The sequence below is a fragment of the Neofelis nebulosa genome, chromosome 2, assembly GCF_028018385.1.
Source record: "Neofelis nebulosa isolate mNeoNeb1 chromosome 2, mNeoNeb1.pri, whole genome shotgun sequence".
NCBI classification, from domain to species: domain Eukaryota; kingdom Metazoa; phylum Chordata; class Mammalia; order Carnivora; family Felidae; genus Neofelis; species Neofelis nebulosa.
In genome coordinates, this window is record NC_080783.1 from 270,214 (window position 1) to 378,720 (window position 108,507).

General features: G+C 56.7%; 3 protein-coding genes and 1 long non-coding RNA gene across 11 annotated transcripts; 2 read left to right on the plus strand and 2 right to left on the minus strand.

Annotated features, from left to right (window-relative positions):
- Nucleotides 1-1,934: 1,934 nt before the first annotated feature.
- Nucleotides 1,935-28,657, minus strand: ATG4B (autophagy related 4B cysteine peptidase). 4 transcript variants are annotated; one of them, XM_058698431.1, is made up of 14 exons: nucleotides 28,392-28,449; nucleotides 27,805-27,898; nucleotides 19,409-19,510; nucleotides 19,193-19,264; nucleotides 16,945-17,043; nucleotides 16,456-16,557; nucleotides 15,904-15,976; nucleotides 13,124-13,203; nucleotides 7,098-7,291; nucleotides 6,504-6,582; nucleotides 6,073-6,218; nucleotides 4,808-4,864; nucleotides 4,310-4,403; nucleotides 1,935-3,428 (listed from the first exon to the last, which is right to left on the minus strand). In XM_058698431.1, the coding sequence occupies exons 2-14, from the start codon at nucleotides 27,809-27,811 to the stop codon at nucleotides 3,355-3,357; spliced, it is 1,179 nt and encodes a 392-aa protein (XP_058554414.1). In that variant the 5' UTR covers nucleotides 27,812-27,898; nucleotides 28,392-28,449; the 3' UTR covers nucleotides 1,935-3,354. The 4 variants fall into 4 exon arrangements, with proteins under 4 accessions (XP_058554414.1, XP_058554412.1, XP_058554413.1 ...); XM_058698429.1 differs by lacking the exon at nucleotides 27,805-27,898 and having other exon boundaries at nucleotides 28,392-28,652; XM_058698430.1 differs by lacking the exons at nucleotides 16,945-17,043; nucleotides 27,805-27,898 and having other exon boundaries at nucleotides 28,392-28,657.
- A 39-nt stretch (nucleotides 28,658-28,696) lies between these two features.
- THAP4 (THAP domain containing 4) lies at nucleotides 28,697-70,764 on the plus strand. Of its 5 annotated transcripts, none has more exons than XM_058698417.1 (6): nucleotides 28,697-29,132; nucleotides 31,396-32,555; nucleotides 53,522-53,681; nucleotides 54,858-54,967; nucleotides 55,752-55,855; nucleotides 70,499-70,764. In XM_058698417.1, the coding sequence occupies exons 1-6, from the start codon at nucleotides 29,056-29,058 to the stop codon at nucleotides 70,616-70,618; spliced, it is 1,731 nt and encodes a 576-aa protein (XP_058554400.1). In that variant the 5' UTR covers nucleotides 28,697-29,055; the 3' UTR covers nucleotides 70,619-70,764. The 5 variants fall into 5 exon arrangements, with proteins under 5 accessions (XP_058554400.1, XP_058554399.1, XP_058554397.1 ...); XM_058698416.1 differs by lacking the exons at nucleotides 28,697-29,132; nucleotides 70,499-70,764 and adding exons at nucleotides 29,366-29,786; nucleotides 66,357-67,658; XM_058698414.1 differs by lacking the exon at nucleotides 28,697-29,132 and adding an exon at nucleotides 29,377-29,786.
- A 7,508-nt stretch (nucleotides 70,765-78,272) lies between these two features.
- On the minus strand, nucleotides 78,273-91,022 carry BOK (BCL2 family apoptosis regulator BOK). The gene is made up of 5 exons (XM_058698513.1): nucleotides 90,909-91,022; nucleotides 90,337-90,588; nucleotides 87,530-87,658; nucleotides 80,060-80,223; nucleotides 78,273-79,059 (listed from the first exon to the last, which is right to left on the minus strand). Exons 2-5 carry the CDS (start codon nucleotides 90,557-90,559, stop codon nucleotides 78,934-78,936), a joined length of 642 nt encoding a protein of 213 aa, XP_058554496.1. The 5' UTR covers nucleotides 90,560-90,588; nucleotides 90,909-91,022; the 3' UTR covers nucleotides 78,273-78,933.
- A 6,652-nt stretch (nucleotides 91,023-97,674) lies between these two features.
- Nucleotides 97,675-108,274, plus strand: LOC131494305 (uncharacterized). The gene is made up of 2 exons (XR_009253319.1): nucleotides 97,675-97,954; nucleotides 108,011-108,274. It is a non-coding gene; the product is annotated as an uncharacterized LOC131494305 (long non-coding RNA).
- The last annotated feature ends 233 nt before the right edge of the window (nucleotides 108,275-108,507 follow it).

Consider the following 108,507-nt stretch of genomic DNA (forward strand, 5'->3'; position numbering starts at 1 on the left):
GTGGTCAGTCCGTTGAACATCCAACTCTTGGTTTTGGCCATCATCGCACAGTTGGTGGGATCGAGCCCTGTGTTGGGCTCTGTGCTGACAGCATGGAGCCTGCTTGGGATTCTCTCTCTCTCTCTCTCTCTCTCTCTCTCTCTCTCTCTCTCTCCCTCCCTCCCTCCCTCCTTCCCTCTCTCTCCCTCTCTCCCTCTCTCCCTCTCTCTCTGCCCCTCCCCAACTTGCTTGCACATGCACACTTTCTCTCAAGTAATAGATTTAAGAAGCTCCCGGGGCGCCTGGGTGGCGCAGTCGGTTAAGCGTCCGACTTCAGCCAGGTCTCGATCTCGCGGTCCGTGAGTTCGAGCCCCGCGTCAGGCTCTGGGCTGATGGCTCAGAGCCTGGAGCCTGTTTCCGATTCTGTGTCTCCCTCTCTCTCTGCCCCTTCCCCGTTCATGCTCTGTCTCTCTCTGTCCCAAAAATAAATAAAAAACGTTGAAAAAAAATTAAAAAAAAAAAAAAAAAAAAAAAAGAAGCTCCCAAACCAGCACCCCATGTGCCTCCCGTTGCCGTGGGGCAGGCCAGGGTGACTGACACCTAGTGAGAGGTGGGGACTGTCGGGCAGGCGGAGTGGGTGGTGGGTGGAGGCTGTGCCCGGAACCCCCAGGCCATGATGGCAGCTGAGGGGACCTCTCAGCTGCAGACAGCTGCACCCCAGGCTAGATAGAACTCAAGCCGTGGGGAGCCACCTGCTCGGCGCTGGGCCGTGGTGGGGTTGGAGGTGGACAGGAATTCGGGAAGAGAAGGACTGCAGTGGAGGCAGAAATGGTCTGACAGATTCCAGCTTTCTCCAGGAAATATGGTGGGTCTTCAAACATCTGGCCAGGTGGCAGCGGCAGGGGCAGGCCTAAAGACAACTGTCAGGCGCTGGGTGGGGCACCCGCACGGCAAGGGGACCGGAGAAAGCCCATGGTGCTGTCACAGGGTCTCTGGTGGGGAGGCGGCAGTCCTGGTCAGGGGAGTGGGCGGCAGCAGGAGGGCTCAGAGGGCGCGCCCTCGCTGGCACTCAGGGTGGAGGGAGGGCCCCGGTCCCCACCCCGGGGAGCACAGGTGGCTTCTGGGAGACGGGAGGAGGTGGGCCAGCACGGGCCCGGGCCTCCAGCCAGAAGCAGCCTTGCAGAAGCCTTCTCAGGGCTCCTGGGAAGAAGGCGGCTGCTGCTTCGACTGTTCCAGCTCATGCTACTCTGGGTGTCCCCTAGAGGCCGTGGCGCAGGCTCCCGGACTTCCTCACCTGGGGAGCTTTTGTCTGCCTTCGCCCCCTGGCAGCTGCCATGGATGGCAGGTGGGGGCGCTGTGTGACTCGTGCCGAGGTGACCGGACGAGGCCAGTGGGCTCAGCCCACCTGGAAGGACACTGCTTTCAGAAATCAAACCAAGGATGGGGCGCCTGGGTGGCTCAGTCGGTTAAGCGGCCGACTTCGGCTCAGGTCATGATCTTGCATTGCCGTTTTTGAGTTCAAGCCCCACATCAGGCTCTGTGCTGACAGCTCAGAGCCTAGAGCTGCTTCAGTCTGTGTCTCCGTCTCTCTCTGCTCCTCCCCCACTCACACTCTCTCTCTCAAAAATAAACATTAAGAATCAAACCAAGGCTGACACCACGCGGGAGACACTCTCCACAGCCTCTCTTGTCGAAGGAGCCGCTGTGCGTCGTCCTAAAATCGAGTTCCTTGTCTTTCACTCTGGGGACCACGAGGCCGAGGGCAGCATCACAGCCCACAAGCTGGTGGGGGCAGGACGGGCTCCTCGTGCGCCGCTCTGGGGACGAGAGCTGCCCACACCTGCAGGCTACCAGAGCCCCACCCCGAGGATCTTTCTGTGGCATCGTTGAGCCCAGGAAATGCTCTCATCACAGCACCTAGACCTCCAGTAGAAATCAAGACACGGACAACAAAGTGTTTTCTACTGAAACGGTTATTATTTGCCATTAAGAATTGCAAACTACGCTACGAGGAATGAACATTTTCTTCAGTAAGCCTTTTTCAAAACACACGAAACAAAGCTCCCCGTGGGTCAGGCCATCACCCTCGCCCCCGGTTCGTACCGACGGCAGGGCTGCGGCAGCGCCCCGCGCCCCCAGCCCGCGGCAGCGGCGGCACACGTGTGGTCCAGAGGGTTGCAGCCAGCCCTCCCGGCTCCCCCGGCTCTACCTCACGGATGGGGCGCAGGACAGACGGCCCACACGAGCAGGGACACGGAGCCCTGGCGACACGTCCTGGCAAGCCCCGGCGGGCCCGGCGCAGTCTGGGCCCGGAACACGGGGGCTGAAGGCTGCAGCTGCTGACGTTAGAGCCGAGAAGGGTCTGGAGACGTCTCCAACTGGTGCAGAAGGATGGGGCGCCAGTTTCACACCATCAAGCCTTAGGCTTTACCCTGTGGCCCCAAACCACCTAAAACCTCACCACGAGGCAGCCCCGAGAAGGACAGGGAGCCGGAGGAAGGGCCTGGGGGCCCCAGGGCAGCCCCCTCCCCACCCCCTGACCCAGACTCGACCCAGGGGAAGCCGGCGACGGGAAAGCAGCAGCACGGCGGCGGGGGGGGGGGGGGGGGGGGGGACGCGTCTTTGACGCCAGGACCCACAGAGGAGACGTGAGGAAGGCACGCCCCACTCGGGCATGACCTGCAGCTCCGAGGCGTGTCCCTGTCCTAGCGAGTCACATGCACGGTGACATCTTTGGATTTCCACCACGCCCCACCACTCTGCTGCTTTTCCTCCCAAACCAAGGAGAAGCCTTGCCGTTGACTCTTCCGGCCCGGTTTCCCCCCGAGGTAGCCCTTAGAGAAAGCACGGTGGCGGGGCGGAGGCCGCGGAGCAGGCAGGGGCCGAGGCTGAGTCCACAGGCGTCCCGCCGCACACGCCTGCCCTGCAGGTCTTCTGAAGTGGACAGGACAGAAATTCACGTCCTTGTGACTTCAAACAGGATTTTAATTCCAAAGCAAACCCAGAACCGAGCGCCCAGGAGGAAGCAAGGCAGAGGCGACGCGCCAGCGCGGGGCCGGCAGTGTGGCAGGGAGAGCTCTCGTGAGTGTGACGGGCCCTGCTCTCGGGGGCTCCCAGCCCGGCCGCGCTGGGTTTCCCTCGGTGGCTCCCGGCTTGCGCCTTGTCGCCCAGACAGACCCTCTGGGCCCGAGCAGCAGCAGGGCTCACGGGGGGGGCTCCGTGTGAGGGCAGAGGCGGCACGGGGCGCGGGCGCTCAGCGGACGGGCAGGCTGGATGGATGAAATGCGGCGGCACCAAGCGCCCCAGGGCGGGTCTGGGCTCTCGAAGGTGCCCCCAGTGAGGGCCAGTGGAAACCGTCCCCCAGCTCCGGGATTTTCAAAGAGACAGGATTTCGAAGTCTTCATCTTCTGAGTCAAAGAATCTTTCCAGTCGCTCTACGTCAGAAGAATCTAGGAGAAACGAGCCAACGCCTCATCCGGTGCCTGGCATGGGACACCTGGGGCGCGGGGACGAAGCGACCGGTGCCTGTGTGCGCACCGCCCGCCGCACCCTGCCTCTGGCCTGTTTGCCCTCGGTGCAGCAGGAGCCCAGAGGACACCGGGCCGCTGTGGGTCTCGGCCGGCCCGGAGCCTCAACCAGGGGAGGGCGGGCCAGAGAGTCCCTGAGGCTCATCTGAGGAGAACACGCTTCTCGTTGGAGCAGAGAGAGAGGCTAGGGGCTGGGTGGGCAGGGATAACGTCCTGGGGTTGGGGGGGGCGGGGCAGCACTCCCTTCTGGGTTCTGTCAGACAGTGGACTCCGTCATCAGCCTCCAGGATCTTCTCAGAGGGACAAGGACACGAGCCCTGTCATCGTCACGGAGACAGACGGCTTCAGGAACCGGATGTGCTCCCGGCCTTCCTGCCGAGGCCGGGTTTTCGGTACGCCGCAGGCTGACCGACGTCGGAGACGCGGAGGGCCTGAGTGAGGGAGGCGGCCTGGGCCTAGAGCCCGTGAGCAGCAGGAAACGGGCGTCCAGCTGCGGCCTGCCGTCCCAGAGCTGGCGCCCGTGCCGTCTCGGAGACGTAGCGCGTCCCAGCTCTGACGGAACCCAGGGGCCGCGTGAGTACCCCCGGTCACTGCGCGTGGGGCAAGGGACAGCCCACTTGTGGCAGGGGACGGGCTGCCGGGCAGTACCCCTGGTCCCACACACACCACAAGCAGTCACATCTGGGGTCATACAAATCTTAAAGGCCAAAGGCAACCGGAAAGGCAGAGAGACGGGGACAGAACGTCACACAGACCACAGGACGGCGCACCTGACACGTGGCCCCGCGGCCCCCCACACTCACCTAAGGACAGGTTCAGGACGTCCGGGCAGGCCAGGTGGGAAGGCTGCTGTTCCACCAGCTCGAACATGGGCAGGGCGCCCCCGAGCAGCGACAGCTGTCAGCAGACACGGCCGGCCGTCAGACACGGCCCCAGCGCCCCCGCTCACCAGGCAGAGGGAACTGGGGACAAGAAAGGGGCGGCAGCCTCCGCACAAGAGGCTCTCGACCCTCTGCTGAGGCAGGTGCTGCCGCCCCTCGGGCATCCACGTGTCACCAGGTCTCCGGCCACGCGGGGGGCGGCAAGTGTGAGGCTGGCGAGCAGCCTCGGGGGCAAATCCCACTTACCGCCTCCCTTCACCGACACGACAGCGGCGAGCCAGAAACCGAGGCGCACGAGCAAGGTCCGAGGCCGACGCCACAGCCACGACCACGCGAGGGCCACGGCACGCTGCGAGGTGGGACCCCAAACCGGAGACGGCCTTCCCCCCCTGCCCCGCAGGCGGGGGACCCGCTACCCACCCTTCTGACGCGCTGGCACCAGTCGTCAAAGTCCTCCTCGGTCTGACAGAAAAACCCCTGCAAGAGAAACAACGGTGAGCAGCACGCGGCAAGGCGCGAGAGCAGGGCCCCCTCAGACGCCGTGTGGACCGCGAAGTGGCGTCCACCCTCCTCTGGAGGCTCTGCCCCAGCTGACCAGACACAGAGGCCGTGCACATTTTAATGGCCTGGCCGGCAGCAAAGGCCCCTGGGACCCACCACGTGCGGCCCAAGTGGGCCTCCCCCGCCCAGCGGCACCTCGACGCGGGGAGCCCTGGGTCCCACGGAGTCAGTGAGGACGGCGCACTGTTACAGCCACGTGCACAGAGCGCCAACCCTGCTGACGAGTTACGAGAAACTCCAGGCGCCAGCAGAATCACAGGTTTTTACCACGAACAGGAGCACGGGCAGCACCCTGCAGGGAAACGGTCTAGTTTCTCCTAAGGAGCCCATGCGCAGCACCCTTCCTATCAGGCGAGGACGCGGCGTCCACGGAGCTGGCTGTCCAGGAGGCTCGGGGTACCGAGCACTTCGCGCAGCTGCGTACTTCGCGCTAGCCAGACGGGAACTCGACCCTCCACGCCCCAGCCACGTCCCGCCACCCTCAGGCATCCTCCCCGGGGCCACCAACCTCAGGACATGACACAAGACCCACAGACCCTGCGTCCAGATGTCTGTCTCAGGACCGATCTGCCTCATCTGTGACTCAATCACTCCCCAAGGGACATCATTACTTGCAGGCATCTTGGGCCTCGTTCCCCATCATCAAGTACATTTTGAGGGCACGCAAGTTCAGAGAAATCACCACCCCAGATCCCAGCCTTGGAATCAAGAGAGAAGGAAACTGATTCTTAAGGACGATCTCACAGGCACAGAAGTCAAGAAACTTAAAAGTCAACCCAAAAAGCCCACAGAGGTGGTGCAGGGCAGTGGGCTGGGCAGGCCGCCGCTGCCGCCGCTGTTACGGGGGCTCACTCACTCTCACTGCGCTCTGGCTCACACCGAGGCCGTGAGGGCCGCGCAGGGCCACGCAGGATGACGGCCTCTGGCGGGCGTGAGTAGCTCACGAACATCGTTAACCCTTTCATGCCCTTTGCATTCTAAACCAACACGTTGGGGGAAAAAAAAAATCACGAGAATCTGAAGCCTTTCGGAAACTTCCATCCTAAAGCAGCAGGACTGAGCACAGGACGACTCAGAACACCAGCCCACGTGGCCGGAGAAGGCGGGACGGGGTGGGGGCGCACCACGGCAATGGACGGGTCGAGCTCCCTGACGCCCATCCTGCTCGGAGGGTGCTGGCAGTGGAAGCTCTCGTCCGGGATGAAGCAGCTGTCCGCAAACTCCACCGCGGGCTGCGTCGTGTGCGGATCCAGGTAGATGAGCTCCTCGCCTGCGTCAGAGGACAGAAGTCAGCAGACGGGGAGCGGCCCGGGGTCCCATTTCAGACCCGCTGCACCGAGACCCACCTGGCTGGGTGTATCAGGCCGGGAGAGCCGGTGGGCCGCAGACGGGGCGGGAACCAGCCCACTGGGGAGGCCGGCACCGGCCAAGAGGGGACACAGACCACCCGCGGGAACGGGACACCCGGCTCGAGCCGACGCCCTGAGGACGTGCAGCCTGCCCCCTCTTCCTCAGCTTCGGGCCCACCTGAGCATCCCGCACACCCACCACTCACCGACGTAGCCGATGAAGTAATGGGCGCTGTTGGGCTTGCCTCCGATCACGCCCAGGGACTGGGGCATCATGAAGCAGTGCTGCGGGACACAGGGGAAGCGGGGCGGCTCAGCATGCTGTGCGGCAGCACAAGCCACACGACCGCCAGCCTGTGTGTCCAGGGGGCACCCCCCTTCCCTGCCAGCCCCAGGCCCGAGGGCGGGACGCGGGAAGGAGAGCCGGAAGACGTGGTCCCACAGAGCTTAGCCACGAAGGAATCCGCGGTCATGTCCAGGGAAGCTCCGTGGGGGCAGCGGGCCTGCGGAAGGGGGACGCGGGCGCAGGGAGGAGGTACGGACTGGGCTCGGTGGCCCGTGCGCAGGGCAGATAGGCGTGGGTGGGGGGTGGGGGAAGCGGTGCCCCGAGGCTGGGTGCTGGCAGAGACCGGAGGCAGGGGGAGCAGAGGCGCAGCGGCCAGTGGAGAGGCGGTCAGGACTGCCGGGAGCGGGGCCAGCAGTCCACAGGGTGCCAGCATGGCCACAACAGCAGGGCTTTAGCAACAAGCGGCATCTCGAGCCCCCTGCCGGTGGGCGAGAAGACGCCGGCCCCCACCCACCTTCAGAGTCTCCACGTAGGCCTCGTTGATGTCCGTGAGCCCCAGGCGCAGGGGGATGAGAAGCACCAGGGGTCTCCACAGTGCCAGCCTGTTGCTGACCTCGGCTCCCGCGGGGAAGCCGTTACAGTGCCGGCCGGGATCCGCAGGGAGCGCGGCGGCCCCCGCGCACGGAAGACCGCCCCTGCACAACCTTCCTGAAAGATGGAGACGGGCTTTCAAGGGCCAAACAGGGGCAGGCGGACGGTAACCCAACAAAAACAAGTACACAATCATCTGGTCTTAGGAAAAGGGGATAAAAAGCCAAGGGCTTAAACACAATTCAAACTTGGAAAATACGACGATTAATCCTGCCACCCACAGAGAAAAAACCAGAATCAAACGTTTTCTATGCATGTCCAATATACAGTTGTTACTGTGAAGTAAAGTGTCCCGTGAAACCATACAAGCAAACACAGCCGTGCGCCCGGCGACAACACGGCTCCGTGGAGGCACGGGGCCCCTCAGCAACGAGATGCTTTCCCTCCCTCATGAACGCTGCTATCTGCCGTCTACACCTGCTGGTGATCCCTAACCGACGTGCTAACAAGGGGGCTGGCTGGTCGTGTGGACGGGGATGCTCCAGCAGCACCCGGTCCGTGGTTTCTGAACACCTTTCCCCACTACACGGAACCAGGGCTCCTCAGGGAAACCACCGACCCCAGGCCTGGGGCAGAGAGAGTGCAAGATGAGCCTGAATCTAGTTAACGCCCAAATGGAGGACTGGACAATGATGACGACAGAGCACGTCAGAAAACAGCACGAACCTGAAGGGGTGTCCACTCACCATGCTTGGAGCAATGAGTAAGGACCATAACGTGTAACGCATAACCCGCTGAATAAAAAGAGAATCCCCAAGTCCAGTGACTCACAAAGTTTCCAAGTCGAAATGAGGAGAAAGGGGCACCTGGGTGGCTCAGTTAAATGAGGAGAAGGCAGGCAGAGAGGGCTCTTCTCGAGAAGGCCAGCCAGTGAGCCGGCCGGGGAACGTGGAGGAAGGACGGTTAAAGAGCCACCGTTCCAGGCAAAAATCCTCAGAGCACACTCTGCATCACCCTCAGATCTCAGCGATCGCAGAAGCAGAGACACAGCCAAGCAGGTGCCCCGAGGAAGCACCGCTGCTGGGCAGAACCTCCACGGCAGCTCTACCGGTGGCCCCCGGGGTCTGCTCGTGGGCAAATGTTTACTCAGATCCGAGTGCGAGGAAGCAAATACACTGAGTGTGGGGCGCTGTATCAAACCGGCCCGGGTTCTTCGAGAGGTCAGTGCTATGAAAACCCAGGAAAATAAACCAAGGGGGCAAACCATCAGATCAGAGGAGACCGCGAGGCCCCCGGACCACAGGCCAGGGCTGCGGAGCGGCGGGAAAGTGGGTGTGCCAGAGCACCCCGACTGGGGATGCAGGAGGGAGGTTGATGGCTGAACGAACCCGGGATTGGAATTTCCCAAAATGCGTAGTTGGGGCATCGGGTGGCTCAGTCGGTTAAGCGTCCGATTCTTGACTTCGGCTCAGGTCATGATCCCAGGGACTCTGCACTGAACGCAGAGGGAGCCTGTTTGGGATTTTTTCCCTCCCTCTCTGCCCCTCCCCTGCTGGTGCTCATGCTGTCTCTTACTCTAAAAATACATACTTGGAAAATGAAAGAACGGGTGAGGAAGGGATTCAACTTTCTTTTCATCTCTGGCTAATCCTTGTTTAATATTGCGATTTATTGTAAGAAACACGTATTTGGTTTTCTAGCAGAGCTCCTAAAACCCTTTAATTTTCCTAAGTGATGAGGCCCACACAGGTGTCTTTCGTTGCACGAACGAGGTCACTTCCCCAAAGCTTCTACGGGTGGGCCGGAACTTCCAGTCCCACACCTGACCTCTGGGGAGAGGGGCTGGGGCGGAATCGATCCCCAACGGCCAATGATTCCATCAGCCGTGCCTGTGTAACAAAGCCTGTGTAGAGACCCAAAAGGACCGGGTTCGGTGAGCTTCTGGGTGGGTGAGCACGTGGAGACTCGGGCAGAGTGGTGCTCCCGGAGAGGGCACGGAGGCTCCACACCCCTTCCAGCCGGCTGTTCCTGAGCTGCGTCCCTTCCAACACTCTGGGAATCTACTGAGTTCTGAGAGACGCTCAAGCAAGTTAACTGAACCCGAAGAAGGGGTGGTCAGAACCCCCCATCTACAGCTCAGCAGCACAGGCCACAAGCTGGTCTTGGCGCTGGGGTCTGAAGGAGGGGCATCGCCTTGTGGAACCGAGCCCTCGGCCCGCAGGGTCTGACGCTGCCTCAGCGCAGTGTCCAACTAGGTTACAACGTAGCATAGTTACACCCAGCTGGTGTCGCAGTACTGCTTGGTGTGGGGGGCGCAAGCCCACGTAACAGAACTGATGTCAGAATCTTACCATCTAATTTCTGAAAGCAGATTTCTGGGCTTTTCCCCTTTTCTTTTTTTAATATTTATTTTACAGAGACTGCAAGTGAGGGAGTGGCAGAAAGAGAGAGAGAGAGAGAGAGAGAGAGAGAGAACAGAAGATCTGGCAGGCTCTGCGCTCACAGCACTGAGTTCAACGTGGGGCTCGAACTCGTGAACCTTGAGATCGTGACCTGAGCCGAAGTCAGGTCATGACGAAACAGAGCCACCCACGTGCCCCTTCCCATTTTCTCTTCATAAAGTTACCTGGTGATGTTATTACTATTTTGAAAAAGCCAGCTCCAGAATTTATTAGTTCTACAATTCCTTCTTTTAAATCATCAATCAATTGGTCTTTATTAATACCACTCTTCCTGGATTTCTTCAGCTAGTTCTGTTGTTCTTTCCCTAGCTTCTTGAGTATACGCTCGCTTCGTGTGTTGCCACTTTTTAGTATCTGGCAAGCAGGCCTGCAGATACAGGCTCTTCTGAGTTCAGGGGACATCAGATTCTGATACGCAGTCTGTAAACTTCACTTCTTTTGATCCAAAAGCTAAGGCCGGTTTCAAATTTCTAGGTAGTCTCCGTTAGTTTATACACGTGGACACTTCGAAAAGGCATGTTCCGTGGCCAGAATCTAGAGTTTAATGTGTATCCGCTAACCCCTCTTATGGTGTGATCGGGCCGCTCCGTGACTCCATGTTCCGTATACTCAACCTGTCACCTAGTCTGTTTACTGTCCTGTGACACTTTCCTGGTTCACTGCATCTTCATCACTAGCACAGAATCTCACGTGGATGGGCTCAAGAAAGGACGGGAGCAGGGCCTGTCACTGCTGCACTCTGGGGACCCACCAAGGCTGCACGTGGGCCCAAACACTGCAAACGTCCTGCTGTTAACGAACAACGGGTTTTCATTTGTACCAGGCACCCACTGGTAATTCTGTCGTGCTGCTCTAACATCCTTATCATGTAAAAGCCCCCTGTGTTTCCATCTGTGACAACAGCTGAACGCTGCCTGTGCCCCCAGCTCACAAGCCGGGCCACTGCCTCGGAATGCTGACCTGTCTCCGCCAGCATCTCCTGTGGCAGAAGGGAGACAGCCAAGCCAGTAGGATCACCTTTCTTCAAAGGCAGCTTATTCTCATCGTCATTTGGGTGCTTATAAAAGTGTCTCTTTATCTCTGCAGCTTGGAAGTGTCACCAGGAACACGCATATCTGAACAACTCTTGGTTAAAAAGTCGGAGGTCTCCAGTCCTACAGATAACACCTGCTCTGGAGCGGGGAAGCTTTCCTCCCGTTCCTCACGGTCATCTGTCCTTGCCTCCCGAAAATTCTATCCACAGCCACCTCTGCTTTATCTCTGCCACCAGGGTCTTTCCGCCACATGCTTTCTCCGGTGTGCTCGAGTTTAGTTTCCCTTCATTTGTGCACAACACCAGATTGTCAATCTGTAATTCCCCAGATCCAGTGACTTCCCACTGTCTGCTTGTTCACGAGGGTCTAAACCCACTGACGCAAGTGCTGGCAGGGGCAGAGGCTGCTCTGGGTGTCCTGGCCGGCCCCCCAAGGAGGGTGGGCAGGTGGGTGGGAACATCCCAACCAGCAAGGCCTCCCCTCGCCCAGCACACTTCCCCTGAAGAGGAGGAAAGGTGGGAAGCCCGTGCTTTCCCTGGGGAGGGGCTCTGGGGGTGCTTCCGGCTGACCCTGCACACCCGGGGTGCTTCCGGCTGACCACTCCCGAAGCGGCTCTGAAAACTAGGTCGGCCCTTGCTCGGCCACTGCTGGTTCCCCACCACTTGCTTTGCTGAATCAGAGCTTTCCCTCCTGCGCCCGCGACCTCAGCCCCCGTGACTACAAAGAGGCTGCCCTCAGGCCTTTGCAGCAGCCCACGGGGCCTCCCCTGGGGCTCCTAAAACCAAAAGCATTAGCACAGCCACTGGGAAGCACCTCCGTCTACTCCACGCACCCCTCACCCCTCAGGTCTCTGCACTTCTTCAACCCCAGTGTCCTTGCAGGTTGGGTTCTGATGCTGTCCTTCCTCAGTCGTCCCCGTGACCAGCATACAGCGCTTCTGACTCAGGAGGGGAGGACCACGGGGCCCTGATCACGGCCGGGCGGCCACACTCACCCCGCTTAGGAACCCTCCCCAGAACAGACCCATGTCGTCCTCAGACAAACCCCGGATCTGCACCTCGTCTCCAGCAGCGCTGCCGCGGGCGACCTAAGACCCCGAGAGCAGGGAGCCAGCGTCCAGCCACGTGGCTGAGTCTCCTCCAGGCGCCGGCCAGCACCCTCCCCACCGAGGAATGGAGGTTCCGGACAGCAGCCCGTCCCTCAGCCCTCCTGGCACCGCACCAGGGAGCCAGCCTCGCTCGTCTGAGGGCAGGTTGGGAGGCTGACTGGGTAGACCCCAAGGTAAGCGGTTCCCCTAACAACGGGGCCAAAAAAACCCTGATGTGTATTGGGAAGTGAGCAGACAACAGACGGTTGTGACGTTTCACTGACAGAAGAGGCCGCTGTTGACGCCTGTAAGGACCGCTCTCCAAAACGAGACACACACTGGGAGGGGCCGTCTACACGCCAACAGGAACCATTTCCAAGTGAGAAAATCAAGTGTCGTTTCCCTCATTCTCTGTATGTTTCCAGAGTTTCCAACGTGTCACAAACATTTCTAGAAACAGAATGCGAGGAGAAGGCAGAGGGAAAAGATACATGTCCTTCTGTGGGGGCCCTGGTCGGCCAGCCCTCAGGGGACACAGGGTCGGTGAGCTGGGAGGGCGGGCCGGGCAGAGAACCGCTGCCTGCTGGAGGCCCGACCCTGGCTCCCCGGACACCTCATGGACGCTGTCCCCCGGCTGAAGAGGGGAAGGGCCAGTCGGCAGCGGGGAGCAGCAGTGCCTCGGGCCCAGGTGCGCTTGTGGCGGGGGCCCCCCACCCGCCGTCACAGCACAAGACTTCCTCCCGCAGAGCAGTTGGCTCACAAGGCTCTTTCTTATGTGACAATCTTCAACAAGACCGGAGGGAGGGAGGGAGGGAGGGAGGGCTGGGGGTGGGGAAAAGGCATTCCCGAGGGAAAAACTAAGACGTTCGAAAGAGTTTTGTCGGCTTGGTAGCACAAGAGAATGTCAACTCCAAATTCAAAACTCACTCTCTAGAGGCTATCTGCCAGATGGAGCCGTTTTCCTCCTGGACTACCACTTCAGCATGCCTGGATGCCTCCAGGTTTCCCGTGGATCCTTCCAGAGGGAGGGACAGAGCTATGCTCCCCTTTCCTGCTGCACGCTGGCCCGAGAGGGCGCAGCGGAAAGCCATTCCTGCCTTTCCTTGCGGCGCACGGATGCCCGGGAGGGGCTGACCCAGCACGCCGGAACACTTCACTTGCCACGAGGACACAAAACAGCACGGGGCACTAAGGGCCCCAACCCAGCTCTACAGAGAATCCGGGCCCTCCCCCGAGCCTGGTGTGCGCTTGAAGAGAACAAGGGGTCCCCCGGCCTGCGCGCGGGGCGCCGACCCGCACGCCCGGGGGGGCCGCCCAGCCGCCCCCGAGGCCCACCAGCCACAGCCCCGCACGCCCGTTCACTTACTGATGTCCTCCATCACCACCGTGTTGTCCATCGCTACGTGGACTGCCAAGGCGCTCCACGTGTCGAAGACAGCAAGCTTCCTGACGGAAAAGGGGAGAACACACCAGTAAGCCTTCATCATCAAAGACATCCCACTTGTGCGGGGCAGGTGAAGGAAAGAGCGTCAAATGCTCTAGCGGTTTCTGCGGATGAGAAAGATGACGACCGAGATGGTCAGCACCACAGGCGGGAGGAAGGCCGAGGCTGCGGCCCGCTGGTTCCCACCCGGGCCCCGCGCACCCTCCGTCACCCGCAGCCTCCACCTGCGGACACAGTCCCCGCGCCAGAGCCCTGCGCGGCATCGCCTCCTGCCCCAGCTGCACGCGGAAAGAACTGGGGCGCGAGCCCCGCCTCAGGCACCGGGGGTGTGGCCGACCCAGGCGGGCCCAGCCCCCCGCTTCGCCCAGCACCTGCACACGCAGCTCCAAAGGTGCCGGACTGACCAGCACTCGGGTCCTCCCACAGACATCTGGTTTCACAACTGCGAACAGCAGCGGAAAAGAACCGAGGCCAAAGACAAGATTCTGAAGAAACCCAGAGAGCGACCGAAGGTGCAGCGGGAAGGCGGGCGAGCACACCCTGGGTGCTGGGTGACGGGGAGGGGCCGCCCAGGTGACAGGGAGGACCTGGTGTGTCTGGGGACGTACGTGGAAGGCACGGGGCAGCCACACAGAGCCGCTCCCGATGGGAGGCCAGAGTGGAGGCCGGGGGAGCGCGTGCAACACGCCGCTGGCTGCCTCCCTCTTACGTCTGCCGAGGGCCAGGTGCGGGCCCGAAACCCACGGACGCACAAGACACAGAGCAGCCCCTCGTGAGGCTGACGTTCCGAAGAAGCGTGTGGGCGGCAGGCGCCATGGAGAAGCACGGAGCAGCAGTGGGGGGCACTTCCAGGGCAGGTGCAGAGTGCCTGGGAGCGAGCACAGGGTGGGCAGAGGAGGCAGGGCCCCGCGTGCGCCCACCGCTTTCCCTGGACTCGGCTGGGAAGCCCCAGGACGGTTCCGAGCAGAGAAGGGGCAGTTGGTCAACTTGCACTTTGTGGAAGCGTCACCTACTGCTATTTCCACAGAGACTCGAGAATGACAGAGAGAAAAGGAAGACCAAGGAGGAGGCAAAAGACGGGGCTTGGGCCAGGTAAGGACAGGGAAGCGGTGACCCCTGGTTAGAGTCTGGACACACTGGGACGGGGTGTGCCGAGAAAGGGTCTGGCAGGATCTCAGTTGTTGGCCTGAGTTCTGGAAGGACAGCACTTGCCATTCCCTGTAGAGGAACAGGCTGGGGGGGGGGGGGGGGGGCAGGGGGGCCGGCTTTGGGTTCTGGCTGTTAGGTTGACCTGCCCCTCAGACACCTAAGGGGTGATGCTGAGGAAGCATGTGGACCTGGGCCTGGAGGCTGGGCACGTGGCTCTAGGAGCCGGCTGCGTGCACACAGCAGCTGAGGCCGGTGCTGACAGGGAGAGAGCGGCCAAGGGCCCAGGCCGGCCCTGCGGTGCTCCCGGATGGGGCGAAGCAGCCGCAATGGAGGCATCGACAGGGACCAGAGAGCATGACCGTGCAGCCCAGGGTTTCCAAGAGAGAACACCTGCATCGAGGGCACCTGCTGGACAGCGGAGTAAACAGAGGACCCAAACCTGGCCTTCAGATGTGACCACTAGACTGACAGCAACCTCGAAGGAGCTCTTCAGAGCAGCAGCGGGGACGCGGAGAGAGGGAACAGCTGAGACAGGGAGAGTCCACATGCAGAGCCCGCGGACAGACCCCGTGTCCAGACACGCAGAGCACGTGGAAAGCACCCACGCAAACCAGCACACCGCACAGACCACACACACGGGCCACGCAGAGAACACCCGCAAACCACGCACACCACACAGACAGCACACCACACTCACGCGGACCACACAGCCACGGCACACACGGGCCACGTGCACCGCGGACCACGAAGACAGACCGTATGCACGGAGCACACCAGCAGAGTCACGTGCAGACCACACACCCTGACCGCACAAACAGGCCAGGCACACGGGCCACACAGACCGACCACGCGCGCGCACCATGCAGGGAGACTGACCGTTCGCAGACTAGGCTCCCGAGGCACGCGGGGCTGGGCCCAGGGCCCTTGAGGGCATGTGGTGGGGGCTGAGCAAATGGGGGGCTGGGGAAGAACACAGATGGCGGGCGGGCTCGGGGCTCAGCTAGGAGGCGGACGTGCGAGAGAAGGCAGCACCTGGGTTCCTCCAACCCAGGAAACGCGACCAGGGCAGCCGGGCGGAGCTGGCAGCCCGTCGCCGCAACGAGGAGGAGCGGGCTGGGGGCCGAGGGACAAGGGCCGGTTCAGACCCGCTGAGCGAGGAGCCTGGGAAGAGCCCGGGGGGTGGGCAGCACGTGCACGAGTCAGGACGTGGAGGGAAAGCCGCAGCTGCAGACACGGGGCCCCAGGAAGAGGCAGAGCCCCACGGTGCCCACGCCATACTGCCGTCGCTCCAGATCAGCGTCAACCTCCCAGACCCTCAGAAAGCACCAGTGGGTGGTCCGGGTGACACACACGGGCCCCACCCGAAGTGCGCCATCTGGGTGAAGATGTTCATTTATCGGGAAACAGAAATTCCACACAGGAGATCACTTGGTGCAGCCGCCCGTGAGGGGAAGAGGGGAAGATCCCCCCACGGCCTTCAGCAAGCGAGACTCAGCGGAGTCTCGCGCTCCACTACGCCCCAGGACTCAGGAGGGACAGAGCTTGGCACGTACTTGAGCACCTGGGCGACCGTGTTGGGCCCGTACCACTGGCCGATGGACTTGCCCTCGCCGACTCCCATTTGTGCTGCAGGAAACAAGACGGGATGAGTGACGGGCACCGCAGCCCGCAGCCCTCACCCCTCACCCCCCCACCCCCCCGAAGCGGCAGCAGCAACGCTCCACAGGAAGCCCGCACGGGCGCTCCCACCCCGGCCTCCAGCGGGCCCTCCCCACGCACACCAGGACGCTTCCTCCCGAGAGGCGCGGAGGCCACGCCAGGGCTGCCCTTCACTACGAGCCAGGACCCCAGCCCCTCGGTGAGAAGCAGGAGGGCCGGGTCACTCAGAGCTCTGCTTCTCCCCTGCCCCGCGGGAGAACACGAATCAACACAAGGAGCACTCGGACCCCGCGAAGGGCGCAGAGCGGGACGGGCCCTCGGGGGCAGGGTCCGGCTTTCACAGCCCCGCCGGTTATGGGCCGGAGTGACCTACATACAGCCTCACGCCTCGCACACCCCACAGCAGAGCGGCTCTCGGGGGACCCCACACATCCGCAGCCTCCCACCTATCTGGTGAATGGAGTAGTAACTGTCCTTTCTGTCGATGAAGGCATTGAGCACGCTGAAGTAGCTGTCCGGCTGCCTCTTCCGCTGCGTCCACCGCCAATCTACCGGAGACACGCGGAGGTCAGCGGTACCCAAACAGCAGACAGAGGCCTTTATGCTTCTAGAACACCCAAGCCACAGGGATACCCTTCCCTGAACCTTCCTGACGGTAACAAATTCTCCAAACTTCTAAATACGTATGAGCTAACCCACCGGAACAAATCCACGCAGAAGACAGACGTGGTTTCAGTGACTTTATAAAGAGTTTTTGAAAGACAAACGCTCATCAGTATCCTTCACAGTCACTTTTTCGAGCTGACGAAACCCAGGGGGTCACCACTCAAGAAAACCCTGAACCCCAATCTCTGCTCCACCAGTGATCACTCTGGGTGACCTCACCCCACAGTCCCCTTTGCTGAGAACGCTGCCATCCCCGCGCCATGACTCACCTCGGCCTAAATGCCGGCACACCAGGGCCTGGGCAAAGATCATCTGTCCACACCGCAGCATACAGCCCCAGCCTGTGTCCGAGGTGGGGCCGGTCCCCCCTGGCAGGGCAGACAGACAGACAGGCCTCGCTGTCAGAGGGCCCGGCGGGCCAGGAGGCCACCGGCGGGAGGCCTGGACGCCACCTCAGCTGCACCCCAGGTGACAGGCCATTTAGAGCCTGCTCATGCCAAGGGCACATTCAGTGGGCAGTGACACACCCCGCCATCCTCTCAAGATGGGTGAAATATGTGAACGAGTCAGTCGCAGAGAATTAAGAGTGTGTGGAAAACATGAAAAGACAGGAAGCCTCGTGAGTATCTAGGAAACCTGAAGCTGAATCAGGAGCCATTTTCTAAGCCCCAGAAGGGCAGAGACGCAGGTGCTGCGAGAGCGGGCAGGGGCGCGTCGGCCGCAGGGCAGGAGCAGAACCGGGCGGTCAGCAACAACCCCGTGCCCTGGCAGCGGGCCCGCCCCGGGGCACAGAGGGTGTGGCCACCAGGCAGCGCAGCTCTGCGTGCCCTCTGGGATGGGCCCTGGCATGCCAGGAGACACCTGTACGTCCTATCCACCCGCAATTCCACAGGAAGGAGCTGGAGGAGCAGAGATGCCAGGGTCGCCCCAGCTGGCTCCACTGTCCCCGCCCAGGTCACCTCAGAGCCTCGGACAGCCCTTCCCACGAAGCCTCTCGGGCTTTCAGAGCGCAGCGCCCCACACAAACTAATCCTTTCCGCGTAGCCAGGGCAGGAAAGAGACCACGGTGGCCCTCACAGGCAGGCCGCGTCCTTCTCGATGACTTCACCAAACCGCACAAGGCTCCTCTCAGCCTGTCCTTCTGTGCCCAGACTGCAGACCCGCAGGACAGCGGGGTCCTGCCAGCACCGCCAGGCACCCCCACCCCGCCTCAATCCCAGGGCACAGCCGACAGGGCTCATCAGACAGTGGTGTGTGGTGGCACAGGCCTCGGGTCCGCACTCTGCAACGCTCCCCGACAGGCACCATGGCTCGGCCACACACACCTCACTCCAGGGACGCAGGAAACCGCGTCTGGGTGAGGGGCCTGAGACCAGCCACCCGTTGGCCTTCTGGTGCCCCACCACCTCCAGTGTCGGGTTCTCCAAACGGCAAAGGCCAGCCCGAGCCCCGGTGCCCAACCTCTGTCCACCCCCAGGGTCCCAACGACAAAGGGTCACTCTCAGTGGGACGTACGCTCGTGCTACGTATGTAGGCACGTACGTATGCACGCTGCCCCTCAGCTCTCCCACGGCTAAGTGTGGAACACATCGGAAAAGGTGACGGGGGCGGGGGTGAGGGGGGCGCCTGGGTGGCTCAGTTGGTAAAACGGCGGACTTTGGCTCAGGTCATGAGGTCATGGTTCATGGGACTGAGCCCCGTGTTGGGCTCTGAGCTGACAGAATGGAGCCTGCTTGGGATATTCTCTCTCTCCCTCCCTCCCTCCCTCTCTCTCTCTCTCAAAATAAATAAACTTCAAAAAAAATTTAAAAAGTGACGGATACAGGGCAATGGCTTCCACACATGCTGGCCCCATAGCAGGAAGCAAACCGTCACCACCACGGCCCGGGGACAACACTCAGACACACAAACTAGATCCTCCTGGATTGACATGCTGTGTGCTACGGTAACACACCAATTCGTGTCCCCTTCTGTTCTGCATTTTTAAATGCCGGTTGTGTCTCATTATCCTGATCTCAAGTCCCAGGAAGAAACCTTGACTTGCACACTGATAATCCCTGCCCTCAGAAGAATCAGGAGTCCTGGGTTTGGCCCCTGACTCTCCCACACCAGGGGCGAGCCCTCAGCTGGCTTATATTTAGTTCAGGTTGCTACAACAATTAAAACGAAGTGGACAAGGGGCGCCTGGGTGGCTCAGTCGGTTGAGCGGCCGACTTCGGCTCAGGTCATGATCTCGCGGTCCGTGGGTTCGAGCCCCACGTCGGGCTCTGTGCTGACAGTTCAGAGCCTGGAGCCTGTTTCAGATTCTGAGTCTCCCTCTCTCTGACCCTCCCCTGTTCATGCTCTGTCTCTCCCTATCTCAAAAATAAATAAAACATTTAAAAAAAAAAAACCAAAAAACAAAACAAAACAAAAAAAACGAAGTGACAAATAACTAGCATCCTGAAGTTAACTGTCAAGTTTCCCTCCTCATACGACGTACGTATCGTCACAGGTTGTAACAGACAGAGTACTTACCAATGGCTGGGAAGTTTTTCCTGTATGTAAACCAAAGTCTGGAGGCCACGTCGGACAAGATCTCATCCTTTTCTAGGGATTATTTAAAAGAAGAAAACACAGCCTTAACTTGGTAGATCACGTGTCACAGAAACTTAGCAGGTAACTATTATTACCACAAAACGCTTTTTGTAGACTGAGCCCCGTGAGCACAGCAGGCCTGACCACGGCTAATACCTGTGGAAATGCTGTATTTTCTACCCAGTATCCACAAAGGCTCTGAGGTCTCCGGGAAATCTTCAAATTCGGCAAATCGAAGAGTGTCGTAGGTCAGAGTAGCTATTGAAACCAAACACACAGTGATCCCATTTTTATGATTTCAGAGAACAGCATCAGAGACTATCTCTAGCATTTCCGTATAAAGAGCTAGGTGGAATTCTGCATGTCTGCCGGGTTGTGCCAGCTATCTGCCCCCCACCCCCACCCCCCTCCCCGCCCGAGCCTCACCTTCCGGCAGACACGTAGGTGAGGCCCACTGGGCCAGGCCCAGGGCAGGGAAGAACTTAATTCTTTTTTTCTTGTAAGAGTTTTTTGTCTTTGTTTTTTTTTGTTTGTTTTTCCAAGAGAGAGACACAGAGAGTGAGAGAGACAGAGGGGGAGAGAGAATCCCAAGCAGGCTACACATTCAGCGTGGAGCCCAATGCTGGGCTTGGTCCCGTGCTGAGGCCATGACCTGAGCCAAAATCTAGACTCAGGCGCCCCATTAAGTACTTGTTTTAAATTTAAACCTACAGGGCAAAAGTAGCCCTGGCATCTCAGTGCGCACGGGGGCCTGCAGACTGAACAGACGGTGGAGTAAATGTCCCCTAGGAGCATGTGTCCAGATGCCGTGGGGGAAGGCAGGCACTTCAGGGGCAAGAAAACAAGCTCCTGGACGACGAAGCCAGATGCAGAGGGCGGGACACAGACTCCCAGAAACAGACCCAGAGGCCCCTGCGAGCTGTTTCCGCCTCGCCGACGCTCTGAGAACAAGGCCACCAGCTCCCACCTGCTAAGGAGGTTGCCGTGTGTGGAGCTGGCAAGTCCCGAGCACCACTTAATACTGTGTTGCTTCTACTAAGAACCTAGAGAGGCCCAGGGTCCCTCTCTGTCCTTGGACCCGGCTGAGGAAACCCCGTGCACACAGTCTGCAGACCCGGCCGAGCACACACGGACACCTGCGAGGCAAGGTGCACAGTAGGTCCCGGGCCCCCCAACTCTGTGGCTGCTCCTCATGGAACAAAAACGCACAGCTCTCATCTGCTAGCTCCCAAGCCTCAGTGGCACCTAGTCCCTTGTACCCTTCACCTGTAGCTTCCCCAAGATCTTTGGAAAATCTAGCATAATAGTTTCTCCCACATCTGAATTTACTTTTTGACAACAGCCCCACCTTTTGGTAACAACGATATATTGATTTTTAAAACCCCAAGACAAAAATATTATAAAAAATCATCTGCAGCTTCACACCCAGCGGTGAATCTCCTTCCAGAAGGCTACGTGTGGACCCACACACGGAACTACACCACACCCGTGATTTCCTCCTCTCTGTTCTGGACAACGACGCGGTCAGTCCACACAGACACAGAGCTCCAGCAAGTGTCCACCAGTCTCACAGTGTCCCGCTGCACAGATGTCCGTGCCCTGAGCGCTCAAGCGCCCGGTTTCCTGCGTGAACGTCCCAGCCTATCGGTCCGTGCTGTGTGCAATCCCCTGGGGGTGTCGGGGGTGTGGCGCTGGCAGTGGGGGTTCAAATCCCAGCTCAGGCACTCACAGCTTCTAAGTTCTTTGGGCTCCTTGACCTCCTGGTGTAGAAATTTCCTTACCCATAATACGGGGGGGTAGGGGGGAAAGTAACAGGATGCTCTCGCAGTGCGACTGCAACGTGTCCGTGAAATCCTCCCCGCGAGGCGCTCACACAGAAGCTGGCAGACTGAAGGGCTCCGAGGTCAGCTGGCATCATTAATATCGAGGACGAGGACGCAGACCTGAGGCTCAAAGGCACGCAGCTGTACTCCCCCCACGAGGCGAGGCCGCGCCGGAGGCGCGCTAATGCCCGTCACGGGGCTGGCCACCAGTGCTCCGCCAACAGAGACATCCACAGCAGCAGAAGACCCCGTGCTGGCTACTTAAAGAATCCCCTGGCCGTCAGGAACCCAGACCCAGCCCTGCCTTTTTTTCCCACCCCAAATCAGATGGCATCAGAACCGTCTTGCGCTTCCAGAGAAGCCTCGCCGCCCAGAGCGCCTGAGCAGGACGCAGGCACCGGGGCGTCACTCGCTGGGCTTCGGGCACATGCAGGGGCCCTGCTCGGTGCGTGGGACTTGCCCACGCTTCCACCATGCGGAAGAGCCCCAGCCCAAGGCTGCCTCCCCCTCCTTTGGTAGGGACGACTGTGGTCTCTGCGCACAGCTGCGAACACTATGCTGGAATGGACTCGAGTTCCGCCTTCTCACGGGGCCGTAAACACCGCGATGCCCGTCACCTCTCTCTCCATCATCGGGACCTCTGGGCCGTAACCCACGCGGACACTCAGCTATTCTCAAGGAGGAAGGAGGCAAACAACTTGTCTGGGCTCAAGTGACACCACCACAGGACCACACTCTCATGCTGCTCTACGAACGTCTGAGGTCCTCCTACGGCCGCAGCCGTCAACTACGGGTGAAGGGGTCTCTTACGACCCTGAGGGCTACCGAGTACTCCGGGCGGCATCTCCCCCGTGCACCGCGTCAGGGGTGCGGCACACGTCAAAGGGCCACCACTCCGTGTGAAAGCTGGGGCCCCTCTGAAGTTGAGAGGTTTTCATCAACGAGGCGGCAAAACGCAAAGCAGGTGTATTTCTTAGGTTTACTAGCGAAGTTTATAGGCAACCACGCCAACTTCAGAGGGAAAGGAGTAAGAGGCGTCCCTTTAACACCGGTCACCAAATTTCGTACCAGAGCTAACAAAATTATGGGTTGCGCACCCTCAGATCCTTTACTGCCCCAGCCAAAAGCAAGCAAGGAGCCAGACACTTGAAGGGAATGAACTACACCAGGGAGTGACCCCAGCTCTTGCCAGATCAGCAGGAGCCTTGAAGCGAGGGCACACGTTACCTGCGGGTCCCCAGAGAGTGCTGCCGTGCCCCTGTTCCCCATGTCCCCTCACACCACTGTTTCTCCTGCTCCTGCCCCTCCAATGACCGCCCCGGGGGGTGCAAGTCACATCCCATCCGCCTCTGGAACCAGCTGCAGACACGCTGCCCCCAGCGCACCGCGGCGTCCTCAGACAAGGACCGTGGTCGCCTCCCGGTCCTGGGGGACACTGCCTGTCGAACACACTCCCCGCCGTGTGGAACCAGAAGGCTCGCCCTCACTTGGTGGTGACCTTTCTCTGCCTTGGTCCTCTTATCGGTAAAACAGGGACGGTGGTGAGGAGGAAACCTGAAAGGCTCTGTGCCACAAGGGGCGACAGGAAGTGAGGTTCAGGGTGGGTCCCCTGAGAGCGACCGAGCCGGCCACGCTGGCAATGCCACAGCCAGGAACGAGAAGCCCCCACGCTCTGTAACTGAGTTGCGGCCCCCAGGGACATGTGAGCAGGAAGCTGGCCTGGAACACAACCCGCAGGAGCACGAAACTGCATCTAAGGCCCAAACCTCCCTCATAGACGCAGGGCCGTGCTCAGAGCGCAGACGCCAGCCACTGCGACGAGTCCCCTGGACCTGCGGCAATTCAGCCCAGGAACGCAACCGAAGGACCCCTCGTCCCCATGCGGCCACCAGAGTCCTGCCCGGCAATCCCCCCGCCCCAGAGACGTCGGGACCCGCCTGGTGTCCCCACAGCCCGGCACCCTCACGGCGCCTGGACCACACCAGCAAGCTCCTGGCCCTTCCAGATTGTACTCTCCAACAAAGACAATGTTTTCCTAAATGCATGCACGTCCGAAGTTCAACTTTGTAGCTGCCGGGATATTTGGTTCTGGGCACAGAGAGCCCACCTCACCTGCTGGCTGCAGGATGCACGCCCGGGTCCCCTGACCACGGAGTGGGGACACAGCCACTGGCTCTGCCCAGGGGTGTGGGGACACAGGCTGGTGCAAGGTCCCAGCAACATGTGCGGCACGCAGCCGTGGTTTTCAGCACCCCCTCTTCCTCTCTTTCATATCCTCTTGGGCCTCACATTTCATGGGATGGAACTAAATCTCCCTTCCCCTCAGAGAACACTTTTGCCGTTCGTGTTAACTTGGTCAAAACACGTATTAATGACCCTGCAGAACGGAAAATGTTACAGGAGACCCGTTCAGAAAACAGTTCAATAGACAAACCAGCACTTTCCTCCTTTAAAACTCAGCTCGCGGGGCGCCTGGGTGGCGCAGTCAGTTGAGCGTCTGACTTCAGCCAGGTCACGATCTCGCGATCTGTGAGTTCGAGCCCCGCGTCAGGCTCTGGGCCGATGGCTCGGAGCCTGGAGCCTGTTTCCGATTCTGTGTCTCCCTCTCTCTCTGCCCCTCCCCCGTTCATGCTCTGTCTCTCTCTGTCCGAGAAATAAATAAAAAACGTTGAAAAAAAAAAATTAAAAAAAAAAAAAAAAAAAAAAAAAAAAAAAAACTCAGCTCGCAACGCCTGAACAAAGTGGCCAACACGGGAGGCCACTCGTCCACCAACTCTGCTCACACCGGCCGGCGGCCTCTGCCTCCTTCCCAGAGAGGCTGCGGCAAACTGATGAGCCCTTTATCTAATTTCATCACCATCCCGTGTGATCTCAATCCTGTGTGAAGCAGTTCACATACCTTCCACGTTAAAAAGGGTCAAATCCCGAAAAGAATGCCAGTCTCCCGACTCCCAGGAAATGACTAACCCCCACTAAGGTGACGCGCAGGACGAGAAGGGCTGACAGGTGCCATTTGCCATGAGAAAGGGGCTCCTTCAGAGGCACTTGCGTTCAGTTGGTCACCTGGGTCCCAGACACTTGATTTTCCACATTTTCCTCCCTGATCACATCCGGAAGAAGGAACAGAAAACCCTTTAATAGCATGCTAATTCCATCAGGAAAGAAATGTTCTGATTTATGTTATTAATTTGACAGAAAAATAGGGAACTGTGCTCAACGAATGTCACCAATTTCTCTCCACTTAGTACCAATCACACTGTAACCCAACCAGGGAGAAATACAAAATACACGCACCACTAGCTCTTTTCAAGCTTACTGTAAAGCATCACGTTTCAAAGACATTTCCCCAAAATATCCACAGCTTCTGAGAGATCATGTTTTATAAACAAAATCAAAAGAGGCGTTCTCCCTTTCCTTTAAAAATGTTTATGCTAAGGAGCACCTGGGTGGCTCAGCCCCAACTTCCGCTCAGGTCGTGATCTCACGGTTCGTGAGTCTGAGTCCCACATCAGGCTCTGTGCTGACAGCTCGGAGCCTGGAGCTGCTTCGGATTCTGTGTCTCCCTCTCTCTCTGCTCCTCCCCTGCTTGTGCTCTGCCTCTCCATCTCTCTCAAAATCTCTTAAAAATAAACATTAAAAAAAAAATGTTTACACTTAAATCTTTTTAATTTAAAAAAAATTTTTTTTTAACATTTTATTTATTTTTGAGACAGAGAGAGACAGAGCATGAACGGGGGAGGGGCAGAGAGAGAGGGAGACACAGAATCGGAAGCAGGCTCCAGGCTCTGAGCCATCAGCCCAGAGCCCGACGCGGGGCTCAAACCCACGGACCGCGAGATCGTGACCCGAGCGGAAGTCGGACACTTAACCGACTGAGCCACCCAGGCGCCCCGTTTAATTTTTAATTTTAGACACAGAGAGAGTGAGAAAGCAGAGGAGGGCAGAGAGAGAGGGAGAGTCTCAAGCAGACTCCACACTGTTACCACATACCCTGATATGGGGCTCAAACCCATGAACTGTAAGATCACGACCTGAGCCCAAACCAAGAGTCGGATGCTCGACCGACTGAGCCACCCAGGCACCCCAGAAAATGTCTGTTTAAAATAGCAGGTTTGCAAGTAGTTACTTTCTAAAATCCCTAATAGTTTACATGAAGATGTTGGCGGTTCAATTCTGAATAGAAGGAAGAGACAGGAAAAGTACCCGGAACGTTAGTGACCCCAAGAACTAGAAAATAACGCGCTCATGAGCACACCAGACAGAAGGCCACTCTGAACCCTGCTGCCCCACAGGGATCAGCAGCCCCTCTCGCCGTTTACACCTTCGTGTTACAACAGGCCAGCTTTACGCGGCAAACTCTCCAAACCGAAGTCCTTACAGTGCAGAGTGGGGAAGTGTCACAGATTGAAGCTCTGCTTCAATTACCAGCCACGCACCAGACACAGCGCGAAGGCCTGCGCGCACAAGGTGCCAGCTCTGTCCTCAGGGGACGGGCGGTACAGCTCTCTAACCGCTGGCACCAGTCAGTTCCCTGAACCCAGAGCGTGTCTTGACACAAGTGCTGGGGGCTCAGGGGAGAACACAACGGGCCCGTAGCCAGCCTGCCACCTTCTGGACCCCTATGCCCCCGCCGGCAGCCCTGGGCACCCCTCCTAGGCCCCTTCTTCTTCCTCCTCTTCAGACCATCAGCGACTCCTCCAAAGTGGCTTCCCACACACTTGAACCTCTAGTCCAGGCCCATGCACTCAGCTCCAGGCCGGGGACCCAAACCTCCCCGGACGTTGCAAAGCAGATGTCGAATAATAGTCAACATGTACGAAGCCAAACTCCCAACAGCTTCCCCACCAGCACCACTCCCAAGGTCCTCCCTGGCAGTTTCTCAGCTCAGGCCACAAACCTCAGCCCCACCTTCGACTCCTTCCTCTCGTCCCCTCCTACCGCCCCATCACCTCCAACCCACAGACAGTCCTGTTGTCTCAAGCCTCCAACACATCCAGAATTTGACCCAACTAAGTAAGGTCCACTGGGCTTCCTTGCAACAGGCTCCCAACCAGAGTGTCCCTACTGGAGCCTCCCTACCGGCCTCCTGGCTTCTGCCCTTGCCCCTCTCAGCACAAGCAGCATTCCCGGACGGAAGAGCCAGAGTGAGTGTGTGCAACACATTTCCCATCACGGTACTCCTCCACTCAAAACCTCCCAAAGAGTCACCAACTTGCTTAGAATAAACAGCCCAGTCCTGTGCCTGGGCCCAATTCGTCTCTCTGCCTTCAGCTCCTAAGCTCTCATCCCACCTGCTGCACCCCGGCCACAGTGGGCCACCTGCCCTTCCTCCTACGCTGCTTTTGGGTCTCAGTTAAAACTTACCTCTGTCTGCAGAGACACCCTGCCCATGACTCCAACCCTCCTGGCCCACATCCCGCTCCCACGTGAGCCGCATGGCTTTTGTCTATTCTGTTCACTTCGCTAGCCAGGGCCTAGAACAATGCCCAACACAAACCTCTCACTCAACAATAAATGTAGTTTATCAAATGGATCACTGTAAAAACAGAACCACCAGGAATTGCGTAAGATTTGGTCAAAGAAGGCAGAATCCGTAAGGACTCCAGGGATCAGGGGAGGCTGGATCGTTAATCATCCCTAAAAGGATGCACAACATCACGTCAGGAAAAAAACCCTCCACTGCAGCTTACAGACACCACACGTACTTTTATCAGCATCAACAGAGGCCCTCAAGTGCGAACACCTTCTGGTACTTTGAAACAGCTTTGGTGTTTTCCCTGGAGACGACTTCAGGGAACCACCACGTGACTACCCCTAACTTTAACCTGCTGATGTTCACGTGCACGGCAATACAACCAGCATTAAACCATGTTTTCCCCCTTAACCAACTCTCCCATGTCAAAGGTCTACAGTTTCTGAGCAGGGCTAACTTCAAGAAAGTGGATAAATAATTCTATTCCTTTCTCCACCCTGTGCCCCCTGCCCCCAGCAAACAGTAAAACACTCTCTGACACTTCTTTTTAAAACAAACCTCACAAAAAATAACCTCTTTAACCTGCTCTTTTGGGAATCTGGGCAACAGTCTCCACCACAACTTAACACGTTTATTATTTTTTTTAATGTTTTTATTTATTCTTGAGACAGAGAGAGCGTGCGCGCGCGAGCGAGGGAGGGGCAGAGAGAGGAAGACACACAATCCAAAGCAGGCTCCAGGCTCCGAGCTGTCAGCACAGAAGCACAGAGCCTGACATGGGGCTCGAATCCACAACCCTGAGATCATGACCTGAGCTGAAGTCACAGGCTTAACTGACTGAGCCTCCCCAACACATTTAAAGGACAAGATGCTACAAATCATTGAAATACTGGCCATATACGTTTGCATTCATTTCCAAACTGAGATTTCAGTAAGTTTTTGTTGTCATTGCCAGAAGAAAGACACAGCAGACAATGCCATCCAGGATGACAGGTGGGATGAAACCAGGTGGGGGAGGGGAGCGGTGCTTGAAGGCCAATCACTCCCTATAATGAACGAAAAGGCTAAGACTGCCCTGGAAATGCTTTCAAGGCTACTGAACAAAGACCCAAAATAGCTTGCCAGCAAAAATGAAGGGACGGTCTCTCCTCTGAACAGAAGCACGATGAGACAGACCAAAACACCACATATGCGGATATTCGCACATGTACGTGTACACACGGATAATACACACACCCTCCCGCTCGGCCACATACTTTGCATTAGGACCCCAAGAAGTTAAGTTATGATGAGATGAATTCAGGTGCTCTCTTCAACCACGGAAAGGAAGCTGGCATGATCTACTGGTCACTGAATTTAAAAAAGAAGAAGAAGAAAAAGAAGAAGAAGCGCGTGCCGTGAGTATGTTTCTGGCCTCCAGAGAGTTCAAGAGTCTCCTCCACTTCTTAATTCCTGGGGCATGGGGAGCGGGTGGGGGAAGACAAGGCATTCTCCGGCCGCAGTTTCTAGAGCCAGCTCCGCCCGACCCCCAGCAAGCGCCCGACACCGAGGCGGTGTCCCGTCTCGGACGCCACGCCGCCCCTTCTCGTCCGAGCTGGCCTTGGGCCTGTCGCCGGGCGCCCGGGCGGGACCGAGAAGGCGCCGAGACACGCAAACACCCGCTGTCACATCCGCGCCGGCCTTCCCACGGACGCCGTCCCCGCCCCGCTCCGCGTGGAGGCCAGCTCCGCCCCGCGGCCCCGCGCCCAGCCCTCACGCCCGCCGAGGCCGGGCGACACCCCGGCGGCCGAGGGGCCAGGAGAGCGCCGCCCGCGGGTAGCCCAGCGCCCGCTCGGGCCCTCACCTGCGTCCATCTTCCCTCTCCGGCCGCCGACTGAGAGCGGCGTCGCTCCGACGGTTCCGCAGCGCGACGCGACGGGCCGCTGCCGGGGCCAATCCGGGCCTAGCGGGAGCGGGCGGGGCCGGAAGTGAGGGTGGAAGCGCACGTCCGCCATCTTGGCGTACGGCGGGGCCCAAAGCCGAGGGCTGGGCCCGCGCGCTCGGCTCCCTGGCGGCCTGCACCGTTCGCTCCGGAGACCTCGGCAGCGACCCGTTGGGCTAGCGGAAGCAGACGCGGGCGGGCGGCGGGACCCCGGGGTGGGGGGCGCGTCAGCCCACCGTGCGCCCGGGCCGCCGGCGCGGCCATCTTGCCGTACGGACGGGCCGGCGCGCCATGCCGCCGTACGGGGCCACCGGCCCGGGGCGCCCCCGCCCACCCTCGACGCCTGGAGCCTCGGGCTGCGCCCCGCCTGGTGCTGGGGAACCCTGGCACGCCGAGGCCCGGCCTGGGGGCCGGGCGGCCGGGCGGCCGGGCGCGCGCCGCCATCTTGCCGTACGGGAGCCGCGGGGGCCGGCTCCCACGTCCCGCAGCCGTGTCGCCGCGCGCCCTCCCCTCGGGGCGGTCCCGCTCGCGGCGCGGCGAGGCGAGGGCCGGAGCCTGGCGGCGGCGCGGCGGCCTGAGGCCCGAGATGGTGATCTGCTGCGCGGCCGCGAACTGCTCCAACCGGCAGGGCAAGGGGGAGAAGCGCGCCGTCTCCTTCCACAGGTAACGGGGCCCCGCCCGCCACCGCCCGGCCGGCCGCCCGCGCGGCCCGGCCGGCCACGCCCCCGCCCGGCCCGGCCCGGCCCGGCCCGGCACCGCGGGGAAACTGAGGCCGCGCGTGCCGGCCCGAGGCGGGCGGCCCTCGGTGCGCCGGGCCTCGGGGCCGGTCCCGCGAGTGAGTCAGCGCGGGGCGCTGTGTGACCTTGGCCCGGGCCGCCGTCTCTGGGCCGAGCGTCTCGGGCCACCGCGGCCACCCCGGCGCCCACCGGCGGCCGCTCTGCGGCCACCGGCCTTCCGCCCTTCCGCCACCGGGCACCTACCCCACGCCGACGTGGAGGCCACCCGGCGCCCACCTTACAGCCGCCACCACCCTCTCTCACCTCCGCCCCGCGGCCACCCTGCGCTCCATTGATTCGGGCTGGCCCCGCCGGTTTCCAGACCGTGTGTGCTGGAGACGCTCTTAGCTTAGTTGTCCTCTTGCGTTTGCTGTGACTTTTGTGCTCTTTCGATCGCGAGGGAGCCTGCCTTGAGTCGAGTGATCAGAACCGGGGCCGAGCAGATGCAAGTTGTGCCTCGAGGACTGACACGCGCTGCCACACGCTCTGCCAGCAGCAGGGTCCCGGCGGTGGCGCCGAGAGGTGGCCCTGCCGCGCTCAGGTGCGTCCCTGGACAGTCGTGCTGGCTGCATCCTGCGCACCAGCAGGGCGAGGCCCGCTGTTCACAGGGGGGGCTTCCCCGGCCCACTCTTGGACCCGGCGCTCCTGGCCGCTTCTTCCTGGCCGGGCCTGGCCCCCCTCTCTGAGGGATTCTGGAAATGGGCCGCTCAGCCCGTCCTCTTCCCTCCACTCGCTCCCTGGAAAGCCTCCCTGCAGACACTTGTGTTTCTGTTTTAAAAACTTGAATCCTGTTGGTTGCCGGTAGTTTCCTTGAGAGTTCTCAGGGGGTTGTTTTCTTCAGTTGTTACAATCTATCAAAAGAGCTGATAGCAGATTGTTTTAGAGGTCAGCCCCCGTGCTTTCTGGAGTTTTGTTCAGACCCTGTGTCCGGAAAGTTTTGATACTGCTTTCACAGATGAGGCAAATCAGTGCAGAGTCGCTTCTCTTGGCCGGCATCCATAGTGGTCTTCGCTGGTAAGGGTAAAGGGTATGGGGATCAGGGTCTTGGGGAAATGGGCTCACAAAACATTGAGGAAGTGTGGAAGGTCGCATTGCATCGGACTTCCTGGGGTGTTAGTATCTGCCTGGCCCTGGTCCTGGTCCAGGGTGGCCTCAGGTGGGGCAGAGACGGCCCTTGGGAGGAACCACCCACCCCACCCCCAGGGCAGAGTTTGGTCCGACTTTTGTAAATAGGGATCTTGTCTAACAATGAGAAGAAACGACTGCTAAGTGTTGTCGTGTTTTCTAGGAGCTAGTTGCTTTTTATTTTTTTTTTATTTATTTTTTTTTTTTTAATTTATTTTTGGGACAGAGAGAGACAGAGCATGAACGGGGGAGGGGCAGAGAGAGGGAGACACAGAATCGGAAACAGGCTCCAGGCTCTGAGCCATCAGCCCAGAGCCCGACGCGGGGCTCGAACTCACGGACCGCGAGATCGTGACCTGGCTGAAGTCGGACGCTTAACCGACTGCGCCACCCAGGCGCCCCAGAGCTAGTTGCTTTTTAAAAGACACTTTCGCTCCTGGCCGTGGAAATGAAGTAGAAACCCAGGACTGCAGCTTTGAATTATCCTCAGTTGCTGGAGTCACAGCTCTAGCTGTGAGGGTCGGGCTTCAGGCAGGCCGTCTGGGATGCTCTCCTGACCCCTTGCTGGCCAGCGCCTGACCTGGCCCTTAACTAGGAGACCAGCCATCCCTGTTTTCGCACCTGGCATCGTGCCTCCGAGGCACACCAGGAGGGCAGTTGTGCTGTGCGTTTCTAGGAACTATTCCCAGGGCTTCCCCAAGCCTTTCCTGTAGTCGGACGCCCTCCTGTGCGATCTCTCCGAGCATTCTGTGTCCCTACGGGACATTCACCACAGCCTGGGAGGAGTTACCTTCGTTCTCTGCCCTACAAACCGTGAGCTCCTTGTGGGCAGGTGGTGAGGCTGGCTGGCTTCTATCTCACAATCACTTACAAGCAGAAGGTGTTCCTTACGTTTTTACTTAAATGAGTAAAGTCAACGCGGCGTTGGGTATTTGCAAAACCACTTGTTCGCTTTCGTGATTGATATAGATTTAGGAGGAGACATTTAGCTCTTTTTTTCTAATTCTCTGTCATTCTTCCTGCAGGTTCCCCTTGAAGGACTCAAAGCGTCTGATCCAGTGGTTAAAAGCTGTTCAGAGGGACAACTGGACCCCCACCAAGTACTCTTTTCTCTGCAGTGAACATTTCACCAAAGACAGCTTCTCCAAGAGGCTGGAGGACCAGCATCGCCTGCTCAAGCCCACGGCCGTCCCCTCCATCTTCCACCTGCCTGAGAAGAAGAGGAGCACCGGAGGCCATGGCCGCACGAGGAGGAAGGACACCAGAAAGGCCTCGGCGGGCCTGAGGGGACACGCGAGCGGGGCGGACGGAAAAGGAGCTGCAGGTGCGTCGTCGTCCTCAGGTGCAAACCCAATGGCCAAGCCCGGGGCCCGGAAGGTGAAGCAGGCCGCGCCGCAGGGTGAGACCGCCCCCGGGGCCGCCCAGGAAGCCGCCGGACGGGAGCGGGCGCCGCAGGCCCCAGCAGGAACTCCGGCCGATGGCTCGGCCGCCGCTGCCGCCAGCAGTCAGGGCGAAGCAGAGGCGTCTGCAGTAGACGCCGGCGGTGAGAGCGCCGCCGCGCCCGACGGAGGCCTGGTGGACAAGAGTGGCATTTCCGTGGATGACTTTACCCCGCCAGGGTCTGGGGCCTGCAAGTTCATTGGCTCACTTCATTCTTACAGTTTCTCCTCCAAGCACGCGCGAGAGAGGGCGTCTGTGCCCCGAGAGCCCGTTGACCGAAAGAGGCCGAAGAGAGACGTGGAGCCCGGCTGCAGCGGGACCAGCCTGGGGCCCGACAAGGGCTTGGCCCAGAGCCCCCCGAGTTCATCGCTCACGGCGACGCCTCAGAAGCCCTCCCAGAGCCCCTCCGCCCCTCCGACGGACGTCACCCCGAAGCCAGCGGCGGAAGCCGTGCAGAGCGAGCACAGTGACGCCAGCCCCATGTCCATCAACGAGGTCATCCTGTCGGCGTCGGGGGCCTGCAGGCTCATCGACTCGCTGCACTCCTACTGTTTCTCGTCCCGCCAGAACAAGAGCCAGGTGTGCTGCCTGCGGGAGCAGGTGGAGAAGAAGAACGGCGAGCTGAAGACCCTGCGGCAGCGCGTCAGCCGCTCCGACAGCCAGGTGCGCAAGCTGCAGGAGAAGCTGGACGAGCTGCGGAGAGCGAGCTTCCCCTACCTGAGCAGCCTGCTGCCCCTGAGCCGCGGTCAGTACCGGCCTCGCGGCCCCCGCGCCGCCCGGCCGTGGGAGGGGGTTCTCGCCGCGTGGCCGCCGGGCCCCGGGCACCCGCGCGTCTCGGGAGGAGGCCTCTATCGGAGCTGCCCTGGGAATCGGAGAGCCGGGTTGGGACCCTGCCTCGCGCCAGGGCACCCGAAGGGCGTCTGTGGCTCTGAGGGTTGGGCCAATGGGAAGGGAGGCCTGTGCCGGCTGCCGGGGGAGCCAGAACCCCCAGTGCGTGGCTTCCCACCGGCCGGGGGTGGGGGTGGGGCATCCGCTCCTGCACCCCTCACACGAACCACGGTTCCAGACGAGTTGACCTCTTGACGTGAGTGCAGTAGGCTCAGCAAGCTATTGGAAAAGCAGTAGGAGACTCTTAAAATCGTGGGGAGTTTCTTTCCGTTAGTGTTTTGAGGAATATCCTTGAAGTTAAATCGTTTTGAACGTCAATAGTTACTTTAGTGCGCCTGCTCGTGCTTTCTTTCAAAATAAAAACCCTTAGGGGCGCCTGGGTGGCTCAGTCGGTTAAGCAGCCGACTTCGGCTCAGGTCACGATCTCACGGTCCATGAGTTCGAGCCCGGCGTCGGGCTCTGTGCTGACCGCTCGGGGCCTGGGGCTGCTTCGGACTCTGTGTCTCCCTCTCTCTCTGCCCCTCCCCTGCTCGCTCGCTCTCTCTCAAAAGTAAGTAAACATTAAAAAAAAAAATTTAATTTAAACATCTATTCAAGTAGAATGTATTCTGTTTTATAAAAATTAAGATGCTACGGAAATAAGGGGGCTTCAGAAGTGGTGAAAATTCCTGTTTCTCACTTATCTCTGACCTCCTAGTCCTTGTTAGAATTTCCTGTATGATATTTTAGATTATCGTCTATGTTGTCACATACATGTCTTTCAACCTATAGGTACAGGCAGGTTGGATATGTATTTTGTGAGTTTCTCAGCTACGTTTCCACTTTTCACCCTATCTTTCTACTTAGTACCTGTAAAAAACTGCTTTCTAGATATTCTCTACATTTTGAGTGTTACGTGTTTTACCTGTTAAGTATACATGGAAAACATTTTCCTACTTGTTGTTCATGTGATCTGGATCAATATTTGTCTTCCTGGGTGTGACGAACACTTCTTTGGGAAGAGGCTCCTAACGTGACGGGCTGGGACATCCTGGATCCCAGGGCAGCAGCCGCGCACAATATGAAACCAAAGCAAGAAAACAGCCCCATCCTGTGCAAAGTGCACGCTGGGGGAGGGACAGCCCCAGCTGAGGGTCACCGACGTGCTTACTGTTGGAGGTAGACCCGCTCACTACTTTACGGTACCTTCTCCTCCTGGCCAGACTCCCAGGGGCCGTCACTGTTTCGGGTCTTTCCTTTGCTCCATTGGGCGAGGCCGCCTTGTTTCCGCTTCATTAATCCTCACTTCTTTCTGCTTTCTCCACTGTTACTTGGTTTTCTTGGTTGTTCTGCCTCCTAGGGGGAAGAGGGTGTTTCCGGATGCCTGCAGGTGGAGGTGTGTCCGTCCCATTGGCCCGAGAGGATTTGTCTCTTGCAGCTCTCATCGCTGGTCGTTTCTAAACAGTTTCTAATTTCAGTCTGTGTTCCCTCTTTGAGTTATTTAGAAGGGCGTTGACATTTTTCAAGTTGGGGGAGGGGAGCTAATTTTGTTGTAGGGTTTTTGTTTTTGGCGGTTTTAAATATTCCATTAATTTCTTTCTTTCAAAATGTGTGTTTTTAATTCCAGCGTAGCTGACATACAGGGTTGCCCGAGTTTCAGATGCACGGGGCAGTGGTTCCCTAGTCGTGTACTTTCTCCGCGCATCAGGACGAGTGTCCTGTCGATCCCCTCCCCGTTTCTCCCAGCCCTCAACCTCCTCCCCTTTTTTGTGATTATTTTTAAACTTTATTGCTTTAAGGTCCTATTTGGTTTTTGGCCCCTTTCAGGATTTCATTGTGGCTTAATATGCAGCTTGTTGTCGTGACTGTTTCGCTGTGGTTTGAGAAGAATGTATCCTCCCCACTTGTTGGTTCCATGGCTCTCTGTCTCACTGAGCCTCCGTCTGGCTTGTTAACAGGTCTGTGTCCTGACTCACCGAATCCCTTATCTCGGGGACAGAAGGGTGACGTGCCCATCCTTCCTGGGCGTCTCCTCGGTGCTGCCATGCGTCCCGTGGCCCTGTGTGAGACGTCCAAGTGGTCCTGACTGTTACCACCACGGAATGCCCCTTTCTGTCCCAATTTGAGTATTCTTTACCTGCTTACTTTTGAAAGCTTTTTATATTCCTCTATCTTTTAGCTATATTTTAACCCAATCTGAGAGTGTTTGCGTTTTTTTAATAAATTTTTTTAAACGTTTATTTATTTTTGAGAGAGAGGGAGAAAGAGTGCAAGTTGGGGAGGGGCAGAGAGCCACAGAATCTGGAGCTGTCAGCACAGAGCCTGACATGGGGCTCGAACCCACGAACCATGAGATCATGTCCTGAGCTGACTGAGCCACCCAGGCACCCTGTCTTTCCTTCCTTTAGAGTAATCCATTTATAATTGTGATTATCGATAAGTTGGAATCTGTGCCTGTTGTTTTGTGTTTTAATTTGTTAGGCTTTTTCATTTCTTTTTCTGTGCTTCTGGTGGATGTCTCTCAGCTTTCGAAGCTAACTGTTGAAGCCCATCTTTCTGTGGTGCTTAGAGCTTGGGCTGCTGGGTTCCACAGCCCAGCGCCTCCACGCTTCTGTCCCGCCCCCCTCCCCCACCCGCCTGGACTGTGTGTGTCCTCTACTCCCGTACTCAGGTCTCCTCTGTCTAGGGGCCTAGGGGCCGTAATGAGGTGCAAGCACACGGTTGGTGGGTCACTTCACTCGCCACCGTTTGTTGTTTGCTTCCTCTCCAGAAAGAGTTAATGGCATTTTTGTAAGTCCTACCCTTGTAAGATTTTGAGAGGGGTTGAGTTTGAAATGCTGATGCCAGGAAACCATCCATTCTCTCAGAGTTGCCCGTGTGTGCGTGTGTGTGCGTGTGGTGTCAGGATGAGGTCAGGGGTATTTAAAGCCACAATTGAATGGGGTTTCCTGGAGAAGCTGTAGCTGGGGAAGGGGAAGGAGCCAGGCCCGGCCCGGGAGCCGGCTGTTTGCGGAGATGCGGCTGAAGAGGGCCAAAGAGGGCCCCGGAAAGGGAGAGTGAAAGAGGGAGCATGGGGTCACGACAGCCCAGAGGGGAGATGAGGGTAAGCAGCTGGGCTGGACCCAGCTCTGATCAGAGTGGGGAAAAGATGGCTGGGCTCAGCCACATGGGGTCACTGGTGACCGCGGTGTCCTTGGAGCAGTGGGAACACTGCTGGGTCGGTCTAGAGCGGGTGAAAGGCAGCACTGGGGCACTTTAAGAAGGTTGGCCGTGAAGAAGTGGACTGTGGGCAGAAACCCCGGGGAACGTGGCTCTAGGGGAGAGTTGTGTTTGTGAAGTGGGGATCAGCAAGCTGGTGTCCGTGCTGCCTGTGGGTGGGATGGAGAGCAGGAATCATGGGGGCCAGGAAGGAGAGTGCTGGGCCCTGGGGAGGTGCCCGGAGAGGGGGCTGGTGGACAGGGTGTCCCAGCGCCTCTGCCCAGTGCTCCCTGGGGGGTGGGGCTGGTCGCTGGTTGGCAGGGGAGGGGAGGGTGCGAGAGGTGTTAGGGGGCGGCAGTGGGAGGGACAGCGGGCACCCTGGCTTTGTCTCCAAGGAGACGTGCCTGGAGCCCCCCACTCAAAATGTCTTCTCTCTAAATGGTTTCCCTCCCAGGCCGTCATGAGTTTGTTGGTCAACGAAGGAAACTTCTTAGGGATTTTACGTCGAAGAGGCATACTCGTGTTTATTCCGCCCAATGTCTTTAGCCAGGCAAGCCCTTTATTTTTGGACAGATTACCTCCAGCGGGGCAGCTGGGCCAGGGGTCTGCAGGTTCTGGGTTCAGAGCCCTCCAGGAGGCGGGTGCTGATTGGCCTTCTCACAGGGTGTCCACAGGGAGGACTTTCTCCCTCCTCCGCCTGCCTCCCGCTGCTGTTTCTAGCCTCCAAGAGGACTTCTGTGAGCCCAGCTGTTCTCCTTACCAGTTGGGAACTGACATCGATACATCGTTACCAGTCATCTTCCCCTGGAGGTTTACTGTCTTGTACTTGGATTTTTTTTTTTTTTTTTTCTAATTTTGAGAGAGAAAGCAGGAGTCAGGGAGGGGCAGAGAGACGGGAAGAAAGAGAGAATCCCAAACAGGCTCTGTACTGTCAGCACAGAGCCCGACACGGGGCCCGAACTCACAGACCATCAGATCATGGCCCGAGTGGGCCCTGAGCCGCCCAGACACCCCTTGGATTTTGACAAGTGGGCGCCCGCGGTGATCCCGTGTGGTGCCGCGCAGAAGAGTCGCGTCCCTCAGCATCCCTGCTCTTCTCGTGGTCACCCCTTCCCTTCCCAGCCCTGGCACCACCGGCCTTCCTGGTGTTTCTGTAGTGTGGGTTTTTCCAGAGTGTTCCGTGGTTGGAGTACACGGATGCCGTGGAATCGCAGGCACAGCTTTTTCAGGGTGGCCTCCCTCACTCGGTACGTGTGCTTCAGGCTCCTCTCTGTGGCTCAGTAGCGCATCATCTCACCTTTTTTGTGCACTGACTTAGAATGTACACAACAAGGGCCGCCTGGTGGCTCAGTGGCTCGAGCGTTGGACCCCTGACTTAGGCTCAGGTCACGATGTCACAGCTGGGCTCCGCGCAGACCGCACAGAACCTGTTTGGGACTCTCTCTCTCCCTCTCTCTGCCCCTCACCTGCTTGTGCTCGCTCTCTCTCTCTCTCTCTCTCTCTCTCTCTCTCTCTCTCTCAAAGCAAATAAATCAACTTAAAAATGCATACGTACATAGCAGCGATTTACCGCTTTTAGGTGTGGAGTTCAGGGGCGTTAAACGCGTTCTCCTGGTCGTGCAGCCACCACCATCCATCCCCCAGAACTCACGTTAATCTGAAGCTTGACACGTGTGAAAGCGTAACGGTCCCGTCTCCCCTCCCCGCCGTTCCGATGTCTGCTGTGTGATGGTGTCGGCTCCCAGCGCCTCCTGGAAGAGGAATCTGGCGTGTTGCGCCGAACGTGACGCGGATACGTTGTGGCGTGTGGCAGAACCTGATGCCAGCGGAACCATCCCGTTGCCCTGCGCGGACGCACCGTATTCTGCTCATCCGTTCATCTGTCAGTAGACGTGGGTCGCTTCCACGTTTTCACTGTTGAGAGCGATGCTGCTGTGGGCGAATCTCTCTTCGAGACCCTACTTCCAATTCTTTTCGGCATACACCCAGAAGTGGAATCGCCGGGTCACGGGGGCTTTTGTGTTTAATGTTTTTGAGGCGCTCCAGTACTGTTTTCGGCACGGGCTGTAACAGTGTGCATTCCCACCCACAGAGCAGGGGCTCCAGACTCTGCATCCTCGCCATCACTTGCTGTCTTCTGTTTTCTTGATTCCCGCCGTCCTAGGGCATGTGAGGTGGGCCCTCGTCGTGGCTCTCATCGGCATTTCCCTGGTGATCAGTGGTGATCAGTGATGAGCATCTTGTCATGTGCTCAGTGGCCACTCGTGTGTATCTTGGGAGAAGAGCCTCGTTTGCCCATTTTTGAGTCTGGTTGGTTGTCTTCCCACTGCTGAGTTTGAAGACTTCTCTGTACGCTGGGGACCTCAATCTCTGATCATAGGTATGATTTGCAAATATCTTCTCCTATTTGGGGCACCGTTTTACTCTATGCATAGTGCCCTTTGATGTACAATTTTATTTTCACGAAGTCATATTTGTCTGTCTCTTTCTTTTATTACATGTGCCTTTAGTGTCCTATCCAGGAAATCATTGCCAAGTCCACGGTCGTGAAGCTTTTGTGCTGTTTTCTTCTAAGAGTTTTACTGTTTTAAGCCTCACAGTTAGATCCTTGATCTACGTTGAGTGAGTTTTTGTTTATGGTATAAGGATCCAACTTCATTCTTTTGCATGAGGACGTCCAGTTTTCCCAGCACCGTTTGTTGATAACGTTCTTTCTCCATTGAATGGTCGTGGCACCTTGTCAAAATCAGTTGACCGTATACAAACAAGGGTTTGTTTCTGGATGCTCTACGTTGCATTGGTTTCTATGTCTGTTTTTATGCTAATACCACACTGTTTTTATTACTGTGGCTTCATAGTAAGTGCGGAAATCAGGAACTGATTCCTCCAGTTTTGTTCTTCTCCAGGATTGTTTTCCTCGCTGTTCTGGGTCCCTGAGATTCCGCGTGAATTCTGTCTACAGACAGTGTCCTTGGGATGTCCATAGGGATTGCATTGAATCTGCAACTTTGTTTGAGTAATATCAACACTGTGGCAACATTAAGCCTCACATGAACAGAGGATGTGTGTCCATTTATCTCTGATTACATGGATGTCCAGTCCCAGCACTGTTTGTCAAGAAGACTCTTCTCCATATAGTTGTCTTTGCTCTTTTGTCGAAAATCAGATTCATGAATTTGTGTGAATCTTATTTTTTTGTAACGTTTATTTTTGAGAGAGTGACAGAGTGCAAGTGGGGGAGGGGCAGAGAGAGAGGGAGACACAGAATCCGAAGCAGGCTCCGGGCTCCGAGCTGTCGGCACAGAGTCTGACGCGGGGCTCAAACCCACGAACCGTGAGATCATGACCCGGGCCGAAGTCGGACGCTTAACCAACTGAACCACCCAGGCGTCCCTAATATTTATTTATTTAATTTCTACACCCAACATGGGACTTGAACTCACTACGCTGAGATCAAGAGTCACGTGCTCTTCTGACTGAGCCAGCCAGGCGTCCCTGTGTGTGAATCTGTCTCTGGACCCTGTTGTGTCACTTGATCTGTGTATCTGTTGTTGTGTCAGTCCCATGCTGTAGTGGTTACTGTAGCTTTTAGTGAGTCTTGAAACAGGACTGCGAGTTCTCCAGCTTTATTCTTTTCCATGAGTATTGTGTTGGCTGTTCTGGGTCTTTTGGCTTGAGAATCAGCTGGTCGATTTCCACAAAATAGCTTGCCGGGATTTTGATATTGGGATTGTGTTGAGTCTATAGATCAATTTGGGAAGAGTTGACATCTTAACAATACGAGTCTTCCTGTGTATCAACGTGGAAAATCCACCCGTTTATTTAGATCTTTTATTTCCTTCATCAGAGTTTCATATTCCAGGTTTTTTGTGGGTTTTTGTTTTGTTTTGTTTCTGCTGGTGTGTAGGAAAACAATTGACTTTTGCATGTTAACCTTGTGTCCTGCAACCTTGCTGCTTACTAGTTCCTGGAGTTTTTTGTGAGTTCTCTGGGATCTTCTACATGGACAGTCATGTCATCTGCAAACACAGATGGTTGTTTTGTTTTTGTTTTGTTTTTTTTCTGTCCCAAACTGTACACCTTTTATTTCCTTTTTTTTATTACATCAAGTAGGACTTCCAGTGCAATGCTGACTGTGAGTGGCGCTGAGCTTAGCAGGAAAGCTTTTGCTTTCCCACCATTAAGTATGATGTTAGCTGTAGGGTCTTGTTGGCGATGTTGTTTATTATTCCTAATAATAATGTTTGTTCCTAGATTATTGAATAGAACTTTTATCAGGAATGGGCGTTGGGTGTTATCATGGCGAATTTATATTTTTGGATTCAGTTCACTAAATGCTGGCTAAAGATTTTTGTGTCTGTGTTCGCGAGAGGTACCCATGTGTAGTTTCCTTTCTTGTGTGTCTTTGGTGTTGGTGTCAGGGCAGGGCTCACCTCACAGGATGAGCTGACACTCTGCTTCTGCCTTCCGTAAGAGATTGTGGACAACTGGTATTAGCTGTTTCCCGAATTCTCTGGTGGAATTCACTGATAAGCCTGTCTAGGCCTGGGGCTTTGTTTCAGAAGGTTATTAATTATTGATTCAGTTTCTTTGATGGATGTAGGCCTATCCAGATTATTAGTTCCCTTGGTGAATTTTGGCAGTGTGTGTCTTTCCAGAAATGCATCCATTTCACCTGAGTTACCAAATCTGTGGGCATAGAGTTTTTCATAGTAACCCTGATTGACCTTTTCACGTTCAGAGGGTTGGTAGTGATGGCCCCCTTCTATTTATAATATTGACATTTTATGTCTTCTCTTTCTGTCTCTCTGTTCTTAGTTAACTGGGCTAGATGTTTATCCGTGTTATGGATCCTCTAAAAAACCTTTGATGTTGTTGATTTTATTGTTTGTTGTCTTTATTTTCCTGTTTTCAATTTCATCGGTGTCTTTTTTTTTCTGCTTGCTTTCAACTTGATTGTTCTCTTCCTACTTTCCTAAGGTGAACACTTAGATTATCAATTTTAGATCTTTCTTCTTGTCTAATGTACTCAGTGCTATAAATTTCCCTCTAAAGATTGCTTTTACTGCACTGCACAAAATTTGATAAGGTGTATTTTTTATTCTATTTACTTCGAATATTTTTTTCTTTCTCTTGAGGCCTCCTTCTTGACTCACCTGTTACTTAGAAGTGTCTTGTTTAATCTACAAATATTTGGGGATTTTTCAACTACACTGCTGTTACTGATTTCCAGTTTAATTCCATTGTGGTCTCAGAGCATACTTTGTATGATTTCTACTCTGTTAAATTTGTTAAGATATGTTTTATGGTCAAGAATGTGGTCTGTCTTGGTGAATGTTCCATGTGAGCTGGAGAAGATTAAGTGTTCTGCTGTCGTTGGATGAAGCAGCATCCTAACCTAACACTAACCTGTTAGGGTTCTCCAGAGAAACAGAACCAGCAGGGTGTATACATACGCGTACATGACGGGAAATTTATCACAGGAATTGGCTCCCGTGGTTAAGAATGACAAAATTGGAGAACCAGGAAGGCTGAAGGCATAGTCTAGTCCCTGTCCAAAAGGCTGAGAATTGTTGGGGGATGGAGGGGTGGCGGGAGGGCGTGAGTCCTGGACCAGCACCGATGTCCCAGGACCACAGACCTCCCAGCTCTAACTGCAAAGTCACCTTTCCTCTGCCTTTTTGCTCTATTCAGCCTTCAGTGCCCACCCACCTAGGGGAGGGCCCTCCACTTTCCTCAGTTCACAGGCTCCTATCTTCCCTAAACACCCTCGCAGGCACACACACGAGTAATGTCTTACCAGCTTTCTGGGCATCTCTTAGCTGCATCAGACCGACATGTGACATTACCTGTCTCGGTAGCGTACGGATGTCACTTACATCCAGCTGATTGATGCGGCCCTTGAGTTTGGCCAAGTCCTTCCTGATTTTCTGCTGCTGGATGTGTGCATTTCTGACAGAGGAGTGTCAAAGCCTCCAACTGTAACAGTGGATTTGTGTGTTTCCTGTTACAGATCTGTCCGTTTGTCTCGTGTGTTTGAATGCTCCCTTGTTAGGAACGTAGACATTAGGGATTATTATGTCGTCTTAGAGGATTGACTCCTTTGTTATTATGTAACGTTCCTCTTTGTGGCTGATAATTTTTCTGATCCTAACGTCTGTTTTGTTCTGAAGTTAGCATTCCTCCTCCAGCTTCCTGTTGATTTGTGTCAGCGGGATAGATGTTTCTCTGTCCCTTTCCTTTGGTCTATGTCTTTATACTTAAAATTTTTTTTTTTTTTAATTTTTTTTTCAACGTTTTTTATTTATTTTTGGGACAGAGAGAGACAGAGCATGAACGGGGAAGGGGCAGAGAGAGAGGGAGACACAGAATCAGAAACAGGCTCCAGGCTCCGAGCCATCAGCCCAGAGCCCGACGCGGGGCTCGAACTCACGGACCGCGAGATCGTGACCTGGCTGAAGTCGGACGCTTAACCGACTGCGCCACCCAGGCGCCCCTATACTTAAAGTGGGTTTCTTATGGACAACATATAGTTGGGTGTTTTCTAGTCTCCTGACTGTCTTCTCCCTCCCGTTCACATTTGAAGTGATAATTGCTGCAGTGGGACTAAGCGCTCAAATTTGTGACTGCTTCCCATTTCTGTTCTCCCCTTTTCCACCTTCTCTGGCCTTGATTGAGCATTTTGTGTGATTTCATTGTGTCCCTTTCTCAGCACACTGACTTGACTTCTCGCCTCACCTCTGTTCGTGGGGGCGCTGGGGTTTTCGCCCCACGTTTACAACTCAAGTACATCCACTTTCACACATTGCTGCGTCCCCGGTAGCGCAGGCGCCTGAGACCTGGGCGTCCCCGTCACCCCCGTCACCCCCGTGTCGTCCTTATAAAACCGGTACTCCGTTTCACTTGCACATGTGTTGGGCTCACTACCATTAATCTGAACACATTCATCTGTTGGGTGAATTAAGAAAAAGGAAAGATTTTATCTTTCACATATTCCTTCCCCAGTGCTCTTGTCTGTACAGACTCAGGTTTCCAACCTGTTTCATCGTTCTTCCTGAAGAACTACTATTTCTTATAGGGCATATCTACCAAGTTTTGTCCTCCGGTTTTGTTTGAAAAAGTTTTTGTCTTTACTTCTTCTTTACTTTTTTTTAGTTTTCGTTTGTTTGTTTGTTTGTTGAGAGAGAGGGAGAGGGCGACAGAGTGTGAGACAGAATCAGAAACAGGCTCCAGGCTTTGAGCTATTGGCACAGAGCCCGACGTGGGGCTCAAACTCACGAACCTTGAGATCATGACCTGAGCCGAAGTCGGACGCTTAACCAACTGAGCCATCCATGCACCCAGAAATCAGTGTTTTGGTTTTTTTATTTTTTTTATTTTTTAATGTTTATTTATTTTTTAGAGAGAAAAACAGAAAAGTCAGGGGAGGGGCAGAGAGAGAGGGAGACACAGAATCCAAAGCAGACTCCGGGCTCCAGGTTGTCAGCACAGAGGCTGATGGGGGGGCTCAAACCCATAGACTGTGAGATCGTGACCCAAGCTAAAGTCGGACGCTTAACCTACTGAGCCACCCAGGCACCCCAGTTCTTCTTTACTTTCTTGAAGGACAGTTTCTTTTTCTTTTCTTTTTTTTTCTTCTTATGTTTTCATTTTATTCATTTCCAGAGAGAGTGCACGCACACACAAGTGGGGGAGGGGCAGTGAGAAGGACAGACAGAATCCCAAGCAGGCTCTGCGCCAGCAGCACAGAGCCCGATGTGGGGCTCGAACCCACGAACTGTGAGATCACGATCTGAGCCAAGATCAAGAGTCAGAGGCTCAACTGACTGAGCCCTCCAGGGGCCTTTTAAGTTTTCATTTTAATCCCAACTAACGTAGAGTGTTGTGTTTGAAGGACAGTGTCTCTGGGCATGGAATTCTACTCTTGTTGCCTGCACAAGATGCCCTCTGTGATTCTTCCCCATTTTGTTCTATAGGTAAGAGTTCTTTCCTCTGGCTTCTTTCAAGACTCTCCATCTTTGGTTTTCTGCAGTTTGAATATGAAACGCGCAGGTGTCGGTTTTTTGGTATTTGTTGTGATTGGTGTCCTCTGAGCTTCCTGGGTCTGTGGTTTGGTGTCTGTCATTAATTTTGAAAACTTCTCAGCTACTACTTCATGTATTTCTTCTCCTTTCTCCCTCTGTCCTCTGGCTGTCATTGCCATGATGCATACACATATCTTTTGTAATTGTCCCCAGCCCCCCAGTATTGTGTGCGTTCTGCTCTCTGCATCTCACTGTGGAACGTCTCTGCTGCCTGCCTTCGAGCTCGCTGGCTCTCTCCTGGACCCCAGGCACCCCAGGTTTCACCTGTCTCGCGCTGGTTTGGATGTGCAGCCTTTCCTTTGGACCCTTGTCAGCTTCCTCTCCATTTACAGAGCTCAGTTCATGCACGCCGTCTGCTCTTTCTGCTAGAACCTGAGCGGATGGATCATAGTTATTTTAAATTCTGAGTCTGAGGATTCCAGAACCTCTGCCTTATCGGAGTCAGGTTCCGATGTTGTCTCTTCAGACTGAATTTTTTCTTGCCTTTAGCATGGCTTATAATCGTTCTGAAAGGTGGACATGGTAATGGAACCTGAGCCGCCAAGCTGGCCTGCCTGGCAGGTGGGTTGTGTCTGATCTCTCCTGCATCAGGCTCAGATTCCTCTGCTGTCTTTACACTTCATCTCCACTGTTGTCCTGGGGCTTGTCTTCCGGACTCCCTCCCAGCCCCTGCACCTGCGGCTTTTTCTGCTCTGATCCCCTCACCTGCTGGAGCCCTGAGGAGGGCGTGGGGGAGGGGGACACTCTGCAGTCAGCTTTCTGTGGGGTTCCTCTTCTGCGGCCTGTGTTTCTGGGCTGTGACCTTCCCGTTCTTGTCCTCTTGGAGTGGGGGGCGGCGGGGGGGGAGGCCGTAGGAGCTCGTGGGGGAAGCCGTCCCCAGCAGAGTAAAGCTCAGGTGACATCTGCACTGCACAACAGCCCTTTCCTTTGGAGCATGCTCTGAGCTCCGGTCAGAACTTTCTCTCCCCTTCCAGTGCCAGAGAGAGACCAGGGGATTTTTTTCCTTGGCTTCTCACAGTGAGAACTTGGTGGGTTCCTGGAAATGAGACCCGAGGGAGCGTGGGGCCCCCAGGAAACTGTCTCCTGCTCGTCTGCGTTCAGCTCCAGCCTCTTGCCCAGTTGTCATCCAGCGTCCCTGTCAGCTCACATCTGCCCCGGGTGAGCATGTCCCTTCAAGTTCTGGGAGACTGGGACCTCACTTCTGATGGGTCCAGGCAGCCACTGATTTTCAGTTCATTCCATGTTTTTCTTGTTGTAAAGACAGGAATTAGGGCTTCTAAGCTCTTTATGGGTCAGAGTTGAACCGTGAATCTCCCTCCTCTGTTATTTGGTTATTGTTAATATGTAGGAAAGCTACTAACTTTAAAAACAAACCATCTTATCAAAGTCACTTATTCTAATAGTTTTTCAGTTGAGGCTTTGGAGTTAACTAGGTAATCAACCATGATACTCGCAAATAATAACTACTTGGTCTCCTTTTGTGTCTTTCTGTATTTTACAGGAACGTTTGCCCTATTTCCTGTCCTTTCTTTTTTCCCTGTGCGCGAACACCTTTTCATCTGACGAGTAATAAAGTGAGGGCCTTGCCACCATCTCAAAAGAACAGCTTCCCCTGAGGCGCCGGGCAGGTGCGGTACGAGCGGTCATGGGGCCAGGACAGTGTCTGCTCCGCCGGGACGGCCAGCGCCAGCCAGGCGACGGCGGCCTGGGCCCTCTCTCGTGTTTGCAGCCGGTGTCGGAAACACTGCCGTCTGCTAACACAAAGCAGAGGGAGGGTGGGAGGCGCCAGGAAGGCGTCCGTCCCCAGCGAGCGTGTCTGCTTGTTTCCTGTCGCTGGGGTCCTGGGCCTGTCTGCTGACACCTTTGCCAGGAGAGACAGCAGTCTTGAGCACCCGTGTCAGAGCCAAGATGAGTGTCCACCGGCCCTCTAGGAGATAGATGCAAAGGGACGCATCAGGAGTTTCCAGGGTGACTTACAGAAACAGCTTTTGCCATGTGCCTGGCTCCGCCTGCTTCCCCGTTAAAGGGATGGGTTCCCTCCGTGGCCCCCGGGGGAGGCAGTGCAGGGCCGAGGCCCCACTCCTCACTCCCTGGCAGGTCCCACCTTCCTAAGCCCCGAAATGATCTCCTCCCAGATCCCAGTTCGGTCACCTCCGGGTGTCCTTGTCCTCTCCCGGCTGGAACTACACTTCCCAGAATGCACTCTTCGGCTTGGCACTCCCTTCCTGCCAAGCTGTTAGTAACCAGGTGCAAACGTTTCCGTCAGTTGGCAGAGAACAACCTTGAAGAACCTTGACGGTGTCTGGAGTTCAGAAAACTTAGTGATGGGTAAGCCTGCTTTTGCTGTCTTGGGCCAACAAACGAAAATTTAAATTTCTTGGAGAAGATTTAAATTTTTGTTTTTGCGTTTCGGTTGAGGTTTTAATAAAAGAACAAAAAAATGAAACTAAAAGCCTGTCTGATTTACTTGAAGAGGTAGAAAGTGGCAAATAGGCTGAAATCCCTTACTTCTTATGCTCGTTTGTTTGACTTTCAAGTTTATCTTACTTTCATTTTTCTAATGAAGTATGATTTACATGGAGTGAAAGACACCAGTCTTAAGGATGTGATTGGATGGATTTTGACATATTTCACGTAACTTGACATTTGGATCTTAGAATTTCCCCGTTGGTCGTCCCCTGCACCGCTTCATTGAAAACAGGAGGAGACACGGTGGCGGCAGGGCCGTGGGCAGGGGTGCAGGTGCCGAGGACCTGGCTCACCCCGTGCTGGGGGGCGGCGTCCGGGGGCACTAGACCTGGCAGGAGGCGTGGAATCCCCCTGCCCACCACCGGCGGGTTAGTGCCTGCCCCGTCATCCTTATTCAATTAAAATTCGTCACAGCCGAGAGCAAATTGCCAGGAAGCCGGGAGAACCACGTTTGAAGAACCTAATTCAGAGCAGTTAGGTTCTCCGTGGCAGAATCCCACGCCTCCTGGGGCTGGAAGTTTGGTGGACGTGCGTGCTGGTCGTGGACCCTGGGCGAGGCGACCCAGAGTCTCCTGACATTGGCTTAATGGCACGCACCTTCCAAGCAGGTTCTGACTTTTGCTGCTCAAAATGGTGTTTCTTTGAAGAGTCATTCCAGAAACTTTGCGTTGCCAAAGAAACACTGCTTCCTTCCACTTGAATGTGGCGTGTCAGAGGAGCTTCTGCAGGTCCATCAGGGGAGTTCTGTGGGCCTCAGAAACCACTGGTGTCTGAGTGCGTCTTGTCTCCCCAAGGGCTTGCTGAGCCTCCTGTACGGAGGCTCTGCGTGACCTACTGTGCACCCTCCCGCCGCTGCAAAGCCCACCGAACGGGTTTACACAGACTGGTTAGAGGCAGAAGTTAGACCCTCAGCTGTCTCTCCCACTTGCTCTCCTGAAGACACCCTCTCACCCCGGGTCCCGGTGCTGTGACCCTGCTGAGCCCACCCCTCTGGGGGTTTTGACCTGTCCTGGGGTGATGTCCACCCTTGGCCCCGATCCCCCTCCGGGCTGCCAGCCTGGGACACCGGCCCCTGCTGGACTTTCCCCCTGACCCGCACCCGCCCACCCATCCCTGTTCTCCTCCACTCTTCCTGGCCCGCATCACCTCTGAAGCCCCCTTCCCATTTTGTGGTTCCGGCGATTCTGTCCTCCGGGCTTCCAGTATGAGTCCCCGCAGCCCACCTCCCTGGTCCCCACCCTGGGCAGGCTGTCCCTCTGTGTCACCTCACCCAGCCGTAGTCACCCACTCCAGCCCCTCCCCCCGGTCCCCTGTCCCCTGCCCCCTGCCCGAGCCCCCACAGCACAGCACCTGCACTCTGGCCTGCAGTCGTCGTCACCAAGGAAAGAGGGAACGGGCCAGACCCGTGCTAGCAGACCACCTGGGGTGCTGCTGTCTTGTCCCAAGGCCCTGCGTCAGCACCCCAGAGGTAGAGAGGGTGCAGTCCAGGGCTGCTGGGATGGGCCAGGCTCCGCCTGCGTCCGCCTGCGTTAGCTGGGTGGGCGGTCACAGTCCCCCATCCCCCACCCTTCACAAGATCTCGGAGCACCTTTTCCACCTGTGTGCTGTTCCTGTCTTCTCTCCCCACCTCCCGCTCCCTCCCCCCTCCCTCCCCCCCCCTCACTCCCTCTCCCCCTCCCCCCCTTCTGGTGTCACTTTGTCAGAATTGCTTGTGCAGACACCTGTCTTGCCTACTGGCAAGTGAGGGCTGACGCAGAAAGCCCCCAGATCCTCTGAGGATCACCTTCAGTGGTTCCAGGGCCAGCACCTGCTGGGGGGGAGGAGGCCCAGCAGACCCCCGGGCCCCTGCAGGGGTGTTGGGAGGATGTCCATATGCCCGGGCCCTGACCACTGACTCACCGAACCACACCTCACACTGTAAGCTGCAGTTGTCATTCAAATGCATCTTCAGAAATAGGGGTATTTTACCCCCAGGTCAGTAGTTCTAGATTTTCTTAAAATACCAAAACAATCTGCAAGAGAAGGCTGTCTCCCTGTGGGCAGCAGTCGGCCAGCACAGACCAGAGGCCCTGGGAGGCTAGGCTGCCCCCTGAAGTGCCAGCTGAGGTTGGAGTCACCTGCCCACTCATGAACCTGTGCTGTGGCGACAGTAAACAGGTCCTGGGAAGGCGTTCCCAGGCTCAGATTGTTTTTTTCTTTTCATGTTTGTTTGCTTTGTGGAAGTTTCACATCTGAATGTTTTCACTGAGGTACAGTTAATATAAGTAAAACAGCCCTGGGTGTCCCTCCGTGACTCCTATGTGATGCCATCACCCAGAGTCCCCGGATCTCCATGCCCTCCTGCCCCAGTCCCCACCCCACACCCGTTTACCTATTCTAGAATTTCACGCAGATAGAAACGCAGATTACGTACATGGTCTCTTTTGTGGCATGACATTTTTGAGGGAAATCTGATCATGTTTTCATAGCCTTGCTGCACTGTGGTCGGACAACATGGTGGGGACTCTCTTTACTTTCTGACCATTTACGAGGTCAGTTTTCGTGAGGCTTGGAGAGGAGATTCTGCAGTCTCGGGCGCGGAGCACAGCATCGCTCGCTCAGAACTAGCTCTCTAGTCGTATTGAGTGAGCCCCCTGTGCCGTGCTGTTCTCTCGGACCCACACGAACCACGGTTCCTGCTGGTCTCTTCCTGTGAGCATCTGTGTGTCGTCAGTAGTCTCTGCTTTGTCACGGCTGCTGCTGGTCGCCTGCGTCTTCCTGACCGCGGGGTCTTCGCCGGGACCGGGACCCTGAGCGCTCTGGAGAGCCGTGCTCTGTCTGTTCTAATGCATCTTGGGTGGAAGTTCATGTTCCCTCACCACGGGAGCACGATGCTAGCTTTCCCTTGGGCCCACCTTTGCCTGGCTCTGAAATGCCTTTCTGAGTGATTCTGTCTGGTGAATCTCTCCTTTGCAGCAAGAGTTGAAGGTCTTGCTCTGTGATCCAGTGTGAAAAGCTTTTCCTTTTCATAGGTGAGTTCCGGTACGTGTGGCTTTAGCTCTGCCTTATTTTTTGTATTGTACCATGGCGTATGTTTTTAGAGTAAAACCTTCCCCACTTGGTCTGTGCTTGGCTTGCCCGCCTCCGTGACGTCGCCACTCGGGGGTAGACCTCGGGCATGGTCAGGGAGGCCACCACCTGGGACCAGTTCTCCTGGGGAACGCTTCCATGACTTTCTGGGAATCCCTTTGCCGTCACTTCCCTGTGGCTGCCTGGCGAAGGCTGTCCTTTGGTGGTGTCCTCAGAATTCGCTGTAGCGGAGATCCCTGAGTGTTAGTGTAGAGACCATCCATCACGGCGCCGTCCAACAGGAGCACAGCGTGAGCTCGGACGTGGTTTGAAATTGTCCTGTAGCAACACTAAGAAGGTAAAGAGAGGGCCGCCTGGCTGGCTCAGTCAGTGAGCGTACAACTCTTGATCTTAGGGTTGGGAGTTCAAGCCCCACGTTTGGCCTGGAACCTGCTTAAAAATAAAAAGGTAAAGAGAAACAGGTGAAGTGAACTTTAATGCTCTATTTTATTTAACCCAATATTACCTGAAACGTTATTTCAATACATACCCATCGGAACCTAAAAGTTACGGAGATGTCTGAAGTCCTTTTTGTGCTGAGTTTTTGAAATCCATGTGTGTCTTAGCCTTAAAGCACATCTCAGTGGACCAGCGCCTCCAGATGTCCACGTGGGGCCGTGAGCGGCTGTGTCAGACACACCTGTGGCAGCTACAAAATCCGTGACGCTCACTCTCCCCGTGCATCTTGTAAGTGTGGCACTAGCATCTGCCGGACGCTGCTGTGGAGGAACCGTTGGTCCGCTCTGGGCCTCTGCGGGCTCGCCTGTTGTCCCGTTTCATATGAGTGGAATCAGGGTGCGTGGTCTTTTTCTTGGTTCATCCACGTGGTAGCATTTGTCAGTTCTTCAGTCCTTTTAAGTTTATTTATGAGAGAGAGAGCACGCACACGCAGGAGGGGGCAAAGGGAGGGATGGAGGGAGGGAGAGAGAGAGAGAAAGAGAGAGTGTGACTGATTGATTGATTCCCAAGCAGGCCCTGTGCTGTCACTGCAGAGCCCGACGTGGGGCTCTGTCCCACGAATCATGAGATCATGACCTGAGCTGAAATCAAGAGTCAGACGCTTAACGGACTGAGGCCCCAGGTGCCCTCTTTGTTCCTTTTTATGACGGATACTGTTCCTCCGTCTGGCTGTGCCACGTCGTGCTCACCCACTCGTCGGCCGGAAGCCGCTGGGAGGTTTCCGCATCCAGCAGCTGTGAACAGCAGCCACGTGGACGCGTGTCGTCCTCTCACAGGAGGACACCCAGCCGTGGGACTCGCGCCCGGCCCAGGTCCCCCCTCCCCTCTCCCCCTCCCCCTCCCCCTCCCCCACCCTCTCCCCGCACCTGTCTTTGCACAGGCTGCATGTTGCACACACCCCCAGCCCAAGTCTCCAAACCTCTTGACTTTGTTTTCGTTTTACTCTTCTCATTGTCCTCTGGAGCGCGTGTCTGCCGTGAGTCCCATGCTGTCCTCGTCCACCTCCACTCCCAGCTTCTTGATGCGTCTCTCCCGACTTCTTTCTGCTGGAGTTTCACCTCTCCTGCTCTCCTGCCGCTTCTCTCCCACATTCTTGCATTTCTTCCTGGAGGTGGTTGCTTCACCGTGCACAGAGCCGTGTGCACAGAGTGGGCACGCAGAGCCGTGTGTACAGACCCATGTGCACAGACCTGTGGGTGCAGAGCCGTGTGCACAGAGCAGGCACAGAGCCATATGCACAGACCCATATGCACAGACCCGTGGGCCAGAGCCGTGTGCACAGACTGGGTACAGACCCGTGCGTGCAGACTTGTGTGCAGAGCCTACACTCACAGCCTCCTCTGGGCCCTGGTGGGGGTCAGTGCTACTTCAGTCTTCGGGCTCCAGGCCCCACGTCCACTCTCAGGCTCCCGCGGTTGGCACAGTCTGACGGGAATGCAGGGTGCTCATGAAGCAGGGGGGCGGGGGGTCCTGTGTCCCTGAAGGTCAGTGGCACCCGCCAGGGGCCCGGCTCCTTTCCTGCTGTTTGTGAACACGGGCAGGGTCCCAGGGCCACCCCAGCCCCCACACAGCCCTCCTGCGCATTTTGGTGGCCGTGGGTTGTGTCTGTGACCTGACTTCCCTGAGAGCCAAGGCCAGGGAAAGGGTTTTCAATTATCTCTGTTGTCGTTTTTTATTCCTTTCTGAAAGAGGTGATAATGCTCACCTACCAACCCTGTTCCCTCAGAGAGATCCCCAGAGAGATTTTGAGGCAAGAAAGAGCATAACCCAGCTCTCTCTGTCTGTCCGTCTGTCTTTCCCCATCTCTGGGTCCTTCCCTGTCTCTCTGTCTGTCCATCTGTCTCCCTCCATCTCTGGGTCCTTCCCTGTCTGTCTCTATGTCTGTGTCTGTCTGTCTGTCTGTCTCCCCCACGTCTCTGGGTCCTTCCCGATCTGTCTCTGTGTCTGTCCTTCTGTCTTCCCCCGTCTCTGGGTCCTTCCATGTTTGTCTCTCTGTGTCTGTCCGTCTGTCTCCCTCCGTCTCTGGGTCCTTCCCTGTCTGTCTCTATGTCTGTGTCTGTCTATCTGTCTCTCCCCCGTCTCTGGGTCCTTCCCTGTCTCTGTGTCTGTCCGTCTGTCTCCCTCCGTCTCTGGGTCCTTTCCTGTCTGTCTCTCTATGTCTGTCCGTCTGCCTCCCTCCGTCTCTGGGTCCTTCCCTGTCTGTCTCCCTCCCCCTCATCCCAGGCCCACGGGGCCTGGCTGCAGTTCCACCACTGCCACCCTAGGCTATGTGCCCAGGGGAAGGGCCATGCTCACCAGCCCAGGCGGGCACTGGTCTCAGAGGGGACTGGCCCAGCAGGTGGGGCCTGGACAGCGGCTCCAAGTGCTGCCCTGGATGCGACACAGGGTCCGCTGGACAGAGAGCATCTCAGAGGCTGTGGCTGGCTGGCTGGCTGGCTGGCTGGCTGAAAAACAGCGATTTCTGTTTATTCTGAGAACCGCAGGCCCAAACCATCCGAGCTTTGCTCTCTCTCCCCTTGTCTCCCTGATGCCTTGAACCTTGGGCGCTGCTCGCCAGCCCTGCATCCCAGACATCAGTGCGTGTAGCTGGCTCTCCCTGCAGGGCACCCCTGGGATCTGGCCCTTTCCACCGGCGACACAGGGCCCAGGCCGCCCTCTTCTGCCACCAGGCACGTGCTGCCCCTGCGTCTCCCACTCAGACGTCCCCAGGGTCCTCCAGGATCTGGCCCGGCTGGCCGTGTCCCGGAGCGGCCACAGGCCCACTCCCACCGCGGCCTCTGCACGCATCTCAGGGAGCCGTCCTCCGCCCTCGAAGTTTCAAGCTCAAATGCCACACACCCCCACCCCCTTTCGGCTTGTCGCCTCTTTCGCCACACACTCAGCATCCTTTTCTTATTTCTTGGTGGACTGCTCTCTTCCCTCTGTGGGACACCGGTGTCCCTGTGGGCAGGGTGTTTGTCTGCTCTATCCCACTCCAGACCTTTGACTATGAAGCTTTTATTCCTGGTCTCCACCATAGGTGGTAGCCGAAGTCCCGACTTCACTTTTCTCTTGTCGTCTAACTACGAAAGTCTTATGGCCATGCTCACTCCCAGCTGTCCACAGGCCATCTGCAGAGGCCGGGAGGAGCCGGCCAGCTGGGGGAAGGAGCGGGTTTCCCCCCCAACCCCTCCCCGGCCACCTGTGTCTGCCTGGGCGGGCTCCCACGGTGGAGGGGCGACCCGCCGTTTTCCACCCACAGCTGTTCCCACTTCTTGCCGCCAGCCTGGCGCAGGGCAGCCCTCCTCCGCGGGTCCTGTCTTCCTTGGACTTGGCCTCAGCCCCGCCCACCTCCAGGCCCTCTTGCTGTCTCCCCCGTGTGGGAGCTGCATCTGACAAGATGACATTTGCTGTCTGTCTCTCCCCGGCTCGACGGCCGGCTGGTGCGCGTTCACGGAGGCACCAGCTCTGCTGTCCGCACGAGGGCGTGCTCCCTCACCGAGCGTGGACACGGAGCCCACTGACCGCCTCTTCCCTCTGTCCTCAGAGCCCCCCACGATGAACCCGGTGGTGGAGCCGCTGTCCTGGATGCTGGGCACCTGGCTGTCCGACCCGCCGGGAGCCGGCACCTTCCCGACGCTGCAGCCCTTCCGGTACCTGGAGGAGGTGTACATCTCCCACGTGGGCCAGCCCGTGCTGAACTTCTCGTAAGTGTGCCCCCGACCGCGTGCGAGAGCAGGTCCGGGCCGGGGACGGAGCAGCGGGCGCCGGGTGGGAAGACACAAAGGAACTTGGTTGTATTTCGGAGACGCGCCCTCTCCCTGCCCCGAATCTGGTCGCACAGTGGGTAACGAGGTGCTTTCTGGTGGTCGCGTTTCTGAAGACGCGCGGCCGACCACAAAGCCTCGGGCGTGTTGATGCAAACACACCATCAGTGGTGCCGGCACTCAGTTAAGTTCCCAGTGTCTGCCGCGGTCCTGTATGGAGACCAGCCACCCCCGTGTCACTGAGAATAAAATGACGAACATGCCTTTCCCGGAATTCCCCCTGAGCTGAGCCGTGTGAGGTCTCAGAGAAGCGGTTAGTATTGTGGTTCTCAGATTCGTGCCACACAGCCAAGCGCACGGCCTTTGAGGTCCTCTGTCAGCACCCTGACTTCGTGCCTGCTGTGTCTTACGTGGGGGTTGGTGGGACCCCCGAGCACGATAATGGCTCCCAAGACGCAAAGCCTGGGGTGAGGGTGGGATTTGACTGTGCTCGTGGGGTGCGTGGGACTGAAAAGCACGGAGGAGCCTTGCGGGAGGCGTGTGCCTCAACTGTGGAGGCCGAGTTTCTGTCATCAAGGTCACTATCAGTCGTGATGGTCGGGAAGATGGGGACACAGACGAGAGCGAGGGCGGGTGGCACCTGGGGGAGCGGCTTCTGGGTTGGAGACAGAAAGTCCTGACGTACCTGGCAGCCGGGCCACACACGTGGCCTCTCGCGTCTCTTGGGCCGTGTCTTCTTTTTTTTTTTTTTTTTTTTTAATTTTTTTTTCAACGTTTTTTTATTTTTTATTTTTGGGACAGAGAGAGACAGAGCATGAACAGGGGAGGGGCAGAGAGAGAGGGAGACACAGAATCGGAAACAGGCTCCAGGCTCCGAGCCCTCAGCCCAGAGCCCGACGCGGGGCTCGAACTCACGGACCGCGAGATCGTGACCCGGCTGAAGTCGGACGCTTAACCGACTGCGCCACCCAGGCGCCCCTTGGGCCGTGTCTTTTATGTGTCTCTGCATTTTCGACGTGAACAAGAAGCATTTGGTGGGTGGGGGCTTCATACAGTGAGACGGGCACGTGTCTCGGGGGCATCCGCTACCTGGGCCTTCACCCTCCTGCCCGCTAGGTTCAACGCCTTCCACCCGGACACGCACAAGCCCATGCACAGGGAGTGTGGCTTCATCCGCCTCAAGCCCGACACCAACAAGGTGGCCTTTGTCAGCGCCCAGAACACAGGTACTGTCCCTGGACGGCCCACCCCCTGCCCGCGTGCCAGTAGAGGGGTGGCCAGCGCCAGAGGTGGCATCTGTGTCCCGCCTGCCGCTCTGCAAGTGACCTCTGGGGAGCATCAGGCCTTCGGACAGGCCCAGTGGGGCTGGCGGGAGGGAGCTGGTGGCAGGGGCTGCGGGTCCCCTTTTCCCCTGAGCTGCACACGGGTGTTTTCCTGTAGGCTGGGGCTGCGTGGAGGGAACCAGACCGGGAGGCCCGCCCACCCGTGGCCCGAGGTTCTCTGGAAGTCTGCACTGCCCCCAGTGCCAGGCCACCCTAAGAGAGCTCACAGGGTTGATTAATTGGAAATTACTCGAATCACACCTGCTTGACCTTTAACCTTGCTCACTGGTCCAAGTGAGTCTCACTTCCTAGAAGCAGGTGGACGGTCAGAACCAGCCCGACTTGGGGTGGGCCTGCCCAAGGCAGCAGTGAGCTGGAGGTCGAGGGGGCAGCAAACGGCCGGGAGGGGGATGCCTCCTGGCCTTTTTCGTGGGGCCGAGGGCAGGGCCAGGGTCAGGGCACCCCCGGAGAGAATGACCCTCCAAAAACCCCCCCGCCCCAGCTATAAGAGGACCCGTGAGTCTTTCCCCCTCGACGCCTGGGAGTCTCTGTGCTGGCCAGGGGGACAGGTCGTTGCCTCGATGGCTTCAAAGTTCAGACCTGTTGAAGCCTGGGGTGCAAAGGCCGGTGGTGGGAGCAGCGGCCTAGGAAGCCGCGGGCGGGACACTGAGGACTGGCGGTCCCACAGGCATCGTGGAGGTGGAGGAGGGCGAGGTGAACGGGCAGGAGCTATGCATCACGTCCCACTCCGTCGCCAGGATCTCCTTCGCCAAGGAGCCCCACGTGGAGCAGGTGAGTCCACACTGCAGTCCCCTCACGGGTGCCCTCGCCACCGTCACGCACTTGGGCCAGGGTCACGGCCCATCCCTCGGCCTGAAGTCTGCCTTTCTGCTTGACCGAGCCTGTCTGCCCGTGCTTTCTCGTGCCCACATGGGGGTGTGCCACCATTCAGACACCTGGTCCCTGGCCAGCGGGCGGGGGCCTCAGGTTTGCTGTTTTTCTGGCACACACATCCTTCTGTATTTGTGCTGTCCGCTTCTGCGAGATTTCTCCCGATTGAGTTGCTGGGTCAAAGGCACATTTTAAATTGTGACAGATTCCGTTAAAGTGCTTTTCTTGACCGCCGCGTTCCCACCAGCGTTGCGTGAGGGCACCTGGCTCGCTGCTCCTTCATCGGCGCTGCTCGCAGACTTACTGGCCCTCGCAAGTCTGACGGATCGAAGACGGCATCTCGGCTGTGTTTACGTCGAACTCGTGGATGCAGCGAGCGTCCCCACGTCTCCTCTCCTACTTGACGTTCGCGGTCCTTGCCTGTGTTGTGTGCGTTGTCATTTACAGGCGGTTTCTGTGTGCGTGGCTGGTACCCCCGTGTCTGCTGCTTATGTGACACAGTCCCCGTTTGGTGGCACGTGGTAGTTTGGTTTGTGCCGTGCTTCACCACCTGTTGTGAGCTTTCCTGTCGCTCCCTCCAGGGGTCTTTCCCTCCATGGCGTCTGGATTTGGGTTCTGCCTCTGGGAGGTGTTTCTGCTCAGATGACCAGAGTATCCAAGCATCCCTCCCTTCCCCACACTCTTGTAGCTTTTCACACTCAGACCCCAGTCCGTCCCAGATTTGTTTTCCCATGATGCCGTGTACAGACCCGTGGTGACCAGTGCCCCACAGACCTGAAGTGTCCTGCCTGGCTCGGGCCCATCCCGGATACAGATGGGAGAGGAAGTGTCCGTCTGTCTGTCTGCCTCCTCACTGATAGTAATTTAAAATTGTTCAATAACGTAGGTTCCCGATACTCCTTTCTCTAAATTTCCTTGGTGAATTCTTCAGCACTTCCTCTTCTGCATGAGCCGTATGTGCTGGGCTGCACAAGTGCACGAATGAATCCGGGGAGAAGCGGCCTCCTCGTCTGCAGCAGCACACAGCGGCTCAGGGCTGTGTTGCCATGGTTTCAGGTCTAGTTTGCGCTCTTTCGGGGGCACCAAGTTTCTTTCTTTATAATCTTGTGTAATTATGTAGGTGTTGGACGTTTCATGGCAGGTGACGTCGTGGTCCTCTCTAGCGTTCGTGGCTGTACCAACGGCATGTGGCTTCGCCTTCTGATTGCTGTTGGTGGTGGGAGGGCTCTGATTTCTGTCCACCTGTGCTGAACTGGGACGTGTCTGTCACATCTGACAGCTGGTTCTTGGGCACAACCCTGACCAAGCAGAGACGTGTGTTGGCGCTCACCCCGTGAGGGGCTCGCGGGCTGGTCGGGTAAGGACATCCTGTTTCTACTGTGTTTTTACTATGGTAAGAATTATATTCAGGAAGGGGTTTTGAGTTTCATCAGATGCATTTGCAGCCTCTTTTGGGAGGATTCTGTGTTTTTTCTCATTGAAGCTGTTGACGCAGTGAATCAGAATAATAACTTCTAAGTGTTGAGGCGTGCCTGCTTTTTGAGGGTAGCTCCTACTTGCATGATTTTCGGGAATTATTATCCATTTGGGTATCAGTTTTTCACAGAGTGAGCTGGGAGCTTTTTAGTGGTTTCCATTCCCTGACAAGGAGGGAGCCCCGTGGAAATTGCCTGTTCCTGGTGGGTGTCCAGGGGACAGCATCTGGGCCCAGCCTGGGCGGCCCCTGCTTCCCTCCCTGCTTGCCCGACCCTCTCCCTCATTGCTCCGTTGGCAGCCTCCCCTCACGGTTCCCGGGAAAGGTGCCCTTTCTTCTAGGTTTTCAAGTTTGAGGAAGAAGTGACACGTACTGGTCTCTCTCTGCCATTCTGTGTCCACCTTACATCTCTGATCTTTTGCGTATGACCGTTGTCTCTTTTTCTTGCTGGTACTTGCCAGAGGTTACTTATTTTATCGGCGTTTTGTGGAGGTGGGGGGAGCTTTATTTTTGCTGGAGAACTGACTTTGGGCTTTAGGAAACAGAGGAGCCCCTCTCTGCAGGACAGAGGAGGTGAGGTGAAGCCTGTGGGGGCAGGGCCAGAGGAAGGCTCAGCCCCGCAGAGTGACCCGGCCGACCGAAGGCTGGTGGGTGCCTGGGTTGGCCTCCCCGCTGGCTCGACATGGACAGAACCTGGAAGTGAGAAGCTCACACGTGGGGCCAGAAGAAGGGAGGGGGGCGGGGACTGGAAGTGTGTGTCTGTCCTCCCAGCAGCTGGCAGGCAGAACGCCTGGCTTCTGCAGACCCCTGGGAGTGGCAGGTGTCGGGACAGGTCCCTGCCTGTCTGCCACTGAAGCCCAACCCCGTCCTCACCCTTCTCTGTTACTTGCCATCTGTGTTTGGTCGTTCAGGACTCCACACTGTCCACACAGCTCTGAGACAGCGGGTCCAGCCCCTGCCCCCATCTGACACTGAGGATCAGAGAGGCCCTGCCTTCCTGAAACTCCCCGCGTCCTGAGGTGCCGACTTGTGCGGTCAGGCTGCTCTGACGGCCAGTGAGGCTGAGCAGTGTCCATCCCTGCCTGCTTGGTCCCTCCTCTTGGGAAGCCCTGACCCGGCCCTCTGACCCGCGTCCGCTGTGTCTGTCCCGCCGGCTTCGTCCCCATATAATTTGGATATAAGCTCCTTGTCAGTTACTTGTGGTGCCAGTATTCATCACTTCCTCCTCTTACTAAACTTTAATTATATGTGGTTCAGTTTCCCAGGCTCTCCTTTCTGGATAGGTTTTGGTGTTTCCTAATTAACCAGTCTTCCCTGAACACAGGTCAGAAAATATGTATTCTATGTATTTTTTTCCGGAAGCATTACAGCTTGACTTAAAACCTCCCCTTCAGCTCATCAACGCACCTAGACTTTTGTGCGGATAAAAGGCTCGCTGTCCCAGCCCCACCCGGAAGGGCCTGCGTCACCCTCCCCGTCCAGGCGCCCTGCCTGTCCACCCTGGACCAGTCCACTGTGTTTTAATTATCAGAGATTACTAGAATTTTTTTTTTTTTTTTTTTTTTTTTTACTTAAAAAAAAATCAACTCTTTTGAAGTATAGTTACGTAGAATTAGCGCATACACTTGAGGTGTCCATGCCCGTAAGTCAAGACCGTAATAGCCCGGCCCCCAGCCCCTGCCCCCCAACCAGGGCCAGATTTCTGTTGCCACAGACTAGGTGTGCGACTTCTGGGACCCCTTATGAATGGAACCATCCAGTATTTACTCCTTTCGTTCAGGGAAACGCTTTTGAGATTCATTCCTGCTATTGCTCTTAGCGGAAGCTTGGGTGTTTTGATGCCCAGGGCACGTCCGTCACAGCTTTGTCTACTCTCTTTGACGGACGTGGGTTGGTTTGTTTCCAGCTCTGGGCCGTCACGAGCGTCTGTGCGCTCCTGCACGCAGACACGTGGTTTCACTTCTCGGGTGACGACCTCGGCCTGCCACCGCCCAGTCCCGTGGGCGCCAGGCTTACTGGTGCCCAGCGCGACCTCACCACGGTCCCCGGGCCGCCCTCTCTGCGGCACTGGTCCTTGAGTGGCCGCGGACGGCATTCCCTGTGCTGATAAACACACTCCTGGATGCCTGACGGGGTCGCACCCTCCTGGTGCCCGTTTCTCATCTGTGAAGCCAGCGCCCGCATCCTGTGCCCCTGTCGCCCAGCTCTGAAGGTTCCGCGTTCTGCATGCAAGGTCTGCACGTTGACACGGTAACAGCGTTCCAGCTGATGACTTAGCTTTTCGTTTCGTTAACAAAGTGTCTTACTTTTCACGTTCTGTTACCAGTCTTGTCTTTTACGGTTTGTCCTTTTAATGCCCTTTCGTAAGTTGTTTTGCCCAAGCCAGGCAGCAGAGATGAATAACTTGCATTTTCTCCAAGAATTTTTATGGTTTTCTCTTTTACTTTAAGGTTTATGATTTTGGAATTGATGTTTTTTTGTTGTTTTTTTTTCCTTAATGTTTATTTATTTTTGAGAGAGAGAGACAGACAGAGCACGAGTGGGGGAGGAAGAGAGAGAGAGGGAGAATCTGAACCAGACTCCTGGCTCTGAGCTGTTAGCTCAGACTCGGGGCTCGAACCCACGAACCGCATGATCGTGACCTGAGCTAAAGTCAGACACTTAACCAAGCCACCCAGGCGCCCCTGCTATATTATTCTCTTAATGTGATTCGTTAGGGGCGCCTGGGTGGCGCAGTCGGTTAAGCGTCCGACTTCAGCCAGGTCACGATCTCGCGGTCCGTGAGTTCGAGCCCCGCGTCGGGCTCTGGGCTGATGGCTCGGAGCCTGGAGCCTGTTTCCGATTCTGTGTCTCCCTCTCTCTCTCTGCCCCTCCCCCGTTCATGCTCTGTCTCTCTCTGTCCCAAAAATAAATTGAAAAAAAAAAAATTTAAAAAAAAAATAAAATAAAATATAAAAAAAAAAAAAAATAATAATGTGATTCGTTATAGGAACAGTTTTTCAGATGTCGAACCAACCTTGCATCCTTCAGGTAAACCCCACCTGATTGTAATGATTTATCATTTTTAGTTATTGCTGAATTTTTGTATTGCTAAAGTACATAAATTGGAGAAGTTTTGCTTCATATTATTTTTTATTCTAATCATCCAGAGTTTAATTTCCTCCTGTTTTTTGATTTCTTAAATGAGAAATTTGCATCATTGATATCTAGCCCATTTTTAGCTTGTAACACTTGAAACTATGAATTTTCCTGTAAGCCCTGCCTCAGCTGCCTCCCTCAGGTATTAGCAGAGTGTGTTCTTACGACCTCCTAGCTCAAAATATTTTCTCTAGTGACTTTTCTTTTTGGAACTGGATTATTTGGAAGGTATGCTACTACTTTCCAAATATTTAAGGATTTTCTACTTATCGTATTGCTAGTGACTTCTAATTCAACTCTGTAAAGCCCAGAGAACATGTTCTTAGAGTTACTTTGTGCCACAATGTGTGCTATAACTTGGTGAATATATCATACACAGTCCAGATGAGTAAGAAGTCGACAGTTGTCGGGTGAGCGGACCTGACACTGTTAGGTCAGGTCGCTTGATGGCGTCATTCAGATTTCTAGCATACTACTGAACTTTTTGGGGGAGGGAGTCTGGTTCTATCTGATTGCAGACAGGTGTTAAACTCTCCAACAATGATTGAGGCTAATTCTCTCCTTTACTTCCGCCTGCTTTTGCTTCACAACTTTGAAGCTCTGTTATTAAATGCGTACGTATGATATTTCATGTTTATGACATGTTACCCTTGGTAACTTGTGTGTACCTTGAAGTTGGAGAATAACACAACCATACCTGCTCTCCGGTGGTGGTTGTCTATGTGCCGTGTCTGTCTTCCTACCTTTCTACATTGAACCTCTTTGTCTGCATTCAGAGTACATCTCTTGTAGGCTTGCTTTTATTGTCAAAAAACTATATTTTAACTGGAATGTTGAGTCCACTTACATTTAAGAACAATATTACTCGTATGGTTGGTTGTAAGACCGCCATCTTGATTTGTTTTTTTGTTCTTTCTTGTTTTTGTTCCTTTACTGCATTCTCTTGGGTTAAATATATTTGGCATTCTGTCTTATTCTGTTAGGGTTTTTTTTTTTTTTATGTTTATTTATTTATTTTTTTAGAGAGACAGAGCGAGGGAGGGCCAGAGAGAGAATCCCAAGCAGGCTCCGTACGGTCGGTGCAGAGCCCAACACAGGCTGTAACCCACGAACCACGAGATGATGACCTGAACTGAAACCAAGAGTCAGAGGCTTAACTGAGCCACCCAGGTGCCCCACCCCCGCTTTTTCTTATTGAAATATAGTTGACACACATTGTCACGTCACTCTCAGGTGTACAACGCGGTGGCCGGACAGCGTGGGCAGGACACCGTGCTCCCACGAGCGTAGCTCCCGGCTGTCACCGCGTGACGCTCCTCCAGCGCCACTGGCTGTGGTCCCGCACCGGGACTCCTTCGCCCCGGAACCAGAACCGGAAGCCTGGCCCTCCCTCTCCCCTGCGCCCTTCTCTCCAGCCCCGCCCCTCCCCTCTGGCAACCAACAGCGCGTTGTCTGCATTTATGGGTCTCTTCCTGCTTTTTTTGCTTGTTTTGTTTTTTAGATAACACATATAAGTGAAATTCTCTGGTTTCTGTCTTTCTTTGGCTGATTTGTTTCACTCATGCTAGGCCCACCCACGTGGTCACAAATGAGAGGTCTCATCGTTTCTATGGCTGTTAGCTTCTCAACTGTGTCTCCCTCGTTTTTTTAATGGTTGCTCGGAGGCTACCGTGACATTTGCCCCTTCACACTGGTTGTGGATAATCCGACTTCACAGCCGATGCTTCCTTCTTCCCGCTCTGCAGTCCCACTGACCGTTTCTTCTGTACGGTGTCATCACACCCGTAACATGTTTGTGTAAACATCGATGTCAAAAGTATACACACACACACACACACACACACACACACTATAAATCTTCACGGTACTGTTCTTTTGGCTTTAAATAGTTGATTTGCAGGGAAATTACAGTGAGGGGAAACAGTGCCCTCTTCTCATTACCCACTGCTTCTCTGTGTGCTGCTCTCCTCTCCTCCCTGTGGCCCTGCGTCTCCAGCGGTATCATCTCCCTTCATCCTCAAGACCTACATCAGTGGCCCTTCTCGTAGCATAGTCTGCTCTCAGCAAGTCTCTTGGGACTATTTCACTCCCGAACTTTGTTTTTTCTTTTTTTTTTTTTTTAAACTGTGAGATGAAATACATACAACAAACTTTAGCATCTTGACCGTTTTTCAAGTAATTGTCTCACGTTTATGTATTTGTTTGAGAGAGAGAGAGAGTGCACATGTGCACGCCAGCACGGGAGGGGCAGCGGGGATGGGTAGAGAATCCCAAGCAGGCTCCACACTGTCAGCACAGAGCCCGACACAGGGCTCGATCCCACAAACCGTGAGATCACGACCTGAACCAAAATCGAGAGTCAGACATTTAACTGACTGAGCCCCCCGGGCGCCCCACATCCTACCTGTGTTTACGGACGTGCGTCCGTGGTGTTAAGTATATTCGTGCAGTCGAGCAGCCATCACCACTGCGCATCCCCAGGACACTTGGGTTTCCTAAGACTGAAGCTCTATGCCCCGTGATTCACGACTCCCCATTGTCTCCCCCTACGGCCCCTGGTGCCCCGTGTCCCACTCGGTGCGCTACGAGCCTGACGACTCCAGGGACCTCATCCAAGCAGAGTCGCACCCTGTGTGTCTTTTGTTACTGGCTTATTGTACGTAGCGCAACGTGCCCAGGGTTCGTGCGTGTTGTGGGATATTGCCGAACTTCCTTCTTCGGGCTGCGTACTACACTGTTGTGTGTATGTGGTACATTTTGCTCATCCGTTCATCCGTGGCGGACGCCAGGGCCGCCTGCACCTTGTAGCGGCTGGAATGCGGTTACCGTGGGTGCACAGACATCTGCAGGACACCGCTTTCGGTTCTTCTGAGCGTGGACCCGAAAGCGGGCTGGCGGGGTCGCGCGGCGGTCCCGTTTCTGGTTTTGTGAGGAAGCCCACGCCGAGCCCCACGGCGGCTGTGCGGGAGGCCCCCTCCTCCACGTCCTCAGCCTCCGGCCGCTCGAGCCGTTGGGGCGGCAGCCGGACTTCTGTTACCAGAGACGCGACCGGCCGATGTTTCTCTCGTTTCGTGAGTTGTTTTTACTGTTTGGTGTCTTTGGACGCATACAAATTTGTAATTTTCATGAATTACGGTTTGCCTGTTTTTTCTGTTGTTGGCTCTACATTCAGTGTCACATCCAAACATCGCCAAGTCCCGCGCAGTGAAGCGTTTGTGCTGTTTTCTTCTAAGGGTTTTATTGTTTTAGCTGTGACATTGAAGTCTCTGACTCGCTTTGAGTTAGTTTTTGTGTGTGGGGCTAGGGAAGCGTCCAGCTTCGTTCTTTCGCATGTGGATGTCCAGTTTTCCCAGCGCTATTTATTACAAAGACTGTCCTTCCCACATAGAGTGGTCTTGGCAGCTGTGTTGAAAATTGACCACGTATGTGAGGGCTTGTTTCTGAGGTCTCTGTTCTGGTCCATCGTCTGTGTGTCTGTCTGTATGCCAGTGCCGCGCTATTGTGAAATCAAGAGGTGTGTGTGTGTCTTCCAGTTTTGTTCTTCCTTTTCAGGATTTTTTTGGCTATTCCGGGTCCCTGAGAATTCCATGTGACTCTTAGGATGGATTTTTCTGTTTCTACAAAACATATTGTTGGGGTTTTGATAGGGATTTCGTTAGTTTTGTAGATCCCTGAGCAGTATTGATATCTTACTGATACTGAGTCGTCTAATCCATGAACGTGGGATGGGCATCCATTTATTTATGTTTACTGTTTTGGGGTGGGTTTTTTGTTTGTTTGTTTTTGTTTTTGGTGTAGACTGCCTGTGCGCAGGAACCACCCAAGACGTAAACTGAAGGTCTCCTCAGGTCTCTTCTGAGCCTTTCCCTGGGCGTGTGCAGGCACACTCTGACCTCCCCGTATATGCCCTGGTTTGTCCGAGTCGCTAATGTGTGGTTCCCAAAAGGGGGAAAAGGAAAAGAAGTTGGGGAAAGGGGTGCCGGCCCTTCAGATCTCCTGTGGGCCTGGGCTGGTCTCCTGAAACTCTTGGAACTGTAAGATTGTGTTTTTCATATTTGGGGGTTTTCAGACATTATTTCTTGAACTGTTTTCCTGCTCAGTTATTCCTGTTTTCCCCTTGGAACTGCTGTTAAGCATATGTCAAGCCATTTAATCTTGTACCACACGTCCCTGAGGCTGTTGATTCTTCAGTCTGTTTTCTCTATATTACTCAGTTTGGATATTTTAAAAATTGTATTAGGGCTCCTGGGTGGCTCAGTCGGTTAAACGTCTGACTTCGGCTCAGGTCATGATCTCACGGTTCGTGGTTTGAGCCCCATGTCGGGCTCTGTGCTGACAGCTCGGAGCCTGGAGCCTGTTTCAGATTCTGTGTTTCCCTCTCTCTCTGCCCCTCCCCCGCTCACTCACACACACACACACACACACACACACACACACTCTCTCTCTCTCTCTCTCTCTCTCTCTCTCAAAAATGAATAAACGTTTAAAAAATTTTAAGATTTTGTTTTATTTTTAAAGTTCATGTATTTTTGAGAAAGAGCACACACGTGCAGGAGTAGGAGAGGTGCAGAGAGAGGGGGAGAGAGAATCCCAAGCAGGCTCCACACTGTCGGCAGAGTCCTGCTCGGGGCTCGAACTCACAAACGGCGAGATCGTGACCTGAGCTTACAATCAAGAGCTGGACGCTCAACCGACTGAGCCATCCAGGTGCCCCTAAAGATTGTATTTTTAAGAAATCTCTACCCCCAACATGGTGTTCGAACTACCAACCCGGAGATCAAGAGTCACACGCTCCCCCTGAGCCAGCCGGGCGCCCCCAACTTGGATATTTTTATCGACCCATTTTCGATTTCACCAAGTCTTTCTTCTGTCTCCAGTTAAGCTATTAAGTGAGTTCTTCATCCTTCTGTCTTTGTGCCTTCTCTCAAAGTGACCGAGTCTCTTCCTGGCTTCCTCTCTCCCTCACCTCCCCCTCGCCCCACTGTGGCAACCCCCTCTCCTTGTCGCCCGCGAGCAGCAGGGCAGGGGTCTGGTTACAGTCGTGGAGCAGCTGCGTGTCTACGGCCGTGAGACAGATACTGCCCCCTGGACCCACTGTGAACTCCTCACCCGTTCACAGAGACACGGAAGCAGCCTTCGTGTGCACCGACGGGTAGAGCGAGTATGTGTGCGATGTGCACCCACACACACGCACACAAGGAATGTTAGAATTTTAAAATGAACTAAATCCTGTCATCTGCCACATGGATAAAACCCCGAGGGGATCGTGCTAAAGTAAAATAAGGCAGGAAAAGAAACACTGCTGGTTGTTGCCTAGGGGCGGAGGGATGGCAGGTTGTAGGTCGAGGGCACAGACGTCCAGCTAGAAGAGGAGTGAGTCGTGGGGACGTGATGCCCAGCATGGTGTCTGCAGTTTCTACCGTATTGTATGCAGTAGATCTTACAGATCTCACACCCCGTACACAGAAAGTAACTGTGTGAGGTGATGGGGGTCAGCTAGCACCAGAGACACCAGCGTCCAGTCCACACTTTGCACCTACACAGTGTCGTGTGTCTCAGTAAGCTGGGGGCGAGCGTGCGTGCGCTTGGATTCTCGGTCGTGCGGACCGGCGGCAGGCCACCGAGGAATGACGACAGGCCTGGCTGGAGGGTAGCTGTCGGCTCGCCGGGATTCCCGCGGCTGTGAAGCTCGGCCCCTGTCACCTCCGCACCCTCCACCACACCTCCACATCAAACCTGCTCTACGGCGAGCACGGTAACCACTGTGGCTTCCTGATTTCTTTGTTTTAGGAACTAACACACAGTGAAAGCCATCTTCCTCCTGAATTTCCTTTTCCACCTTTTCTCTACTGAACAAAACAAGGAAAAACATGCTTTTAGAAAGCATTAAGACATCAAGAAATTCTCACAGCGCGCCTCCCGCCGCAGCGCACTTCCCCGCGGTGGGCGCAGTCTAGGAAAAATGGGCACCCTTGGCTAAGAGAACAACTGGCGTTTGTCAAGAGGGACTCTTCTGCACCTCCAGAGGCTCGTGGGCCCTCGGCCCGGCTGCGTGCGCGGGAGCCGGGCTCCCCGCGGTCTGAGCGTGCTGTCTGCGATCACCGGGCCGCCTGGACCGGCTCCCCTTTGAAGCTGTCGAAGCTAGCGGCTCCTTCCAGCCTCCCGTTCCTCAAATGAGGATCTGTCTGTGGCCCAGATGGATCTTCGACGATGCCTTCGCTGTCGTGGCCGACTTGGGATGAACACGGAATTACTCTGAGCGAGCTTACCAGATTGCTGTCTACGGGCAGAGGCCGTGGGAACCACCGAGCAAGGCAGCGTGCAGCCTGCCTCGACTTTACATCTTTCCAGCGACCGGCAGTAGGGGGGGACGAGAAACGTCCTCCGAGGGCCTCCAGTTCCAAAGGAACCTGACGGGCGACTCTCGGGGCCTGTGCGCTGGTGCTACCGTTGCTGGCTTTGGCTCCGAGTGCTCCGCTGTGACCGCTGTCATCTCCGCGACGGGCTGACAGCACTCCGGAGGCCACACGGCACGTGCCGGAGGTGCCCGACCTGACCAGAGCCCAGTGAGTGTGCTCTGGGGGCGGTGGGCGCAGGGTGGCCCCTCGCTCCCCAGCCCCGCATCCTTCCTGGACTGGCGGTCGGGCTGTGCTCCCCAGGCCTGCCTCCTGTCTCCTGCCCGCCTGCTGCCCGTCGCCACGCTGCTTACGCTGGAATAGGATGGCCGTCGCAGGTTTGGCACGAAGAGGCAGAGGTGAGGGGAGGCCACACTTGGATCACTGCACCGTGAGGCGGGCTGTGGGGGGCCGTGTGGTATTTCCAGAGGACCCTCCGGCCATGCAGAGACGGCCGTTCAGAAAAGGCCAGTTGTCCTCAGGTGTTACATGTTTTGAGGAGCCTCTCACGGGCTCAGAGTAAATAAGCAGCGGCCTCGCTCTTTCCCGTGGCTCACAAGGCAGTGCCTCACCTGCACGTCCCTGTGCAGCGTGGTCCCGGGCACTCAGCTGAGGGCGCCACAAGACCACATGTCTCCACCTGTGTCCCCTGAGAAGTAGTCTCAAAGGTAAAAGCCAGGCGTATTTTTTTTTTAATTGTTTTTGAGAGAGACACAGAGCATGAGCGGGGGAGGGGCAGAGAGAGAGGGAGACACCGAATCCGAAGCAGCTCCAGGCTCCGAGCTGTCGGCACAGAGCCCGACGCGGGGCTCAAACACACTGACCGCGAGATCGTGACCTGAGCCGAAGTCGGACACTCAACCGACTGAGCCACCCAGGCGCCCCAAGCCTTGTTTGTTCTTAAATGAAATTCCAGAAGAAATCACGTAGAATTACAGGCGCTGATACGGTGAGACGAAGCTTACGTGCCACATGAGGTCCCCCGGTTGTGTGTCTGTCTGTGTGTCTTGTCCTGGGTGCTCCGCTCCCCTGGGCCTGCCTCTTGTGCTCTCCCGTCCTCCCGAGTGTTGCTGTCTGCCCTGGGGTGACCGCCACTGGGGGGACTTTGCAGATGGGCGAGGTTCCCAAGCTCCAGCACTGGAGCCTGGGTGCAGCCTGGGACTGCGTGACCAGCACCCCCCGGGCGGCAGCTGCTGGCGCTGGGGACACACTCCAAGTTGCGGGATACGGGGCGCGGACTCCGTGCATCTCCCCTGCCCTGTCGTCTTTTTACTTTGCTTTTTACCTTCCACCGCTCTTTTTCTGAATGACGGCAAAAGGAATCTTTTTTCTTCTCACGAGGAAATACAAGTGTTTCCTGTCACTTTAGCAGGAGTCAGATTTCCTCACAGGTGACCTCGGAAATCTTTCCTTGTACTCGAAGACAGAGATGAACATCCTTTGCGGGGAGCAGGTGTGTGTCCCGCCTTAGAACATACCAGTACCTTTGGCTAAAACGGAGCCCGGGAGCTTCGTTCACTGGACGCCTTTCGCGGCTGGCGCCCTTCAGTCACAAGCCAGAGTCTGGGAGACCAGAAGGAAACCGTGTCTGACACAGCGGCGTGTGACTTTGAATATAGGGAAGGTATTTTCAAGCACATCATCATCTGAGGCATTTTTCGTATCCCTCCCATGAGCCGGACGTGGGTCAGCCCCCTCCCACCCTCCCCCGTTCACAGAAGCAAAGCATGCTGCTGCCTCAGTTTCCCCACTCGCGCGCTTCCACGCCTCGCTGCACGTGGCCACCCACGTGCCTGCTCTCGCCCTGCCCTTCGTTTGCCCCTGCTTCTCCGTGCAGGGGGCCCTCTGGTCTTCTGTTTAAGGGGATACGAAATCTGTGGAGTTTCTTTTGTCTAAAGACGTCTTTATTTTGCCTCCAGTTTTGAAGAGAACACCTTGGGTGACGGTTCTGTCATTTCTCTGTGGTGCCGTCCCGCTGTATCCTGGCGCCCGCCCTGCCCCCGCCCCCGCCCCCGCCCCTGCCCCAGGGGCCCCTGCTCTCCCAGGGCAGCCAGTGTCAGGCCCGGATGCACTTTGCATGCGAGTCTTACAGCTGCGACCTGCTCACATCTGGCCGTATGGTTCTGTCCTGTGTGCTGGGGTTTCCGCCACACGTGTGAGCTGTGACTTTCCGTCCGTCCGTCGGTCTGTCTGTCCTCACGGTCCAGCGGGTGTTTTCTACCAGCCGCTTTCCAGCTGCGACTCTTCTGCCGAATCCACCTTGGGGGCTTTAATTTTCATTATCACATTTTGCAGTTACAGAACTTCCACCTTATTCTTTCTGGCAGATCCGATTCTCTGCTGAAATTGTCCGCAGGGAATACCGTGTGGTCTCCTGACCGGGGCGGTATCGGCACCCCAACCCCACCCCGGGGCACCTGTTCCCGGTACCCGTGCTGGTCCTGCTCTTCCCTCCTTTGCTAAGCCAGTTATTCTCTCTTTCCCTCTTGGACTCTAGACCCTGTGTGTGGAAACCTCAGGTGCCATGAGGCTCTGTGTGGGGCTGTCTCCCACCGAGGGGTGTTGTGGGGCGGACCCCGCCCGTTGCAGGCTGAGTCGCTTCGAAGCTGGCCTTCCCTGTTCCATAGCCAGTTAACTCTCGGTGCTGGGGGGCAGCCCAAAGTCCGCGGTGCTTCCACAGCCTCTCCTCCTCGGTGGGCGTGGAATTGCAGAGTGCTCCACGCAGCACCGCGCCACGAATCGGAGCTGCCGTCCCCTCGGGGTCCAGGCAGCCGCTCACGGCAGGCACACGACTCGGGTGAAGGGCCGCCCCGAGCTGGGTCTCCACACACCCTTCTCTCCGGGCTTCGGGGTGGTTCCCTGATGCCTTTAAATGGACTTTCTGAAATGTGGCTTTTCTGGTTTTTCGGAGCCGGGTGGTCAGTTACAGAGCGGTTGGCTGCGGCCTGCGGCAAAGGTCCTATTTCGTACGTTTGCGGCCCCAGGCGCGTCCGGAACACCCAGAAGGTCCCGGCCACAGGGTTGTGTCTCAGCCCTTGTGTGTTCCACGCTCTTGGGCAAACGTTCCAGACGGGTAGCATTTTCTCACCGGCCGCCGTACTTTGTTCTGACTAATTCATGGTTCCAAAAGTGCTCGTACTGAGCTTTCCGAGAACGTGTGTTACGTCAGTTCGAGTCGTGGGTGTGAAAGTGAACGGTGACAAAGCAGGAAAGAGAAGGATGGCTGGCTTCTAAGTAGGCTGGGGTGAGACCAAGTCCCACACTTGCCTGTTGGTCTTTGGGGGACAGCCCAGGGGCAGAGGGAGGGGCCGGAGCAGAGGTCAGGACGCCTTGACCCCGGCACGCCCCGCGGCGGCTGTGGGCCCAGTGTCCACACCCCCCCCCACGCCCCCCACCTGCTGGCGGGGACACCACGAGGCCCACGGGCCCCTGACGATGGAGGCGGCAAGTTGCGGCCTGTGCCACAGGCTTGGCCTGTGGCAGGGCCGCCCTTGGAAGACAGAACTAAGGGGTTTGCGTTTGTTTTGTCCTGCTCAGATCACCCGAAAATTCCGGCTGAATTCTGACGGCAAACTCGAACAGACGGTCTCCATGGCAACCACTACCCAGCCCATGACTCAGCATCTTCACGTCACCTACAAGAAGGTGACCCCGTGACCCCGAGCGTGTGTTGTGACCCTTCGGCTTCCCCGTGGACGCCCACAGCAGGTGTGGGTGTGGCCGCAGGTCTCCGTGGGCTCCCGCGTGTTGCCACGTGTTCCTGTAACGGCGTAGAAAAACCAAATAAAAGGCCTTTATTTTTATGACGGAGCATTTTGAATATTGTCCCTCGTGTAGACTGTGCGTTTCTTCCATCTGCCGGTGGCTGCTTGTTTTCCAGTCTTTTCCCCAAAAACTTAAGGAGTGACTCTCGTGTTCCCTCACCTTTTCTTCTGGTAGTTTTGGCAAGATCTAAAATACCTATAAATCTTCAGTGGGGGAGCCGGTGATAAGCCGACACAAAGGGGATCGTGTGTTACTTTATGACTTTAGAGCTGACGGTCTCGGGGCCCCATCTGCACAGGTGAAGGGCGTTCCTGCGGCCGGCCGTGAGTCCCTCCCACCCCCCCACCCCCCCACCCCCCCACCCCCCCAGCCCCCGCTGTTCTGTGCAGACCGCTGCTCTCATTTCTGTTTGTTGTGCAGTCTCCCAGCCACCCAGCCGTCCCCCTCCCAGGGCTTCGTCCCTTCTCCCTTCTTTTCGCTGGAGTATTTTTAAAGAAATTCCCGGCGTTTCCACCAACTGCTTTAGGGTGCGTATCAAAGCAAAACAAAGCCGTTTGCTTCTTCTTAACACCCCACCTTAAAAGCCCAGCCCTGAAGTGGAGCCCACGTGAAGGGAGGTGGTGCCCCAGCCCCAGGGAGATGAGGACCAAGCCTCGCCCACCCCCCCACCCCGGGCTTGGGGACAAAGGCGGCACCAGGTGAGGTGGCCAGTACCTAGGAGCTCAGGAGGGACCAGGACTGGTGACCCAGGTACCAAGGGGCCAGGGAGGTTGCTGCAGGCCAAGTAAATCCAGGGCAGGAGACTCGTATGAATTCATCCTGAGGCGAAGTCCCCTCTAGCTGCGTGTGAAACCAGACAGTTGAGGTGCTTCCCGAACATGGCAGGACAGACACGGCATGGACGCTCCCCGGCGGGGCCAAAACCCGAAGGCGGCAGAGTCCCGCTCTTTGGCTCCGGGCCTGCCCGGAGGCCCGCAGGGTGGAGGCCCTGCCTCCCCAGCTTTGCTGGACGCAGCCCGCACGCGGCTCCCTGAGACGCGCTCCTGTGGGATTATGCGGCTGTGCCGCGTAGATTATATGCACTTCTCTGGGGTCTCTGCGGCTGGAATCACACCAGCGGCTCCACCCGCGTGGGGCGTGGGTCTCTGCCGAGACTCCGGGCCACTTCACCCTCCAAAGTCTAGGGGGAAGTAGCAGAGCCCCTCTGGTTAGGATTTCAGCATCTGGGCTTTGAGGAAAACAAACATTTGGACTTTAGCACCGGAGGCCCCGGAAGCCGGCAGGGCGGCCTCCACCCGCGGCCCTCCCGCCCAGAGCTGCTTGCGGGGTGGGCTCGGAGCCCAGGACCAGAAGCAAACATGCGGCACGGTCTGGTCCCTCCCCCGTGCTGTTTGGGAACGGGGTCCCTAAACCCGCAAGGTGTTCCCCAGGCTGAACTGGGGGTGTGTCTGTCTTGTTCCTCCGTCCCTTCTGTCCCCGTGGATGGAAGTTCTCACTGGACCGTGTATGCCCAGAACTTCTGTCGCCACTCCGGCAGTCACCTGTCCAACTGCCGCCCTTTGCTGATGCTAAAATTAAGAGGCCCCAGTGGTGGGGGGCTGACCCCGTCTCTCATTGGGGAGTCCGCCACCATGGGGGATCTCTTCCTGAGCCAGCCCCACGGTCAGCGCTGCAGACTGGCCGCCTTACCAGTGTGGTCGTTTCTTTATACATTTACGTCATCTCCACGCCAACGTGGGGCTTGAACTCAGTCCCCCAATCAGCAGGCATGCTCCTCCCAGCAGCCGGGCACTTTTCTTTTTCCTTTTTCACAGAGCCATTGTATTTTATCGGGTCTGGCATATTTTTTATTTAACAAAATAGAGGAGTGAAAACTGCAAACCGGTCAGCAGTGTCCTGATGGGAAGAGGGGCTCCGCTCCCTCCGACCCTTCCCACCCGACTGGAGCTGAGCGGCATGGAGCGAGCACGGCTGCTGACAGCGGGTAGGACCCGGGTCCTGCGACTCCTGCCTTCTGCGTGTGTTCAGGGGCATCTGTGGGTCAGGGAGGCCCCAGGTAGGAGCTGAGGAGTCAGCTCCTGGCTAGATCAGAGATCCCAGCGGATGCCCACCTTGGACGCCATGCCTGCCTCCCTCCTTCTCCTTCTGTGACTCGGTCGTGCCTGCAGCGCTGGAGAGGCAGAAAGGAAAACCAGTCGCAGCCGTCAGAGGGGGAGGCTGAGACTCGTGCAGGTGTCAGCGGGGCGCCTCCCGCCACATTCCCCAGCGGCCCTGCTACCACCCACACAAACAGGAGAAGGAAAGGCAGGGATTCCAGGGACAAGCCAGACGTTGGGATCCCAGGCTCTCCTGGGAAACTGAGGAGACTATGGAAATTTCTGGGGCATTTCCAAGGAGACAGCGTCTTCAGAAGAGCCTGGAAACTCCTATTCTGACAGCCTGGGGTGGCGGGGGCTCAGAGCCATAGTCCGTATCGCAGAGCTGCTGACCACCTCCAGGCCTCTCTGCGCTCAACCCAGCCACCCGTGACCTACCCGCTGGCTCAGGCCTGACATTTCCCCTCCACATCCTCGTCCTCTCCTACAAGGCTCTCAGAGGCCCTGGTCTAAAAGGCCAGTCAGTGCCATGGCCAGAGTAGCCTGTCTGAGAAGGAAATCGTAGGGGAAATGCATGAGATCACGGATGGGGAAGCACCACAGCAGGAGACATTCTGTCTAGTGTTGTAGTCTCCGGAGTGGGGGTGGGCGGCGGAGAACCACTCACTTCCTATCGCAGGGGCCCCCTCAGCACCTCTGTCAGGCAGGACGGGTGGGAGCTGTTGGGAGTGGGGAACACCCCACGGACACACTGCCTGCCCACTCCCTGGCCCCTTTAGCTCCAGCCATCTGGACCACTAAATCCCCAGGCTCTTCTACAGCCCCCAGGGCAGGGCTGGGAAGAGAGGGACAAGTCCTGCCACCACTAGGGCCAGAGCATGGTCCCCGGGACACCCGACCCCCTCTCTTGAAGGGCTGGCTACATGATAGTCAGAGAGCTGCATGGACCTCACACTGTTCTCTTCCTGGAGCCGTGGTGTGAGAGGCAGATGGGAGAGAGAGAGGAATAGAAAGGCTTGTCAGAGACCCGGAGAGAGGCATTCCGAGGCGGAAGGGACAGGCCTCCCCGCTAACTGCTTTGTTTCAAGTACTCTCTGTGCCTAACACGGGGCTCCAGATACCGACCCCGAGGGGCACCTGGGTGGCTCCGTCGGTGAAGCATCTGACTCTTGATTTCAGCTCAGGTCATGATCTCGCGGTTCACGCGATCAAGCCCCAAGTCGGGGTCTGCACTGACAGCACAGCCTGCTTGGGATTCTCTTTCTCCCTCTCTGCCCCTCCACCGTGCACGCGCGCACACACACACACTTTCTCTCTCTCTCTCTCTCTCTCTCTCTCTCTCTCTCTCTCTCTCTCTCTCTCTCTCTCTCTCTCTCTCTCTCAAAATAAACATTTAAAAAACAAAATACCGGCCCTGGGATGAGTCACATGCTGCCCCGACTGATCCGGCCAGGCACCCCAACTGCAGTCACTCCTGCACTGGGGGATGCATTGTCAGGAAGAAACTCCTTCCGCGTGCATCAGGCTGAGCCTGGTCGCCCTGAAGTAACTTCCCAGCGGAAAGCCGGCTGCCATTTGCGTCAGAAAGCCCTAGCACCTCAAGTGGAGGCCCACACCCAAGGCTCCTCTGCTGCTCCTGCTGCCCGGAACCTGTGATTCGGGTCAAAAGGGGCGGGAGGTGCTCAGAGGACAGGAGGTCATGGGTGGGAGGTCAAAGGTGGTGGGAGGTGCTCAGAGGCCAGAGCGCACAGCTGTGTCCCGTGGCCTCCGCTCTGGTGGCGGGGTGCTCAGAGGCCACAGGCCCGCTGCCCTGCTTCCCGCCTGCGTGGGCAGAGCCAGAAACGGAGTTACACTTCATGGTCTCGGCACCGCCGTGGCCCGTTTGAGGTCGCCATGCAGTCGGCGCCTTCCCCGTGGCTGCCTCAGCACAGGGGACTCACATTCGTGTTTATGGGGAAAAGCGTAGCATCCGTGCCGTCTCCAGTTCGCGCTCTAAAAGCGCAGAACTTTTCACCTAAACTCTTTGATCCTACCTCTTCTAAGGTGAAAAATCTTGGTTCTTTGCAATATTAGTTGCTTTAGTCTCCAGGTACATGGCGTTTTCAGAGGAGTAACACCGTGACAACGGACCGAGCCTGACGTCTGCAGTTTTTCCTTTTGGTTTTGCCCCTTCCCAGCAGAGAGAGCGAGTCCAGATACAGTCGAACTGGACTCATCGGTTTCCCTGGTGCCTCCGGCACCGGCTCGCCACACGAGCTCCCTGCGTAACCCTCTGGTTGACTCCGCAAGGTGGCTTTGCTTACGCAAAACCCCCGATGTGACTTTATTGCCAGAACCGTAAAATAGGGCCCACTTGCCCGCCCCCAGCTGCAGGTGCTTCTGGGGCAGCCAGGCCACGGCTCACCAAGCAGGTCCCCTCCCGCCGGACGCCCACCCCGCTTCCGGTCTTCGGCGGGCCTCACGATGTCCCCACCAGTAACCTGCCGCTTTGGGTTTCTGCCGGCGCACGCAGGCGGGACGTCCGGGAGGGGGGCTGCCAGCCCAAGGCCAGCGGCACAGGGGACCCGACCCCTGGGGGCTGTGCCCTCCGCCCCCACGGCTGTGGGAGGCCGCCTGCCCCACCAGCCGGGCGCTCGTCAGGGAACGGGAGCTGGGCTAGCTGGGCTTTGCATTTCTCTTATTTTATTTTTTTCTTCTGGGTGTTTGTAGCTGATGCACTCTTGAATTTGGAATATTAATGCTGACATGAACGTTCAGTTACAATTTTTTTATTGAGGGAAAACACACTGTTATGACGTAAAGTTCGCCATTTTAAGCAGTAACTAAAGTACAGTTTAGCGGCATTTAGTACCTTCATCCTCTCGGGCAACCGTGACCTTGCCCACTCCCAAACCATCCTTGTTGTCCCGGAAGGAACCCCCCCACCACATGATGGTCACTCCCGTCCCCTGACCCCTAGCCCTGGTGCCCACTACTCTTTTCTGTCTCAGGTGACAAGTATTTTTGAAAACGTTAAATGCCTTTTTATCCACTATGCATTTTGTCTTTCATCATTCCTGAATTTTACGTCATACTTAGGAAGGTTTTGTCTGTTCCCCACTTACGGAGAAAATCACCCATTTCTTCCAGTGCTTATTTCATGTTTTACACTTAGGTCTTTGATCCCCTTGGAACTTGTCCCCGTGAATATTGGGACCGCGGGTCCCATCTTGTCTCTTACCCCACCTTACTCGCGGACTCAGTTCTGCAGGCACTGGGGTCTGGCTCTGGCGGTCCCAGGTCCCCGGACTGCCTGCCTGCACTTGGCCTGGTGCTCGCGGTTCCGCGACAGACGCCACACCGGGCTCAGCTACAGGCGGGCTTCTCCCTCGCCTTTCTCCTTTGCAAGATTCATTCTGGGGGCGCCTGGGTGGCTCAGTCAGTTAGTTAAGCGTCCGACTTCAGCTCAGGTCACCATCTCGCGGTCCGTGAGTTCGAGCCCCGCGTCGGGCTCTGGGCTGATGGCTCAGAGCCTGGAGCCTGCTTCCGATTCTGTGTCTCCCTCTCTCTCTCTGCCCCTCCCCCGTTCATGCTCTGTCTCTGTCTCAAAAATAAACATTAAAAAAAAAAATTAAAAAAAAATTCATTCTGGCTCTACGTTTTTTCATTTTTAAAATTTTTTAACATTTTATTTCTCTTTGAGAGAGAGACCGAGCATGAGCAGGGGAGGGGCAGAGAGAGAGAGGGAGACACAGAATCCCAAGCAGGCTCCAGGCTCCGAGCCGTCAGCGCAGAGCCCGACGTGGGGCTTGAATCCACGAACCGTGAGATCATGACCTGAGCTAAAGTTGGACGTTCAACCAACTGAGCTACCCAAGCGCCCCTATTTTTGCTTTTTTTTTTTTTTTCAACGTTTTTTATTTATTTTTGGGACAGAGAGAGACAGAGCATGAACGGGGGAGGGGCAGAGAAAGAGGGAGACACAGAATCGGAAACAGGCTCCAGGCTCTGAGCCATCAGCCCAGAGCCCGACGCGGGGCTCGAACTCACGGACCGCGAGATCGTGACCCGGCTGAAGTCGGACGCTTAACCGACTGCGCCACCCAGGCGCCCCCCTATTTTTGCTTTTTAAGAAAATTTCCTCCCATTAAAATTATCTTGTTCGGGGGCGCCTGGGTGGCTCAGTCAGTTTAAGCACCTGACTTTGGCTCAGGTCACGATCTCACGGTTCGTGAGTTCAAGCCCCGCGTCGGGCTCTATGCTGACGGCTCGGAGCCTGGAGCCTGCTTGGGATTCTGTGTCTCCCTCTCTCTCTCTGCCCCTCCCCTGCTCGTGCTCTGTCTCTGTCTCTCAAAAATAAAATAAACCTTAAAAAAATTTTTTTAATCAGCTCGTTTAAATCTAGAAAAAAAATGTCATTCTGATGTGTCTACAAGGATGGCTTTAAATTTGTAAATTTGCTTATGAAGAATTGTCTTCTTTGTGGATGGATTTCCTCTCCGGAACATGGTGTCTCCGTCTGCTCAAGTCCGTGTGGGGTCTTGAAGGCACACGAGCCTTCCACACACAGGCTCTCTCACTGTCGGGTTCATGCAGAGGAGTCTTATCTATTTGTTGCTGTTGGAAACAGAGCCTCTCTCCTACCGCGTCCTGTAACAGAGGTGTGTGAAGACAGCCCCCGCCCGATCTCCCTGCGGTTTCGGACCCTGCTGCTGTCCTGTGCTGCCAGCCTGCCCCAGGATTGGGTCCAGGGGGTGAGGGAGGAAGCTGGGGCAGGCCCAGCGGGCAACGAAGACCTGACCGGCATCGCCTGCCCCCGTCACGGGCACCAGGGCGAGAGGAGGGCAGGCAGGGCTCGGAGGGAGCAGCATCCTTACAGCCAGCCGACTCCCACCCTGTGCCGCTTCCCTGGGAGGCTGGATGGGAGGGCCGGGCCAGCTGACTTCAGCCTTCCTCTGTCTCAGCCATACGTTGTACAGAAAGGGAAACCCAGACCAAGGGAGACTGAGTGGCAGAATCCAGCACTGTGTGCCTGTGGCCTGAGCAGGAGTCGGGCCCACGTGGGGAGAATGTCCGTTCATCAGAAAGCCGGGGGTGCGGACTGCCCGGAGCCGGCCCTGAGGTGGACACACAGCAGCCAGGCCCCTGGGCCAAGGGGGAGCCCGGGAAGGGGCACGGAGGCTGTGGCCGGCAAAGCGAGGGGAGGAGAACGGCCGGGCTGGACTGAGGAGTCGTGCAGGGTGGGACCGCTGAGCATTTGTTCCTGGTGTGTGTGTGCGTGTGTGCCCATGACGCCGTGCATGCACGAATGTGTCCGTGTGGAGCTCCCTGTCACGGTGCATGGCAGCAGAGGCCGACCTAATCAGGGAGCGTGCTGGGATGCTTCCGCACTTGTGTTTTTTCACCTGCCTCCTGTCCCGTCCTTGGGCGGCAGGGCAGGGCAGAGGCATCAAGAAAGCAGATGGGCCACCTCTGTTGCCATGAAACTTTATTGGGATTGAACGCACACACACCAGCCTTCTTGTTCACAGGCTCCTGTGCTCTCAGGTCAGGCGTGCCGGCTTGGAGCCCACACCCCTGGTCCCCACAACACAGCCTCCCCGCCATGGGAGGGGCACACGCGCTCCCTCCAGAAATGGATTAAGCAACCAGCACATGAGCTCTATGCCCTGTTTACAAGGTCAGTAAGACCCCACGGCTCCTCCAGCCTTGGCCAGGCCAGGGTCTCCTTCCGACTGAATGTGCAGGGCCCACAGCCCAGCTCACGTCCTGACGTGGTCACCCTTCACGGACGGGACCCGGGCATCAAGTGACAGCCTGGCGTTCCCAGCCCCCTTCCTTTGGGACCTGGATGGTGACCCTGGCTTCATGGCTCCAGATGGAAGAGGACAGGGAAGCGTTCCAGAGGAAGGCACTGAAACCCAGCTCCAGGCCAGGGAGGCCCCCCCTGCTTCCCCTTCTAGAGGGCCAGGGTCTGTGGACGAGGGGCTCAGCGCAGGGCCTCCGGCACCGAGGCGGGGCTCTGAGGATCGGAGCGTTCCCAGCCTGGTTGGGGAGGACGTTGGCGCTTTCGAGGGCCGGGGGTCTCCTGGGTCGGAGAGCCTGGCTTCGGCCTCTGCCCGAGCCAGCGGCTCATCTCTCTGGCAACAGCACGAAGAAGGCGGCCTTCAGGAAGCGGCCGAAGCTGCAGAGTGCGGCCACCAGCCAGTGTGAGCGGAAGCCGGGCTCGGTGCTGACCACACACTTGAGGACATCGGTCTGGGAGGGAAGAGGGCACAGTTAGAGGGCAGAGCACCTCACACGGGATGCCCACCAACACCCACGAGGGGGTGCGCGAGGCCGTTAGGGAAGGCCCGTGGTCCACTCCGGATGGAAGACCCACGTGGGGCCGACCTGGCCACGAGAAGGGAAGGGAGGAGGTAGGTGGAGGCAGGGAGTGGCCAGCCGACGGGAGAAGCCTGCGGTGCCCACGTGAGGACTCCACCGCCAGCCCCATGGCCACTACCTGCAGCCACGTCCCCGCAACCCCCGGCCTCCTTCTGCCTTGGCCCTGTGGAGCCTGGGGCGCCAGGAAACGCCAAACCCAGTTTCAGACTCTCCCTTAGAACAGGAGTGGACACAGCTTTCCAGAACCCCAGGGAACAGCCACTATTTCTTCCTATTCCTGCTAAGAAATGAAGTATTTTCTCTACAGTCCAGACTCGGACCGTGGTGTTCACGGCCTTGCTGGCTCCACGGAGAGGAAGCAGGAGGGACAGAGGCCCCGGGGTCCCTGCTGAGGGACACCCACAGCCACAAGTCACCCTGGAGGCGGTGTCCCTCCCCCTGCCTCCCGCAGTGCCAACTCCAGATGAGCCTCCAGCCCCAGAACCGCCCGACCTCGGCCTTCGGCTCCAACCTCGGCAGAGGGCTGAGCCCTGTCATCCACAGCCAGCTTCGCGCACCCTTGCTTGCCATCCATTTTACAGAGGAGAAAACTGAGATCTCCTGTGGGAGCCTGGCCAGGGCTGGACGGGCGGCTGGGGCGCGGGGACTGATGGGTAGTACGCCTGCACGCATCCCTGCGGGCTGGGCCGATGTGCCCCACCTCTCCTGGACAGAGGGGTCACGGCTGCAGCCCAGCTTCTGCCCTGCGGGGGACTCCTGGACAGCAGGACTTTAGCCCTAGAGGTGGGGGGAGGCTCCGGCCTTGGAGGGAGCTGGGCCTCACCCCTGCCCCACCCACCAACCCCTTCCCGGGACCTCAGGTGCCCCTCACCCATCCGCCACGCCTCCGCAGCCAGGGCGCCAGGGTCTTGCGCACAAACTCCCCGAGGCAGTCGACGATAGCGTGGACCATGGCGGGCTGGGCCTGCCGCACACAGTCTACGGCCAGCCCCGCAGCCACTGAGTACAGGGACACCACCTTGCCCCACGTGATGCCTGCAGGGAGAGAGACAGACGCCGGTCAGCAGAAGGCCACCCAAACCCTGGCTCCAGTCCAGCCCTCGGGGTCGCAGGAAGGGCCTCTCTGAGCCACGCCCCCTGCCATCCTCCCACTGATGACCGGGGTGGGCACCCAGGGTGCCAGCCTCCACCCCACCTGGACAGGTGCCCTGCCAGCTGACCGCCAGGCACGAGCCCCAGCCACCCTCCATCACAGGTCAGTCCTGCCACCCTCACGGGTAGTTCTTAGTTGGAGATTCTCGAAGCCCCCATTATCCGCCCGCACACCCGTGCCAGCACCCAGGACAACCTCGCACGGCCCACCGTCTGCTGGAGGAGGCGATAAGACAGCAAGGCAGTTCAGTGAGGAGGAAACGGAGGCCAGGGGCGAGGGTGGCCAAGTGACCTGGAGCTGCACACTGTGTCCAGTAAGAGGCGTCAAGCCACACCTGCCCCGGGCGCGTCCGGTCTCCCGAACGGCCGTGTGAAGGCACCGGGACATTCCCCACATGAAGAAGCTGAGGCCCACGAGGGGGGTGACCCTCCCCAGACCCAGAGCTCCTGAGCAGTGGCACCAAGATGGGGCCGCCCGGGAGGAAAAGGCCGATGAACGGAGTCTGAGAAAGAATGCCCGAAATTCTAGGGTGTGGGCTTCCTTAACGTGTAAAGAGAGTTTACAACTCAGCGAGAACAAAGAGAAACCTTTCAAAAGAAGTATGAACGCAGAATAAACAGCTGCTTCACAGAAGAAAAGATACAGATACATGAAACATCTGAAAAATGCCCACCTCACAAATAACCACAGAAAGGCCAATGGAAACAAGATATAGATTGCAATCTGTCAGATTAAAACTTTATTGTTTTTAAGTTTATTTCTTTTGGCGGGGAGGGGCAGAGAGAGAGAGAGAGAGAGAGAGATTGAGAATCTCAAGCAGGCTCCACGCTGTCAGTGCAGAGCCCGACGTGCGTCTTGATCTCATGACCGGGAGATCACAACCTGAGCGGGTGTCAGGAGTCGAATGCTTAACCAGCTGAGCCACCGAGCCTCCCCTCTTTCTTACCTCTCTTAATCTTCCTCCTCCCCGAACCCACCGTCCTTAATTCTCCGACTAACGAACACAAAGCACTTGGAAGAGCACTGCTGTAACATGCGGGGGGCACTTTATTTTCTGTGGCTGTATTACCGTTGTCATTGTAATTATAATTATTAGTCATTCCTCTTTGTACCCAAATTTCCTCATGCTCATTAAAATATCAGTTATAAAAGATACCATGAGAAAACATAGAATATGTCGAAGAATCTTTAAAACAGATTGTAGCAGGGGAGGATTATGGTTACCTGGATATAACCAAGGAAGCGTCATATGACCCAGGGGAAAAATAAGAACAATGGCCAGACAGCATCATCCCTTGGGATCTAGTGTGTCCCCTGTCCAGATTTATTATAACACTGAACAGGTCTGAACAGTGACTCTGGAAGCTGAGGAGAGGGCGTGCTCTGTGCAGAGTCACAGGATATAGCCCCTAAAGCCAAGGACCAGGTAGATACCCCAGGCTGGAAACTCTGACAGCTTCAGACTTGTGCACCCAGCAAACTTCTGACCCATGGCATGGATCGGACCAGTCAGTAAGCAAACGGGAGGGCCCCGGGGTCCCAGAAACCAAGGCCCAGATACCAGCCCCGCCTCCCTGCCAGGCTACGAGAGTCACAGCCCTCCAGCCTCCCAACACGAGGGGCCCCTCTACAAGTAAAGATTCTTCACAAACAGCAAAAAACTACAATTACTCTGGTCTAGCGAGTACATGTGAGTACATTATCGACTCTCCTCTTTTGTCTTTTTAAGTTTACTTGTTTATTTTGGAAAGAGAAAGAAAGCGTGAGTGGGGGAGGGGAAGAAAGAGAGGAAGAGAGAGAGAATCCCAAGCAGGCTCCGCACCGTCAGCACAGAGCCTGATGCGGGGGTCGAGCTCATGAACCGTGAGACCGCGTGACCTGAGCCAAAATCAAGGGTCGGACGCTTAACCGACTGAGCCCCCCAGGCGCCCCTTTATTTATTCATTTTTAAAGTAAACTCTGGCCCCAACACAGAGCTTGAACTCATGACTCCAAGATCAAGAGCTGCACGTTCCACCGACTGAGCCACCCCCGCGCCCCTGTCAGATTAAATCCAGGTGAGTCTGCAGCTTGTCACCCCGACGGGAAAGACAGCCACCATCACGGCAGGAATTAGCCTGAGGACGCGGCGTCTGTGGATGGTGGTGCCGCCGGGTCAACGCACCTTCGCAGAGCCGCCGGTGCACAGACCGGCTCCCACCCACCCTTGCCCGTCCGTGTTCGCGGCAGCCCTGCTCACAATCGCCAAAAGGGGGAAGCGACAAAAGAGCCGTCAACTGTGAGCAGAAGAGCAAACTGTGGTCCGTCCGTGCCAGGGAACACGACAGCCACGCAAAAGGATGGGGCGTCGGGGAGCCTCGGAAACACGGCGCTCGGGGGAAGCCACAGACTCAAGAGGCCACATACGCACAGCGTCCAGAACAGGTAAATCCATGGAGACAGACGCAGGTCGGCGGTTGCTGGGGGCCGGGGGAGGGGCGGGGAGGGGATGCTCAAGGGGCTCCAAGTGTCCTGGGCGATGAAAACAGAGGTGTTAGTTGCACACCCTGTGAATGCGCTAACGGCCACTCGATTGTACGCTTTACAATGGTTAATTGTTCTGTAAGTTTCATCTCAATAAAGAGAAAAATTTTAAACCCCATAAATCGGACCACATCATTCCCCTGCGTAAAAAACCTCTCATTACTGTTACTGTGCATCTCTTTCTAAAGAAATTCAAGTTACGGGGCCCCGTGGCCAGCTCCCAGCCTGTGGAGCGTGTGACTCTTGAGCTCAGGGGTGTGAGTTCAAGCCCCGCGCTGGGTGTAGAGAGGACTTAAAAATAAATCCAAGTCTGAAATCTCATGTGAGCCCCCACCCCCCTCTAGGCCCCATTCCCACCACCCCAGCCCCGCGTGTGCTCTTCCCGCCTCTTCCCTGCTGCCGGCAGTGCTCCCCAGCTCCACAGGCCAGGCCGTGAGGGCGCCAGCTCGTGGTGACAGCACTCCCCGCTATGCCCGTCCTGGTGGCAGGCTCTGTCCCGCTCACGTGGTGCCCTTGGCACCTGACAGGCACCCCTCCCTGCCGGGACGCAGGTGAAGGGACTGACATGCGAGGGTCGGGGTGCCTGCCACGGGATGCAGGAGGTGAACACCACGTTCTGCGGTGCCACCACGTGGAGACAGGTGCTCACTGTGGCGAGCTCCACGTGATGGCTGTATTTTCAGGTCTGGAGAGAAAAGCCAGGGACGGTAATAAGTTGCCATAAATTACAGTGGCACTTAATGCACTCACCGCCTCTGTCTCGCCCTAACACATTTTCATGCCCCCAAAGGATGCCCTCACCCACGGGCAGTCAGGCCCCTTCCCCACCCCTGCAGGCAGACCCGTCTTCTGCCTTGGCGGATCTCCCTGCTGTAGGTGTTCCCTGTGGAAGGGCTCACACACGACACTCCGTTCTGCGTCTGGCTGCTTGCACCGGGCACAATGTCCCCAAGGTTCATCCACGTGGTACCTGTCAGCATGTCTCCCTTTCTGTGGCCGAATGGCGTTCCCCTGCGCAAAGAGACCACGTTCTGCTCATCCATCCATCAGATGACGAACGTCTGGGTTGCCTGTGAACAGCACTGCTCTGAACGTCTGCGTAGACGTGTGCTTCCATTTTTCACGGGTGGACGCCCAGGAGCAGGACCGGTGTGCCCCGCGGTAACTCCACTCGAGTTAAACCGCTAGAGAGGCCGACCGTCTTCCACGGCAGCCGAGCCACACTGGGGCCCCACCGGCGGCTAATGAGGCTTCAACTGTTCACGTCCCCACCGTGGCGTGTGCACCTGCCTCTGATCCCAGCCATCCTGGTGGGCGGGCGCTGGGGCCTCGCGGTGGTGGCTCTTCCCTGGTTGGCTGACGAGAGCACTTTTCATGGGCCATCTGTACATCTTCCTTGGAAAAGCGTCTACTCAGATTCTTCGCTTCTTTTAGGTTGGGTGGTCTTTTTAGTACTGTTTTCTAAGAGTTGGTTATCTTTTCTATTTTCTGATCTCTTTGTGGTAAAATATTTTGCTCTCATCCTAAGAAGAAAAAACTGAAAACCCTGCCAACTTCTAACCAGGGAGAGAAAAACCAGTTTTTCCCCTGAAGGGAGCTGAGCAGACAAAGGGCAGGGACAGAGGCACGGCCACCCAGGGGATGCCTCCACAGGTCCTGCCCTGGAGTCCTCAAGCTGCCCCATCCGGGGCCACAGCCCTGACTGGGCCTGCACCCCAGGGGGGCCTGCCAAGGGGAGGAGGGGGTGCGAGATGCAGCGGGAGGGTCCGTGTGAGCAAGGAGGGGCCGCGGGAAGATGGACGGGGCTGGCGAGCACCTCAAGGCTGGACCTCACGGCTGGGGCTGACCCAGTGGCGAAAGGGCCTAAGGACCTGAGACGTAGGATGGACAAGGGACCAAGGGGAAGCCTTGGGCGGCAAGCGGGGTGGTGGGAGGAGCACCCACAGCTGGTAAGGGGGTGGCCGGAGAGCCAGGCAGCAGCAGAGGGCCAGCCCTGCAACCCCACCTCCGTGCAGCCCTGCTCTTTTCAGGTGGCTCTGAGGTTCAGAGAAGCTAAGAAACCAGTTGCAGGTCACGGAGCCGCAGCCGATGAGGGGCAGCTGCCGCAGAGCCCACAGGGGCGGGTCCAGTGTGGAGGCCGCCCCCAGAAGGGGACGGGGCCGGCGGGGGCCAGGGCCAAACGTGCTTGAACACGAGGGGGTATATTTTGCCCCAGTCTCCAGTGAAAACCACAAGACTAACTGACCTCTGCAAGCGGATCGAGCCTCTGGGCTTCTGTGCCCGTTCTTCCCTGCCCCTCCCCTGTCCTCGTGGTCCCAGTCGTTCCGAACACCTCCCTGAGCAAGGCTGGGCAGGTGGAGTGGTCCCTCTGTCCCCTGTCCCCTGCCCACATAGCAGCCACCACCCAGGAGCCTAGCCCAGCCTTCCCGCTCAGACCCACAGCCAGCAGCAGACCAGAGCCGCATTCTCAGAGATAAGCCTTCCTTTTAAAGCCAGACCTCGGCTCATAAACCAGCCGCCCGCCAGCCTGGAGTCAGACACAGGCGGCCACCCACGCGCCAGCCATCAGGCCCAGGACACAGGAGCCCAGGGAGGGGGAGGGGGATCCTCAGCCCAGGATGTCCCCTGGGCCCCACCTGCTTCCTGGGCCCCACCTGCTCCCTTCTCCACAACGTGCCCTCCCAGCCCACCCCTGCAGGTTGCCACGGCCCCGCACCGCCCTCCCCCCGCCCCACCCCAGGTCAGGACAGTTAGAACATTCTGAAGGAAATTGGCCCTCCCACCAGCCCACCCAGGCACCTGCCTCATGACATCCTAGCCTTACTGACTCCTATCTGGGAGGTCAGTGCTGACCTGGTGGTGGCCCTGGAGGAAGCTAGATTCTACGGTTGGCTGTCCCATGTCCCTGGCCATCCGTGGCTGTCCCATGTCCCTGGCCGTCCCGCGTCCCTGGCTGTCCTGTGTCCCTGGCCGTCCCACATCCCTGGCTGTCCCGCATTCCTAGCCGTCCTTGGCTGTCCCACGTTCCTAGGCTGTCCCATGTCCCTGACCGTCCCATGTCCCTGGCCATCCCTGGCTGTCCTGCATCCCCACTGCACTGGCCACAACTGAGGGAAGCCTAGCACAGCAAGCGCCACTGTGCCCGCCAGGAGCTGGTAGAGCCTCCTTGGGGGAGGCTACCGGAAGTCGGCGTGTGGTCACCCCAGAGGGTGGGGTCAGCTGGGCTAGGGGTTCATCTCTGATGGGATGAAGCAGCCCTCTGCTTTATCTCTCTGTCTCTTTTCCCTGCAGGGTGTGGGCTGCATCTGCGGGTGGTGGGGACCGTGGCTCCCCCCGCAGCCTCCACCCTAAAGCCCTGCTCTGCTGCTGTCCCAACCATCCCATGGATGAGGAAACCCAGGCCAAGGTCACATAGCTGGTCAGCAAGAGAGCCAGGACCGCCTCCCAGAGGAGGGTGCGAGGCCTCCCTGCTGCCTGGGGCCCTTCCTCCTGCAGCGGAATGCCTTCCAGAAAGCCCCAGAGGGAGGGTGGCCCTCTCCACTAGCCACATGACCGCTCACCTCACTCCCCACTCCAGCTGGGATGCAGCCTCTGGAACACTCTGGCTCCGAGGCCCCCAAGCTTTCCCCCGCCAAGGGCCAGGGCAGGCTGTCCCGTCATCAGGGGTCCCCTGGCCCCGGTGCCAGGGAAACACCCACGGGATGTGCTGAGGCAGGAGGTGCTGGTTGGGGCTGGGGCTCTGGTTACCTAGACGCACAGCCTGGCACCTGTTATACAAGGATACAGGGACGGACTCACAGAGTGTGGGTGCCAGGACAGGACGTGGTGTCACAGGTGGGGATATGAGGTCCGTGGACGCCAGGGAGCCCAGCAGGTTCCAAGGAGAGGACATGGGGACAGGAGAAGGTTTAGGGGGACGTGCCCCATCGCCTCCAGTGAGTCTGGGGGTAGCAGCAGGAGCTGAACTCAGAGGTGAGGGCACAGAGAGGAGGTGGCAGGAGCACACGTCACCTGCGCACAGCTGGGGCACCAGGAGACGCCCAGGGGAGTGTGGGACAGCCAGCTGAGACAGGTGTGGTGCTCTTCCCCAGAGACTGCCCAGGGAGCCTCTGCTCCGGGGCTCCTGCCCTCATGGATCTTCCCTCCACGTGGGGCCGCCCTGCAAGGCGCCTTTGACCAACACAATCCAGCAGAGTGACACCGTACCTGCAGAGGCTGCATCCCGAGAGCCTGGCAGTCCCACCCGGGATGCTGGGGACACTCCCCCTGGGGACCCGGTACCACGCCGTGAGAAGCCCACAGGCCACACGCAGGACACGCTGCCCCCCCTCTAAGTCAACGGTCAGCACCGACTGGCAATCTAGGACACGCGGCCCAGACGAGACTTCGGGCCGCTGCCACCCCAGCCGATGCCCAGTCAGAGCCTCGTAGAGGCCTGGCACCAGCTGCCCAGCAGGCCCACCGTCCTCACAACCGGGGGAGGCACTGCACGTCACCGTTCGAGTCAAGGTTCTGGGCTCTTTTGTGCAGCAAGAAAGTACACGTGACCACCAGGTGGCTCCAGGGCTGTGAGGGCCGCTTCCTGCAGGCCCCAGTGCTGAAGGCCCTGCCCCCGGCCCACCCCAGCCCTGTGGGCGCCCTGGGGGAGGGGGTACCCAGGCCTACCTGCGGAGAAGATTTGTGCTGCCACGGCCAGGAAGGCGTCGGTCACCACTGTCTCAGACTGCAGGGAGATGTTCAGCTGACGAGCCACGTTGCGGTAGATACTGGGCCGGATCAGCTCCAGCTCATCTCCTGTGCAGTCACACAGCGGGGTCAGAGGTGGTCCGTGCCTGCACGACCCTCGTCCCACCGTCACACGGGCCTGGGAGCAGCCCACTCCTCACGGCCCGCAGCTGGCACCGAACATGCCTGATCCCCGACTGGATTCAGCCTGTCAGATTCCCACCCTGACTTGACCCCACCATGGCCCCTGGGAACAGGAGACCAAGGAGGTACACTGGGAACCCCCAGACCTACCTCCGCGTCCCGCCCCTCCGACAAGCCAGCCACCCCCCACTCCCACCCAGGGCCAAGCCTGCTGGGCCGGTGTGGTGGGAATCCCAAGGAGGAACAAGGGCCGTGCCTGACGGGTGACTCATGGCTCACAGTGAGCTGCCCGGGGGGCAGGCGGACTGGGCAGGCAGCCAGAGCCCGACACGGGCAGGGGCTGTGCCAACGACCCCACGCAGGTGGGCCCCTGGCTGCTGCCTCCGAGGGGCATCCTCGCTCAGGCCCTGCTCTGTGAACCGAGAAGCTGAGCCATTGCCCCAAGCCACCGACACCGCCCAGGCTCAAACCTGGGCTCCTGGTGCCAAGCGGGTGTGTCTGGACGGGCGGCCACGTTGGGCAGAGAAAATGCCCTCTCAGCAGCCCTGCCCACGGCCTGCGCTCGCTGCAGCGCCCCTGGCAGTGACGTGCTGGGAATCCCGCACGGCCCTCCCACCGGTGTCCCCAGCCCAGGCACTTCTGCAGCCAAGGCCAACGGGGAAATGCCGGGGACTGGCCAGCACGGAGCGACAGGGGTGTCTGCGTCATTCCCGAGGCCAGCTGCACTCCATCTAACAAACTAAGATCTAGATGCAGAGCACAAACCGGCGAGGCTGGCGGGCAGCTGGAGGAGGTGGCATGGAAATCCCCAGGGCCGGCCTGGCCGTTCCCACACAGACCTCAGGGCCGCTGGGGACCGGCCCCAAGACACTGACCACGGGGACGCAACCCATTCTTCTTCCTGTGTGCCGTTGCCCCGGGAGCTAGGCGTCTGTGCCGAGGAGGGGCTGAGGGGCGTGCTGGGGGGCAGGGAGGCAGCGCCGGCCGTGAAGGGGCTAGTGCGGAGCGGCACCAAGAGCAGAACGCAGCAAACAGACATGAAGGAGAGCACCCTGGGGGGCCAGGCCATCTCCCTCCTTGGCCACCCGGCAGGGCTGAGTCCCAGCCACCGGACATAGCCTGGTGCCGGGGAAGGGCCTCGAAGGCCCTGCTCCTGAGATGGCTGGTGCTGGGCACCCAGGCCCAGGCCGGAAATGCCGGGGCTCTAAGGATGGGACACAGAGGACTGAGGGCACAGGAACCAGCCTGGTCAGACTGGGAGAGGCCGAAGCAAAGTTCTTCAGACAAGTTCAGACAATAGGCACTCTGGGCCCAGGGCAGAGGCAGCGCCCAGCTCCCGCTCACAGACAAGGAGACAGAGGCTGGAGGTTGGGGGGCTGCAGGGCAGGCCAGGACGGAGGCAAGACTTCCTTCTGGCTCCCCCAGGGAGGCCAAGGAACCACCTTCTCCAGGGCCCTCTAGAATGCTCCACCAGTGTCATCCCCACAGGCTGTGGGTGGCTGACCTCATGGGAGTCTAGGCCCTCTGGACCCCTGCCTGGTTCCCCAAACCCCACTGGCTCTCCCCTCCCCCGAGGCCCCGGTGGGCTACCACCCTTCCTGGCAGCCTTGTCTGACGCCCCAGGGAATCTGTGTGTCTCCCCACACCCCAGGTCTACACAGCTCTGCTCGGAGTCCACACAAAACAGGGACAAGCAGACACCGGTGTCAGCTGGAGAAGAGGTAGTGTCCTCTCACACAGCACGTCCGCGAGCCTGGACCCACACTCTGCGCGCAGAGCCGCACCATCAGGCCTCCATCCCCTCCCCATGTGCCCACCGCCAGCAACCAGTAAGCGAGCTCCGTCCCTGGGGGAAGTACACTGAATCAGCTGGGCTGGTCCCCCTCTGGGGTGTAGACCCTGGAGAAGGTGGAAACAGTTATTGGGCTGCGTGTGACCGCGCCCCCCCCCCCCATAAGTGCCCCCAGGTGTCTATACACACGGGCTGGCCCCTTGGTGGCTCTGAGCCTCTGAGCCTCTTTTGCAGGGAGCCCTACCAGGCCTCCACATCAAGGGGAAAGAGCAGCGGGGATTTCAGGCAGCAACCCCAAAGACCTACTTTCCAAAACAAACATCGGGACACGTGGTCCCACAAAGGATTTCTGTGCCCAGCTCAGTACAAGGGTCACTCTGGAAGTTTAGCCACCAAAACACTGTTGTTTCCCAGAGATTTCTAGTCTTTGTGAACAGAATGTCTCAGATCTGGGCGGAGCTGGCATGCCGGGGAGCTCTGCAGCGGGTGGGCCCAGTGGGCCCAGTGGCTAAAGAGGGGAGTGTGGGTGGGCCCGCCTAGCGAAGCAAGGCTATTCCTGCCCTCCTCCTCCTCCCCTCCCGGCCCGCCCCCTGTCCGCCCCCAAGGGAAACTTCGGCCTAGCAGCGGAGGGCTTCTCCCCGACACCCCTTGGCCTAGCAACGGGGGTCGCCCCCTGGGCACCCCTCGGCCCAGAATGGGGGGCTTCTCCCGGGCACCCTCGGCCCAGCAACGGGGGTCGCCCCCGAGACACCCCTCGGGCCAGCAGCGGGGGGCTTCTCCCGGGCACCCGCCCGCCCCGGCCCGCACTCACCTAGGCGCAGCAGCACCGCGCACACCTCCGCCAGGCGGCCTCCGGGGGCGGGAGCGGCGCGTTCGGGCGCGTTCCAGGCGAGGCCGGCGCGCAGCAGTCGCGCATGCACGAACTCCCGGCCGAGCGCCTTGGCCTGGGCCACCAGCTCCTTGTCGGTGGGCGAGCGGTCAAAGGCGTCCATGATCTCGGCGGCGAAGACCGAGGAGCGCCGCAGCACCTCCATGGCGGGGACGCGGGCCAGGGGCGCGGCACCTGCGGGGAGCCCGGCTCAGCGCCCCGGCCCGGCCGGCGGCGGGGAGGGCGCGCGGGGAGGGGGCGCGCGGGGAGGGGGCGCAGCGGGGAGGGGTTGGAGGGGTGCGGCCGGCCGCGAGGGGCCGTTCGTTCTGGTGAAGCGGGGAGGGACAAATCTTTGAAATCACGGTGCCACGCTCTTTGAGATTCCGGGTTCCATCACAAGGCTCCCCACGGTGCCCGCGCCAGAAGGACCGCTGCGAGGTGGCGATGCGCCCCTGGGGCCCCGCCTCGGAGGCGCGGCGTCCCCCGCGCCCGTCCCCGGCCGTCGCCCCGCTCACCTCCCCCGCGGCATGGCGCGGGCGCGGGGCCGGGGAGGGGGCTCTGGCCTCAGCGTTTGCGGGCCGCGGGCCCCGCCGGCCTCGGTCCTTCCCCCCGCAGCGGCGGGGACGCGCTCCCGCCCCTCGCCCCGCAGGTCCGCGCTCCCGGGGGCGCACGGCGCGGCTCTCCGCCGGCGAGAGGCGAGGCTTGGGGCTTCGCCTTCTAAGGAAAAGGCAGCCCCCGGGGCGGAGCCGCGGCCCGGCCTCCCCGCCGCCTCCCGGCTTAAGGAGGACCGAGCGAGTTCGCCGCCACCGGCGCCACCGGGCAGGACCTGGAGCTGCGGCCCCCGCGCGGGCCCCTGGCTTCGCACCCAATGCGTTTTCTTACTGGTTCCCAGACGTTCTCCATGTGCCCCGGGGACGTGCCCCTGGTCTGACACGTGGCCTTGCGCTGTAGATAGACGCTTGGCCGCGTAGCGCATTGAAGACCCTACAAAAATCTTGTGGCGCTGGGGGGGGTGGGGGGGGTGGGGGGGGGTTGCTGTTGCTTACAAGGAACTGGAGTGATTCTCAGCCAAGTCCAATTTGTCTTTCTTTTTTTTTTTTATTAAAAAATGTTTTTAACTTTATTTGTTTATCTTGAGAGAGAGCGTGAGCGGGGGAGGGACAGAGAGAGAGAGAGAGAGAGAGAGAGAGAGAGAGAGAGAGAGAGAATCCCAAGCAGGCTCCTGGCTCCTCGCTTTCAGTGCAGAGCCTGATGCGGGGGTGGAACTCACCAAAGGGTGAGATCATGACCTGAGCGAAGCCAGGAGTCCCACGCTTAACCCAAGGAGCCATCCAGGCTCCCCTGTCTTTTCTCGGAAGGTTGGTGTTTTTTCATTAGGATAGTCTCCTACGTTTCCTTTTCATAGCATAAATGTTTTACCGGTGACATCGATGGATCACAGATCAATTCTTGTGAAGGGCGTCCTAGGGACCAGACAGAGCTCTTTTTTGTATTTTCATATGAATATCCAGTTGACCCAACATCATTTCCTGAAAAGACCATCCTTTTCCTCTTGAATTGGACAAGAGCCCCCAACATAAATCAAGTGATGGTGTATGTGATGACCTGTTCTAGATGCTCTTACGTCCCACTGGTCAATTCCTCTATCCTTGAACCAACACCACACAGTTCAAACCACAAGATTAACCAACCTGCCCTAACTCACATACATACAGCACGTCATCCAACAGCTGTAGAATACATGTTTCTAACACGTGCACATGGAATGTTAATCAAAATAGACCACATCCTGGGCCATAAAACCTCAACAAATTTCAAAGGATTGAAACCATGCAAGTGTGTCCTCTTTGAATTAAATTAAAACTCAGTGTCATCAAAACAATTAGAAAGCCTCCAAGTGCTTGGTATTTAAACCTTACACTTCTAGATAATTAAGGATCTAATGGTAAATCACAAGGGAAACTGTAAAATATTTTGAAGTGAAAATATGACCTGTCAAAAACACTGAGGGGTGCAGGTACAGCAGTGCTTGGAGGAAAACTTGTAGCTTTAGGAGAAAGGTGGAAAATTAATGCCCTAAGTTCCAAGTCAAGAAGCTAGTAAAAGAACAACAAATTAAACCCAGAGGTGAGAGGAAATAACAAAAACTATGGCAAAACTTAATGAAATAAAGCAAAAATTAGAGAAAATCAACAAAGCCAACTGTTGGTTCTTCGAAGAGATTAATAGAATTGATAAACCCCTGGAAATGTTGGGTAAGAAAAAGAAAACAGAAGTTCCAGTATCAGGAATGAAAAAGAGGACATAACCAGATACTACAAACGTTAAAAGGATAATAAGAGGACCCTGGCTGGCTCGGTCAGTGGATCACACAACTCTTGCTCTCAGGGTTTGAGCCCCACACGGGTGTAGAAATTACTTTAAAATAAAATCTTAAAAAAAAAAAAAAAGGGATGATAAGAGAATAGTATGAACAACTCCAAGACAGTAAATTTGAAATTTACATGAAAAACAATTTACCAAAACTGACATTAGAAGAAATAGAAAATCTGGATAGTCCTATACCAATTAAATAAAATTAATCCATAATTTAAAATATTCCCCAAAAGAAAATCTAATTCAGATGGTTTCTTTTTTTTTAGTTAGTTAGTTAATTAATTAATTAATTTATTTATTTATTTATTATTGAGAGAAAGCACAACTGGGGGAGAGGTAGAGAGAGGGACAGATAGCATCCCAAGCAGGCTCTGTGATGGCAGCACAGAGCCCCATGAGGGGCTTGAGCTCACGAACCATGAGATCATAACCAGAGCTGAAGTGGGACGCTTTACTGACGGAGCCAGGTGCCCCATTTTTCTTTTTTTTAATTCAGATGGTTTCATTGGGGGAATTCCTCTAAACAGTTGAGGAAATATCACCAACCTTACACAAACCTTTCCAGAGACTAAAAAGTGAGCAAATACTTCCCACCTCATTTTGCAAGGCCAACAAAGCATTGATACCCAAACGTATGTAGAACATTACAAGAATCGAGGAAAGCTATCGAACCTCTGCTGCCTTGGCTTCTCCATCTATAGAACAGTTACCTACCTTGTGTGGTTGTCAAGAGGCCTGGACTAGTGAATCCATGTAAAAACTTGCTTGTCACGTAGAAAAGCTACAGGGCTCTCAAATGTGAGTGTGCATTTTAATGACCTCTTCAGTGTAGGGTCTGCAGTGTCAGGACAGAGTCTGCCCTGGCATTTCTGCAGAGCACTCGGGTTTGGGACCTCCCTGTGTTTTAAAGATGGAAATATGGAATATGGATGCTCAGAACGGAAAGGGATTTACCCACGGTATCTCCGCAAGACTGTGCATAATCAGATTGTGAACTTTGGGGTCCACCCCTGGGGCCCCTGGAATGTACTTCTGGCAGAGGGAAAACCTATGTCTGCACGTAGGAGACAGGGATGCCCCCTCCTGCCACCTTCCCCCCACGTGGCCTCAGGCAACTTTCGGCCCCACTCACAGCCTCCTATAGAACGTGAGATCCCATTCTCTGCTTCCTTCCTCCTGGGGAGCATGGATGGGTGCAGAAAGACTTCCTAGGCCCCCACGTGGAAGTGACAAATCACTGGACATAACTGACAGATGCCTATGTTTAGCACAGTCCCTTCAGTCCAGGAGATGCCATGCCTGGATCCAGCCATGCCTGAAACCAGTGGACTCCTCCCTGGACCTTTTATAACAGATCAAAGCCATGTCTCAGGATGTTCAGTACAGAATATTGATAACAGTGAGGGACTGGAAATGCCCCCAAAGGCTTATTAAGAGAGAAGGTTTTTGGTTTTTTTTTTTTTAATTTTTTTTTAACGTTTATTCATTTTTGAGACAGAGAGAGACAGAGCATGAATGGGGGAAGGTCAGAGAGAGAGGGAGACACAGAATCCGAAGCAGGCTCCAGGCTCCGAGCCGTCAGCACAGAGCCCGACGTGGGGCTCGAACTCACGGACCGCGAGATCATGACCTGAGCCAAAGTCGGACGCCCAACCGACTGAGCCACCCAGGCGCCCCTAAGAGAGAAGGTTAAAGCAGTCCTGAGTAGTTAGAGCACAAACCCTTATCCAGACCTTAAAAAGGCTGGCTCCTGGAGGCACCTGGGTGGCTAAATCGGTTGAGAGTCCGACTTCGGCTGAGGTCATGATCTCGAGGTCCGTGAGTTCGAGCCCCACGTCGGGCTCTGTGCTGACGGCTCGGAGCCTGGAGCCTGCTTCGGATTCTGTGTCTCCCTCTCTCTCTGCCCCTTCCCTGCTCATGCTCTGTCTCTCTCTGTCTCTCAAAAATGAATAAATGTTAAAAAAAAAAATCTTTTTTTAAAAAGGCTGCATCATGCTGGAATTAGTTGAGGCCTTCTTGTCCCTTGAGGCCTGGAGGAAGCTGGCCTTGCCCACCCAGTCCTGGTCGTAGTTCCCCATGAGTGCTCCGACACTCCGCCGTCACCTTCAGCCCCGATTCTCTGCCTCTGGAGAATGTATTGCTTCTGACCCTCTGTCTGCCCTGGTGTTGACCAAGTGTGGATCTTGGTGCCTGGTTGGCAAGGAGCCTTCTGCGGCCCCAGACTGGCCTGAGCATAGGGGGACTTTTGGTTCGTGCGACTAAAATGTCCAGGGAGGGGTCCACTGGTTTCAGGCATGGCTGGATCCTGAAGGAGTCTCTCCTTCTGCCTGTGGGTCTGTCTGTGCTCCTTCGTGGTGGCTTCACTCTCAGGCAGGCTGTCCCTGAGTGACTGCACTCACCTCAGCAATGCAGGCTTTCCCAGAGGGAAAAAACCCAGTCTTTCCAGGATGCCCTGGGGCCAGCAGATTTTGTCACAGCCCCTCCCTGAACCAGCTGTGGCTGCAGACCGGGAAGGTGCCACGGTGTCAGGTCTGATTATATACGTGGCCCTGGATGGGGTGCAGGGGCCTGTCAGTGCCACCAGGCAGCAAGGATAAGAGTGGAGCTCATGACCAGGAGAGGGATCCTGGCTTTCCATAAAATCCTGCTCAAGGCTTTTGTGGGGGTCACGATTTGGGGAGCAGGGGGTCCACAACCCAGTGATGCCAGGTTTGAAAGGTGAGTGGTCATGCTAGCACAGACATGGACCAGGGTCCCTGCCTGGTCCCCTATAGCCATGCAACGGGGAAGGCACACAGGCCACTGTCCTGTCCCGCAGAGCCAATGCCCAGGCCTCCAGAAACCCGTCTACACTAGCACGGCCACCTGCAGAGCCTGTGTGGGCCTCTCCCCGAGCCCAGCCCTGGAGGAGACTGGGCAGCTGGAGTCTGCAGGGATGTGGACGGTCATGGATGTGTGGATGGGCATGGAAGTGGCGGCACGGGGCTGCATACGTGGGGCTCACGTGAGGCCTCGTGGGCAGGACTGGCTGTGGCCGAGAAGGCCACGTGAGGTTCCTGTGGGACTCTGATCTTCTGGACCCCGTCCAGGCCTTCCAGGACATCATGGGGCTGCTTGTCTAAGGTGGGGGCCTGCATGTTGCATTAAGTCGTTGCTGAACTCCTCCTGTGTGCAGGCTGGGAACACGTGCCCGCTGTCCGGGGACCCATGACCCATGGGTGGGGTGGGGCTTCACCAAGCCTCTTCATTCTCCTTTCAGAAGACACCCTAAGGGAGCTGCTTCTGCCTCCGTTGCTGTAAGCACCCTGACCCAGGCCAGCGCCCCTCTCTTCCGGAATGCCTGCCTCTCAGCCACACCTCTCTAGGCTACCCTGTGCGTGGGGAGTGCCTTTTCAAACCCAACCATTTTCATTAGTGCCCGGCACCCCGGCACCTGCTTTTACCCTCCCCAACCTCCGAGGCTTCCTCTCCCCTCCCTCTGCCTTGCTCTCAGCTCCAGCCACCCATCTCCTTGTAGATCATCAAAACCACTCGGCACACTTGTGCCTCAGGGCCTTTGCACTTGCTGTGCCTTCTTCTCTATTATCTTCACGGCTCTGCTCACGTAACATTTCATCAGAGATGCCCACTCCTGCATCCTGACTCTCCCGCCACTCCCATTACAGTCTTCCTCACTCTCACAACCTCTGTGCAAAGCAGGTCCCTACAGGGGTAGCCCAGGACAAGGTGGACCAGGAGGACACGAGGTGGAGTCCCCGAGAGGTGTGACACAGCCTGCCGCTCACATACCCGAGTCTGCCCTCTCGGAAGTCCAAAGCACCACTGACGGTAGATATCCTTATTGGGTATCACTTTGTGTATGATCTACGGGGCACGGCGCACCGTCCTTCCGGGTACCTCAGGGCTCCCCTCCTCCTCTGGCTCAGGTGTTCATCAGGTGCTTTGCTCCTCCTGGACACAGGGGCAGAGGTCTGTGCGGAGCACCCGTGTGGACTGAGCCGAGAGTGGGGGAGTGCTGCGACTCTGGCCCTCCATCCCTGTCGGCGGATCCCCTGGAGCTCTGTTGTTTGGGTCATGCCAAGGCGTTCTTCCCCCTTTCCTCTTGAGGTCCAAGATGTGCACCTCGTGGGTGGTGATGGGATACCCTCAAGGTTCTCTGACAGGAAACGAACTGATGTACCTGACCTACTGGAAGGAGGTCAGGAGCCTCAGAAAAGACAGACGAGGGGAAATGGCCTCCCAGGCACCAGCCTCTCTGCAGGGAGTTCCGCACAGGGCCACTGCACCAAGCCAGGCTGGTGGAAACTGGAGCAGAGGAGCCAGAGGATCCTGACCAGAAATGCACAGCATCCTTGAACCCTGGAGACATTTAAAGAGTCCCGGAGAAGATTGGGGCGCCTGGATGGCTCAGTCGGTTAAGCGTCCGACTTCGGCTCAGGTCACGATCTCGCGGTTCGTGAGTTCAAGCCCCGCGTCGGGCTCTGTGCTGACAGCTCAGAGCCTGGAGCCGGTTTCAGATTCTGTGTCTCCCTCTCTCTCTCTCTGACCCTCCCCCATTCAAGCTCTGTCTCTCTCTGTCTCAAAAATAAATAAACGTTAAAAAAAAAAATTTAAAAAAAAAAGAGGCCCAGAGGCAGAAGCTGATAAAGTGGCCACGTGGACATCAATCTGGAAACACTTGCGGCTTGGCCCAGGCTCTGGGATGAGGTCCCTGCCCTGCTGCCAGATGGGAACACCCCAGGAGGGGCCCTTGGGGGTGCTGAGCGAGGTCTGAAGGGGCTGGTTCCCCGGGGCCGTCTCCCCACCCCACCCCAGGGACAAAGCAGGGGAGCGCGGTGCAGGGCGGAGTCGTAATGTGGGCGGGGCCCCAGGTAGCCCTGCGGGGCGGAGCCGTGGTGTGGGCGGGGCCCCCAGGTAGTACCCCAGGGCCGGAGATCCTCACGACCCCCTCAGGAAGGCCGCGTGGGGAGAAGCTGCCCGGGTGGGCGTCCACTCCCCGCTCTTCCATAGCGATGCTGCGGTAATAGGAGGGCTTGTGGGACAGAGGCGGCACCTGGAAGCTTCCTGGGGCTGAGGCCTGGGGAGGCTGCGAGCCCCGCTCTGGCCCCTCCCTGTTTTTCTCTAGTAGCTCGTTCTTCTTCCGGAAGGATCAAAGCCCGGACAGAAGGGTTTTGTATACACTGGGGTAAGTGCTGGATAAACACCCAGGGGGCAGAGACGGGGCTGGGGGGTGGGGTGGGAGGGAGGGGGTTCTACATGCCTGACCCTGTGCCCCCTCCCCCACAGCACAAATGGAAGGGTGGGCTCCAGCCTTGGGAGGCGGCCTCAGGGCGGCGGGCTCAGCCGGACCAGCTGCATCCGCCCGCAGGGCCCCGTTGCCCCTCTGCCAGCCCCTCCGCTGCTTAATTATAAAGTATTTGGGGGCACCTGGCTGGCTCAGTCAGTTAAGCCTCCGACTTCCGCTCAGGTCATGATCTCACGGTTGGAGGGTTCGAGCCTGGCGTCGGGCTCTGTGCTGACAGCTCAGAGCCTGGAGCCTGCTTCAGATCCTGTGTCGCCCCCTCTCTGCCCCTCCCCTGCTCGTGCGCTGTCTCTCTCCCTCTCTCTCTCTCCCTGTCTCCAAAATGAATAAACATAAAAAGTTTTTTAAATGCGAACATTGTCAAGCAGCCAGGTGAAGAGCCCAGTAAATGTGCCCGCTGCCGACAGAACTGAGCAACTTTGCACCAGCTGTGAGCCATCCGGGCTCTTGTCATTTCCCAGGCACAGAATCAGCCCTTTTCTTTCAGGTATTTATTTTTTCTCCTTGGCTTGTCCATAATCTTTGTATATTCTGGATATTAATCTTTCGTCTGTTTTATATAAATGTTGCAAATACCTGCCCGCTCCCCCAGGCTGCCGCCCTTCCCCGGGGCCTTTGTTGGGGCAGGGCCGCCCACCCCGCTGTCTTACACCTGCTGCCAGGCTCTGTTCCTGCCCTTCTGGTGGTGTTTAAAATCCAGTTTTGTGGGGCCCCTGGGTGGCTCAGTCAGTTGAGCTCTGACTTCCTCCGCTCAGGTCACGATCTCATGGTTCATGGATTCGAGCCCCACCAGGGCTCAGCACTGACAGCCGGTAGTCTGCTTGGGATTCTCTCTCTCTTCCTCTCTCTCTGCCTCTCCCTGACTCGTGGCTTTTCTCTCTCAAAATAAAGAAATAAACTTAAGAAAGAGAGAGGTTCTCTCTCTAACAAAAAGCGCCAGTTTTGTGGATGTTAGTAAGAAAGATGTTCTTTTTCTTGGTCTTCTCCAACCTGGGCTGGAGGTTTGTCCAACACTTCCTGCCGAAGAGGCTGGTGTTTTCCAGGACTTTGAAACTCAAAGCTGAACCTGAGTCCAAGTCTGGACTCCCCGTGGACGGGCCCTGCCTCAATTCCTCATGCTCCTAGCTACTTCATGTATGTGTTCACATCTGGCACGGTGAATTCGACTTTCATGCATTCTTTTTGCATTTATTGTGCACTTCAACGAACATCATGCACGTCCATGATTTAAAGAACTCAGTAGCTTTACGAGATTTTCGGTGAAAAGCAGCTGTCCCCGGGGCCTCCTCCCCAGACACACCATCTCCAACCCTCACTCCACGGCACGCCTCTGGGCAGCTCTGGGTTCTCTGTCAGAGATGTGCCCACTCACTCGCTGCCTTGGAAGGTGAGGAATCAGCCCCCCAGCCCCACACCTACTTCCTGGCTGCCCTACCTTCCCGTTTTCACTCTCTGGGACCGGGTGAGGTTTGTGTCTGTGCCATAGGGCAGAGCCATGCTCTCAGCCCTGGCGTCCCGGCGGTGGCCCTGCAGTGCACACGCTTGGTCTGTGACTGCCCAGTTCCAGTCGTTTCCAATCTTGCCCCAAAGGAAGATAACCCAGAGCTCTGGGGCCCCTCGTCCCTGGTCCAGCCTGCCACTCCCCAGTGACATCATCAGGAAAACAACATTCTGGATCAGTCCGATGGATTCATGTGAAGAAACCGAGGCCACCCCGATCCTATAGTGTTCTCTGACCTCAGAGCTTGGCGGGGATTCCCCCAGGAGAGCTACAGGGCCTTCTCGGGCTCACCCCTCGCCCCTGCCTTCCATGTCCCCAATATGGTCACATCACAGGTTCACCTTGGGCATGGCTTGTAAGCAGCCATTCTGATTCACAGGCTTCCCTGCCTGGAGTTAAGGACTGCCTCCCCTCCTACTGCTTCTGTGTGCCTGGTACTAACAGTTGATGGACACTTTGTGGTCCTGTCATCGTTATCAGTCATTGTTCCAAGTGCCTCTGTCCGTTGTCCTGTCCTGGAGGCCCCCCTCTGTGTTCTTCCCCCATGTGCGTGGGTCTCACCCCTGTGCAGGTGATGCCAATGGCCTGGGGCCTTCCCAGTGTCCCCTCCCCCGCCCCCGTCCATATTCTCTGCTCCATCTCTGTGTCTTTGGTTCTGGCTTCAGGAAGAGTTCCTTAATTTTATCTTCACGCATTTCTATTCCAATGCTTCTTTCTTATTCTTTGATCATTGCCTTAACAAAGTTTCCTGTTCTCGGTGTTATGGACACAGTATCTTCTCTTTCTGAGGATTATAACTTTAAGGGACTTTTTGGTGGGAGGCCTCTTATTTTGCCCCCTCTCCCCCCACACTTCTGTATGATTTAGTCCTCCCCTTTCGTGCGGGAGGTGCTCCTTGGCTGTCCTTCCACGTGGACAGGAGGTCCAGCAGCTCCTTGTGGGTGTCCAACCAAGTCTGGTAGCTGGCCTGCTTCTCTCCTGGGAACCCTAAAACGAGGTCCTTTTCCTGGGCAGTCTGGCTTCTCCTGAGAAGGTTTGTCAGGTCTCCTGCTTGGGGTGAGGGGGGGCGCTCCCTGTCTTTCTGGCAGCATCCCGGAGCAGCTTTCGTGAAGGGAACCAGGGTCTGCAGGCTGGGAGACAGCCCCTTCTTGACACCCCTCCCCTGGGCCTCACCGCCCTTGACATTCCCACAGCTGGAATGCCTCAGACCCAGTTTCTTCCCGAGGACAAATCCTGGGGGCAGGAGGCTTGGGCAAGGCCACCCAGCCTGGCTGCGGGACGTGGGTGAGGGACGTGGGGGTCAGGCCCTGCTGCCTTCCCTGGCAGGGACTGGGCTGTGACACTCAGACACCCTCGGGGTCAGCGTGAGCTCCATCGATTTCACAGTCCCTGCCTGTGTGCGTCGGGGTGGGTACAGGCCCTGGACCCCAGATGTCTGGCGGGGCCACGAGACTTGCCTCGGCCTACGAAACGTGAGTAGGGTGACGAGGGCCATGAGTGAGCAGAAGCTTGAAGAGCCAGGATGCGTTTCTGCCTCCTGACTCGGCCACAGGCTCTGCCCCAGAGAAGGCTGCCCCTCCCCCTGACTCCTGGAAGGCAGCAGGAACGGGAGTGTGTGTGGGCGGGGCTGCGGGGAGGAGCCAATATGTGTGGGCGGGGCTGCAGGGAGGAGCCAATGCGTGTGGGCGGGGCTGCAGGGAGGAGCCAATGTGTGTGGGCGGGGCTGCAGGGAAGAGCCAGGGGGCACAGGGTGCCTGCAGGAGAGAGACAACTTGGCTGCCGCCAGGGGCTGTGATTCAAGGGCTGCTCCTTACTGGGAGTCACTGCCCGGAGCTGACAGCTACATGTGCCGAGTCACACACCACCTTCCATCTTTCTTTGCATTACAGTGTGGTGGAAAGCAGTCAAATCTCTCATCTACTGTTGCCTTCTCTGCCTTCTCTGCAGTTCTCTTTGTTTTTGAGGGTTTTCCCTATTGTACAGTTCTTTCACTGCCATGTTAGAAGGGCGTGGGGAGGAGATGTGACTGATGAGCCTTTTTTTTTTTTAACGTTTATTCATTTTTTGAGAGACAGAGAGAGACAGAGCGTGAGCAGGGAAGGGGCAGAGAGAGAAGGAGACACAGAATCTGAAGCAGGTTCCAGGCTCTGAACCGACAGCATGGAGCCCCTCGCGGGGCTCCAACTCACAAACTGTGAGATCATGACCTGAGCCGAAGTCAGACGCTTAACCGACTGAGCCACTCAGGCGCCCTGCTGTTGAGCCATTTTAAACTGGGATTGTGGTTGCCTGCTTTCCAGCGGTACAGTCAACACTTATCCGACTTCCCAACACGTTTCGCTGACCTCTGTGCAATTCTGCTACTTGTGTCCTGTGCCTCTTTATCGTTGTTCTGGGCGACGCCGTCCGATCCTTCTTTCCGACTCCTGGGTCCCTGTGTGTTTGAAGATGCCTGTGACTCCACTCGGAACACAAGTAGACAGCACTCCACGGTCTCTGTGCATATCCATTGTCCTCCCTCCCGTAATCCTCCTCCCTGCTCCGTCCCTTCCTCCTCTCCTTTATTAATCTTCATTAATCTCCCAGGGCTCCTAACAAAGCAGCACAAACCTGCCTAGAACAGTAGACAGGCTCTTTCACAGTCTGGAGGCCAGGAGGCCAGAACCCCAGGTGTGGGCAGAGCTGGCTCCCTCAGAGGCTCTCGGGGAGGGTCTGTCCTTGCCTCTGTCCTCACTGTGTTGCCCTCTCCCTGTGTGTTTGCGTCCAAATCTTCCCGTCCAGAGGCCCCTACTCTAGCATGACCTCATCTGAACTTGATGTCCTCTGCAAGGACTCCCTGTCCAAACAAGGGTCCATTCACAGGGACAGGGGTAGGACTCGACATGTCTCTCTGGGTGATGCCATTCAACCCTCTCAGCTTTTTTTTTTTAATTTTTTAACATTTATTTATTATTGAGAGACAGAGAGACACAGAGCGTGAGCAGGGGAGGGGCAGAGAGAGGGAGACACAGAAACCGAAGTAGGCTCCAGGCTCCGAGCTGTCAACACAGAGCCCGACACGGGGCTCGAACCCACGAACTGTGAGATCATGACCTGAGCCGGAGTCGGACGCCTAACCGACTGAGCCACCCAGGTGCCCCAACCCTCTCAGTTTTTAAGACTTGTTTTTATCCTTAGAATTCTAAAACTAACTACAACGTGTTAGGTCAAGACTTTATTTCCTCCTCTAACCTGAAAACCCACATTTCTCTTCACTTTTGGGGAAATTTTGCCTACTGTGTGGTGTGTCTCTGCATATGTATGTGGTCTGAGTGGTTGTGGGTCTGTGTTTGCCCCTGCCTGCCTGTCTGTATCTGCCTGAGTGTCTGTGTGTGTCTGTGTCCGAGTGTGTGTGTGTCTGTGTATGTGTCTGAGTGTGTGTGTGTGTGAGACTGTGTGCGCCGTCCGTGCTTGGCGTGCTGAGTGATCCGTTCCAAAGATGTGCTCTGCCTAATCCCTGTGCGTGAGCTGCCTCACGTGGCAAAAGTGACTTCATAGGTGGGGTTGGATTGAAGATCTTGAGGGGGGAGATCCCCCTGCATTGTCTAGATGAGCCCAGTATCATCACAAGAGTCTTCGTAACTGGGACCAAGGAGGGCCGGCCTAGAGAGGAGATCCGTAACAGGGTCTGGGAGAAGCAGGGTCAGAGAGAGGCTGGCTTTGCAGATGGGGGAGGGAGCATGAGCCAAGGGCTGCGGGTGGCTTCTAGAAGCTGGAAAAAGCAAGGAAACGGGTTCGCCCTGGAGCCTCCAGAAGGAAACAGCGCTGATAACGCCTTGACTGTAGCCCAGTGAGACCCATGTCAGACTTTTTCTTCCAGAACCATCAAATACATGCGTTGTCTTAAGCCATTCGGTTTGTGGCATCTTGTTAGAGCAGCCGTGGGAAAGGCGCGTGCCTGGCACTTCTGGTTGTGAGCTCGCCTGTGTTTAGGCTCAGGGAGCCCAGGGAGAGCTTGCGGGACACTTTGGGAGCCGAGCTGCTGCCCTCCGCCAGGGGAAACCTAGTCTATAAGTAATACATGGTCATTGATAAACTCTGAAAAGTACAGAAAAAATGAAAGAATTTGCAGGAAAGATTCATAATCTGGCTCACAGGCAAGCGAGCACTATAAACGTTCAATACATTTATTTCTATCCAACAGGGAAGGAGGAAGAGAGAGAGGGAAGGGGGGGAGGGGGGAGGGGGCTGGGTTGCAACAGGAGCAGTTTTTCCATTTTCCCACTTGCCTTGGGAACACTTTCCTGTCATTATGGTGTTTTAGCAACAGCAGTTGGATGACCGCACCGCGTCCCAAGGATATATGGAAGTATTATTCAGCTGTTAGTATCACTGGGTATTTGCGGTGTTTCCACTTTCCCACCTTTGAGCTAAATCGTGCCCATTTTTTTAATATTTATTTATTTTGAGAGAGAGAGAGAGCGTGTGCGAGCATGTGTGCGCGTGTGCGCGAGAGGGGCAGCGGGAGAGGGAGGGAGAATAGAGGGAGGGAGAATCCCAACAGGCTCCTTGCTGTCTGTGCAGAGCCCGATGCGGGGCTCCATCCCACGAACCGCGAGATCACGACCTGAGCCGAGATCAAGAGCCAGGCGCTTAGCTCACTGACCCCCCAGGTTCCCCGCGCCTCTCGATTTCCTCAGTGCTGATGCCTGGAGGTGGTGTTGCCGGGTCAGCAGGAGGGGGCGTTTTTTAAAGCTCTGCACCTGTGTAATATTATGCGGGAGAGCATTGTCCCCCCCGCCCCCGAACCCCACTGCCAGGATCCGAACCCAGCCGAGTCTGAGCTTGCCCGGTGGGCACTGGGCAAAGCAGCACTTTTTTGGTCCGGAGCCTGACACGACCCAGTGTGTGTCTAGAGAGGCTGTGCTGGGTGCTGGTGACCGGGAAGCTGGGCGGGAGGCAGAGGCTGCTGGCTAATGCGGAGGCACCCGAATGCACCAGTCTTCACCAAACTGGGTTTGAATGTTTCCGGAACTTCAAGTCAGTCTTAGAAGGTGAAGATTTGCTGTCTGTGAGGGTGGAGGAGACCTCGACCCAGGAGAGCCTGAGGATCCTCAAGGCTGCGGTTGGGGGCCGTCACCTCCCCAGGGCCAGCCAGGGCTCCCACCCTGCCGCCTACGTGGGCCAGGGAGCAGGTCCCGGCAGGCCCAGGAAGTCACCTGAGCAGTGTGTCCGTGGGCCCTTGACCTCCAGTCCAGACTCGGTGTTTTGTTTGTTTGTTTGTTTGTTTGTTTTTGCCCTGAGGGCAGTGAGTTTTCTTCTGCCTTAACCTCCTTCCTGAGATCGTGAGGCCTTGAATGTGTTGTTTTGAAACAATCCTCATTGTTCTGAGATTTCCAAGTCAGCCAGCAGACACAGATAAGCCTGTTTTTCTGAATACAGGAGTAAAATCTGGTCACTGAAGTCTACTGGACCTGGAAAGTTAGGATAGCAAATAAAATAAGACTTAAGATCCACATGGCTGTGTCCAGTCCCCATATCCTGTCAGTTCAAAATAGTCCCCATGTGTACACACGATTAGCGTGTAGTTCTAAAACCTGGTTTTTCGCAGTGCCGGCGTAGCTCAGTCGGCTAAGCGTCGGACTTCTTGCGGTCCGTGGGTTCAAGCCCCGCGGCCGGTTCTGTGCTGACGGCTCGGAGCCTGGAGCTGCTTCGGGTTCTGTGTCTCCCTCTCTCTGCCCCTCCCCAGCTCCCGCTCTGTCTCTCTCTCAAAAATAAGTAAACATTAAAAAAAAATTTTAAACTGGTTTTTCACCTAACACCATCCCTGAGAATGTGTCCGTGGCATCTCTTCCGTCCCGCGGCTGGACTCCTCCACCGCCCTCCAGGAGCCGTCGGCCTCGTCCACAGACGGGCGTGGACAGGAAACTCGGCCCTTCTCAGTGGCTTTCCTGGTGGTGGCAGTGGGTGCCAGGCCACGGCTGGAAAGTGAGGCTTCCTGGGGGTCGCACTTGAAGGCGCAGAGCCTGGTGGGCGGAGAGCGGGATCGAAGGCGGAGGCGCAGAGCCCAGGGAGCCCAGGGCCTGTGTGGAACTGGGTGCTCCCCACGCCGGTTCCATCCTAACACCCAAGCCCGGCGGCCATGCCATCTGCCCGTGCGGGGTACTCTCCCTGCAGTCTCTCAGTTGCCCAGCCATCCCAGGACACCCCTGTGGCCCTGCGACACCCGCTGCCTGAGTGCTGCCTCCCGTCCACAGTCACCAGTGGGAGGCATTGTCCTCGGCCGGGGGAACACCCTCCCCTTCTCCATTCTCTTGAACCCCTGGACTCCGGGATCCAGGCTGATGGGCGCCTCTGGACGACACGGGAGCCCCTAGGGGCCGGCTCAGCCATCCACACCCTCCTCCCACGGCAGCCTGGGTCCCAAGGAGGGGCGGTGAGGCCGTCCCCACGCCCCTCCCCGCCCCCCGCCGTGAGCTCTGCACCCTCTCATCCTTGCCTGGTTTAGGGTCTGAGAAGCCTGGGGTTTCCCCTCCGGGACCTACTACCAGGGGCAAGGTGAAGACCCCAGACCGCTCAGTCCCCTCCCACCCAGGGGGCGGTTCTGGTGCCTCCCCCGCCCAACACTGCCCCTGCCCCTTTGGACGGCGTGAGCTTCTGCAGCCCTCCCAAGATGAGTCCATTTGACCCTGACATTGGCCAGGAGAGCACGCACGTTAGAGCAGAAGCTTCTGGCCCGCCTTGTCCCACCCCTGGGGCCCCAGAACAGGGGGCCCCCGCAGAACTCTGACCCAGAGCCCGGGGCACTGGGCCAGTGGGATCGTTCGAGGCCAGGGAGGCTGGGAGAGGCCTAGAGAGAGAAGCAACCATCCAGATGTTGTCCAGAGCGGTGGTGCCATTTTGCATTCGCACCATGTAGGATGTATGAGAGTTCCGGGTTTTCATCCTCCTCCTGAATGACCAACTGTTCAGCTCTGCCTCAGGCAGAGGGGTTTCCAGGGATGTGGGACTTTCAGTGCCAGAACCGGGAACTCCCTATTATGAGTACTTTTTATTTTAGCCACCCTAACAGGAATGTGGACAGCACCTCGCTATGGTTTTGTTTGCATTTCCCTGAGAGTTAATGATGTGAAGCATCTGTCCACGTGCTACTGCCATTCACCCATCTTAATTAAGTATGTATTTATTTATGAGATAGAATGAGCAGGGGAGGGGCAGAGAGAGAGAGAGAGACAGACAGAGAGACAGAGAACCCTAAGTAGGGTCTGCGCCGTCGGCGTAGAGCCCAACTCGGGGTTCCAACCCGCGAACCATGAGATCATGACCTGAGCCGAAGTCAAGAGTTGGACGCCCAACCGACTGAGCCACCCAGGTGCTCCTCACCACCCTCTTTGATGAAGCGTCTATTCAAGTCTGTTCTCAATTTTTTTTTTAATTGGGTTGTTTTCTAACTGTTGAGTTTGGAGAGCTCTGTGTATATACGTTGTATAGTATGTGTATAGTATAAATATATATTTCATGTACATACATCCGTATGTATGTATGTATGTCTTTGGATATGTGCTTTGCAGTTTTTTCCCCCAGCCTTGTAGCATGTCTTTTCCTTCTCTCAACAGTATCTTTCTGAAAGCAAAATTTAAAAAATTTGTTGACATTCACTTTATCACTGCTTTTCTTTCTTTGCGTTAAAACACACGTAACGTAGGGGCGCCTGGATGGCTCAGTCAGTTAAGCGTATGACTCTTGGTTTCAACTCAGGTCACGATCTCAGTTTCCTGAGTTCAAGCCCTGCATAGGGCTCCATACTGACAGGGTGGAGCCTGCTTGAGATTCTCTGTCTCCCTCTCTCTCTGCTCCTCCCCCCCTTGTGCTGTCTCTCTCTCTCTCAAAAATAAACTTTAAAAAATTAAATACACATAACATAAACTATACAGTGTACAATTCGGTGGGATTAACAAATTCACGATGTTGTGTAATCATCACCACTATTTCCAGGACTTTTTAAAAATCACCCCAAACAGAAACTCTGTCCCTATTAAGTAATGATTCCCTGTTCCCCTCTTCAGCCCCTGGAAACCTGTATTTTACTTTCTGTCTTTTGAATTGGCCTATTCTCCATGCCTTAGGTAAGTGCAATCATGCAGTATTTGCCTCTTGTGACCGGCGTATGTCCCCTGCGTAATGTGTTTGTTGTTGTTTGTTTTATTTTATTTTTTTAATTTTTTTTTTCAACGTTTTTTTATTTATTTTTGGGACAGAGAGAGACAGAGCATGAACGGGGAAGGGGCAGAGAGAGAGGGAGACACACAGAATTGGAAACAGGCTCCAGGCTCCGAGCCATCAGCCCAGAGCCTGACGCGGGGCTCGAACTCACAGACCGCGAGATCGTGACCTGGCTGAAGTCGGACGCTTAACCGACTGCGCCACCCAGGCGCCCCAGTTTGTTTTATTTTAAATAGGCTCCATGCTGGGTGTGGACTTGGGACTTGAACACACCACCCAACACAGAACTTGGACTTGACCTCATCAAGATTGGGATGCTTAACTGACCAGCCACCCAGGAACCCCTGCATAATGCTTTTAAAAGTTCATGTTGTAACACGTGTCAGAACATAATTCCTTTTCCATTTTATTGTATTTTATTTACTTTAAATTGTGACATAGCACACATAAAATTTACCATCTTAAAAGTTGTAAGTACATTAGCACTGTTGTGCACTCAATCTCCAGAACTTTTTATTTTGTGAGACAGACTCTGTGTCGATTAAACAGTAACTCCCCCCATTTCCCCTCCCCCAGACCGTGGCACCCACCGTCTACTCTGTGTAAATCTACTCCCTTTAGGGACTCCACGTATGTGGACCCATGAAATAATTGGTCTTCTGTATCTGGCTTCTGTTACGCGGCATAATGCCCTCCAGATTCATCCATGTTGTCGCAGCTGTCAGAATGTCCT

What these genes read in the sequence shown, in the direction of transcription:
- ATG4B (XM_058698429.1), bottom strand. Translation starts at nt 28,542, where the DNA reads ATGGCGGACGTGCGCTTCCACCCTCACTTCCGGCCCCGCCCGCTCCCG. An exon ending in GGTGGTGATGGAGGACATCA is followed by an intron (nt 7,292 to 13,123) that starts GTAAGTGAACGG and finishes TCCATCTTTCAG; the next exon opens with GAAGGTTGTGCAGGGGCGGT. An exon ending in TTACTTCATCGGCTACGTCG is followed by an intron (nt 6,219 to 6,503) that starts GTGAGTGGTGGG and finishes CCTCTGACGCAG; the next exon opens with GCGAGGAGCTCATCTACCTG.
- THAP4 (XM_058698414.1), top strand. Translation starts at nt 29,689, where the DNA reads ATGCAAGTTGTGCCTCGAGGACTGACACGCGCTGCCACACGCTCTGCC. An exon ending in CCTGCTGCCCCTGAGCCGCG is followed by an intron (nt 32,556 to 53,521) that starts GTCAGTACCGGC and finishes CTCTGTCCTCAG; the next exon opens with AGCCCCCCACGATGAACCCG. An exon ending in CAGCCCGTGCTGAACTTCTC is followed by an intron (nt 53,682 to 54,857) that starts GTAAGTGTGCCC and finishes CCTGCCCGCTAG; the next exon opens with GTTCAACGCCTTCCACCCGG.
- BOK (XM_058698513.1), bottom strand. Translation starts at nt 90,559, where the DNA reads ATGGAGGTGCTGCGGCGCTCCTCGGTCTTCGCCGCCGAGATCATGGAC. An exon ending in CGCGGTGCTGCTGCGCCTAG is followed by an intron (nt 87,659 to 90,336) that starts GTGAGTGCGGGC and finishes GTGACTGCACAG; the next exon opens with GAGATGAGCTGGAGCTGATC. An exon ending in TGCGGAGGCGTGGCGGATGG is followed by an intron (nt 79,060 to 80,059) that starts GTGAGGGGCACC and finishes CTTCCCTCCCAG; the next exon opens with ACCGATGTCCTCAAGTGTGT.